The sequence below is a fragment of the Odontesthes bonariensis genome, chromosome 20 (genome assembly GCF_027942865.1).
Source record: "Odontesthes bonariensis isolate fOdoBon6 chromosome 20, fOdoBon6.hap1, whole genome shotgun sequence".
In the NCBI taxonomy this organism is placed as follows: domain Eukaryota; kingdom Metazoa; phylum Chordata; class Actinopteri; order Atheriniformes; family Atherinopsidae; genus Odontesthes; species Odontesthes bonariensis.
In genome coordinates, this window is record NC_134525.1 from 5,131,511 (window position 1) to 5,273,959 (window position 142,449).

At 41.3% G+C, this 142,449-nt stretch overlaps 7 protein-coding genes across 9 annotated transcripts; 4 read left to right on the forward strand and 3 right to left on the reverse strand.

Annotated features, from left to right (window-relative positions):
* The first annotated feature begins 5,219 nt into the window (after positions 1-5,219).
* On the forward strand, positions 5,220-8,477 carry emc9 (ER membrane protein complex subunit 9). Of its 2 annotated transcripts, XM_075452274.1 has the most exons (6): positions 5,220-5,403; positions 5,651-5,853; positions 6,149-6,225; positions 6,375-6,444; positions 6,628-6,722; positions 7,690-8,477. In XM_075452274.1, the coding sequence occupies exons 2-6, from the start codon at positions 5,659-5,661 to the stop codon at positions 7,868-7,870; spliced, it is 618 nt and encodes a 205-aa protein (XP_075308389.1). In that variant the 5' UTR covers positions 5,220-5,403; positions 5,651-5,658; the 3' UTR covers positions 7,871-8,477. The 2 variants fall into 2 exon arrangements, with proteins under 2 accessions (XP_075308389.1, XP_075308388.1); XM_075452273.1 differs by lacking the exon at positions 5,220-5,403 and having other exon boundaries at positions 5,460-5,853.
* LOC142370480 (E3 ubiquitin-protein ligase RNF31-like) lies at positions 7,987-53,256 on the reverse strand. The gene is made up of 34 exons (XM_075453056.1): positions 53,085-53,256; positions 52,186-52,391; positions 48,864-49,010; positions 48,515-48,670; positions 48,365-48,421; positions 47,719-47,851; positions 44,998-45,159; positions 44,769-44,919; positions 44,536-44,687; positions 44,267-44,403; positions 41,695-41,937; positions 40,249-40,581; positions 38,652-38,837; positions 37,691-37,897; positions 36,547-36,720; positions 36,237-36,335; positions 35,152-35,241; positions 34,872-34,986; positions 33,321-33,433; positions 32,336-32,449; positions 31,188-31,236; positions 30,983-31,079; positions 29,536-29,701; positions 28,289-28,328; positions 26,288-26,414; positions 25,814-25,892; positions 22,109-22,231; positions 21,824-22,004; positions 15,758-15,888; positions 15,405-15,489; positions 14,121-14,180; positions 13,634-14,026; positions 10,546-10,661; positions 7,987-10,085 (listed from the first exon to the last, which is right to left on the reverse strand). The coding sequence occupies exons 2-34, from the start codon at positions 52,387-52,389 to the stop codon at positions 9,909-9,911; spliced, it is 4,797 nt and encodes a 1,598-aa protein (XP_075309171.1). The 5' UTR covers positions 52,390-52,391; positions 53,085-53,256; the 3' UTR covers positions 7,987-9,908.
* Positions 53,257-56,923: 3,667 nt separating this feature from the next.
* Positions 56,924-62,503, forward strand: psme2 (proteasome activator subunit 2). 2 transcript variants are annotated; one of them, XM_075451983.1, is made up of 11 exons: positions 56,924-57,165; positions 57,422-57,454; positions 57,555-57,617; positions 57,721-57,807; positions 59,736-59,787; positions 59,862-59,959; positions 60,056-60,124; positions 60,221-60,288; positions 60,388-60,442; positions 61,671-61,757; positions 62,152-62,503. In XM_075451983.1, exons 1-11 carry the CDS (start codon positions 57,118-57,120, stop codon positions 62,230-62,232), a joined length of 741 nt encoding a protein of 246 aa, XP_075308098.1. In that variant the 5' UTR covers positions 56,924-57,117; the 3' UTR covers positions 62,233-62,503. The 2 variants fall into 2 exon arrangements, with proteins under 2 accessions (XP_075308098.1, XP_075308099.1); XM_075451984.1 differs by having other exon boundaries at positions 56,926-57,165; positions 59,736-59,782; positions 59,860-59,959.
* Positions 62,504-62,510: 7 nt separating this feature from the next.
* On the reverse strand, positions 62,511-66,246 carry lsm5 (LSM5 homolog, U6 small nuclear RNA and mRNA degradation associated). Its single transcript, XM_075451985.1, has 5 exons — positions 66,144-66,246; positions 64,532-64,627; positions 64,422-64,449; positions 62,829-62,901; positions 62,511-62,738 (listed from the first exon to the last, which is right to left on the reverse strand). Exons 1-5 carry the CDS (start codon positions 66,187-66,189, stop codon positions 62,706-62,708), a joined length of 276 nt encoding a protein of 91 aa, XP_075308100.1. The 5' UTR covers positions 66,190-66,246; the 3' UTR covers positions 62,511-62,705.
* A 1,388-nt stretch (positions 66,247-67,634) lies between these two features.
* On the forward strand, positions 67,635-97,026 carry avl9 (AVL9 homolog (S. cerevisiase)). The gene is made up of 16 exons (XM_075452138.1): positions 67,635-67,878; positions 72,732-72,852; positions 76,322-76,407; positions 78,675-78,746; positions 79,075-79,164; positions 79,241-79,307; positions 79,549-79,589; positions 79,684-79,722; positions 79,808-79,877; positions 80,034-80,515; positions 82,151-82,285; positions 82,364-82,583; positions 83,814-83,931; positions 85,208-85,261; positions 92,499-92,587; positions 93,831-97,026. The coding sequence occupies exons 1-16, from the start codon at positions 67,795-67,797 to the stop codon at positions 93,956-93,958; spliced, it is 1,896 nt and encodes a 631-aa protein (XP_075308253.1). The 5' UTR covers positions 67,635-67,794; the 3' UTR covers positions 93,959-97,026.
* Positions 97,027-100,093: 3,067 nt separating this feature from the next.
* Positions 100,094-110,141, reverse strand: kbtbd2 (kelch repeat and BTB (POZ) domain containing 2). Its single transcript, XM_075452618.1, has 4 exons — positions 109,940-110,141; positions 106,625-107,170; positions 103,593-103,758; positions 100,094-103,505 (listed from the first exon to the last, which is right to left on the reverse strand). The coding sequence occupies exons 2-4, from the start codon at positions 106,795-106,797 to the stop codon at positions 101,946-101,948; spliced, it is 1,899 nt and encodes a 632-aa protein (XP_075308733.1). The 5' UTR covers positions 106,798-107,170; positions 109,940-110,141; the 3' UTR covers positions 100,094-101,945.
* A 1,315-nt stretch (positions 110,142-111,456) lies between these two features.
* Positions 111,457-115,925, forward strand: buc (bucky ball). Its single transcript, XM_075453057.1, has 6 exons — positions 111,457-111,463; positions 111,576-111,728; positions 111,822-113,240; positions 113,329-113,430; positions 115,622-115,708; positions 115,780-115,925. Exons 1-6 carry the CDS (start codon positions 111,457-111,459, stop codon positions 115,809-115,811), a joined length of 1,800 nt encoding a protein of 599 aa, XP_075309172.1. The 3' UTR covers positions 115,812-115,925.
* Positions 115,926-142,449: the final 26,524 nt, after the last annotated feature.

A 142,449-nucleotide genomic window follows, 5' to 3' on the forward strand; every position in this document is an offset into this window, starting at 1 on the left:
TCTACCAGCCCAAGGTGCCCCAGCAGGTCTACCATCCGCAGGAGCCCAAGGTGCCCCAGCACGTCTACGAGCCCAAGGTGCCCCAGCACGTCTACGAGCCCAAGGTGCCCCAGCACGTCTACGAGCCCAAGGTGCCCCAGCACGTCTACGAGCCCCAGGAGCCCAAGGTACCCCAGCAGCAAGTGCACCAGCACGTCTACCATCCCAAGGTGCCCCAGCAGCATGGCTATGCACCAATGAACCGCCTGCTATTGCGCTACCAAGCCAAGCGTCCAGGTGACCAGTTCAAGGTGCCCCGTAAACCACGTCTGCCTATGAAGCGACATCACTGGTTCAGCTAAGCTCAGCAGGTTTGTCACAACACAGCAGTTATTCTCATTGATTGATCCAGTTTTCAGTATGAAACATTGATTGCAATCCTTCTGTTCACTTTCAGGAATGTCATCAGGGAGGCTGTTTGTTCCAAATGTCACTGTATTGGCTTTTCAAATTAAAATGACTTTGTCATCTCTTGGCATCTGGCTTTTCTTCAAGCATTTTTCCGACTAATACTCAGCTCTGCAGATTTGGATTCCATTACATCTAAATATATGAGTTCCCAAAATCTTTTTCCATTCACCTCATCAGTGTTCCTTTCTGGACCCATTCCTGTTCCCAAAAGAAACCTGTACTCAAAGGTAACTCAACCAAAACCTGTCTTTGTACAACCTAAATTTGCTGGACAAAGCACTATGACCCAACCACACCATCTTTGCCTGCTTTTTTTTCACTGTACTGGGATGATATTGAAGGAATGCGTTAACAGGAATGAGACTGTACCAGTCTACACTGTTCAACATGAAACTTTTCATGTACTCTTCTATTAAAAAATAAATCTCAAAGGTAGAATATATATAAGAATAGTTTAAACATCAGCTCTTAAGAGCAATTGGCCTGTCCACATCAAATAACCAATTTAAAAGCATAGAACGGGAATCAAGACAATACCATAATCTATAGCACACATTAAGAACTTTTTATAGATCAAATATCTAAACCGATCCACTTTCAGTCTCCAATGAAATCCCTCCCAAATGTGTGAAGTCTAACATCCCTGCCAGCACCCTACCCCCCCCACACAGGATAATCTGTACACAAATATTCTGTAGGCCAGCTACTCTGTGCCCTTCTGTGTATATATATATTGATATGCAGAATTTTAGTTTTGTAGTGTCAAGGAAGAAAAAGCTTGATTCTGTGTTGGTGGATATGATTAATGGATGCGCAGCCATTTTCCATTGTGGAAGATAAAGGTTTCAAGGTACGGTGGCTAGTAGTTCCACAGCATTTATCGTATCAATGCATGTTTACCTAATGAGCTGTATTTCATTTAATGTCATAACCCCTCTTACTTAATACTTATTATTCATAATGTAACACAAGCACTTCTCATATAAATCACAATTTTTTTTCTTTGACGGTTTTTATTTTGTACATATTAAAGTATAACAAGGACAATTAGGCTGGTTGAAGCAGATGATACTTGCAGTGCACCACCAGATGTCGCTGTTCTGTGTGGTTTCAAAGCCCCAAAACTTTGGTTCATTTTCTGGCACAATCAGATGAACCCTTTGGAAGCTTCATGAGGCTTCACCGGCCATCCCTGAGATAAAAATCACTTAGAAATTCAGATGGTTTAACCAACATCTAAGCCAGTCGGCTGTTAGATCAGGTAACTATGACTCCTGAAACAGTAGCTCCCTGTTATACAATGCAGTGAGGCTTTCATGTAGGATGATAAAGCACACCTACTTCCAATTCATCACACCTGTGTCCTCTTAATTAACGAGGAAAGAGATGAGAGCCTATGAAAAGTCTAAAAGCTCATGAGCAATTTTCTGACAAGTGCATTTGTCTTGTTTGATAGCACCTGAGAAGTAAAGTTTGCTGTTCATTTAGCTTGAAGTTATGGGAACACTCTTGAGGTAAATTTCTAACTTTTGATTGGCTAAATAGTTGTTGGTGGCATTATTAAAGCACACATGGAATTAATGTCTTGTCTAGATTGTTGCTGTTGTCCTTGTTAGCAGTTAGAAGACATCAAATATATGGTAAGCTTGATAAAGATTAGCTTAGTTTGTTTTTCATATGCATGCACTAACAAATCTCTCTCACAGCCTACAGTATTGTATCTGATGAGAAACCTGAAGTCCAAGAACGGTTTCTTCCAAGCTATCAACCAGATTCAACTAGCTACAGTTTTGAAGACAAGTCTTCATGGAAAAATGTGCCATTTGATTCAACCTCAAATGCAAATGAGGTCAGTACTTCAAATACAGTGACCCACTCTGAACAGAAACATTAGAGGAAGGTGAAAGGTCTGTGGCACATATCTGATTGATGTATCCTCAACAGCCACAGGTAGCAGATTCTGGTCGGCAGTCTGTGAAACCTCCATGGATGCACCAACATCCTCAGCCCCAGCACCCCAATGTGCAAAACTACCAGCCACAACAGCCCCATCATTCCAAAGTACCTAACTACCTACCACAACAGCTGATGCAGCACCACCACCTGGAGGTGCGTGATTACCCGTCACAACGGCACCAGCGTCCCATGGTGCCTGGTTACCCGCCACAAGAGCACCTGGAGGTGCGTGATTACCCGTCACAACGGCACCAGCGTCCAATGGTGCCTGGTTACCCGTCACAAGAGCACCTGGAGGTGCGTGATTACCCGTCACAACGGCACCAGCGTCCAATGGTGCCTGGTTACCCGCCACAAGAGCACCTGGAGGTGCGTGGTTACCCGCCACAACGGCACCAGCGTCCCATGGTGCCTGGTTACCCGCCACAAGAGCACCTGGAGGTGCCTGGTTACCCGCCACAACGGCACCAGCGTCCCATGGTGCCTGGTTACCCGCCACAAGAGCACCTGGAGGTGCCTGGTTACCCGCCACAAGAGCACCTGGAGGTGACTGGTTACCCGCCACAAGAGCACCTGGAGGTGACTGGTTACCCGCCACAAGAGCACCTGGAGGTGCGTGGTTACCCGCCACAACGGCACCAGCGTCCCATGGTGCCTGGTTACCCGCCACAAGAGCACCTGGAGGTGCCTGGTTACCCGCCACAACGGCACCAGCGTCCCACGGTGCCTGGTTACCCGCCCCAAGAGCACCAGCATCCCACGGTGCCTGGTTACCCGCCCCAAGAGCACCAGCGTCCCACGGTGCCTGGTTACCCACCCCAAGAGCACCAGCATCCCACGGTGCCTGGTTACCCACCCCAAGAGCACCAGCATCCCACGGTGCCTGGTTACCCACCCCAAGAGCACCAGCATCCCACGGTGCCTGGTTACCCACCCCAAGAGCACCAGCATCCCACGGTGCCTGGTTACCCACCCCAAGAGCACCAGCGTCCCACGGTGCCTGGTTACCCACCCCAAGAGCACCAGCGTCCCACGGTGCCTGGTTACCCACCCCAACAGCCCAGGGACACAAAGGTTCCAAGCCACCTTCCACAACACCATCACCATTCCAAGTTTTCTGTTTACACGCCACAACAGCCCCAACTACACCAGTATCTGACGGTGACTGGTCACCCGCCACAACAGCACCAACAGCCCAAGGATGCCATGGTTCCTAAACACGTTCCACAGCAATATCACGCCAAGGCGCCTAGTTATCAGCGTCAGAAACCCCAGGAAGCTAAGGTTCAAAGTTACCTTGCACAACACCATGGCAAGGTGCCTGGTTCCCAGCCACATCAGCTCCACCAGGACCACCAACTGAAGGTGCCTACTTATCCACCTCAACAGCACCAGCCACCCCAGGATGCCAAAGTTCCAAGCTACCGTCCACGACATCACACAAAGGTGCCTGATCACCAGGCACAACCTCAAGAGCACCAGCATCACACGGTGTCTAGTTACCTGTCACAACAGCCCCAACATCGCCTACATTCCCAGGTGCCTGGCAACCTGCCACTCCAGCCTCAAGAGCACCAGCAGCCCAAGGTGCTTGGCTGCCCACCTGCGCAGCAACAATCCATGCAGATGCCTAGCCCCCAAGCACCTCGTTACTCTGCCAAGCGACTGCAGCAGCCTAATTTTGCACCCTGGCGCCCCAAGCTGCCTCGCTACCTGGGAAAGCGTGCACAGTACAGACCCAAGTTGCTGCACGGGTGATCACGGATGCTTAGGTCAGAATAGATCAACCATAGTAATTTCAGTTCACTTAACAACTGCACTAAAATGATGATACAATTTTACTCAAACTTTAGATGCGTAAGCAGGCATTCATATATATATATATATATATTTTTTTTTTTGGTGGTAATTTGCAATGAAGATTATTGGTTGCTATCAACTGAACAAATGCATGGACCTAATAACTTAATAAAAATTTCAAATGTTTCCATTAAGGTTGTTTTTTTGTTTGTTTTTGTTTTTTTTTTTCTTTAAATGTCAAGCTTGTTTACAAGATTGAGTGTGTGTGGGGCTCTATTCAAGAAAATTTCCAAAGTGGCAACACAATTGACCAACTCTCCTGGGTTTGGTTGGTTTCTGTGCTCCATGCATATTTGTTATCACTTATTGTGATCTCATGGGAAACTGACAATAGTTTTACCAGAAAGTAAGACTGGTCAGTTCAATGAAACTTATATTTTATTTTTGGGTACTCTAATGCTATAATGGCTTTTTGCTTTGAAATTTCAAAGCACCTTTGACAAAGATTGGTAGCATCAGGCTAGTACCTAACACAAACTCATTCCATTTCATGGCAAATAATTTGAAAGTTTTGTTTATGGTGAGCAATTCCTGAAGTCTGGGAAATGGTGGCATGCACATCTCTGCTTCAGAAGTTAATTGCAGCCTGGAAAATTTCAGGCATCACAACAAAAAAAAAACACATTTAAAGTCTTAGATTTTACCACCAGGGATCTATATTCCCCTTGAGAGTTCCAATTGACCATAAAGTGCTGTCAATTATTTTTATTTTTAATTTTAATTTTTAATTTTTTTTTTTTTTTTTGCATGTAGCCAAAGGGAAACAATCTAAATTGGCCTTCTGGAATTGCTAATACTGAATTAATTGCGAGTTACCTCCTCTCCATTAGGGGGCATACTACTGGGATGTATGACCACGCCACCGAAGCATAAAGTGATTGACAAGGCTTTCCTCCAATCTAATTGCAAAACGTGAAGAATTAAGCCAATCAGAAAATAGTATGTTTCTTCTGGGCGGGACTATAAGCTGCCGTTTGGACGCTTGTCATTTTCTAAAGCCGTGACTTAAAAACATTGCTGCCTACTTCCTCGAAGTCTACATGAACTGTTAGATTTGAAAATCGCATGAATAATACAGTATTTGCTCTTTGAAGCTACATACTGTGACTATAGTTTGATTTTTTTTTTTTTCAGCAGGTAAGGCTACAATCGGCTTTATTTGGTTAGCTCTTATGCTAATGCTACTACACATAGCTGCGACATGAGCTGGCTGTCAACACACTTGGGGGACGTTTTCATCTATGTTCGGGCTAAATATCGTGCAAATCACAGCGAAAGTCTTTACTGAGGTTTATGTACCTCATATATTTACGTTTATTTGCTTCAGTGGCCAACTGTTGTTTTAAAGCTCGTGCTGAGTGTCTGTCGTCCTGCTCCTCCGCAGTACTCATCATGGGTGAAGTGGAGCTCTCGTGTCGGGCTTATGTGAAGATGTACCTGCACGCCTGCCTGTATCCGAGGTGCAGCATCAACGGACTATTACTGTCGTCAAGTTTAGCTGGTGGTGCTGTTTGTGTGACAGACTGTGTGCCCCTGCTTCACTCCCACCTGCCCTTGGCTCCCATCACGCAACTGGCTCTCACACAGGTGTAGTGTAACGTATGGTACCCTCCCATTAGCAGTAGCACATTACCTGCTGTAAGTTGTGCTTTTGTGTTAACTCGCTGTACTGTGCAAAAGTCCTGATCCAGCCCTCATTTCTTTATATTTCTTTCCAAGCAGCCAGACTTTCTTGTAACTATAGTTCTCCAGGCTTTCTGAAGGTCTTTCAAAGTTTTTTTTTTAGACATTGGCTGGTTTTTCACTCATTTTCATTAGATTCTTTATGGAGGAAATTGTCTTTTTTTTTTATTTTTTATTTCTGCTTCACGTCCTCTTTCAGGTGGACGTGTGGTGTTCACAGACCCAGCAGAGGATAGTTGGATACTACCAAGCCAACGCAAGCGCATCAGATAGCAGGCGAGTTTCCAGATATAGTAGCCTCTCCGTGTAATGCAGTTACTGAAACGTAGTGTGTTGGATAATTCCCCAAAGTTCTTATATTTAGAGAACTGTGACCTTTTCCAACATTTTCTTTTTTCTTTTTTTTTTTATGTGTTTCTTGACAGCCCGACGCCAAGCGCGCTGAAGATAGCTGACAAGATTGCAGAGCAGTGTGACAATGCTGCTTTGTTGATGGTAAGAAAAACATGCTCCTCTAACCTGTTAGCAGGCGCCGAAACGCACCTGTCAGCCGAATTAGTCAGTTTGAGTGTTTATTGAGGGGTAAAGACTTTGCTTTCAGTGTAATACAAGAGTAATACATGTGTAATACATGAATGTAATACATGAGTAATACATGTGTTGTGTTTTGCTTCACAGCTTGACAGCAGTAAGATGTCTCCAGACAATCGGGTTCCTCCCATTGTGATGTACGAGCGCAAAGATTCAAGATGGACGCTCAAAGACAAACACACGTAAGAGCCAACTGGAAGATGAGGGCGAGACTTTGAGGCTTTAGACAAACTTTAATGGTCACCTGAGACCAAATGAACCCTCCCAAGTGTTACCGTGTCTCTTAACATTGGATTCAGAGTCGAAGCGAGATTTTAATTGATCGTTTTTGGTCTGCTGAGACGATCGTCCTCGTCGAGCCTCGTTAAATTGCAGCAGGTTGGGTGTATTTTTGTTGCTTACAAAGACGTGGCTCACCAACCCAAGTCGTCCCAAAGCATCTTTTCTGTTGTGTGCTCTTAGTGGATTCAAAATGAAAGCGGGCAGTACATCTATTGAGACTTATCTGTCACTTCTATAGAGAGAAAAAAAACAAAAAAACAACCCAGGACTTTAGACTTGTGCATTTTAACTGATAAGTTCCTTGTTTATGTTGCATTTCCTTTGGCTCTGTCTGTAAACTTCTGCTGTTTGTAGGTGTTTAATCAGAAGCTGGAGAAGCAAATAAGTTAACTCTATTTATTTTCAAAGTCTTGGTAGTTTGCAGCCTTTCGAAATGACTTCTGTTGTTCAAGGATTGCAGAGCCTCCTTCTCCTCACACCTGTGGAAGGATGTCTGAGCCACATTCTAATCAGGAAAGTCCTATTCTTGTTAGGTCCATCATATTTCTTGAACATTTTTTTGAAATTGGAAAAGAAGAGTGGGCCTAAACTCCTCCACAACCATGTGAGAGACTGTCATACAGAAAACCATTATTCAACTTATTGCTGCTAAAGGTGCTTCTACAAGCTGTTTTGTCTCAGTTTTTGTCAAATGAACAATGACATAGTGTAATATGTCACGTGTTGTTCATCTGAGGATGTTTTTAACTCATGAAGGAGCAAACTATTTGTTTTTATTGTGTTCTGATACTTAAAACCATCACTTTAAGTGAGTGATCCCCTCTTTCAGCACAAGACTGACCCGTTCCTCTTTGTCACCCTGTTCAGGATAATGCTGAGACAGTGGGAGGAGACTCGGGCGATAGCCAGCCAGATGCTGGAGTCAGGGGACCACATGCTGCTAGTGGACTTCGACGGCCACTTGGACGACATTACAAAGGACTGGACCAATCAGAAACTTAACACCAAGATAGCAGAGCTCTCCTCGCCGGCCAATGGGAACATCTAGCCTGAAGGAGCACCAGTTAGTCCATGAGCCCTCACTTATTTATGTTCTCACCACATCCTGTAGAAATGTGATTTTTTTTAAATTTTTTTTTAATAAGCTGACACCCACACATTCGACAGAGTCCAGGAAGATGTTTATTTTCCTCTGAACAAAGACAAACATGCATAAATAACAACATATTTACACCTTAGATCTCTAGTCTTCCACTCCTTCCTGCACCTGAGCGTGCCTTGAGGTCCTGCCCAACACGCCGCTGATTTAAAGGACTAATCCACCTTAAAATCCCTTCTAACACTACTGCAGTTCTCCTCTGCTTCTTTTCTGGTCCAGTTTTTGTCTCCATCTTGTCTCATTTGTGCATACATTACAAACTGGAGGCGGACAAGATAAACAAGAGACCGATGTCCCAGAATTCCTGCTGTGCATTAAGTTGTAGAGGCTCAAAACGTTTGATTTCAGTAGACGGTCAGGATGAGGATGAGGGCCTATTAACATGTCACAAATTTGTTTTTTTTAACTTTTTGTAGTTTGTTAAATTAATCACTCAAAAAAAAAGTCTAATTTCCTTGTCAAGCATGTTTCTGATAATAAAATACATGGAAACGGGGTGATAAGTTACTCTAAAGTCTGAGCAGAATACACACTTGTTTCTGGCACACCATAGAGGTTAAGCAGATATTTATTCATGTATTGGTCAACTTGAAACTCCTCCTGTGGGCACCTGTACTCTTCAGTAGGTAAACTAAATCTCAATTAACCGTAAATTTGCTGCTTAAACTTGGTAAATGGGGGTTAATCTGAGGTGTTTACAGGTTTCTGGATGTTTCTGCTATCAAAATGACACATATAGACTCGGGTGTATACTCATTATCACAGTGAACTAAACATGACTTCAGTACACCATCTCAGAATCTTTAGCGTCTTTTTATGTGCAAAAGGTGCAGGCACCTACTCTGCGTCACTTTTTACTTCTCTATACTGCCTTAAAACCTGCTGAAGTGTGTGTGTTAACTTATTGGTATTTAAGTAAATCGGCTTTTCTTAAACCAGGGCTATCTCCTCAAAATGTGTCGTAAATCATTTTCAAGTTCTGCAAAAATGACTAAATGCAGCAAACGGGATGTTTTACACTCCAACGGACTCTTCACTTAAAAGATGTTTCAATCTTTAGTACGTTTGTTTTCTGCTCACAAAATGAGATTCGTGAACAAGATTTGAACATTTCTATAACTGTCACAAGTCGGTAAGACCCTTAAAAATGCTCATTTTGAATCCTTTGCTGGAACATTTAAGACTCTTATGATCAAAATGCATGATTTTCATCACGCAAGGATGGATTTTTCCTTTATATTTCTCACAGATCGACAAAAAAAAAAAAAAAAAACAGCCTTAACCCACACTTGTTAAATGTTTGTGCAAAAATAGGTTACACTTGAGTAAAGTTTAGGACTGAATGACACATTAATAGAGACACATATATGAGAGAACTCCTCACTACTGCTACGCATCTACTGAAATATTGGTGGTTATTAAGATGTTCCCTTGTTTTATTATAAATCTGGTATTTGACAGGAGTACAAAGTGGATATAGTACTGTAGTATAAACATCATTTCTAACCACTCTTGGTTGAAAAAAAAAGCCCCGTTGGAACAAAACCAATTTAAAGAGTCTGGAAAACAGCGGCAGAAACACATTTTTCCGCCTCTTCGTCATCACGTTCCTGAGAACCGTTCCAACATTTCAAGATACTCGATGATGAAGAAAAAGTTGAGTGTTGGTTTGCTTGTAGTGTTTCCAGTACGCTGATTCTCACAAGAACATCCCAGAGGATGTCTGTTTTCAGATATTGAAGTTCTTTGACTTCACGCAGTTTCTGGTTTGGGCTGAGAGGGGAAACGGCCACACAAACCAGACGCTCTCATTTTTAAACGAGCTACCTTAAAGTCTCATTTTAGGTGGGTTTTCCTGGGATAACGGACATGTTTCAGAATCACTCGGGGCCTTTTTGCTGTTACTTTAAGTATGGATAGAAACCCCTCAAAGTGCTCCTACAGTTACACAGGCGGCCTGCTCGGAGGCAGCGGGAGGCACAGACACCAGGTTCAGGGTTATTTCTCCCAGCGGAGACTGGCTGGCCAGCGTCTGGAGGACCGAGATGGACTCATAGATGGACATGGCGTTCTGGACCTGCTGTTCCGCCCACGGTAATGAAATCTGCAGAGGAGTGTAGAGACCAGATTGTTCAGCACTACGCTGATTCTGGTCCAAAATCTACTGCTGTTATTTGGTACAAAAATGAGCTTTTAATCAACTATAATCACTTCAGAGGGAAAACCTTCCAGAAAAAAAACTTGACTAAATAACAAGGGTTTAAAATCTGAAAAATGGACTAATATGTTTGGGAAATTACATGATACCTGATCCTTTATACCTTCCTTAACTTAAGTGGCTCTATTCATAAGAGAGATGTGACTAAAGGTTAACTAGGACCAGGACAGAGGGGGTTTTTTTTCTTTAAAAAGGAGAAAATGCTCCCGAGAGATGCATAACAATAAGAATGACAATATCAGATTATTTTCTTAAGTGTCCCACTGACATTTAGGCCACAATGTGTGTATTTGAGAAAGAAGAGGCTTTGAAAATGAGTTGTAATGAGTGTTAAATGTGCTTTCACCTGAGCGATGATGAGTTTTCTGAATGGGTCCTCTTTGTTGTTCAGCTCCTCTCCGAAACACAGAGTGAAGCTGCACTGAGGAGGCTCGCCGCCGTTTGAACGGAAGTGGTCCAGTTCTGAATAAACGAGAGACAAAGTGACTTAAATACAACATTTAACGTGAAAACGGCATCAAAAACAGTTTTCTTTGTTGAAAGGTTGGGCTCTGAATGTGGACAAGTGCTTTTTGAAAGTTAGAATCGCTTTATTTCTCTAGTGTTTAGTCTTCGCTGTGCCAGAAAGTGGACAAAATTGAAGTAAAAATGGTTGAGAGCTCTGCAGTCTCTCTGAGTCGCCACCAGGGGGCAACTCTCAGTTGCAAGAGGAAGTCCGAGTAAACGACAAATTCTCTCTCAACAATAAGTTTCACATCTTTTTTTTTTAATGCAGCATGATGTTCGTGTATTATATTAAAGTAAAGCAGGCTATGCTTCAGAGTGCAAATGATAAGACGCCTCTGTGGTTCTCCGTTTGCAAACTTCCGGTTTCAGAAGACAAAGACGGCTGAGCGGGTAAACACACCCACTTTATACAGAACATGAGGAAACCCCAAAATGCTTTCACAATCATGTCAGGCTATGAAAAGCTGGAATTAGAATATTTAGCATTTTAGCTTGATAATAATTTTATGGTGTGAGCCATGTGCTTTATAGAAGCGGAGTCATCATGCCGTGTTTGCGTACATGCTGACAGACTGAACTCTCATTTCAGACTGAGACGCTTGGATTGTCTGATGATTCATGGCACATGATCGATTCCTGGATGGCTGAACCCTCTTTTTAACACATTGTAAACTCTTCTCCCCTCCACATATCCTGTTTGTTTCCCCTCCGCCTCCAGAAATGAAGGCACATGAAAGAAGAGTATGCTCACGGTGCTCTGCAGCTGCTGCGAAAAACAATGTTCTTAGTTACAACCAGTCAAATGTGTCATAAAAGATCTTTGACCTGTTTGAATCATTTTACAGGGTGCTTGCTCTTTTTCCAAGTTAAAATTCCAGACTTTTTTTCCCCCAAGACCTTAACTTTATGTACTTGTAACTTGTGTGCCTACTGCCTACTTCATTGGTTGAGATTGTTTATTAGAAATGTTCATTTCTATAGGCTAGTATTCAATGAACAAATGTATTATTCACAGTAAATTAGGCTTTTACTGATGAAAACGTTTCAAAACATGAAAATCACAAGTACATGAATTTCATCAAACAAGTGTCACAAAAACTATCTATAAAAAAAATGAATGGATGGATGAATGTATGTAGAATTCAGTCTCTTCACTCACATCTCATCCCATTAGGCTAATACAGTACATGACCAGTTAGTAAAATTATAGTTTTATAGCCTACCTTCCTATTTCTCATTTCACAATGCCTTCTACCATACATTTATTTTCTATACTTTATTAAGACTTTCACACAAAATTCAAGATTTTTCAAGGTCTGGAAAACAGTGCTTCAAAATTAGGGCTGAACGATTATGGAAAATAATCTAATTGCGATTTTTCGCGCCAATATTGCGATTGCGATGCGATTATTTTTTAAGGTCTTTGTCTTCTGTATTATTAAACAAAGACAAGCAATACATCATACAGTATGGCTAAAACTATATTACATTAATTTTAAACTGTTCTTTCCTGGAAGACAGACCTCTGTTATGATGACATGAGGTGATGCATGAATTGATGACTGACATTTTTATTTAACAAAACAGTATATTTGAACATACAACAATAGTATCTTTTGAGCTTACAAACATTTGAGCATAAAGTGTTGACAAGGAACAAGGAAACACATGCCATGGACCAAACTTCTACAGTAGTACAAATATGGTCTGTACTCACAAAACGATGCATTTGGAAGTTTGTACATAGTCCAGGAGTTTATTATTATCAACAGAAGCCTGATAGCTTCTCTGCTGCTAAAGCTGCGTCGACGTCACTTCCTTGATCTGGGAGCTTCAAAGTAAGATGAGGGTTGATCTACTACTGTAGACAACAAAGTATATGCTATATTCTACATGAATTTTTATGTTGTAGAGTTGTGAATTTATTTTATCAATGGAGAAATTGAGCAGCCTTGCTTTGTTGTCTACAGTAGTAGATCAACCCTCATCTTACTTTGAAGCTCCCAGATCAAGAAGTGACGTCGACGCAGCTTTAGCAGCAGAAAAGCTATCAGGCTTGTGTTGATAATAATAAACTCCTGGACTATGTACAAACTTCCAAATGCATCGTTTTGTGAGTACAGACCATATTTGTACAACTGTAGAAGTTTGGTGTCATGGCATGTGGTTTTAGTGTGGTAATTTTGGAGATACTGCCAGGGTCCGTTAGCGCTTGTAGCCTACTAAGCTATTCGGGATAAGCTAACTCGGCTAAGCTTACTCGGCTGATGTTCGGCCAAGATCGGAAAAACTTCGGGTGGGCTACTTGGCTGGATGTCACGGTTCAAATGACCCGGTGAATCTACTCCGAACCATCACTTTAAAACCAAAATAGTCCCACACGACTGATGTGCAGTTCCTCTTTGAAACTAGCATCCCCGCAGGGTCTGGTTCTGTTGAGCCTGAGGCCATTGTGTAGGTTACAGCTTTGCTTGAGAGTCCTCTCCGGTAGACTGTTTCATAACTTTGCTCCCCGTGTCACGTGACCTGAGTGCAGCCTCTGTGGTTAGACAATCTCGTTTGATCATATCACATGTTCTACTCGCGCATGTCACGTGAACAGAGTATAATGCAGCCTTTTTTTTTTTTTTTTTTTTAAATAATCGCAGCCTTTAGGATAAGAAACTTGCACTTGGTCATATCGCGATATTATCGCAAATGCAATATATCGTTCAGCCCTATTCAAAATTCCATACTTATTAAGACTTTCAAGACTTGCGCAAGCACCCTGTATAAAGAAATGTCTAATAATCCGTCATCACGGCTGAGTCTACATGTGGATATCTTCATCTCGCAGCTCATTTGTTTACACGGGGAAGCAGCTCGTTGACAGACACCATTTTCTGGATTTTGGAATATTCCTGTAAAAGCCACTTTCACCGACTCACGTTGCTTGAAGACATCTTTACTGAAGAGCAGCGCCGGAGGTGTGTTCCTCTCCATCCTGTGCAGGCCCGGTGAGGTGGTGTGCGGCCCCGTCCAGAAGATCCGCCCCTGGCAGAACCTCTTGCCGTAAACCCCCTGCGGCGTGGAGGTCAGCACCACTCCTTTCTCCATGAAGGGCAGCAGGGTGAAGATGGCCTGCTGCTCCGGGCCGGCCAGCAGCGAGGAGGGCGGCTCTGGTAGCGGGATGCGTGGAAACCTTCTGTTCAGGGCGGCCGACGTCGGGGGGATAGAGGAAGAGGAAGGCAAGTATGTTATCCGGACGTCAGTGCCGTGGATTTGACGTTTGAGGACCTCCTGTCCTAAATAATGAACCACCACATTGAAGGAGTCCTGGGCTGTAGAGACAGAGATGCAAACAGCGAAGATTAAAGCTTGAAGCTCAGCTTTTCTTTCTCCCTTACAACCTGCTCAGCTGTAAATGTTTGTTACCTCTTGCAGTGTCAGTGACGCTCTCCTCGATCCGCACGTCCAACCTGATCTCATTCAGCGCTGCAGAGAACAAGGTGAGATGGGGAAAAAAAGCAGCCACAGATTAGCTGGCTGTCTTGGAATGATGTCAGAGGTTGATTCAGTTGTCTGGGAGATTTATTTTGGCTGATATGATGAAACGGGGACAAAAGGTTGCTGTGAAATCAGGCTATCGTGGAAACTATAGTAACACGGTTGCTTTGAGTGCATGCAAACACTTCTGCTCAGAGTCCAGTTTGCCAGTGATAAAACCCTGTCAAAAGTTATTTAAAGAACAGATTGTATAATAATTTGAATTGCAGTGCCTCCCCTGACTGAAGTCTTTATTTTGCACCTTCGGATGTCAACTAAATGTATGTGTGACACATTATTTCAGGTTTCTAATGAGGAACTTTATTAGAAAGTCCCACAAATTGATGCATTTCAACATTTAAATTCACTTTGATATGACTTGATTTGCACAAAAACGGTTTCTTGAACTTATCAAAAAAAGAAAAACTCACAGAAATTTCATGGTTTAATTTATGGGACCGAATATGATCGTCCCACAATTTGCGTTTCGTCCCTTTATCTTAAACACTTTCTGAACAGAAAACGGGGAACTAAGAACAACATATTTACTGGTGTTCTTATGGGCTTGATGACGTGGATTCATTTGCATTTTTTTAAATCCTAGAATTCTACATGAGGCAAAAACGTACTGTAACGTCACAAAGGGAAAACTTTAATCTAAAATTGTATAATTAACATACTCAGATAAGTTTTGGGGGGCTTTAATCAATGCCTGGTAGAAAGGTGACATAAGCTGGGCTTCCATTACCATTTTGGATGTGCATTTAGAAGATGAGAAGAAGAAGATAATGAGCCAAAACATGCTCAAAGCTGTTTTTTTTGCCGGAAACATGAGTAACATGATGCACTTTAAGGGGAATAAAAACAACTTTGTGAATCCAAGCTGACAGCGACGTGACTCACCAGCTGTTTCCAGCACAAAATAAACTCATGTGACAAACTGGCGTCTTCCAAGATATTCCCAGAGGTTAAAGTAATTCCTGAAACACTCGCTCCATTTTCCTGTTATGGATGTTCACCACAGTTTTTATCCTCTTTCTGCAGCCGCATGTCCCGACGGTTACACAACACAGTGTTCACAGCAAACCAGAGGCTAAGACACAGTTTTGTGTCCATTTTTGACTCCGTTTCGACTCCCTACTGAACGGACACACGGCTGTACACTAAACTCACCGTCTCCCTGTATGATGGTGGTGCACCGAGACGGTTCTTCTGACTGCACGGGGATGTTACTTTGCAGCACAGCTTCTTCCACATGCTGCAAATCATTGAAAAACAGACATTTATTTGTTACTGTTTATTCCCAAAGAGGACATAGTGAGCTCAGCCTCCTGGATTATAGTAAATATTTAATCAAAGTCGAGTGTTTTAGCCTCTCTTTGCTAAATTCTGTTGCAGATATTAGTGTTTCTGAGCAAAAAGATCATATTAACTTGTATAATTGTATTATGCTGATGGTGTAAAAAGCTCAAACATAAGCAGATTAATACCAAACAGAGTTAGGATGTTTTCCTGGTGGCACTCACCAGCTGAGAGGTGACCTCTTCTGTCTTTATCTGTTTGACCCCACAGACATCGTCGCTTTCGGACCCGCTGCTCCTCCTTTTCAGCTTCCTGCTTCCTTTATCTCTGCTCTTTTTCTCAGGCATCACCAAACCTGAACACACACACATAAGGGAGTTCATGACATCTCAACATGGCTGCAGCTCTGCTCCACTTGTATGAGTCATCAAATGGACTCTGGCTGAACTTTTTGGCCCCAGCTGCGCAGATGGAAGTCCCTTGATCTGTTATTGCCTTTTTTTCGCTGTTGTTTTTACGATTCATTTCAATCCTTTCTGTTCCAGAGCGTCTTTACGTTGGATAAACAGTTTACAGTGTAACTCCATTCAGCAATGTTATCAAAACAAAGTCACTTGAACTGAAAAACCGCTGTTGGAGGTTATTTTTATTAAAAACATCAGTCACATTTGTATTCCGGCCTCCTGAATGTAGGCAGAGAAAAAAAATCGCAGCTTTAAAACACAAACTTAAAGCAAAATGTGCCAATGAAGGGTTTCTGATACATTTTATTAAAGTTTTATGATGATCATTCCCCCCCAAATCATGAAAGACATCAATGAAAACTAGAAAGGATGACACAATTTATTCACATTTAAATCATATAGTAATGTTTTCTGACATTTTTTTACGACGATACACCTATTTTAAATCATTTAGACAACTTTGATTATCAAAGTTGTTGTAGTTTCAGCTCCTCAAGTCTGAGAACGTGTTGATTTTTGTGTCGCCACACCTGAGCAAACAACAGCTGCGTTGTTCATAACATTTTGTGACTAATTACACGACGTACAGCAGAACAGGAAGAATATTTAAAGCCTCTGTAAATTAAATGTAAAGCTTATTACAATAAAGTTAGTTAAAGCGACACCAGAGAAGTTTGTGAACCTTAAAACTGTGTGCTTCGGAGTCGTTTTAAAGCAAACTGACTTTTGTTTTTCAGTTATCTGGAGCACCCAGGTGCTGAGATACCACAGCTCACAACTTTGGTTTCCAGCCCCGCACCAAACTGTTTTTATCCACAGTCACTTCAAACTTTTGTGGGCTTTTGAGTGCGTTTTTGAGGACGATTCAACGTTTTAACAGATTCAATCACACCGCTGTACATGCGCTACATCCTACGACTGTAGGGGGAGCCGGAGAGCAAAGACCATGAGAGAAACTCTGGTGTGACTTAAAGGGATACAAGGTAGTTTAGCGGCAGTATAGCGATCTCTATTGGTCAAACTGAAATTCTACACTGTCGTAAAAATGCCCACCTGTACACACCCACTAACTAACCATCGTGGCGAATGCTGCCGTTGTGTTATTTAGTCAGTACAGTTAGGTCATCTGATTCACAAGTGTAGACTGCCCACGTAAGATACTATAATCAGAGATTTTCTGTAGAGAGAACTCAAGATAATATGCTATAATACTGTTGCTGGAGGAAGTGGCCGGGGACAGGGACGTCTGGGTTTCTCTGCTCAGGCTGCTGTCCCCGCGACCCGACCCCGGACAAGCGGAAGATGATGGATGTATGGATGGACTGTTGCTGATCTTGAATGGGATTCTTCCCTCATCATGGTGTATTCGTGGAGTGATTCCTTTGTATTAGCAGACACTTACAAAAGTTACATCTTAGACAGATGCGCGCAGGCACTACCAACACACGCCGCAATAAACGCAGAGTACACAACAATTCTTGTTCGGATCAAAACGCTATTCTTATTCTAATCAGGTCAGTCCGTGTATTTCTGAAGCTAGGCTACGTCTCGAAATCAGGGGGGAATTAGAGCAACGTCATCACCTGACTCTTCACGATCTAAAACGCAGGTCACTATGGTAGATGAACAAGATCACGCTTGGAGAAATTTCACAAAGATGAGAAGTGCCAACATCGAATGTTTCATATTCAGTCTGTGAAAGGCAGAATATGAAACGCTTGGTGTTGGCTCTTCAACGCAAGCGAACACATAGCCTACAGCTACAGCTAGCATACAGTACCTAGCTAAGTGCCGTAAACACAAACGACTCTTCTCGCGCATCACGACACTTCAGAAGCGGGTCGCTCCTGCCGAAGTTACATATGGGATTTTCAGCATACAGACCCCTGTTGGGAGCGAGACAGGCTTCATTCGCTTACTATTGACTTGTTTAACCTTTGGTAAACTCCTGAAGGCTATAATTTTAGGTGAAAATGCTACCTAGTGCTCCTTTAAAGGTGGGGTATGAGATCTTGGAAAAGCGGTTCCTGCAAGCTATATTTTTGAAAATACACAACCTTGCTTCTAAAATGAGCTAAATTATTATTTTTTTTCCCCAAACATTCTATTTTAGTGGGTGCAATGGGGTCGTGAGGAGGTTTTCAGACAATATGATAAAAAAAATGCTCCAGAAAACATCTCATACCCCACCTTTAAATAAATTCAGTTCACACTTAAAACTTAGGTAAGAAAGAATCCTCAAAAGGCAACAAACAGTTGTGAAACTCAACCACCGTTGCAACATTATTTCACGTTAACACCCTTCATGACTGCACTAACCACAGACCTCAGTATTCCTGCAACGACACGCTGAATTTGCTTGAGATTTCTTCCATCTGATTTGAAAGAGTTTCAAATTTGGGTGTGGTCTTCGGTCATTAAACAAACAAACAGCTTGTTTGCGTTTAGCTCGATAACGAACACAAACAAAGTAAAAGGAAGTTGACTGTGTGGACTCGTGTGGAGGAAGTCTGCAACCACAAGCCCTTCCACACCTCATTATGTTGATATGATGTTAGAGCTTTGCACACAACACATTACAACAACATAGCATTTCTTATGTATCGCCTACTCAGCTGTTTGACATGTCAAACAATATCAGGGCTTTTATTTTAATCCTCTTGGTTGACGTCTAACATTTTAGATATTACTAACAAGTCACTTAGTTTCTGTCAATTTTCAAAATATTTACAAACAAAAATCCATCAGAGTCAGGTTTGCAAGCAAATCGTGAGTCCATAAACAAAAAAAAAACTTAAATCTAATAATTCAGTCGATAACAGTGTTAACAGTCACAGTGGGCATTTCTTTAATACTTTGAATATCTTAAAATACCACTAGAGCAGAGACACTCACTATTTTTTTCACAAGAGCCACATTGGCAGAGCAACATCAAGGGAAGAGCCACTTTTACCACAACATACTAAAGTCCCCTTTTGCAAATATGCATTTCTACATATAAAACATCCCACAAAAAAAGAAACAACACAGCCAATACATTTTCAATTCAGACCACATTTACCTTAAAGCTGCAGTCTGCAGGATTTGTTGTTGTCATACGTAAAGTCCTACTTTTTGGCATTTTAAGAGTTTACATGATCTATCAGAACGCTTGAAGTTGAAAACGGTGACCTCCGTAGTCGCAAAATGCGAGAAATGCTTATTTTTTAACCGAAAAATAAAAAGTTATTCAACTTCCTGTCCCGCCCCATTAAAAACACATGAGAACTCGTGCACGTCTACGTGCACGCCAGATGCGCCTACACGACTCCTCATTCATCAACTCACCTGTCATTTGCGATCATGGAAGACACAGTAAGTAGACTAGCCCGTAATGAAGTTCAATAGTCCAGATAAATAAGCGTGGGGACGAGCCTACCTTGTATCGCGCGTGCACAATCGGTGATTGACAGGCAGCAGAGCCCAGCTCGTAACCTGATTGGTTACCTTTTACCGGTCTGGTCTGCAATTTTGTAAACAAACCTGCTGGCTTTGGAGGGACCTAGCGGGACATATAGGGGACCTAGAGAACTCTTTTTTTTTGTATTGGGGTATTTAATGTACTACTTTCAGAATCCCCGGACAGTTCCAGGCATTATGCTTGAAAAAGAGTTGCAGACTGCCGCTTTAATACTGGGATGAGCGGAACCTGGCGTGCATGTCCTTGACTTTCTTCATGTTGTATTTGTAGTTTGTTGTTGTAATCATAGTGAGACATTCAGGATGAGCATGGTTTTTGTGCTGGTTTTTGCCCTTTTTTAATTAAAAACCGATCCATTGTGCCTGCATCTGGCGCTGGCTAAAGGAGCTAGCGTGCACTGCGGTCAAGTGTGACGGTGGTTTAAGCGGGCTGCGTTGCCAGGTTTAACACTGTGCCCCCTTTAGGAAACACCATTAAGCCTAAATTAATACTTAATAAAAATACTTAATACAGTGGAAACCGCTTATAGTGGTCACAGATATAGTAATCAACCGCTTATATGGATCAAAAGGCTTGGGACAGAATCATTTCTATACAAATGCTGTTTAAATAATTCGTTTGTAGTAATCAAGAAATCCGCTTATAATGTTCATTTTTGGCCATTTTATGAATGTAAACATGTGCAAAAAATAATTTTAAAACTATGTGTAGCTATTTTATTTTTTACTCCCTTGATTTCTTTCTGGACGTCTGCTTCTGCCTCGCTAGCTAACGTAAGTTGCTAACGAGTTGACACCGGGCAGCAAGCGCGCGAACCATGGCTGGAAAAAGGAAGTAATTTTCTCTGAATGAAAAACGTAGTCCCCTCGAGGCGTATGACAAATGACCAAAAACAAGCCAACGAGATGCTGCGGCGAAGCATTCCTCAGGCCTTGTGTAGTCTAATTAAGCAACGAGAGACAGTCATGAATGCTAACGACGGAGAAAGAAAACGACGGCGCCCAGTACTGTGCCGTGATTAGGCATTTGTTTCAAACTTTATTTTCAGACTTGTAAAAAAAAAAATGCACCGGCGGCCCAGCAGAGAATAAGTAACGTACTGTATTTGAGTTAGCCTACAGTATGCCTGCGCACTGCGCAGTACTGTAATTAAACTTGCATGATAATAAAATTCAGTAAATGCTGAAGCTATCCGTTTCATTTAATTTTTCTCATTGAAAAACGATACAAATGGCATTTAGATGATATTCTGCATAAAAAAATAAGTGAAATACCTGTAATACAAATTCGGTTTTAGTAATCAACCGCTTATAGTGTTCAAATTGGCTCTGGACCAACGTGATCACTATAAGCGGTTTCCACTGTACTACAAAAATGCAAACTTAAAAGAAATACTTAATACTGTGCAGCATTCGCTGTATGTTATTTGAAAAAATGTATTGTTATTGATACCATATTGTTATAAGCTACTATGTGAGTGCGAGCCGCCAATTAAAGCTTGAGGAGCCGCATGTGGCTAACGAGCCGCGCAACGAGTATCTCTGCACTAGAGAATTAGGCAAATCCTTTTGCTCTTTGGCTCCCCCTACCGTTGTGGGATGTAACGTCATCCTCAAAAACAAATCTCTGTAAGAGCCCTGCATGTGCAGAGCCACACACATCAATTAGTTGTCATGTTAAAGACAGTTTAACCTCAGTTTACCACCATTTCACTCTGACTGCCGTCTACAGCCATATGAACCAACTCGGGCTCTGAGCACCTCAGGGAGGGGTCTCCTGCTGGGGGCCAGAGTCAGGACTAAACAAGGTGAGGCTGCGTTTCAGTTTTATGCTCCTAAAATCTGGAACAGTCTTCCAGAAGATGTGAGACAGGCCTCAACTCTGACAATGTTTAAATCCAGGCTGAAAACAGTTCTATTTAGCTGTGCTTATGACACCTGAAAGTATCTTATCTGCCCTCTTCACTTTTAATTTAATTAATTAATGATTATTTTTAATGTTTTTTTAAATTTTTTTAAATTTTTATTATTATTATTATTTTTATTTTTATTTTTTTAAGTTTTTTTTATTCCTTTTTAATGATTTTATTGCCTTCTTGTGATTTTATGTAGCTGTGAAGCACTTTGAATTGCCTTGTGTATGAATTGTGCTCTATAAATAAAATTGCCTTGCCTTACAGTCCGTAACACACGACCCTGCAGTACGTCTGCCTGAAAATGTAGCTTTAACAGCAAAATACTTACTCCAAATGATTTATTTTAGTCTAGTTTTTTTAAATGGTAATGTTATGATTTTACAATTGATTGTCACATCATATTTTATTCACAACCAGGACATCAGCTGTAAGGACTAAGAGTCACACGTACCCTGCTCGCTGATGGGGACGAGGCGGTAGACCTTGTACGGCTCGGATATGTCCAGCTGGGCTCGGTCCATCACCTCATCGAACTCTGGACTCTTGTTGAGAGCGCAGCGCAGGCGGGTCTTCCAGGTGGCTGGATTGTCTTGTTCCCCGTCTGTCAGCTTGCCCTTGAACTCCGCCCACGCCTGCCGGAGACAGAAGAGTTTTTTTTAAATTATTATTACACCTCTGAGATCCGAAGCAGCTGTGATGTGCAGCGTATCGAGAGTTGATTTGAGAAGCAATTAACCTTGAAGATGGCGGCGTCCTCGTCTTTTCGGAAGTCCTGTTTCCCAGCGTGCTTCCAGGGGATGCGGAACATGGTTTTGGACTCGTCATCCCACACCACACCCGGATATTTTCCACTGCTGACCTGTGAAAACCACAAACACACCACAGCTTGAATCCCTAAGTGATGAAAGGCTTTTTATGCCTTGTGTTTCAACTCTCAGGCTGTGCACAGCGACCACACCACTTTCTGATAAGTGCTGGGGCTTGGTTGGTGCCAAAAAGCAACATCATTACATCATTTTAAACAATTCTTCTGGTACATGTTGTATTTAGGCCAGTGATGCGAAATGTGTTTTGTTATACTGCCAAGAATTTTGTGTAATTCTAGGGGGGTGAGTGTAACAATTTTAATTTGGCTTGTGTATAATTCCACAAAATTATTGTTTTAATTGTTTTTATGACATTTATAAGACTAGTCAGGTGGAACTTTTGTTTTCTTTTTCTGTTTCTGTACATTCTTTTATGGGGGAGCAACATTTGTGACCAAAGACACGGTCCCGCCAAAACTCTTCCTCTCTTTTGTGATGTTCGGTGAGGAAAGGTGAGCTCCCATTTTGTCACATATTTGTCATTTTATTTTGTCCATGTTGCTCCATGTTTTACTTATTTGTGCTAATGTTTGCGTCATTGTAATCGCGCTCTCTTTTGTGATGTTCGGTGAGGAAAGGTTGGAAGATAAAAAGACCTTCGAAAGAGCAGCAGTGTGGTCTCCATTAACCTTAACACACCGCAGAGCTTTCATACCGGTTACACGTTTGAATTTTGTTGATTTTGAACATTCTAGAGCAGTCTGGATTTAAGATGTGGATCACCACAGTATGGGGAGATCTTCATGTTTTACCATCAAACTGGTGTCATAATCTTACCAGTTTTGTTCATAATTGTTGGTTTATAAAAGTCCGTGTTTGTGTACGCTCTGTGCAACGCTGGTTAGTGTTTCCAAGTGATGAACGTACGGTGGCACCAGCGGCGTCAATTCAGCCAAAGCTAAGGTGTGGCAGGGTCACTATGACTACAGTATCAATAAATCAATAAATATACAATAATCACCACAAAAGTCTGCTATGTAGCTTATCTGTGTGCAAATGCAGTCTCACTCACACCCCGCTAACATAACAATGGACTCGTCTCCGTCTCCCTGTTAGCATTAGCATTAACATTAGCATTAGCGTTAGCATTAGCGGCGGAGGTGCTGAAGTGGACAGCCTTGTTAACAGCCTGAATCCCGCCTTCACTACCTGCTCCTCCTTCACCTGCCCTTTTTTTGGTGATAAATAAATCTAAAGTTTTCTGCTTCCTTTTCATTTTCTACATTAATTAGCAAACAACAAATCCCGCTAATAACGTCAGCTTTGACCTCCAGGCTCCGTCATCTCGTGGGGGGGGGCTGGGAGATACCACATTTCAAAAGGGAAGATGATACTTAGATCAATTGATTGTGTTGTTCAGAATTTCATTTGTAGTTCATTTATATGTATTGAATAATAGAATAATCAATACAAATTGACACGGAGTAATTCCATAAATTCATTTAAAAAAGAAAACAAGAAAAAAGTAAAAACAAACATGTACATTTTCCCCTGGAGCCAAGGTGTGGTAGCCTAGAAATCTAGACGCCCCTAGCGGCCGCAAATGGAATTTGCTCCGGGGCCAGTCTAGTCACTTGTGGTCCTTTTGCAACGTTCCAAATCAAAACTTGATCGAGCCAATCAAATCGTGAGGAGCGGGGTCGGAGGCCGGGCTACCTAGTGACGACAGAGGTGCGACGTTTCAGTGTGTAGTTCCAGAGAGAGGTAAACAAAAAAAAAAAGTTCCATTAGCTAGCTCTCTTTAGCTTTATAGGGAAACGAAGTAAACTTACATCTGAGAGCAATCCCCAGTCAATTGCGAGCATGATGTACCGAAGACAGCGGGCCGATCTTCGTCTCAGAGCTGACAAAACTCTCCGGTAAGGCATTTGAACGGTCAAATTCCGTTAACGGGACGAGAGCAGTCAAAACGGCTAAACCGGAAGTGCGTTGCTCACTGCGGCTAGCTTTAGCAGCGCCGAATTCGTGGGAACAAAATTGTAAATAGCCGGTATTTTGTCAGATTTTCAACACCTTGGGGATCTAAACGACTACTTTCTCGCCTGAAAATGTTTCAAATGTTGCTAAAGTTTACAGAGTTTAGAGCTTAAGAGAAATCAGCTTTTCAGGTCATAGACTACAAACCACAATGTACATTCCTTCGCGTTGACTACGTAAAACTTCTTCATCGCTCTGATTGGTTGTTGCGCCATCCTATTGCGTGGCGTTGAACTTGACAGACAGCCGTTTATCCCGCCCACACTGCTATCCAGCGTCACTAGACCCCTGTACAGCTTTTTGCTGTACGGGTCTGGCTTGCTAGGCTAAAGGTGTGGCAGCCGCCATACCCAATTGACGCCCATGGGTGGCACGTACAAACGCTTTGCAAACGGCAAAACAAATCCAACAGTAAAACGCTGCAAGAGAATGTTAATGACACTTAGCTTGTGTTCACTGCTTTAACTTAACATCCACGTTGAAGCTCAGTTTTTTTTACTCTTGATGAAGAAAACTAGACGCTACTCTGGCTCTGGATTTTTAAATATGGCAGTCACAACATTTATTTGGTCTGGTTGGTCTCCGTATCCTCGCCCCCAGCTTATCATGTAAGCAGTTTTTTGCTCTGGACCAGCTATTTTTGGGGGCCTGGAGCCAGTGCTCAGACAGTCAAAACCTGCAGACACTACTCAGGGCTTAAAAACACAAAAACTTTTTATGCATATTTTGCACAATGATACATTTTTTTTTTTTAAACGTTGATTTGTATCAGACATTAAAAACCAAATTATAACTCAATGATGAGGCAGATAAGATGCTAAATCAACATAATCAAACTTAAATATTTAGTTTGGCAAAGAAAGCATCACCTGATGAACTGTTTTGAAAAAAAATCTAATCAAATTTCTAGGTTTTTTTTCAAGCATTTGGTGCTTCTTGTTGTGAGAATTTGCTGTTCTTCTCTTCTTCTCTGTTTTGTAACTGAGCTGCGGTTTTATCATAGCCTTAATACCGTGCTAATACAAGTTTAGGGCCTATAAATCCACTTTAAACTTGAGACATTTCCGCATGCTGTGAGCCCAATTGAACCATTTCATGTGGTAAATTAGGTGTTGTGTATAGATAGATAGATAGATAGATACTTTATTCATCCCAATTTGGGAAATTGTTTTGTTGCAGCAGCATACACTAAAATATATGAAAACAATTAAAGTAAAAACAAGCAAATAGAATAGAATAAAATAAATATAAAATAAATAAAATAAATAAAATAAATAAAATAAATAAAATAAATAAATAAAATAAAATAAAAATAGTGAATAAACATTCGCTATATACAAATCTACAGTGTTTTTTTTTTTTTTTCAAAATCAATTCATCTGTAAAGCAGGTCAGTAAAACTAATGTTCAGCTTATTTCTATTTTTAATTATTACTTTTGCAGCCAAATTCAAGTTCCTGTTGTTGTCATTTTTCTTTTCTTTTTTTTGTCCCACCAGGATAAAGGTCCTCTTTCCCTTTCTTTCTCCCCCCTCCCTTTGGTCTCCCCTCAGCCCACACCCTCCCTCACCCACGCACAGTGTAATAACACACACTCACCTGCTCGACTATCCAGGAGCGAAGTCTGCGAGTGGAGCGCATTCTTCCTGCTGCCATGATTGCTTTTTTAAACAGAGCTCTGTTAAAATGTTGACAAGAAAACAACCACCATTATATTCCATGGCGCCAGCACATCCTGCCCCCTGACACATTATAATAACACATTTTTCCTAACCGACACTAAATCATCTACTGGAATAAAAACAAAAACAATAAAATCTGAGAAAAACTATCAATAAAAGTCGACTCGATTAAATGTAAAAAACTATTTAACCCTCCAGTGTGCGGTTTCGGGTCAAGCCGAAGTCTCATCAGCAAAAACTATAACAATTATATAATTTTCATACATGAACTAACTAACAAACCCAATCAGCACCAACATCACCCCGTCACCTGTCATATTTATTAATGAGTTTTTCAAAAATAGGCACCCAAGGTGTAAAATTAGGGAAGCAGACTTTAAGTTTCGTTTACCTCAGTTGTGTTTCCTCCGCTGTGCCTGCGGTGTGTGTGACTCTGCGCGCTCCCTGCTTCTCGCTCCTCTCAGAGCAGGGGAGCCGTTTCCCAGAAATCACGTGACTTTGAGGAAACGTTTGCTGCTCTGACCGCCAGGGGGCGACAACACACGCAAATGAACGTGCCTTAGATTAGTTTGATTTTGTGAAATAAGAGCATTATTCCCTTAAAATAGCCCATATAATTAGTAAACTGAACAACTAATCAATGAGTAACTCTGAATTCAGTTTAAAATGTGCTACTTTAACTTATTTTAGTGCTTTACTTACACCTTATTTATCTATCACCACTAACACCATATTTTATTTTATTCTATTTATTTTTATTTACCGTAACAAAAACTGTTGCATCTTACACCCTTCCCTTATTGTACATACTTATATATATTTTTTAACATTTTTATTTTCTCTTTGCACTGTTTTGGTGGCTTTAAATTTCGCTGTACCATGTACCATGACAATAAAGGCATTCTGATTCTGATTTATTTGCTCACTTTTAAGGTGAACAGTGTCGTGGTAAAATGTCATTTTTAGCAGTTTATCCACATACTCTTTAATATCAATTAGATTTTTTTGGATTATTTATCGCCTATTTTGAAGAGAATATCCCGTTTATTCATCCTGACTGTTAAATTTGAACAATTGAATTTAGTTAAAGGTCATTTCGTCATCCTTGGTTACTTGGTTCCCTTTTCTAAATTTGTATGATTACGCCTAAAGCATTTCTTCGAAAAAAAAACTACACCCGATGTCTGCTGCAAACTTTAGCTCAGAATAAAAAAGTCAGATATAAAAGTACAATTGGTAAGGGCTAGAAAAAATGTCCAATTTCAAAATGCTGTTCAGCCCGAAACATATATTTTGTGTTTTTTATGTTTCATATCAACTTAAATAGGAAAAAAAGCTTAAGACAATTTATTTGAAGTATATACATACATATATTTTGAAGTATATTGATGTTTTTGACAGATCTTGTTATATAAAACGCCAACATCAAGTAATTCCTTATTCATTTTCAGATTTATGAAATGTGAATGTAAAACAATGACTTTGTAGTTAAAAGTTAATCAAAGATTCTCTGATCTTCTGACACATATATTCGGGCTATAAAAAGTAAAAATAATCCTAATTTAACCCACATTACTATAATGAAATATAACAAATGTTAATAGCTACAGTTTGATTACAACTGCTGGTTCAAAGGATATTGTTGAAGAAATCAATGTTATTCATGTAAAAGTTTAATATTTATTAAGCCAATTGAAGAGAAAATACAGTTTATTCACCTTCTTATGAATATATGTTTCTTTGGCATCACTTCCCTTTTACTGTTTTTTAGGTTTTACTGTTAGTGAACTTGAGATAGATAAAAAAATATCTGATCTGTACACGTGATTACTGATTTATTTTGGCTTTTTCATTGTCTCATTTCCCCAGATTTGGTCTCAAAGACAATCACAAGTTTAAAAATAATCCTTTTAATGAGCCGATTCCAAGCTGATTTATGCACCGCATATAAACAAAAAGAGGAAGAGTCCAACATTTTGATGACACGTTCACTTCGCTTTTCATAAGGTAATAAATCTGACTACATTAGCCTTTGAACATGCATTTTCTTTAAGTGCAAGATATGAATCAGAGTATCACATTCCTTTGACGCTAGTCAGCCTCACACCTCAAATTATTTCCCTACAGGTAAATGTGTCATTTAAAGGCACAGATCACCATAAAAAATACACGTGTCTTTGTGATAAAAGAATCATACACTGAGAAGAAGAGAAAACAAAACTCAGACCAACAAGTAAATGTTCCTAAACACAAATCTGTTTCTCTTCTCTGGTTCGGCACCAGTTTCTCCACAGCAGCATCCAGAGTTCCCCGGCAGAAGAGTCAGAAGTTCATTTGACTGAAAAGTCCGATTTCAGCTGAATGTCTGTGACGATCAGGAGTCTTTATTTGTTTCGAGGAACTTTTTCTCCAAGAGGAACCTCCATCAGTTTCTGTCAGGGGGAAACAAAGTAACATGAATGCTGGGAATCACATGATGAACTGTTCGTCTGTATGCGCTTTACTGTACCTGTGCTTTAATACTTCCACATAAACCGAAAATATGTGCAGTGATTATTTGAATAAAAGTGCAAAAATAAGTGTAAATACAGTTAAGACAATTCTAATGAGCTCTAAAGTGAATATCTGCTCTGAGCTCCTTTCTCCTCCAGCACAGCCTGAACCCTCTCAGACGAGCTTTCTGTCCTTTCTTTAAGGAGTCTTCAGGAATAGTTCTCCAGGCTTCTTGAAGGACATCCCAAAGCTCTCCTTTGGATGTGGGCTGCCTTTTGTTCCGTTCTCTGCCAACATGATCCCACACTGCTTCAGTAATGTTGAGCTCCGGGCTCTGGGGAGGATTCATCCCTCCATCAGACCTGCTGCCACTGATTTTCAGCCCACTTCTTGTGTCCTTTGGCACAGCTCAGCCTTTTCTCCCTGTTTCCCTTCCTTAAGAACGGCTTCCTGACAGCCACCCTTCCATGGAGCCCATTTCTGATGAGGCTTGGGCCAACAGCAGATGGATCAGCTGAAGGTCCAGATGCATCTCTCAGCTCCTGTGTCAGGTCTTTGCTGGATGTTTTCCTCTTTCTTAAGGACATCACTTTCAGATCCTGTTCATCTGCTGTAGATAGTTCTTTATGCCTGACACTTCTTCTTTTGTCCTCCACTTGTCCAGTTTCCTCAAATGTTTTAAGGACACACTGCACACCATGCTGAGATATGCCAAGTTTTCAGCTAACAGCTCTTTGGGAATCACCTTGTTGATGCAGAAATACTATTTTCTGTCTGTCAGACTGTGTTATCTTTGCTGTTTTTCACACATGCAGCTAAAGAAATGGAACAAATGATGTGTCTCTGTGACAGGCTGCTGGGAACAAAGTGCCTGAAGATACAATTTAAAACTGCTTCTTTGCTAAGTTGTCTGTTATGTGTCGACACAACACTGGTTCATCCCTTTAGTTAGAAGCCTTTTTTCTGCCTGAATGATTCATAGGTCAGAGTTAAGTGGCTTAACAACCAAACACATTCCTCTTAAAATGGTCAGGTACAAGAACTGAAAATGAGTGAAAAAGCAGCCAATGTCCAAAGAAAAATGTTGAAAGAGCTTCAGAAAGCCTGGAGAACTGTTGCTTTTGTATAAACACATCAGTAACTCACCTTGAGCAGTCGAGCCTGATAAGCGTTATCATCCTCTGCGTCTCCTCGCTGCTTGTCCACCTGGTATCTCTCACAGGCCCGAGTCAATTCGTTGATATCGTAGAGCGGAGCGGGGTCCAGAGTGTGAGCATTGATCAGACTCACCAGGTACTCCCTGTAGTGTTTCCTGCAGGAACACATTCAGACGGGCGACTTTAAACCTGCTGAATCTGATGCGTTTTGGAGCTGCTGTTTTGGAGCTCTTCTACAGAGACTCTTAAAAGTATTTAACCAAACAAAGCTACACACGTGACCCAAATAGGTAGAATTACAGCCAAAGAGCTAAAAGAGGAGCTGAAACTCAAAATAAAGTTTTGAAAAAGCAGAGCCGGAAGCTCATCTCAGATCGAGCTGTTTTTAAATGCTTTTCAGAGTTCAGGAGCTTTTATTTGGTCTTCAAGCTTTAATAGTGTGTTCTATTTTGATAAATTGAGTGACTTTACTTTTTGAAATCAGAAGAGTATCTCATGTTCAGAGAACTCAGGAAAGAGTTACGAAAGACTTAATTAAAAACAGACTTTTCAGTCGGTCTCGTGAACAAACCGCTCGATTCTCAGCAAATCGCAGCTTTGAACTTGATCCTAAATTCGCTCTCTTGATAAATAAAAACAAGCGAAATACACAATGGGCAGTATGTGACTGAAATCTCTAAAATTCAGGCTCTCATTTTTGACGTTTTGGGCAAAGTTTATGAACTGCTGGTGTCTCAAAGACATCTTCAGTCCCAGCATGTTGTCCGGCACAAACACATCAGATGAGCTCCAATCCAACAGAAGTCTTGAACAAACATTTTTCTAACCCTACAGTTACCAAACCTGACCTGCTTTCTACAGAAACAAACTGCGTTGACCCCTGATATCCGTTCTGTAGCGGGTCACAACACAGTCATCACTTGTAGTGAAGAACCTCCAGCTTGTTTAAACTCTGTTGCCTCATCTTTCATTTTTTCAGACTGCGGTCAGAGGAAGAACTCTAAGAAGCAGAGAGCCAAACACAAACCAGCTGGTGAACAAAGTGAGGAAGAAACAAAAAACTGTTAGAGTGAATCATGAATCATCAGTTCTCTGTAACTGCTGGACGCCGTGGTCAAAATAGTTTGACTAATTATTCATTCCAGCTCTCCCAAAACAGTAAAAAGAGGTCAAATGTTTAGAATGGTTTACTTTAAACATTCAAACACCTCCTCATATAAATCTTTAACTCTCTATGTCGATGCACAATCAATCACCTCCACAGGTACTGACAGAGAAGCTTCCTTAACCTGCAAAATGGCAAAATGGCAGCTTATCGAAGGCGGCTCTGCTCCTCCAGGACATGCCCATGTGTTCTCTGATAAAAACTCCTCTATGGCTACTTGGTATCTGGCTAAAATAAAATAAATAAATAAATAAAAGATATAAAGACTCACTCGCAGAGTCCTGCCTGTCCCGGCTGTGTCGGGCCGCCACACGGAGAATCGACCTGCTGACCCACTTCATCTTTCTGCTCCATCACGCCACAAGCATCTGCGTCAAAAACAAAGTCAGCAATAGAGGAGAAACGGGCATCAAAAAGTCAGTTTTTACACTCCATACTTTCTGTTTCCAGAACTTAGTGAACAAAAACTTCTTTACCGGCCTGAGCGCCGCTGGACGCGTCGGTGTTGAAGCCCACGCCGCTCCTCTGAAAACAAAAAAAACCAAGTCAGAACATAACGCTGACACCTTTATGCTGCTGTTAGAATCAAACTGGTGACGATAGTCACGTTTCAGAAAGAAAATCATCCACACAGATGGGTCTATTGTCTATTTTAGGTTTTGTGTCAGCATAGAAAAGCCTAACCAGGGACGGGAGTTGTAAATTAGCACTTGTTGCTATACTCTATATGCATCACATCAGCTACAAGCTTTGATTTGTAACTATGTCTGATTATATTGTCCCTGTCAAATAAACTAATAAATAAAATAAGAAAATAAGGTCCAATATATTCAGCGTCACATTTAAAGACAGTCGATTTCGATTCGGGATGCAGCTTTAATTCTTTCACAGTCGCGCATCCTCACCAGCAAAGCCAGATTTTCCCCTCACTTTCAGCTGTTCGAATCAACCCTTTTCTATCTTTATCATTTCTCAACACTTGGAGCGAAGTTTTTATTACACTTTCAGTGACATGGTTGTAAACTAGGAGAAAATAGGGATCAACGGGACTATAAACGGCTCTCAGACTAAAAAAACATTTATTTTAAACTTAATTTAGGCTATGAACAGCTGGAAAGCAAAGACATGTCACATCTATTGATGTAAAATATTTGAAGCTGTAACAGCATTAAAAAGTAGATCAAATGCATCATGTATCATCTAAAATATTCATCTGAAGGTAAAATAATCGAGTCATAAATAAATCAGAATCCAATAACATGTTAAATAAAATGAACGTGGCGTGTTTTAAAAGGTAAAGAAGAGGACTTTTCCAACAGAAGTAGAGATGATGATGTTAATTGTACTAAGAAGAGAGACATGATGTTCTCTGAATAAAGTCTGGCTGGTGTTGTGAAATAGTTTCCCTTTTTTCTTCCAGAGATAAGTGTTGGACTGCTTCCAATCCTTTTTTATCTGTGCCAGTAGTCAGGATTCCACTGGTGGTTTTTTATTTCCATTCAGAAGATGAAAATTAGACTCTAGTTTGAGAAAACACGTCTGAATCACATTTCTTTTTATGCAGCTTCAGATTTTCAGATTTCCTTTGCTCGCAGGATGAAAACCCAGCTAATAACGATCATACCTGCAGCAGCATTTGTAGCCGAGGCGGCTCCCAGTCTCTGAGGTAGAAGAGACAGTCTCGGGGGTGATGAGCATGCAGGCCGGTGTAGTTGCACTGAGCTGCTTTACATACAGTCTGCGGGAGAAAAAAAAAACTATGTGAATACAGAAGGTTTGTGGATATTTGTGATTCAAGTTTAGTCAAAAATGTCATCTGAGACTCACATATTCTGACTAGATTCACTGTAAATGACTTGTGACATCACATATTTTCCTACTTTAATATTGTGGAACTTTCCATAAGTCAAGAATCGGCATGCGCCACGAGAAGCAACAAGGCATAACATAGGGACAGACAATGAAAATGACTGGAAGGTGTGGTGCTGGAGTGTGTGTAACATTAAAGATAAAAGGTCTGCGTCAGTGTTTGCTCTGACTCCATCTGACGGCTGGAGAACATGTTTGCTGAGCACATCCAGTGAAAACGTCTGGTCGCTGTGAAGCTCTGCCTAGATCAGGGATGGGCAACTAGCGGCCCTCACTCAGTACGGCCCGCAAATAGATAAATAATAATTTAATGATTAAAAGTAATAATTGCGGGCCGCTTTCCTCAACAGCGAATAGGAAAGTCAAGAACCATGGCCACTAGGATCGCATTTTTCAGCCAAAATGGGAAAAAGAGTACCTCTTCAGTTTAGTTCTTTGTTATGAAGGAGTTCAAATTCCTTTTTGCACTTTTTTTTAAGAAAATGTTTTGTCTTTGTTGCTTATTAAGGACGTGTTAAAATGCATTTATATGAAGAAAATAGTTGTATGTTGGTGCAATAAACATACAGATATAAATGAATATAAAATGTGTTCTTATTGAGAATCATTTGTAGCGTCTTTCCTGTCCAATTATTCAAAGTGCGCGGTCATGTGGCCCTCCAATGGTAGTGCTGAAAAAATGTTGGCCCTCTTTATCATGGAAGTTGCCCATCCCCGGCCTGGATGGAGGCTGAACTCACCTTGTGGTAGGGGTTGTTACAGCCGCTGCAGAACTGGTACCTGCACTGGGAGCAGGTGAAGTGCATGCAGCCGCCTTTCGTCAGAGCGTACTGGAACCCACACTGAGGACAGGCTGCAAGAGGACGCCACATTAGAGGTAAACAAAACCATTCCAGATGTGGTAAACATGAACAAATGTGGTAGCTCTGATGTTTAAATTGTGAGCAGATCCCAGAATTTGTGATTCCAGTTTAACATTAAGGTCTAGGGTATAACTGACCATTTTTCACCTTAAAAACTGTTTAAAAACCAAAGACTTTGCTTTGTTTTGTGTAATACTTTTCGGCACAACCTCACACGTGTGACTTTCCAGCCGTTTGTTCATTTTGACACACCGCATTAACACTTTGGACCTGATGAAGTTAAAAGGTGATCGTTCTTGCTTATGTTTATTGTTGAAGTCAAAGTGAGTGGACAAAATATGAGTTACGACCCAACTGAAAATGTAGTGTTAAAAAAGGAGAATTTGGTGCTCAGTAAGAGTCTTTAACCTCCCCCCATTTCTTTATTTTCCTTCCAAGCAGCCAGACTTTCTTGTAATCTTTTAAAGTGGCCTTGAGCAATAGTTCTTTCAACGTTGTTCTTTGGACATTGGCTGCTTTGTTACGAGCAGCCTGTTACAAAAACACACCATTTGTTCCCATTTCTTTAGTTTCACGTTGACAGAGAACGGAATATCATCATAGTACATTATAATGTAAATTATCCCTATACCCTATATTTCTTATTGGTTCAGTCTGCTCAGTTAAATTTATTTTTACCTTTATTGTTAAATGTACAAATCTGTTTTTATTCTATTTAGTTTACTGATGTTCATTATTATTATTATTATTATTTACCCTACTCTTCATACTGTAGATTTGTATATAGCTAATGTTTATTCTCTATTTTTATTCTATTTCTATTCTAATTCTATTTATTCTATTTGCTTGTTAAATGTACGCTGCTGCTGCAACACAATAATTTCCCAAATTGGGATGAATAAAGTACTTATCTATCCATCTATCGATCTATCTATCATCCAAAGAAGAGCTTTGGGATGTCCTTCAAGAAGCCTGGAGAACTATTCCTGAAGACTCCTTAAAGAAAGGACAGAAAGCTCGTCTGAGAGGGTTCAGGCTGTGCTGGAGAATAAAAGTGCTCAGACCAAATATTCACTTTAAAGCTCGTTAGAATTCTTATCATAAGGTCAAAACTGTGTTTGCCTCATAGGATGCATTTCAGTTATGTTTGCACATGTTTCTATAAAATTATATCATCTATAAACTTTTTTTTTTTTTTTCCATGACAACATATAAAGAAATGAGGAGTGGCCCAACACTTCATCACATTCCTGTAAAAAAAAGGCAGTTTCTGGTTGTTATATAAGTGGTTTGACTTATACAACATGCTTTACGATCCAAGCATATATGAGGTGGGTGAGGCCGACCAATGATTACACAAATGAGGGACAAAGAACTGAAATGAAACTTGTGGTTGTGGTTTCAGGTGACGTTTGTGGTGAGCCTCACTGATGCCGTTGTCTCTCAGATACCCGGCTAGGCCCTGCTTCTGGTATTCCGGATCGTTGTCCCTCTTCCACTGCTGGAAATCCTCGCAGGATACATCCTGGTGCTGAGGCTCCCACTGGGACCAGAGATAAGGTTAATGAGCTGAGTGCTTCCTGCTCTGAGGAGCTGCCAAAACCTCAAGTTTGAACTTCAGAGGCTTTTTCTTTCGTTTCTTATCTACAGTTACACAAGCTGGATGACTCCCGTACATGTTGGAGATGTTAATAAAGGTTATACTCACAGGTTTTTTGCATTGAGCACAGAAAGTCTTGCGGCATGACGGGCAGGTGACCTTGAGCTGGTCTCCATCGTTGATAAACCCGGAGGTGCACTGAGGGAGGAAGAAACACATTTCACACACCACACTGCCATCTGTTATGTACAAAATTTACAAATTCCACAACAGATTTTTCAGCCATTAAAGCCATTTATTCAATAAGTTTAAACCTTCTGCAGTTTGAAGAACAACGAAAAGTTCAAAACTAAAACAAGGCGAGCGGCTTCGTTTAGACCAACAGGAGGACTGCAGTGAACGTTTAGCGTCTCTGCAGGAAATCTAAACACAAAACACTTTTTAATTATTTCACGATTAAACTATTAAAAGTATGTGTTAGTAAATACAAAGATGAAAACTGGTGGATTTGTCTAAGAATTTACTGCCATTTATGTTATTTCTATTAGATCAATTCTTTCAAGAAGTTTCTTGCTTTTAGACCAGAGATGATTGACCTGAGATGATGAATTATAAGGAATTTCTCTCATTGTTGGGGTTTAAATGTCATGATTTCAGCTATTTCATTGTGGGAATGTGTCTTGTTATACTTACAGCAAATTAAATATTTATATATAAGCATTTTTTTAGCAGAAACTGTTGGTTTTCTTTCTTTTTTTGTCACATAATTACAGTTAGATGAGTATGTAATCGGCAAAACAAGATAGAAGAACTAATTTATCAAATGAACAGCCAGTTAATTACAAAGCTCACTCCTTATCTATATTAATCATCCATTAAACATGATGTGTATAAGCAACAGAACATGGATCACAGTTTAAAAATGACTAATAAATCAAAGTCTTTATATGAGAGCACCAACAGAAACCTTTTAATTCATGTTACAATCCAAAGCAGCCCATCTTTGATGTCCGATTGTGTTTCTGAACTTTGTTTTTTATGGCGTTGATGAATTAAATGTCACAGAGCTTTAAAAGTATGAGAAGCATGGAATGCAAATTCTGGGTGGAGGAGGAAATCGGAGGAGGAAATCAGATGAGGGCAGATTGAGAAGCAAACGAGTGGACCGGTTTTTGGTGTTGGGAAGAACTCACATGACAGCACCACAGGAACTTCGGGTCTTTCATCAGCGCGTGCTCAGTCAACTTTTTGTGAAACAAGTCGTACACTTCAGTCTCCAGGCAGTCCCGCAGCTGCAAAACAACAAGGCTTTTTTTCATCAACCTTAAGCAGTTCATTTCCTGTGTTTTTAAATGTGCCGTCACGATAAACTCAGCTTTCCACACAGAGTTTTAAAAAGGTCACAGGTGTTAAATTTGTGTTTTTGTAACGATGACAAAGCCCCTCATCGGGAATCTAAACCCGGTTTCTAAGTATCTATGCAAGCTGCTGCTGCTAGCTCACCTGAATGTCCAGCGTAGAGAAGTAGCTGTCCAGTTGTTTGGGGTCGTTGATGTCGGGCTCGCCGCAGACGGGACACACCATGTCTCTGATGTGTTTGTCTCTTACTGCGATGGTGAAGTGCTGCCTGAAACACTCGTGGCACACCGAGCACTGGCAGGACGTCAGAGACTGCATCTGAACCACGAGAGGTGGGAAAGAAATCTCTGCTTTAGTGGTCGTGTCCCTCACAGGTGTCCAGGTCTGATGAGTCACTTGCCGATGTGACCCCCAACAAGGCCCAAAATATCTTAAATGCAGCTCTTTTTTGAGATGTGAGCCGATTTCCTGGAAACTCTTGACACCAATTCGAGCGTCAGGTTCTCTTTCCGTCTCTACAGAGTCAGAATTAAAACATTTGAACCAATTCAATTCAACCAACCGCACCAATACGTGATGCTTTATCTGTTTCTCTGAAGTTTATTTGTGACGCAAGAGTACGGTATGTCCTTAGGCTCTTATAATGGCCCGAGGTTGAAGCTGAAATGAACAAATAAAGGATGGTTTCGGTTACAGGCAAAGAGGAAAGAAAATAAAAATCATAGCAAATCACTAATGATTACATTCCAGAACACTGGATTAAGTATTTGTCAGAGTTATAATTTGATTCCTTAATTGTTTTTTAAGGATAAGATGCTGCATACAGTATGAAAGCCCAGCTAAGAGCCATTCCATTAAAAAGGGATTTTAACTTGATACTTTCCTTCTGCTAACTTTGATGACGGTCAAGTTAAACCTCTTTAAATGCACCTGATGCCAATTCTGGAGGAGGGAAAAAAAACAACTGAGGCGTTTTGCAGACTGAGCTCCCCATAGGAATGAATAATTACGTTAACTCAGACGTCAACATTACATTACAGATTTTGCTCTGAGGCATTAAATGAGGCACCGTAGGAAACAAGTCAGAGCAACAAATTCTTTTTTTTACCATCTTTTCTCGATTCACTGCCTTCCTGCGTCATTTTTATTTTCATAAATCTTGGATTCTTAGTCAAAGATGGTAAAAAAAAACAGGTTCATTTTGACGCCAGCTCCGTGTTGAGCTTTTCAGATGTAAAACCATGATGGCGGACGGTCTGATTCGCCGCCGCTCTCCTCGCTGACCCACCTTGATGCGGAGGAAGATGCTCAGACAGATGGGGCACTCGTTGTTGAGGAGACGCCTGATGAAGTCTTTGTCATGTGACTCTTTCACAGCTTGCACCACATCCTCCAGCGAGTAGGTGACACCTGGCTCTTGGAGCAGCGACAGGACGAGCTCACAGCGCCCCCAGCTGGGCAGGTCGTACAAGGCCAGCAGACGCCTGCACATCCTCTAAAGCAGCAAACAGAGACATTAAAGGGATAGTTCGCCTCTTTTGACATGAAGCTGTATGACATCCCATATTAGCAATATCATTTATGAACATCTTCTTACCCCCTGCTGCGTCCTGTGAGCAGAGTTCCAGCCTCGTTTTGGCGTTGATGAAGGTAGTCCGGCTTGCTTCTCAAAACAATATGCGTTCAAAATAGTAATACATTTGCATCACAAAATCGTTCTCCAGGAAAAAGTCAGACCTCACAATCGCTTGGCGCTATTTCTCTCTACCTTCATATCACTGCGTTCAGCCACCTGGCGACAGCTGCACCTGTGACGGTGTTTACTGCTCGGAAGCAGGGGACTGCTGGGTCTGCACTTCGGTCTACACAGCAGGCAGTGATACGAAGGGAGAGAAAATAGGGCCAAGCGATTGTGAGGTCTGACTTTTTCTGGATGGACGATTTTTTGATGCAAATGTATTACTCTTTTGAACACATATTGTTTTGAAAAGTAAAACGCTTTATTTTCGGGACCATAGCAAACCAGCCGGACTACTTTCATCAACACCAAAACGAGGCTGGAACTCGGCTCACAGGACGCAGCAGGGGGTAAGAAGATGTTCATAAATGATATTGCTAGTATGGGATGTCATACAGCTTCATGTCAAAAGATTCGAACTATCCCTTTGAGTTCGAGGTGCAGAATTAAACAAATACAAACATGTCCTGCTCACGTCAGCACTTCTAAAAATATGGCTGCGCAGTCTAACCTGTTTGTCCGGGTGTTTGGGATCGATGGGTGGCTCGGGCTGGTCGATCCAGATACGCTGGTGGAAGGGCTCCAGGAGAGGGCGCTGAAGCAGAGACAAAGCTCCTTTCACCTCGCCTCCGCTCTGCCGCAGGGCCTCCTCACACCGAGCCACATCCTGGAAGCCCAGAGAGTGAAGCTCCCTCATCTGAACACAACAGGGGAAGAAGCTAACTTTAACTCATCTCTAAGATATGATCAGAAGAGAAGAAACTCAACCAAGCCCTGCAGACGTTTGCAGGAACATGAAGGTTAAACGACAGCTTGAAAGCGTTTTGCATTTAGAAGATTTAACTCTTAATTGACAAGTTGAAGCTTTATTCCGTCTGCTTTTAGTTCAGAAAACAATTACGGGTTTGAAACTCATCATTAGTCTGCGGTTAAGCTGCTAAAGTAACGAGTGAAAGAGATCCCAATATAATTTCCCTTACAGACAGATAACAAAACAGAACAAAAAAAATAATGAAAATCAGTTGCCAAACTTGTAGAAAGCAGAGAGAAGTGTGGGTGAAATCTTCAGAGATCACCTTGAACGGCCTTGGGGTGTTGTTTATGTAGCTTGGCAACAACTTAGCGGATGATGTCACACACAGCGTCGGCAGGTAACACAGGTGAACTCTCTCAGTACGTAAGACAGAAACTTTAGTCCTGAGATCTAACATTTCTCATCATACGATCAAGGTTTAGAGACTTGGTTTAAACTCCCATCGCTCTGCTTTGTTCCAGCTCTGCATCCTAGATTTCGGGACTTGTTCCACATGTTGTTTTGGACTTTGGGAAACTCAAGCAGCTGCTCCTACATGCACACAACTGTCCTTTGTTTTTTTACTTATATTTTACATTTACATTTATGTTTCCATGTTGTTAAAAAAAAAAAAACAACATTTCCTGTTTTCTTGGCAACTTATGAAGGAGGCTAATAACAAGCTAATAATCTATCGAGGTAAATTTTTGGATGATTGCAACATGGAGACAGATGATCGACGGGTTAAGGTGGTTTTAAAATAAATACTTTGATTATTAATTAACAGTTTCAGTCATTTGTTAAGACTTTAAGATTGCTATTTTTTTGTTTTTATCTTTAAAAAAAAAAAAAAAAAAAAAGAGTTAAACTCTGCAAAACTCTATGCATGTAACTCTCAATCAAAACTTCCTCACACTCGTTGTTTTTCAGCATACGCGCTAAGACAATCCTCTTACTACCTTTTAATAAGTCTACCTAGATACATTATGTGTCAAGTATTGCTGTATATGAATGAAAAATCTAATAAAAAGATTTGTAAAAAAAAAAACTTCCTCACACTCCACAATAGTTTCCATTTTGTGTCAGACTTACATTTCCTGCCTTCAGTTGTACTCAAGATAACAATGGAATCTAAACTCCTTTCTCAGGGTCAAAGGTATGCGATACTCCCTAACATAGCACAGATAGCTTTAGTTCAAAGCTATCCTGTACTGTCAGAAATCTAAGCTGCAAGAAGGTGCTTCTAAATGCTTGCTGAGACTCCGTACCCCACACAGTTCAGTTTACCATCAAAAGACTTTTAGGGTTTTCCGACCTTGACTTGTCGGTCTCTCAGCAGCTGTCTCACGGCTCTCTCCGTGTCTCCTCCGGCTGCCAGCCAGGCCAGTTTGGCCTCGGCTCTGGACAGCTTCACGCCTGCGCCTGCGGCGTCCTGCTCTGGCTCCCCTCCGTCTCTCTCCACGCCGGGCTGCGTCCCGGGGTTTCTCGTTTTGTAGCTTTGCTGAACGGACGCGGCCATGGCGCAGATTTCATCCAGCAGGTGTGGCAGCTCTGATGTCAGCCAGTCACAGGGGTTAGCGTTGCTGCCGCCGCACATGCACAGCGCTGCGTACACTTCCTCCGGGCTGACGCCTCGCTTCTCTGCCTCCTGGGAAAAACAGACAGGATGCATGTTCTCACAGGCTCTTATTGAAGGGATTTAATCTAGTGACACAAAATGTATGCGAAAGCTACTATTCTTATTGATCGATTATTTATCTAAGTGGCCCTTAGGAGTCTGCGCCCGCGCCGGTGTAGGCATCACACGTTTTATTGATTTTTCAGCAATTGAATCAAGCACAGAAATATTTTTTTATATCAATTTACATTGTTTTTTTTGTGTAAAAGACATCTGTCGTGTATGTTTTGAGATTTACTGAGCTTATGTTGTTGAGTGGTTGCACATTCTCCTACATGGGAAAACCAGAGCACCCCGTTTCTCACAGTTCCCTTTAATTACTTTGTATCACACTAAGCAAAGTTCCCACACTACATGTCTGTCTATAAAATGTTGTTTACTCAAAATGAAAATCTATATCCATTTTTCCAACAGCTTATCATCGGTCCGCAAAGTTAGCACGAATCGACTTCTAAGACGGATCATTGGTTAGCGCTTCCAGTGTGATAGCTGAAATTATTCTGCACATTTTGATACGAAACGCACGGGCCATCAGGTTATATGAATGGCCTTAAAAGGTGATTATAAGCAGATAAAGCAACGAGGGGCATTTATATCACAGACTCCTAAGGGGCTAAACAGTTTAAAATAAGCAATTTCAAGCTAATCATGACACTCAGGCAGTTTTTAAGTAGATTTATCAGTTAATCAAGAAAATTGTTTATTACAGCCTCTTTGAGAAATTTAAGGGTTACAATGGTGTTTAAGTTACAATCGTTTTTATTTTTTAATTTAAAGAAATTTAATATCGAGTTAATTATCGGCTCTAAAACCAGCAGATTTATCTGGATGAGTAACAGTCGGTAGTACTCCTTTATGTAATTACCCGACTTGTGGGCGGCAACATAAAGGCCACAAAAATACATTTAAATGTGCCTCAGGAACACCTGAGCTATTTTCAAAAGTCTCCAAGTATGCCTTCAACATCTTTTCAATGAATCAGGTCAGATCTTTTCCCCTGTTCCCCAAGAAAACCTCGTTGGCTTTTGGATCTGGAGATAATTGTTTTTCATTGATTTTGTGACTGCAGGTGTGTTTCCCCACTCTTATCTGGCTGATGAGCGTCAGTCCGTCGTCTTTCATCGTCTTCTGCCTCTTCAGCTCCAGGTTGACTCTGGGCGTCGGCTGTGGCTTCACACCCGGCTGAGGCTGATCCTTAGCGACAGACGGCATCTGCTGGAGGGACTGCGGGAGAGAAACTCCAGCCGAGTCTTTACACGACAGGCTGCACATCTCACACATCGCAGAGGGCTTGGTGTTGACATAAGTGCAGAACTGGCAAGTCCACTGTGAGAAGAAGGAGGAAAGAACAAAAAACCATGCATGATATGAATTTTAAAATAAACAAAAGGAAAAAATGGCTTAAAAATGGGAAAACTTCAGCGGGAAATTATACAGATAAAAGTAAGTAAACAATTAAAGTAGGTGAAACTCCACCCATGTTTGTGTTACTCATCAGTAAACTCCTGCTTCGTGTTCTCTATCATTCACTATAAAGACTAAAGAGATTAGATTATCGTTGGAATCGGGGCTATTTTCTAACTAATTCAGCTTATCTGCAATATCTTTTCAAGGAACAGTTATTAGCCTGACAAAACACTTCATTATTTTGTCAGAAGATGTCAGAAATTACCAAAAAAACAACATGAAAAGCACATCTGAAAATCCCAGAGTCCACAGTCAGAAAGTTAAAGCAGCAGAAGCAACTTGTTGCCCCTCTTTTCCAATGTTTCCTGCTACAAGTTGTCCTGGTAAATCATGAGATCCTCAGTGAAAATTTGTATCTGAGGCCCACCTAAAACAAACTATGGGGGAAAAAAAGTTGCTCTTAGCGCCCCCAGGCTCTGGGATGTCTCACAAATGCTCCATAAATGAGAGACACATTGGATTGAACGCTGGGTGATGTCAGCCTTGGTAACAGTGGATTTAATTTAAAGGCAGAAACTGATTAACACACTGATTTATTTGGATTTCAAACAAGTTTTCAGCTATGGGAATGGTTCCATCATCACTTCCTCCTCACTAAGTCTTCAGACTGGTTGATTTAGACGATAAAAGTTGACAATGGCCAATAAAAACAACTTATCTTCAAAGAATATGTCTGACTTAAAGGCTTTTAACAGATTTACTCTCCTTGTTGTGCCTCAGAGTGACTGACGAACCTTTAACTTTTGAGAATTCTTGATTTACAGAAGTTTAATGAAGTGGACACTGTGACTCTTTTACTGAATATGGGAGCGGCTGTGCTTTAAAAAGGCACTTTTAATGTCATCATGAAATAGTGTTGTGGAGAAATTAGAGTCGAATCCCGCGTTGGTCAGCCGTCCATTGGGGAGTTTATTGAACTGTCACAGCCAATATGCATACAGAATGTACAAAATGTCCGACGAGCTCATCTTGTGACACCCTTTTATACCGTTTTATCATAACAAGTGTACGTGGCCCTCTCTGGAGGCGCCTAGCTTTCGCAGTTTATCATAAACACGCTCATACTAACTATCAACAATATTCATATGAACCAGTCAACAGGCACAGGATGTAACTAGGCCAGAAGTCATGACATCCTTCTCCCACAATAGCAATGCTAATTTTGTCATGAAAATGGGTTAATTATGTAATTATTTCAAGATAAGAAGAATATTTCGTTAGTTCAGCCAAATAAAAGTTTTCCTGAAGCAGGCGAGGCTCCTCGATGACCACTGCTGTGATTATATTAATACCAGATGCGTCTGAATGGATGAATAATAGCGAGGAGCAAGAGGAGAGTAGCATACAAGGCAGTGAAAGATGCTTGATGAGTGTTTTTTTTAATAAAAATTGATAGAAATCTAAATTTAAAAAACGGTCCATCTTCTTTACGGCTCATCTCGAACCCTCAAACACACAAAATGGAGAACAGACTGGGTAATAAATCTGTGCTCTTTGAATACAAACAACCAATAACTTGAGCTAAAAGCAGCATGGGATGGCAGAGAGGCCTCGACTGCCTCCACTGTGCTGGCTGAGGTGGATACAGCTGTGCCGATTCAGGCAAAACAACTGGGCTCTTTTCTCTTTCTTCATTTTAACAGCCAACTATTACATCAGAAAATAACTTATTACTAAGGTACGGGCACAGTTTTAAGCATTGTATCCATAAATCACCATTTGAATTTGAGCATTTCCAATTATTTTCAGCATCCATAAGAACCCGTAAGAGCCACGTTATGAGAGCAGAAAAGCTTTAAAAACGACTTGTATGACCTAATGGGCTGCTTGTAACTCCCAGTTTGAGCTGGGGAACGAGAGCAGCTTCGTCTGAATGTGGCAAAAAAAAAAAGAAAAAGAAATCTACTGATTTGTTACTTATTTGTCTGACAATTCACTGAGTGTTTTCCTTTTTAACTGTCTCTAAATACTCTAACTGCAGTAACACTATAAAAATAAACTCACTCATAAAGCTACTTGCTGATTTAGACTCTGAACTTTATGAATTTTCCTATAAACTTGATGTTATGTCAGTTGGTGTTTTTCAGGTCAGCTGATCATTCAGCAGGAAGTTTTCACGAGGTCGTCTAAGAGAGCAAATTGAAGGCAGAGAAGATAAGGGTGATTTGTAATCAGCAGCGTGACCAACCTTTGATCCAGAGTCAGGCAGAGATTTGGGGCTCGACAGCACGACAGGTGGGCGAGTGGCCAGACGAGGGCGCTCACACACCTGACAGAGGATGCTGCTGCCTTGGTTCACAACGGTGCAGCTCTTACACTGCCACTCTGAGAGGTCAAACGCAAACAAAACTCAGTCCAACCCTTCATGAAATAACTGTTTTACTACAAAAAAACCCCCCACAATTTCTCAATTACTTTCTATTTTCCCGTCTTCACCCCTAAAGTTTAGAGTCGCACCTGCGTTCGGCGATGCTGGGACCGACGGGGAGCTTTCAGGAGCGGCGGATGCAGCCGTGGAGAGTCGAGGACGTTCGCAAGTCGTGCAGAGAACAGCTCGTATCTCATTCACTGTCGTGCAGTGAGCGCACTGCCAAGGAGACAGAGATGGACTGGAAAAAAAAACAGACAAAACATTTTTCTCCTGATCTTAGGTCGACCTGACTTTGACAGCTTCAAGCTTGAATCCCCACCTGGATGTTTTGGCCGGTGTGATATTAGTCCTGCTGTGTCCTATGCGGTCAGGGTGAGAGTGGAAGAGCCTGTCACAGTTCATACACAACCTCTGGATGCAGGTGGAGCAGTGAGTGTGCACAGCAGCGATACCGCAGATGCTGCAGCTCTCTGTTAAGACAGCAGACAAAATCAAGAACAGACTTTTGCATTTGATCTGCGATGCGTTCACTTTGTGATCGAGCGTACCCTGTTCGGGTTTCTGTATTTTGTGTCTCTTGTGAGCGGCTCTGGAGGGGTGGCGGTGATAGAGGTCGTCGCATGCGTCGCAGAAAGGTTGATTGTCACATGACGGGCAAAGAAGAGACGTAGCGCCGCCGCACAAATTACACTCGCTCACTGCAGGGGAGGCTGGACACAAAGAAGAGAAACATACTGAGCGTTTGGACCACGAGCTGCGGCCGTCGTTGTTACGGTTATTAAATACAGATTAGTAAACAGACTCAAACTTCCTACCATGATGTCGAAAAACAAGCCGATGTTCAACATTTCAACTTTTAGAGACGTCAGCTCTGATGTAGGATTTCTGTTAGCTTTACGAGGTTCAAGACCACAATTTTATAAAACAGAATTACATATTTTAAAAGAAGAGAAGCATGAGACTCCATGGCTCCACCCAGGCCGATCGAAAACATTCCTGGATCGAGATCAACATCGAAACTTAATTGTTTGCCCCACTATGAAAATAACCAACCACACCACAAACCCTACCTGGCAGAGGAACGCTGTTTACAGAGCAGCATTAACTCTTCTTCTATGAAAAACACTTAAAAGATAGAAGACAAAATATCTAATAAACTTCCACTTTCAAGTCTGAATCTAGTCTGAAATTGAATCCGACTCTTTACACCAGGGCCACCCAAATCCGGTCCTCGAGGGCCGACGTCCTGCAGGTTTCAGATGTTTCCCTGCTTCAACACAGCTGATTCAGATGAAATGGAGCTCTTCAAAAGGTTGTTAAACCAGCTGATGAAGCATCGATCTGAATCAGGTGTGATGGAGCAGGAAAACATCCAAAACCTGCAGGACGTCGGCCCTCGAGGACCGGATTTGGGTAGCCCTGCTTTACACTGTATGTAGATTCCTTGTGTCAATCAAAAAGATTCTCCGTGGGGTTAAAGTCTGAACTCTGTGGTGCTCCATCCATGTGTGAAAATGATGTTTAATGCTCCCTGAAATGCTCTTTCACAGTTTGAGCCTGATGAATCCTGACACTATCATTTTGGAGAATGCCCGTGTCATCAGAAAAGACTAAAAACCTGATCATTGAGAATATTCAGACCGTCAGCTTGGGCACATAATGACAAACTCCTGCTCATTCACTTGGTTGAATAAAAGTTGTGACCTTTCTTTGGTAGATGTAGAACATAGCTATAACATAAAAATCTTAAATGTGCCCGCACCAAACTTTTTTAGAAATTTGTCCTGTGGAAAACAACAGGAAAAACTACATTTATTGTAAAGTTAAGTATGTAAAACATGCACTTTTTAAACAACAGGAAAGAGCCGGTTTCAAATTTTGGGTGTTTATGCCACGAAGGTGGTTCAACGGCACATTGTTTGGTGGCCGTAGCTCAGGTGGAAGAGCGGTTGTCTGACAATCAGAAGGTCGGCGGTTCAATTTCTGGATTCACTGGAACACACGTCGAAGTGTTTCTGGGCAAGACGCTGAACTCCACATTGCCTCCCGATCCATATGAACGGATGATCTGATCCAAGTGACGGTCATGACTTCAGGAAAAAAAAACTAAAAGTAACACTAAGTCACGGAGAGGCTGAAGCTCGGCCTTTAATTCGTCTGACGCGCTGATAGAAAAATTGCAGAGATACAAAAATACGTTTTATCGCTTGATTAACAAAAAAGATCAACTTAAAGGGGAAGTTCGGTTCTTTTTTTTCTTTTTAAACCTGGACCTTATTTCTGGCATAAAATACATTCATCTGCACACTGATAACAGTTTGGTGAAAGTCGGCATCCTTCGGAAGATATTTAGATCACTCTAGATCGGCGTATATTCATATAACGGGAGAGAACAGGGCAGAGACAATACAGCCTCTAAATAAGGCATTATCTGTCTTTATTTCACCAATACTTTAAGACCAATGAATGAATGAACGCGTACTATTGCACTGTTAGCTCAGAGTTGCCGTGTTGTTGTTATCCGGGGCTAAAGGAGCTTCCTACACACGCGTCTAATGGGATGACTTCATTGACGCGCGCCGCTGCAGCACAGCTAATTCACTCCGGTAAGGACGTCCATCGTACTTAAAGTCATCGTCCACGTCGTCAAAATCTGATAAATATCCTGCTGTCACAGAGCACGGAGTAACAAGCAAAAAAAGTCTGTATCCAGCCTAAATTTCCCAGCTCTTACAGGGACGCTGCCAATCTGAATTTGTAGTAAGTAAAACCAAATGTTTGAGATTTCAAAAAGAAGAAACTCACGTCGAGAAGGGTCAGCCGAGGTTTGTTCGACAAGATTGGGGGGGGGGAAAGGCTTACAGCTTTGTTCAAGCTGTTTGTTTAAACTAAAAAGATGCTAAAATCATAAAGTCTGAAAATGGACTACGAGTGGGTGGCAGTGAATCATGTGACAACTTCCACTCAGGTGGGTTTAAAGTCCGGCTGCCTACGAGCTTCAACACTCAAGGCCAGGATCCTTTTTATCCAAAAAAAAGTCCGGCTGCTGAGTTGGAGTGGAGTAACAGTTATCACTTTGTTTCCTTTTTCTTTTTGTAAATAGGTTACTCCTTTAGTCCGATTGTAAACAGGAAGTGTTGAATATTGATGCTTATTTACAACGCCATCTTTTGGACGAAAACGCAGTCTGGAATGATTAAATCATCGCCGAGCAGAGAGAATATTCAATTCCCCGCTTTCCTCTGTAATCTGTCATGGCAGCCACTCACCGGTTGCTGGTTTCGGCCGTTGCGGGAGCTGGGGCTTCGGATCAGGCGTAGTTGAAGGAGATGGTGCCTTGGGTTCGTCTCCCTGCGGCTCGTCTGCAGGCACGGTGGTCACCGACTCATCCGACGGCTTATTCTAAAGGAACAAACACAATCACGACTCCTCACGTGACAAAATAACATGAGCGAATGTAAACAGATGGAGAACAGGGATGCTAATTAAAAACATGTTGTGTGTCGTTATTATTATCATCATTATTACTCCCATTTGTTTCTGCTTGAATCAAACAGATGTGGGGGCACCCTCTTAATCTCTCTCAGCGAGTTTTGAGTCAGAAATCAGTTTTTACTGGTCATGCACTATATTTTTATCTAACTGACATAACCACTGCACAAGCGAGCATGTTACCAAATTGACAACAGATTTCTCCTCTAAATACTCATCATTGTGGTTCTTCAGGATTCAGCAAAAGTAGCAACACTGAAGTGTTTGTATCATATCCTGACAGCCTGGGCTCAAATAGTGAAGCTGTTACAAGATTTTGCTGGCAGATGGAGTGATTAAAGTTGTTGTATTGTTGTGTTGTGTTGTGTAACATCAGATTTGCTATCAGAAACAGCTACATTCCAACTGGAAACGTGTACAGACCTGCTGGATGAGAAATGGGATGATGTCTTTGAAGTTTTCTGGGTGAGGATGGGTGCCCTAAATAAACAGAGATATCAGGAATGGAATATGGTGGCTTGTTTACAGAGAAACAGGTGAACAAATTTGACTTTCTCACGAGCAAGCACAAACCTTTATTAGCATGTCCACCTCTGTGCGTAGGGTCATCACCTCCAGCGTCACCAAGGCAACATTTCCAGTATCTGGATCAGTGACTTCATCGGGAAAACTGAGGCCATCTATCTGCTGGCTGGTGTAACCATAGAGGTACAGGACTCTCCGGCCTCCCTGTGGAGGTAAAGAAGACATGAAATACTTGATTTTAAATTATAAAAAAGCAAGAAACCTTCAGACCTTTTCATAATTGTGTGAAAAATGTTTTTGTCCTTAATCCCAAATGGTAAATTCCTTACTAAGTCCTGCTTTATTTGCACCAAATTCGAGCAAAAAAAATACTGTAAAAGAAGTGGCTTTTCCCCACCTTGATGGCGTCCACAGTAGTTCTGAAGACAGGGTTGTTGTGCTTGACGGTCCTCCAGTATCTGGGCCTGGCGGGACCAGTCAGGTTACAGCCGTACTTCTCCAGGATACTCAAGGCTTTGACCAGTCTGCTCAAAGACTCCAGAACCTGATGCAGAGAGAATTCATTTGCACCATTAGTGATAGTAGGTTTTAGGGAGAAACCAGACTTGATTGATGCTGTATGACCTTGGAAGGGTCAGTCTTGAACAGTGTTGGTCAAGTTACTTTTAAAAAGTAATTAGTTATAGTTACTAGTTACTGCTCCCAAAAAGCAATTGAGTTAGTAACTCAGTTACCACATTGTAAAAGTAATTAGTTACTCAGCAAAGTAACTTTGGCGTTTTTTTTTGTGTTCTATAACGCTGTTATGTTCCATAACATCTTTAACATCAAATATGTTTATATTAACTGATTGAATTCATTCAAGGTAAAGACAAGAAACTTGTGCTAAAGGAAAAAAATAAATAAATGGACCAGACTCAGTGAATATTTCCCTATACTCCCTTTATAGAAGATATAAAAAAAACTAAATACAGTAATTTAGAACATTCGGTATTTATTTGAACTCAATAGATTGCAGCCTGCCATGATGCATAGAAATAAATTAATAAATAAATTCTGATCCGAAAAATGGAGTGTTGTTTGTTTTCGAGTGGCTCCGCCTCCTTCGCTGGGGCTCACGCTAGCTGCATTTGGGCTTGGGGTTGGGCTAGCAGCTGCAGAAGCAACAAGTGTCATATTCGCATGGGTTGATGTGAGGTGCTTCATTAGATTTGAGTTACTTGAGGCAGACGTGGATAAAGTTTTTTTTAGAAGTAGTATCGGTAATTCCAGTTAGAGAACGCTACCTGTGAACTTCCCTGGCTTGTCGCCGCTGTCTTGTGTGTGTTTAAGAATAGTCGTCAGCGTGAGCAAGGCGATCCGCCCACACAGCCAATCATCATCGCATTTGCATGATGATCATCCCCAGCCCTGCTCTCTCCAGGCAGCTGATGTGTAGCCGAAAGCCTACAACCAAATTGTAGTAACGTGCCACTTTATATTCTCGGTAACGATAACAGCGTTGTAACGGCGTTGTAATTGGCTTTTCTGAGAAAGAAAAGCCAATTGCTTGATCATTTTACAGCCACATCATTTCCATTAAGCGTTATTTGAACTGATTGTTTGATAACGCAAAATTATTTTTTTATCGGATTACACGATTAAAGGTGGGGTAGGGGATCTTTTTCTGGAACATTTTTTTTACATATTGCTTGAAATACTCTTCACACCCCCATTGCAACCAATTAATTAAAAGTTTTGACACAAATATGAAAAGTTTTAGTGGCCTCTAGAACGTACAATCTAGGAAAAACAGTATCCAATCATACTGAACGGACCGTTAACGATGATTGGATTCTGATGCCGTCTATCAAACTGCAACCTGCTCCTCCCTCCCCCTCCTTCCCCCTGTGCGCGTACCCTGCTCCGTGAACGAATTACACGTCCAGAAGCTTGGCAGGAAGCTAAACTAGAGCCAGCTTGGCTAGCATCTAGCATTATTAAACGTTTAGTTAGCACCTTCGTGCTCGTGCGCGGTCATGTACTCTAGAGGCGTGCCTTCGGGGGGAAAGTGAAGAAAAGGGTTGGGACTTTTTACCTGTGTATTTTCAAAATGCAGCTTCGCTGGACTCAAAATCCAGGATCTCCTACCCTACCTTTAATCGATGGAATAATCGGTAGATTACTCGATTACAAAAAGATTCGATAGCTACAGCCCTACTTCCTTTGTTTTTCTGGACCATCAGGTCAACAAATAACCCCCGCCAAGCCAGGAAAATCAGTTACTTCGTGCCAAAAATAAGTCCAACCATCCATTCATTGAGAGGAATCGTTTGCCTCTGGGAGTTTTGGTGCAGAATGTCAAGAGTCACTTTTAATTACTTGCTCTAAAAAGGCATAAAAGACACAAATCTAACTGAAGCCAACGGACCAATGTGTCTCATTTATTGGGGAAAAGCAGCATGTAGCCAAAATACTGATTTATGTGTAAACAAAAATGTTGTCTTTAGACCTGAGCGCTTCAGGAAGAAACTGTCTACTTATATAGTTACTCTAGATGGCATTTCCTTGGCTTCTAATACTACAGTGAGGAACCTTAGGAGTTATTTTTGACTAGAATCTATCCTTTGATGCACATATAAAACAGGTTTCTACGACTGCCTTCTTCCACCTTTGTAATTTTACCAAAATCGGGAACATCCTGTCTCAGAGTGATGCAGAAAAACTGCTCCATGCATTTGTTACTTGAAGGTTGGACGCCTGTAATTCTTTATTATTGGACTGTCCCACAGATTCTCTGAAAAGCCTCCAGTTGATCCAAAATGCTGCAGCCAGAGTTCTGATGAGAACTAACTAGTTATGCTGCTATAGGCCTAGACTGTCGGGGGACCACATTAGTGAAGCATTAACAGAGATTATGGTTTATAAAATACATAAACCATGACTTAGGATTTCACAAGCAATAACAACAGGTTTATTTTTACTGCAGACAAAGTGAAAATTATAAGAGTATGTTAACAAGTAAACTCTGGACAGGAATCACTAAATGAAAGTAAATTCTAACAGGAAACAGAGGTTGGTAATGCATGTGGCTGAACTGTCTGTTATACATATGTTTTTTGGAAAATGCCTGCCCCCTCGTGGTCAAATATTATTAGAAACAGACTTCAGTAAAGAAATGAACGGTTGACCATGATCCTCATCCTCCCTTTGAATAATTAATGCAACTTTAATGAAGCCGTTTTGTTACATTTTGCAAGCCTTTCGTATTTCTTTGAGGGGAAATCTCTCTTTTTAGTTATTTTGGAGTGAACCCACTTATATCAGGACACCGTGTTGCCTCAGTTATGTGTGAGCATTTATTCAGGTTACAGAGCAAACTAGTGCTAGTTTCTCTAAAAGTTAATTTAAGTAAAAATGCTTTAAATGAACATTATTGTTCTGCAATCATTAGCCTTCTCTAACACACTGAATGAAAAGACATGCTGTCTGCTGAATGTTCTTTTTAACCAGTTTAACCTGTTGTTTTTAAATGTGCAGTTCGGATTTCTATGCAAATAGCGAGTGGACTGCTTTCTTTACTTTGAATCAAAAACAGAAGCAAATCTATTCTTAATCCCTTCGTGGACTTCATCAAGAGACGAAGTAACTAGATAGAACTTAAAAGACCCTCCGTAATGTTCTGTACTCTTTCAATAAGCACAGCCAGCTTCACAGGATCCTTTCTGAGAGAACTTTACCTCATGTTTGCTGCAATCTGCCGTGTTCTCCCTCAGCATGACTTCTGCTGGCAAGTGACGGTACTTCTCGGACAACGGCAGAGGGATGGCGGCCATCGTCTGGACCTCTGCTTTTGCATCCTGTGCTGAACCCGAGGAGGAAAGGAGCGACTGGGCTCTGCTCCTGACCTCGTCCATCTGGACGGGCGCAGGGCTGCTACTCATTGCTGTCAGAAAAAGGAAGATGACAATTTCAAGACATGGAAATCTAGTGTTTTGTCACTCAAAACCATAGTTAGGGCTATTTAGAAGCTTTTCTTTGTTTTACATCAGGTTTTGGGTGTGCATTCAGACCAAAAAACTGATTATTTGAAATATCCTATTATTAAAGTGTATAAAAAGAAGAAACAAAGCAAGTAAAACGATGTACAACTAAAGAAAAGAAACGTATCTATTGCATTACACAACAAAGTGCCTTCATAAAAGGACTCTAAACTATGTCAGACCCTGTCAGTGTTTTAAACAATGTTCATCAAGTAATGCTCATTTATGATCAGTTAGGGCTAAAAGCAAGCTAAATGCCAAAGGTTAAATACGTGTCATGTCCATTTACAGCGCAGAAGCGGGGTTTCTGTCAGCCTGAACAATTTCACTTTTAATTCACATAATTACGACATGGAGGGAAAGTCCAGGCTAATCATAGTATCAGAGGTAAACAGCGGAGTATCAAATCTCAGTCTCCCCCAAACGTCTGTACAGTAACACCCAGTCTAAGAGAAGTAATCCATGTAAAATGTCAGTTTTAGGGTGTTGAAACAAAAAACAAACAAACATTAACTACCAGACAATAACAACTGACAGCAGCTGAAAACGAAACTTTAAAACAGCTTGAGCTACGTTTGCTAAGTTACGTTACTGACCGCATGTACAACTTGTGCTTCTTTTAACGGTGTTGTCGTCCTCCCGCCGCCAGGAAGAAAGCTGTTGGGTTGCTATTAATAAATATAAAGTGTTTCAAATAGACACCTGTGGTCCAATCCTCAGCTGAGCTGCGCTGGTACCGTCTGAAGCTAGCTTTAAATGCGGAACTCCAGTTTGACGTCTACTTCCGGTCTAATGCCATATTTCAAAATAAAAGCGTATTTTCTTGTCTGTCTCAAAACAACAAAGGTCACACTATAAAGGGATAGTTCGCCTTTTTTTTACATGAAGCTGTATGACATCCCATATTAGCAATATATTGTGAGGTCTGACTCTTTTGAACGCATATTGTTTTGAGAAGCAAAACGCTTTATTCTTTAAGCCCCAGCCAACTAGCCGGACTACTTTCATCAACGCCAAAACGAGGCTGGAACTCGGCTCACAGGACGCAGCAGGGGGTGAGAAAATGTTCATAAATGATATTGCTAATATGGGATGTCATACAGCTTCATGTCAAAAGAGGCGAACTATCTCTTTAAAGCAACACTAGATACGTTTATCAACCTTAAAACTATGTGCTGCTGAGTCGTTTTGAAGTATTTTGACTTTTTTTATGCACATTCCCGGGTCTAAAACTGCCCTAGAACGCCTGCCCTTGACATTTTTGTGGTCTTTTGATGGCTCTTTGTGACTTCTTCAACATGACAACAAATTCATGTGTATGGCTGTACATTTTCAGGGCTGTGACAATTTGTTTTTACGACAATGATGTTACATCCCAGAGATCACGAAATCAGGGTAGTGACTGAAAGTATGAGGTCACAGATACAAGCCACTGAAATGAGTTTCCTTTGGAGGGTAGCTGGGCCCAGTTTTAGCTATAGGGTGAGGACTTCACTTAGGATGCCTCCTGGTTGCCTCCATTTGGAGGTTCTTTGGCCCCGGGGGGAAACCCAGAACACCCTGGAAAGGATATCCCATCTAGCCTGGAAAAGCCTTGGGGTTTTTTCAAGTGTTCCTTTAAACACCCCGTGTAGAAGTTTTCTCGCTCCCTCCTGCTCATAGTCACCTTTAACAGACCGATTTACTGACTGGTGGTACCTTCAGGAGAGATCATATTTCCTCGTTTTGGCCGGTTTACAATGGAAATTTAGGATAAAATTTCAGAATGAGAATCATCTTTACTGTATTAAACCAAGTACAATGAAATTTCTTGTGGATTTCCCTTTTCTTAAAAAAGTATGCACCATTTAAAATCCTCCATTCCACATGTAAAGCTCTTAATGGCTTTGCTCCATCTACTATTAAAGATCTTGTAGTTCCCTTTTACACCACAAGACCTCCACTCTCTGCAACTGCTGTCTCCGGTATTTGCCTAATTTTGATTCATCTCAACCTGCTTCAGAACGGCAAGTCATGTGCATGTCCAAAAAGGTCCGTAAAAGCACCATAAACGTCCGTTTTCCAAATCATCAACTCACCGGAGTGGTTACTGGTGTGCACTGGTAATCCATATCAAATTTCGTTGCAAAAAGTTGCTTCTGTCGTGTTTTATTTGGCAGCTCGTTCATGCTCGCACTATTTTCTTCACGGTGGCGGAGTAATATCAATGAACATCCAGTACAAAATGTCAAATAAAACACGACAGAAGCAACTTTTCGCCACGAAATTTGATATGGATTACCAGTGCACACCTCCTGTAACCACTCCGGTGAGTGGAAGTTGAATTTTTTTCCACTGAATTTTTAGATATTGATTTTTTTTTTACACTGTTGGTTTTTCAAATTCAAAGTCTGTGTAGTGGCCATTCATTTGTCCATAAAAAACAAATTAAACTTAATCCAAACAAAATCAAAAGACCACTGATGCACCATGGGGGATGTGATGTAACGCAGGCAAAGGAGGATGAATGTCCAAAAATGAATTCTGGCGTTTTTCTGATTATTTATTTCCAAAACAATAAAACAAACAGAAGAACAAAGAAAACCTGCTGCTCTCTCCCTTTCCCTGGTAAAAACCATTGGCCCACCCCAGTGCATGCTGGTACTCCAGGTGCCCAGTGTGACCTAATTAGCAAAATATTCAAAACAAATAACTAACAAAGAATATTAGCAAGAAAAATCTAATCTAAATAAAGCACTGAAATTATTCAAATAAAGTTACTCATAATTAGCTAATTAAATTTACAACTAGAACCAAAAAAAAAAAAAAAAAAACTAACTCTACAAATAGCCACAGTCTGCTTTTGATGCTGTAAAAATTCAATATTAGAAATTCGTATTCAAACTCTGATGGCACAGAAAAACTTCCATAAAATTACCATTCAACCAAAAAATTCAGGGTATCTAATCGGAATTTTTTGAAAAGTCAAAAACAATTAATTACCTTGCAGGCATCTTTAATTAAAGTGAGGTATTTTTCAGGTAACTGTAAAGCCTGGTTTAAGCCTGGTTTATAGTAGGTAACGCAAGACGCAAAGAAAGACGCAAGAAGAAACGCAAGCCCTTGCGCGGTTGCGTGTGTCACCTCAATTTTCTAAACTTCAAGCAAGAAAAGACGCAAGCCTACTACTTGAAAACGACATACTCATCGATCAGACAGCATGCAGAGCGTTTACACACAGTGCACTTCACTCCTGCCCGAGCCGAAATCAACCGGCCTGAAAAGCTGATTCCCCTTTAGCTATAGGCTAAACTCTGTAAATATATAACTTTAGCAACATTTGAAACATTTTCAGGCGAGAAAGTAGTCATTTAGACCCCCAAGGTGTTGAAAATCTGACAAAATACCGGCTATTTACAAGAAGAAGAAGCATGAATCACTCGAAAAGGTCCAGGCGGTGAATTTCCTTTCATCATAGTAGGCTTGTCATTGAAAAACCCCGCTACTCCACCTACTCTCCTGGCAGTGAATCGCCATGCAGCACACGCAAAAGGGCCGGCAAAGCTAAATGAAGTAAGCCGATTTCAGACCAGAGCGTGGCGTGGCGGCAGCGAAACGACGGCAGTCTTTACGCCGGTTATCAGGCGGTGTGTTCAACTTGGCTTTTCACACCGGACAGTCCGCGGCCGCGGTAGTTCTGCTCCAGCCCTGTCTGCATTCCCCATTCATTTCAACGGGACACCGCCGGCCGCCGCCGGCCGCTGCCGTTCAAATTCCGCTCGAGTTCTATTTTCCAAAAGCAGCGCGGGACGGAGGCGTCTCCGCGCCGCTACCGCCCGACTACCGCCGCCTCGGTGTGCAAGGACAGATCTGTTTCCATGTATTTTCACCTCCGCCGGTGAAAATCGCTTCCGTTCCGCCACGCTTTGCCGCCCTGGTCTGAAATAGGCCTAAACGTCTCGAGCCATTAACATACGCGAAAGACGCAAGCGCAAGGGCAGTTAAAAGAAGTATGCAGTTCAATATCAGCACAAATACCAGAGAAACAATGCATTTACAGTGCTGAGTGGTAAAATAATTGTTAGTTAACATTTAACCTATTTAACATTTTTTAACAGTAAACTTCATTGTTCATCATTGTTACAGATATCTGTAATATACATCCAGTCGTGTTTCACAAGGGCTTTGCAGTTGTTTGCAACCTTAAAACTATATTTTGCACCACCAGAAGAAGAAATCTCATGATTATTATCATCATTATGAGTAATATTACTTGTATTATGTTATGTACAAATCTAATATATGCTGTTTTATTTCAATTAATGGACATGTAAAGTCCAACTGGCCATCTCTGATCAGCTCGTGCTCGTGCCTTACTTGGTGTCCTGGTAAATTGGGTAGTGCGCCTGCGCAGTAGCAATCTCGCCTCAAGCAGTTTGCCGAGCTAGTTTTGGCAAAGGAGGGAGACAGTGGGAGGTGCAAACTACACCATCCGACGTTTAATCGAAAGCAAACTGAATGAGGAAATAGGGGAAAAAACACCAGACAGACCTGCTGTCCTCTGCTGCAGCCGCACTCCTCTGAAAACCTTTTAAACCCCACCGGATTTATTTATTTTATTCTTAATAAACCAGTGAAGTTTGCGCCGTCATGTCGAAGGCTTTAACCCTGAAAATAAGCAGCGCGAACGCAGTAAAGGTGAGTCCGTTGGGAGTAAAAGTGCCCAAAACAGAACAGGGACAAACATATGCTCTCAAAGTCTGTTTGAGACTTTTTTTTTTTTTGCAGGTTGTGTAAATATCGGGCGACTAATGTGTTTAAAAAGAGTCGCTTTTTGGTGTCAGAGCGGCGGAAAGTCCCTCTCTGAGAGGAAAACGAAAGTAAATCCAACCGTGAGTCAGCAGCCTCATGCAGCCCAAAGTGTTCACTTTGTCCCGTTTCTCTTCCTCTGCAGGTGGAGAACTTCCGCCGGTCGCTCCATCAGGAGGTCGGTGTGTCCTTTCTGATGCTCATACACATTCATACAGAGTATTAACCTTTTCCTGCGTCACGTGTGACTTCCTCTGTGTGTTTTTTTGTGATCCCAGGCAGAGAATCTGTTCTCCAACTACATCCCTCTGAAGATTCTTCTGCTGGACGCTCTGCTCAGGGTTCAGTATTATAATATATTATAACTTCCAGCCCCAGAAGCTTTTCCCCCTCCGAGGTTTCTGATCTCCATCGCTCTTATTCTGTCTTTTCTTTTCTTTACAGGATGACAATCTCAGCATCACAGACATGTCTTCACTCCAGGCTCCTCTGGACATCCCCATACCAGACCCTCCTTCACCAGAGGACGAGGTGAGAATTTCATTTTAACTGTTTTATTTGAGATTCCATTTGGTCATTAGGCGGGTGGGACAAGAGAAAAATGGCATTTTAGGGGGTACTCCAGACTTATTTGGTATTTTTAAAACTATTTTCAAGCATTCTTTTCTCTTACTTTGTTTAGATTTGGTCTCAGGACAAGTAAATTTACTCAGAAACAGCATGTTTTAGTATTTTGTATGTGGATTATTTAAAATTTGATGGGTGGGACGTAAAATGTCAATTCTGGAATGACCCAGATGAGCTGCTGCCTGCATCATGTCTGTTTTTTTTATTTATAATGTGAAGTAAGAACATTCTCTGGTTAGTCAGCTTCCAGTGTGGGTGTGTCATGTTGTAACTGCTCTGCTCCTGTGCTTCTGACTGTCCAGAAAATGTTACAGCACCACAACTTTACCTTCAATGTTTCCTCATGAGCACCACGTGTTTATTACTAAGTTATAGAACCGACGAAAGGGTGCAAAAGTCTCGAACCTCCCCTTATTTTTTTTATGCACTGCCAGGAAAACAGAAAATAGATGCTGTAAACATGTACAAACATGAATACAAATACAGTTTTTTCAACTATAATGAGCTTAAAATTCAATAATATGGATATTTGAAGGCAAGGCAATTTTATTTATAGAGCACAATTCATACACAAGGCAATTCAAAGTGCTTCACAGCTACCACAAGAAGGCATTAAAAAATAATACAAATAATAAAATAAAAAATAATACATAAAAAATTAATAATAATAATAAATAAAAAACCCATTCAAAATAATAATTCATTTAAAAGTGAAGAGTGCAGATAAAATACAGAAGGTATTTCAGAACAATGAAGCTTCTGCTGATAAACTTGATCTCAGTGACGTGTTAACCACGTGGTTCACTACGTCTAATTACAGGGAAATGATGTAAGGATGATTCAAATTATACTGAGAATTATACGCCTAATTTACACATTACCATGTTTAATAGTATATATTTACAGCAAGCCTCGACCCACCCTCCGTTTCCTTATCTGTTGACCGGAAAAACAGGAAATATTTGCAGGGATTTATTAAAACGTGCAAACATTTATGTAAATACAATACTTAAGGCAAAAAGAAGGTTTGAGCAATTCTAATGAGCTTTAAAGTGAATATTTGGTCTATTTTCTCTGTCAAACTGTGTTATCTTTGGTGTTTTTCATAGATGAAACTAAAGAAATGGAAACAAATGAAGTGTCTTTGTGACAGGCTGCTAGTAACAAAGTGCCTGAAGTTACAAATTAAAACGGCTTCTTTGCTAAGTTGTCTGTTATGTGTCGACACAACACTGGTTCATCCCTTGAGCCTGTTTTTTGCTTGAATGATTCATAGGTCGGAGTTAAGTGGCTTAATAAACAAAAAAGGTACAAGGACTGGACTGAAAATGAGTGAAAAAGCAGCCAATGTCCAAAGAAAAACTCTGAAAGCCTGGAGAACTACCACCGTCTAAACGTACAACAACAGGGCATCAAAATGTACTCTCTGGTCATAATTTAGCATCGACAATCCGAATCTGCAGCCTACCTTCTCTCCACAAAGGAAAGGTTGGAGGCTGCTGGCTTAATCTTTTGAAAACTTCAGTAATTTCCGTGATAGAAGAGAAAGATCCGGCATCAGATGCAGGTACTTTCTACAGCTGTCGAAGAGCTTCACCTGTATGAAATGTGCTTTTACAACCAGAAAAACATCCAAATCAGAGACTTTATGATCAGTTCAGGATAAGTAAAAGTATCATCCAAGCCCTCTGATTTAACAGCACCTTTTAGCAACAATTCAGTTACGTTTATGAGATGTTCTTAACTATTCAATAAAGGGATTTTAATACTGCGATCCTCCGAGTTGAATCCAAAGCCAAACTGTTTCTCACCACAAAAAAATGATCTCCCAGGAAATGGAGACGGACAATAACGAAGAAGACGAGAAGAAGAAGAAGAAGAAAGGTAAAGTGTTTTTGTTCAAAACCAACAGTTAATGTGTGCGGATAAAAGCCACAGCTGCCATCTTTGTTCCTCAGCTCCAAAATGTGGCTACATCAAGGGGAATGAGAAGATCATGATGCTTCTAGACAAAGTGAAGCCAGAGATCGTGGCTCTCAGAGAGACCATCATTGTTGTAAGTGAACCCGCTGTAAAACACGGAGCTAATAACCCCTGATGATGTAAAAAGAAACAGTGCGTGATTATTCTTTCTGGATTTAAACTCCTGCAGGTGTCCTCCTGGATTCAGCACCTCATTCCAAAAATAGAGGATGGAAACGACTTCGGAGTTGCCATCCAGGTGCATTTCTTTTTCTGTCCTTTTGACCCTCGCTTGTGTTTTAATTGTTGTTCCTTCGTAGTGCTTAACAAATAAACTTCCTTTTTTTAACCACAGGAGAAAATCCTGGAGAGAATTGCTGCCGTGAAGACCAGCGCTGAAGGTTTTCAGACCAACATCAACAAGTAAGATGGATGCATTTTTAGACTTTTTAAAAATGATCATTTCCATTGTTTCTTCACCTGTTAGTGCTCAGTTTTGACTTTGTCCTTTTAAATACTCAGGTACTTCTTAGAGAGGGGGGATGCTGTCGGCAAAGCCTCCAAAGAGACTCATGTGGTGAGTGATCAGCGCTTGGTGACAGTTTGGATGTTTGTCACCACCTATAAGTCATCACATATACGGTTTTCCTCGATATGTTTCTTTTATGATTTGAATTGGAATCTAGTCCTCTGACTGGATAATTGTAAAGTTATATCCTCATTTTTAAGTCGCTTTGGATAAAAGTGTCTGCCAAATGCATAAACTTAATGAATGTGGGCGTATAAGAACGTGTTTAAAGCCCCTTTAGTTGTTGACGGCCAGACAGACCAATAAAGACTCAGCAGTGAGCGGGAGCTCTTCTTTTTGTTTTTCCTCCCTTAGACACACCTTTTTCACTCAACTTAAAGGGATAATCCGGAGTAAAATGCACTTTAGATCAATTTGCGGGATGTTGGGAGTACATACGTTGAGTTGACATCAAAATCATGTCATTCGGATGTGTTTTGAGAATTTCGATTTGACCGTTTTTAGCCAAAAGTCGTTAGCCTGGAAGTGAGAGGGGCATATCATGTCACCGCTACAAAACGCTATATTTATACCTATTCTACAGCTCCAAACAACATAACACTTACATGGTAGTGAGTAGAGGGTCCCTAAAGCCAAACCGAAGTGTCCCGAGGTCTTCATGTGGTCGGATAGAGAGTCCAGAATGAATTTAATCAAGCCAGTACCTTTCCGGAAATGTTGCTGCTGCAGCTGCCACTTAAGACCGTGGTGAAGTTGGTTTGATATTGCTTTGGAAAAAAAAGACACCTTATTTCCTTATTGTGAATATCTGTCGAATATCCAATATCAAGACAACTTCACCACGGTCTTAAGTGGCAGCTGCAGCAGACACATTTCCGGAAAGGTACTGGGTTGATTAAATTAATTCTGGACTCTATATCCGACCACATGAAGACCTCGGGACACTTCTGTTTGGCTTTAGGGACCCTCTACTCACTACCACGTAAGTGTTATGTTGTTTGGAGCTGTAGAAGAGGTATAAAAATAGCGTTTTGTAGCGGTGACATGATTTGCCCCATTCACTTCCAGGCTAACGACTTTTGGCTAAAAACGGTCAAATCGAAATTCTCAAAACACATCCGAATGACATGATTTTGATGTCAACTCAACGTATGTACTCCCAATCATCCCGTAAATTGATCTAAAGTGCATTTTACTCCGGATTATCCCTTTAAACAACAGTGAAAAGTGAAGGTTTTTATAAGCTTTAAAATATCTTTAACTTGTCCACAAACAGATGGACTACCGCCTGCTTGTCCACGAAAAGGACCAGGCCATCTTCTCCGAGATCAAGGTGATCGTCCTCGACATCCGTGGATTCTACGTAAGTCTGAGTCTTTACAAAAGTACGAATACCAACACAGAAATGGAAAAAAAAAAATACACGGTTGGAAGGTAAAATCCTTAAAAACCTGATTTACAGTCTTGTAAATAGTCCAAATTTACCAAAATTGGAGACGTATTTTACATGTTGGAGGATTTTGTTGTCAGTGTTGATGTGTCGGCGGGTAATAACCGAATTACCTAAAGTAAAGGAGTACGAAATGTGTTGAATTTGTGCTTTCTTGTGAAGCTGGTGAATGCTAGTTTAAATGCTAGGAATGGTTTTAGAGTCCTATCAAATGCTAATGAAACTGTAAATAAGTTGTCGCCTCAGCTGTGTTTGCATTGGGAGCCACTTTACTCTCATAAATAAACGTTTTCCACTTTTTTCTCAGGCTGAGCTTTACGACATCATCAACAAGAACCTGGAGAAGGTGACCAACCCAAAAGGAGAGGAGAAGATGTCGATGTACTGAAGCTGCAGAGGAGATGCTCTGAAGGATCCACTGGGACAGATTCTACAATCCTCAGCTGTATTCAACTTTTTTCTGTGCTGTCATGCTGCAACATACGAGTCAAATCATTAATTTGTCCATTTTTGCATTTACAGTCCCCAAAAAACCTGAATGAAATGAACTGGATGTTGGTTTTCTCACTGCTGTGTAATGGTAACACTTCAATTTAGTCCTAAGATTTGCACTAAATTTAACTTGGATGGTGAATAAAGAAAGAAAAGCTCCTTTTTCACACCGTGTGAGACTCTCAGATTTATTCGTAACTAAAACTGGATGCATCTTTGATTATCCAACACTCAATTACGTTATTACAAAAATATGTTCCTCCCTCAAAAAAGCACAAGAGGGGACACTGATAAAACAATAATTACAGAATGAACTCAGGAACTTTTAACACGGGAGAGGCGTTTATCCACAACACAAAAACGGAGCATTTACACATCTGGTCCTTCTCCGCCGGGGATGAGCTGCAGAGGAGAAAATGATCCGACATGAATTACTCACAGCTGCGGCAGGGATCAATCAGAACCAAGAAAACCCTCATGATCGTTTCCTACCATGGTGATGTTGTTCCCGTTGAGGAGGATCTGGTCCAGTTTGGTTATCCTTCTTCCCTCTGGTGTGATTTCACTGCAACAAAGGTTAGAAATAAAGACGAGGCAAATCACAGAAGCGGCCAGAGGTTCATTTATCCTTCGTCTTGTTAGTTCCCTGTTACCATCTCTTATGTTAAAGGGGAACTGCGGTATTTTCAACATTAAGCCTCTTTTATGAGTCGTCGGCAATGTTTTAGAACCCCCCTCACCGCTTTTTTGATGTTTACTGCTGTCTCCGGTATTTGCCTAATTTTGATTCTTCTCAACCTGCTTCAGAACGGCAAGTCATGTGCATGTCCAAAAAGGTCCGTAAAAGCACAATAAACGTCCGTTTTCAAAATCATCAGTTCACCGGAGTGGTTACTGGTGTGCACTGGTAATCCATATCAAATTTCGTTGCGAAAAGTTGCTTCTGTCGTGTTTTATTTGACATTTTGTACTGGATGTTCGTTGATATTACTCCGCCACCGCTAAGAAAATAGTGCGAGCATGAACGAGCTGCCAAATAAAACACGACAGAAGCAACTTTTCGCAACGAAATTTGATATGGATTACCAGTGCACACCAGTAACCACTCCGGTGAGTTGATGATTTTGAAAACGGACGTTTATGGTGCTTTTACGGACCTTTTAGGACATGCATATGACTTGCCGTTCTGAAGCAGGTTGAGAAGAATCAAAATTAGGCAAATACCGGAGACAGCAGTAAACATCAAAAAAGCGGTGAGGGGGGTTCTAAAACATTGCAGACGACTCAGAAAAGAGGCTTAATGTTGAAAATACCGCCGTTCCCCTTTAACGGGTTGGTTTTGACCCGTGTTTTAATTTAGTTGTAAAATACACTAAAAACAATCATCTATCATCCAATTTGTTTTCTCATCTCTTGGTTACCTTGTTAGGCTTCTTTATCCATAAAAATATTGGTTTTAATATTTTTGGTGTGGGCCCCTGGGCCTTGTTTTTGTCAGTAAACCCCTCAATTTCAATAAAAAAAAAAAAGTAAAATGAACCTCAAGAGAATCAATAAATAAAAGGTTGTTATGTCACCTGACTATTACTGAGGGGATTTAGAACACATCTCTTAAATAAATTAGTTTTATTTATTTTTTCTTTTTAATATTATTAACTATAGTAACATCTATGCTGTTACGGGTCGACCCATGTATTTACTTCAAGAAAAAGGCAAAAAAGTCTCTTTTTTTCAGCAATAGAACTTTAGTACAAACACAAAATGAAAAGCAGTGTGTTGGCTGACAGTGAACTTGTGATTTCAGTTTTGGCTCTAATTATTGCTTTATAATCTTATTTTTTTTATATCTGGGTCGAAACCGACCCTAACAACACAAAGGTCTTAATTTCAACTAGAGCATTTTATAATTTAGTGAAAACAATTTTTTTGTTTTATTTTGTTGAAATAGAGGTTCCTGACAAAGTCATAAAGCCTTGATGCAATACACAAATTTATATGGGTATGTTATGCATTTAAAACCTAAAAACGGGTCGGTGCCGACCCTAATACAAGACGAAGGTTAAGAAACGCATCACGAGTACTTACAATTCCGTCACATCCTCCAGCACCATGTCTGAAACTCGGAGTTAAAGGCCAGATTTGGGACAAACAGTGAAATGATGCAGAACTAGCAGGCGTTTTCAATCAAAGGATACTGACAAAGTCGTCAAAGCCCAGCAAGGTGCCGACAATTTCTTTGTCGGTTTTCATGACGATGTGAATTCGAGAGCCAATACATTTATCCACGAGCTCTGTGAGATGAAAGTGGGATTAAACGTGTTGTAACATCAGTTTCTACAGTTTTCACTTCCTTACTTTGAAGTGTTTTTCCTTTTATTTGATTGTCTAGTACCTGTGGTCACTGTTTAGGGTCCCTTTTGGAGAGATATGTGCACATATTGGTTAACATACAGCTCAGATATAATCAAACAGTTAGCTTTAGCACGAACCACAAGTACAAGATGTCTGGTGCCACGAGGGCTTAAGTTTTATCCAAAAAAGAAGATGAGGGGACTTTTTTTGACATCGAGCTGAAAATATCATTAAAATGCTCTCCCTAAAATATATAGATTTTGACTAATGTTTCACTACATCTAACTATAATGAACTGATGGAGGATGATTAATATTATGCTGAGACACATCTGGCCCAAATTTAAGTATTTTAATAGTATAATTTTACAGTACTATGGAAGTCTTGAACCACCCACTTCTTTATATACAAAGAAAACAGGAAATATGTAAACATTAAAACGTCAAAAGACCTTCAAAAAGCCTGGAGAACTATTGTTCAAGACCCCTTTAAAAGATTACAAGAAAGTCTGGCTGCTTGGAAGGAAAAATAAAGAAATGAGGGAATCATTCAATGAGGATCAGGACTTTTGCACAGCACTTCATATTAGCGCTGCAATGAACAGTTATTTCCACATCCTTTCAGTTATTTGTTTAAATAAAGTGAGAAGCTGTTTGACATAAAACAAGCAAAGAAAAATGTCTCATCACTAGGTGTTTGTTTGTCAAACAATCGATTTGACTCAGTTTTAGACAGAGAAATAATACAAATTCACACATTTGACAACTTCAATTCAAACAAACTGTTACCATTGTTGTTTTAAAACAACCTTACCAAAGCTGACTGTTAATCTGCGCTTCTCTGTCCATTTTAACCATACCTACATCTCTCCAATTATGGTAAAACCCCATAAAAGAAGGTGTGATTTGTTTTGAGTGAAGCTGAGCTTGAATAAAAAAAAAACAGGTGAAAAAAAAATTCTACATATAATCTTAATGTTACAAATATATAATTTGTTTAAAATGCAAATAAATAATCTATGAATTAGTCCAAACAACTTCAACATATTCTTATATACTCAATTAAAAGCTGAAATCAGAATATTCATTTTTTTCTTATGAAAATCGATTGATTTATATCAAAATTCATTTAAATTATATTTCAGTCTATCGGCTTTACCCTTCTTTGCATATTTAGAGTGAGTCCAGTTGAAAACTGGACTTTTATGTCACAGATACAACACAAAAAACATCGTCTTGTTCATACTTTGGACTTCATAACGAGCATCAAGCAACTTTAGCTGCTATCTGCCGGCGTGATGCTAACGCTACCTACCCAAAAAACATCGAAAATAAGTCTTTTTGTCACCCGTTTTCCTAAACAAACCCGACCTTTACATCTTGGCTTTACTCATCCATATATTACCTTTAAATACCTGCAATAGAAAAAACCAACATAATTAAGATTTTTACGAACCAAGTGGGAGTAGCTGCGACGGGTTTGTAGTTTGAGGGGCCGCCATGTTTGTTCAAATAACGCACCATGCAGACACAACCAATCCATAGAAGAGTACGAGGAACGAGACAAAACCAATCAAACGTCAATCAATCTTCAGAAAAAACATCTTTAGTGTTTCATGGTATAATCTGTTGGGTGAATATGTCGACTATTATGGGTTAAAACCGGGGAATTATGTGATTTATATATCAAATAAGCGAGAGCAATAATATGTGTTATTCACAACGTCGCTTTGTTGTAACTGTCAATATATGACGTCACACGTTGTTGACAGAATTAAATAAAACATCAAGATGGTTCCCTACCCGAAGTATTCCGTTTTATCGCTTTAGTTTTCAAACTATTTTCGAAAAGAAAATATTGTAATTATTGACCACAGTTAGTTAATTTAACACAAAGGACATTTTCACAACATTACCCCTAGTTAAAAGTTAAACCTGTATAAAATACTTAATCAACTTAATTAACCTGAAAACCTTTCTTTTTACCCAATGTTTTTAATGATCTCCCTTTGAATGCTCTGTCCTGTATTTATTTCGTTTTAGCATTTAAAGGACTCACTACTTTTATTTGTGTATTTTATTTGCATTTTACTGTCCCTGCTTTTGAACCTAATATTTGTCTTTTATCCCACTGTAGCACTTTGAGATTTTATTGTAAATGTAAAGTGCCTTATAAATAAAATGTATTATTATTATTATTATTATTATTATTATTATTATTATTATTATTATTATTATTATCAGCTCCAAAATGGGCTTGTAACAGGTAGCAGCATATGAAGTCATTAAAAACCCCGCTTAGTAAAATGAGAGGACTCTGACTGAAACCACAAAGGAGATGAAATACATATTTGGTCAAGATTTAGTCAAGATTTTAATATAATTCTTTAACATACTCATAAATTACATGATTGTAAAGAAATCTGCCTTTATGTCAATTTTTTTTTTACTTAATATAATGTGAATATGGCAGTAGCCTAATCAAATCATGCACAAACAATTGACTTGGTATAAACTTTACACTAGTCCTGCTAAAAGCAAACATAGTTAAGCTAGTTTTAGGTTATATATAAGCTACATATAAGTGATATCGTTAATTGTATTTAATAGCCTTGTAGTGCATACAATTGGGGCTAATTTAGCTAAATATCTAAATAGAATCCCAATTGAATTGGTATCTTAAATTTTTGAAATATCAAGTCATAATTCTGAGATATAATCTAATAAATTTGACTTTTATGATCGTTTATTGTATTTTCCCTAAGACATTGCTAGAAATGGACTTCAAAACATCCAAGTTGTTTAGAATCTTCTCCTGTCTTCTCTAAGCTAATGTAATGCTAACACTTTAGCTAAGTTGTTAACGGTTAATTTAAGCAAAGACGGAAGTGGGGTTCGGGGAACCCTCTCGCTTTGGCTGTTAGGCTTCTTGCGCAGCGGAAAGAAACGGAAGAGAAAATCATCTTGGTTGTAGTCGTGCCAGGTTTGGCTGTGCTACTGCTGCTTGTGTTTGACAGATTCAAGGCAAAAATTTGGGTCTGTTCGCCGTGTTTACATCTGACCCCCGAGTTGAAAACAACACCCGACTGCCAGGGCACCAGGAGGGGATGGAGTCTCACGGCAGGGACGAGGTGAAGGGACCGGTGCTGCACATCGTGGTGGTTGGATTTCACCACAAAAAGGGCTGTCAGGTAGGAGAACCTGCTCCATGCTAACAGAGGCTAACTGCTAACTAGCTCTGCTTATTGGGTAGACATAAAGGCGTATTCCCACTATATTTACGTAAGATTTGAGTAAAGGATTGTGCTACAACGCAGTGAAAGTATCTGTATTTTAAATGTACATGGAATTCATGATCGTTCAGGGTTTATTATCATATAAGTTAATGATAGTAGACGATAGTAGATAGCTGTGCGGGTCCTGCAGCAGTGCAGAGCTGAACATCAGCTGTTTGTTTTGGACTCGCATGGTTATGTAACATATGTTCTGCTGCCAGCTCGCACATCTTTCCAGTTCAGTTTTTCCCACAGAAGCTCACACTTTCCTTTTCTTTCTGTGTGACAAGGCTGGGGTCGATTTATAGACAGAAAACGAATGAGCTGCCTGGTCTGGTTGTTTTTTCCCCCCTTCCAATTATAAATGGTTAAACATGATTATTTTTAGAGGTTTAAGACCAAATTTGACCTTTGAGGTTGTCATATTTAGTTAATTGTGGGTATCTTTTACTGAAAACAGTTTTGAGACACAGCGATATGACTACAATAATCAGTGGCACTCACTGATTTAATCCCAAATATGAACTACTTTGAACTTATTTTCTGTGTTTATTCATAATTGATGTAAAGCATGATGTAAATCTGGACACGTTTGTTTGAGTTCATGTTGCTAATAAGATGGGGGGGCTGTCACTACATGTGATCTCACAGAAAGAGCTGCTAAAACCAAAGTTAATGTACAATTTTGACTATTAAGTCATAATCTAAATCAAGTGTAAAGTTAAAAACTCAAATCCCGACGATTTGCAGCCTCACAGATTGAGATTCTGGAGGTTTTCTTTATCTAATAGTGTGGTAAACAAAATTTTTGCAATTTTTTTTTAAACAAGAATCCTTAAAATGTATTTGTTTTAGCTGCATTTGTCCACTTCATGTTGCTCCTATCTGAACATTTTCAGTTGTTGACTGATTCATTTTGTAAAATTTGCATATTTAAAGAGATTTACTTGTCTCTGGGAAGTTGTACTGCTCTCTTTTGTCTGTCAGATGTTGTAGCCTTTAAACGATTGATTGACTCATTAGTTGCGTGTTTGTGCGCAGACGTGTTCTCCGGAGCCTCCTGCCGCAGCATTATTGATCTCAGCTAGACTTTCTTTGTTTTATGACCTAATTGTTAACCAGATGTTACAATTTCAGCTAAGAACTGATCATTTCCCTCTCAGAGATGTTAGTTAAAGTGTTGAAACATGAATCATCCTGCAGCTTCGTCTGTTTCCCTTACTGTCATTTTGGTTTTGAGCCTTAAATCAGATAGGCTATCAGTTCACTAACTTATCAGGTGTAATACCGTGGTGAGTTCAGCTCAAATCTTCTAATCTTTGGCCGAATGCTTCAAATTTAAAGCTACTTACTTTGAAAATGTCTGTGTTTGAGTTAATTTGAGGAGGAAAACTACATTGTTTGTAGGCTTAATAAAAAGATCTGCATTAATGAAACAAAATCCTTCAAAAGTGCACGTATTAGAGACGTTCAGTTCAGATATTTCGTTGATGCAAGGAACAGCAGACCGTCTGTTTTCATTCAAACACGACTGCTTCTGGTTGCTTTTTAACCAGTTTCTGTGTTACAGTCTATCAACTCGCTGGCATTTGGCCTTCTGCCTCCTCCAGGACAAAAGTAGCAGTAAACACCTGCTAATTAGTGAAATTGTTCATGAGGTCAGGTGCTCTAATGCACTCTGTAAGTGCTCCTGCTTCTTGTTAAATGCTTTAAATGTACAGACTCACAACCGAACAGATAGATTCCTTGTTGTCGCTGCTGTCCGTATGTCGGTCTGTCAGGCAGCTGCTGTGCGACATAAAAGATAAAAAAACAGAGCATCTTTTTCATGGAAAGATGAGATGGAGGCCTGGACAAACACAGTCTTTGTTGCCTGTGTTGGTGGGAGGTTATCTGATAGGGGTCGGCGATGTCCTGCTGTGCCTTTTTCTTCCTCATGTTCCCCGGCTGCCTGTCCTGATGGTGACAGAAACGTTTAAAGAAGCTTGGAAAAACTGCAAAGAAAGCCAAACTTTAACATGGATTAACCATGGACACTGAAGTCTTTTTAGCCTCTATTTACCCAGGTTAGTCCCACTGAGATCAAAGATCTCTCTTACAGAGGGCAGCAGCACAGTTTGAATTCAAACTGGCTCACAATGATTTCAAAAGAGCTTTAAACCCATTCAATGTAGCAAGGGCCTGGATTTCAAGCTCACATTGTAATTTATTCTGAGCATTAGGTTAGGGATGCACATTATTGGATTTTCGGCCTATATTTTACAGTGAGGGATGCCCTTTGCCCTCGAATGGCCACGGCTGTATTTCCTGGCTTTATCCAACGCTATGAGAAGAGACTGCTGGTGAAGTTTTGTTTCGCCATAATGACCTTGAGATGGTTCTTGAATAATTTGGGCTCACCTGATCGTAAATTCGCATGGGGGGGGAGATTGCCAAAAGAGTCTTTTTGTCACAAAATCCCAGGCGAGCTCATGGTTCAGTGTTAAAAAAACGCAGAAAGAACATCATGTAGACACATCAGCGCAGAAAGCCTCCAACAAAAGACGACAGGGTTGCAGTTTCTACTGGAAGAACAAACATTTTGACCGAGCTTTTGTTCCAAGCACCGTCCCTCCAGAGCGAGCGGTGGCACCTCGCCCTGTTGTGGCGTTCAGGACGAGCAGGTTAATCCCGTCGCAGGCTCCTAACTGTCACAGCAGGCAGGACGCTCGGCTCTGTGGCAGAAGCTTTTTCTGGAGCTCGCTGGAAACGAAACGAGGTCAGCGAAGGTGTAAAAAGGCCACGTTGTCCTGCAAAAGTTACAGTTTTTGAGAAGTGCGCGGCAAAAACATGCTCTGATGTGTGAATAGGAGGCTAAAAAATGGTGGGTTCACCCCTGTGCAGTATGATTGAACTCATTTAACTAGTTGATTACTGCTGAAATAATCAGTCGATTTAAAGACGGAAGCCTCACCGGAGGAATTTAAAGCAACAGTAGTAAGTTAATCTTAGTATTTTGTTTAAATTTTAAAGGTTTTTAAAAGAGATACTGCTCACGTTCTTGTTGTAAGATCAGTTTTAATTGATATTCACTTGCTGGGAAGCTTCAGTCTGAGTGGTTTATATGGATTCATCGTCATCAGAACCGGAAATCTTTGGTCAGGTAGACCTATGCTCGAAGACTTATGCATAAAAACAAAAGAATAGATCAATAAAATGAAAAAACAAGTGAGATAAAATACAGCGCAACAAGGGATTAGTGTATTTTCCCAAGAGCTAAAAACTGGAAAGTGCTCTTTCCTGAATAGAAGTACATTGAGGTGAGTGTTTCTTGTAAAGCAAAAACGGTAAATAACAGATATTACACATGAAGCAAATAGATAAATGCACAGTGATAGATTCAAGTAAAAAAAACAAAAAAAAATGTATTATTGCCCTTAAAAAACACAGTGTCATTGCACATGATTCTTGTTTTAAGTAATGGATATCGCACGAGTAGATACACGATAACTAACAAATTCTCAGGGTTGGTTGCTACTTGTGTGTGTGACAGAAGTGGAGGCGTTATATAGGGATGGGAATTGATAAGATTTTTTACGATTCCAATTCCATTTTCGATTCTGCTTAACGATTCGGTTCTTAATCGGTTCCCTTATCGATTCTCATTTGGAGAAAAAGGACAACAAACCGGTCGATTAGCATCAACTTTCTCAATGTAATGCATGAGAAGGCATTCATTTAACCTTAACCGTTACTAACAGCAGGTTTTACAATGAGGCAAATGGCGCTAACATGATAGGCAGTGTTTGTTAGTTAGTTAGTTACCTGCAGTGTTAGCCGAGGACATGCTAACGTTGCTAACGTTGCTAACGTTGCTATGTTCAGATTCACCAACGTTAGTCCGGAGCGGATCGAAAACGCGACATTCATTCATAGTTATTGCATGTTGGTAGTATTTCCTCCCTTTGGTGAAATATTCACTTTGCAAGTTGCCCTGTTGTCGTCTTTTTTTAGGGATGTGTAACCAAACTTTCGAGCGTTTGTACCGCTCGGGCGCCATGTTTACTGTTGACTGCTGGCTGCACCAGACTCCGTCATTCGCGCCCACTGGAATCGATAAGGGAATCGTTTGCAAAATTGCCAAACGATTCCAAGGAATTGAAACACTGGGAACCGGTTCTCAACAAGAACCGGTTTTCGATTCCCATCCCTAGCGTTATGCAGTCTGATGGCTGAGGATGGAGATTGTAGAGCACCTTGTGCTGGTTAGCCACACCAACACACCACAGCAAAGAAGATGGCAGCATGGTGCTGCACAAATATAACCTACTCTGACCCTTCTTGTATGTGGCCATTGAGTGTCAGTCCATTGTCTTAAAGATACTTATAGTCCTGCACGATCTCCAGGTCCACCACCAGTTCTTTGGTTTTACTGATGTTCAGTCCAGATTAATACAGTAAATGTTGTTAGCAGCATCTTCTGCTGCTTGTTAGCAGTGTTTGTCACTAGAGATGTCAGGTCACTGGTCTGGTCTTAGAGTTTTATATCCTCTGTAGAAACACGCCAGCAGCGGTGTAAATATGGCCTTAAGTGGCCGTTCGGGTCATCCCCCGCCTTGTGATTTACACCACAATAGGTTGTGGTAAGAGGGAAAGGGAATTTGTGACAATAAATCTGTTTTTGTATTTCTGGAAAGCAAAAGATTCCAAAAGAAGTTGTGACGGACATTTTATAATAAAAATAAATAAATAGGTAAATGGTTACCTTAAATTCTCTGTCCTGTCCCCAGGTTGAATTCTCCTACCCGCCGCTGATGCCAGATGAGGGCCATGACAGCAACCTGCTGCCAGAGGAGTGGAAGTACCTCCCTTTCCTGGCTCTTCCTGATGGAGCACACAACTACCAGGACGGTATGTTGGAGCTACACTTGATCAGGGAATCTGAACGTCTTGGAAAGTCTTGAAAATCTTTGATTTCAGTTTCTTTCAAGGTCCGGCTTATCTAAATTATTAAAATTATGTTTTATCAGCTTAAATGTCAACAAAAGCTTTAAAAAATAAATAAAAAACAGGAGGTAAATGCAGGTTTTTAAAAAATGTTTAGGCAGCGTGCACCACGGGAGCTGGAGCGTGCACGCAAGGAACGACGGATCCACTGGTTCCTTTCAGAGCAGGTACTTTGTTTTTGCTTCAGAAATGTCTATAATCTTTTAAAGTGGTCTTGAGCAATAGTTCTCCAGGCTTTCTGAAGGCCTTTCAATGTTTTTCTTTGGACATTGGCTGCTTTTCCCCTCGTTTTATGTTTATTAAGCCACTTAACACCAATCTATGAATCATTCAAGCAGAAAAAAGGCTCCTAACTCGAGGGATGAACCAGTGTTGTGTCCACACATAACAGACAACTTAGCAAAGAAACTGTTTTAAATTGTATCTTTAGGCACTTTGTTCCCAGCAGCCTGTCACAGAGACACATCATTTGTTCCCATTTCTTTAGTTGCATCTATGAAAAACAGCAAAGATAACACAGTGTGACAGACAGAAAACAGGATTTCTGCAGCAACAAGGTGATTCCCAAAGAGCTGTTAGCTGAAAACTCGGCATATCTCAGCATGGTGTGCAGTGTGTCCTTAAAACATTTGAGGAAACTGGACAAGTGGAGGACAGAAGAAGAAGAGTCAGGCCTAAAGAACTATCTACAGCAGATGAACAGGATCTGAAAGTGATGTCCTTAAGAAAGAGGAAAACATCCAGCAAAGACCTGACACAGGAGCTGAGAGATGCATCTGGACCTTCAGCTGATCCATCTGCTGTTGGCCCAAGCCTCATCAGAAATGGGCTCCATGGAAGGGTGGCTGTCAGGAAGCCGTTCTTAAGGAAGGGAAACAGGGAGAAAAGGATTGACTAAAAATGCCCTAATTTCAGTGTTCAACATTGCATCTTAGCCCCATCAAAAAGCTTAATTTATGCCTTCATTTAGGCATTAAAAAAGTGTGGTGCGTGCACGTTTCCAGTGCGTTTCTAAAGTGACCACCGACTTTGGGATCTCAGCTACTCTATTAAATGTCATCATGTTTTGTAGGTTACAAACAGTTAATCTGACTGATTTCATCCTCGATGTTGTTATTATTGGTCATCATGGTTATATTAAGGTCAAAGAGGATCAAATCTAGTCTGAGAGACAATTCTGTGTGAAAGTCTTGTTCCTCATTTCTTCATATTTTCCCTTCAAGCAGCCAGACTTTCCTGTAATCTTTTTAAGTGATCTTGAGCGATAGTTCTCCAGGCTTTCTGAAGAGCTTTCTTTGGACATTGGCTGCTTTTTCATTCATTTTAGGTCCAGTCCTTGTTGTTTGTTAAGCCACTTAACTATAACTAACTTAACCTATGAATCATTCAAGCATAAAAAAGGCTCCTAACTCGAGGGATGAACCAGTGTTGTGTCCACACATAACAGACAACTTAGCAAAGAAACTGTTTTAAATTGTATCTTTAGGCACTTTGTTCCCAGCAGCCTGTCACAGAGACACATCATTTGTTCCCATTTCTTTAGCTGCATCTATGAAAAACAGCAAAGATAACACAGTCTGACAGACAGAAAACAGGATTTCTGCAGCAACAAGGTGATTCCCAAAGAGCTGTTAGCTGAAAACTTGGCATATCTCAGCATGGTGTGCAGTGTGTCCTTAAAACATTTGAGGAAACTGGACAAGTGGAGGACAAAAGAAGTGTTTATCTCCAGTTTTCATGAGCAGTCAGGTTTGTGTTCCTGGCCGACAGTCATTTTTTATTCATTCAGATGTTTATTGTGAACATTAACTCGAGCTCCACGTCTGTCAGCAGGTTTTTATGCATTTCATTGCTGCAGCATGATTGGCTAGTTGGATAATTACAGGAATAAGCTGATGTTCATGTGTTCCTGATGTAAATGTAATGAGGGATTTGGAGCTTTCAGATTGATTAACTCGACTGAACTGATGTTAAATTAAAAACTAAGAAGAGAAGCAAAGTCAGAGGAAAGTCTGCTCCTCTCTCCTGTAACTTCTTCCATTTCTGTCGTGACGTCTTGGAAAGCACTGACCTATAAACCAAACCAAACCTCTGTCCGCTGCTCTGGTCATATTTCTGTATTTCAGACGCTCGGGCGCCTCAATGTGCAGAATCTGCTGTTTTCTTAAGAGCCGTTTTCTCGGATGATTGTGTGGTTGGTTCAGCTGCTGCCTCCTCTGATGTCTGCAGTGTAACCTTTGAGACCCAGCTGTCGTTTTGTGCAGAAATAAATCTTTCCTGCGTTATTAAATGCTCTTCACCTCCTTAGATGAAATTGAGCTGCTTTTCTTATTAGATTTATAGAGGCTTCAGACAGACTGTGACATTATTTCAGGCCTAATTAGCTTGATAATGATTTTAGTACATTTTAACGTACCGTTTTGTTTTGTTGAAGCAGAACAGAAGATATTATTAATGCCAAAATCCACCAATTTTCAGCTTTTCTGGCTATGACCTGGTGGCCAGCAGATCAGGCTCAGAGAAATCAGACGCACTCGAATACAAGCGCGTTTTTCACTGAGTCAGAGAAACTCAAAGCTCCCAAAATTCAAAATTTCTAAGGCAATTAAATGTTGGAGGAACAACCATCAAGTTTGACCACGAATGAATTAAAGTGGGGATGGAAGATCAATTAAATTATATTCTTTAGTCACTCGTTCCTTTTTAAAAAAAATAAGATTTTAACATAAAGAAAATATAGAGCTCATGAATCTGCATCTGTTTCCGCGGAACCTGCAAACATTCATGTTTTCATGACAACACAGAGACCTTTAAGGACCGCCCCCTCATTAGCATAATGTGGCAGGAACGCATACGGAAGTGTGAAATCAAATAGGCAAAGAAAATGAATAAGTAAGATTAATTCCAATGAAATAACAAATTAAATTTATAACTGAGTAAATTAGTAAATAAATAGCTAAAAGTAACATAAGCTTAAATGAATGCTGTTTAAAATTAAAGCAGAAAAATGTATCTATTTTACAGACTATTCAATTATTTTAGCACAAGTTATTTTAGTAGCATTTATTATCATCTAAACGTATTTATTTAGCCATTCATATTTATGTATTTTTAGATTTTGACAGATTTTGACAGTCCTCCATATATTTTGTCCAACACGGCTACATAAAACTTAACAAGCATCCAAGATAAATAATATTGACCAATTTAATGCCATGGGAACCATAGTTATTGGTCTGATTGTGGTTTGAAAACTTAAGCCTCAGGTGCTGCTGTAGATCTCCTCTCAGCATCATGTACCTGGCCATCAGTAGGGTGGATCAAAGAACAAAAATGAGTGTATACTAATATGACTGATTCTTATGTTTTTCAGACACGGTGTATTTTCACCTGCCGCCTCTCAGTGGAGACATGAAGTGCGTGTATGGAGTCTCCTGTTATCGCCAAATAGAGGCAAAGGTCAGTCAGTATTTTTTATTTACTTTCAAGGAAAATGAGCCTTATTTTGATAAACCAAACTAATGAGAAAACACCCTTTCTTTGCACTTAAAGCAACGCTAGAGACGTTTGTAAACCTTAAAACTATGTGTGACCTGAAACTGCCCTGGAGCTCCTGTGGGTGCGGAGACATCGCAGTTCACGACTTTGGTTTCCAGCCCTGTACCTCCTTGTTTTGCATTACGGTCGCTTTACATCCTTGTGATCGCTTCAAAATGACAACAAAATGCATCTGTGTGGTTGTACATGTGCAGGGCTCACATGGAGATTTGATTTTTATGGCAGTGGTGTCATATCCCACAACTGTAGGGAGAGAGGAAGAGCAAAAAATTGGTCCAATTATCCAGGGTTACTTTAAAGATTGGGGCATTTATATGAACTTCAGGAAGGTTGGAGTCAGCCTTGGCGAGCATTGGTTGACAGATGAGGCACACGCATAAAGAAAACAGTCATCCTTACATTTATTAACAAGTAATGTTGGAGTGTCGGATGGCAACTATTTGCCCACAACGATTTACACTATTTATCTAATGAGTAATACTCACAAGTAAAATGTTTGCTTTGTGTAAGCACAAGTTACACAGATTATTTTACTAATATCTTGACCGTGCTTCAAATTTAGATTACACAGGTTGTTGAGTGCAGTTCATCTTGTTAAACCGGAAAAGTGGCTCGTAAGAAAGCCAAAACCTTGACACTTTTACCAAAAAAAAAGTCTTTTCATGAAGGCAAAAGTGCTGTTTTGTGTGTTTGCTCATTCTCGAGGCTGCAAAAAAAAAAAAAAAAAAAAAGTTTCAGTGCAATCTGTTGGTTTCCTTAGCTAGGAAATTGTTTTTGAATTGGCTCTATATGAACGAATTGGATTATTTTCTGAATAATTATGATTACAATTAATTGAATTCCAATTGGCTTGAATTGGACTTTATTATAAGTGCCTTGAGATGACATTTGTTGTATTTGGCGCTATATAAATAAAAATGAATTGAATTGAATTGAATGATGTGTACAAGTTGAACTGTGGAGTTTCGTTGGAGAAGATACTAAAAACAGCAGCAGCCCCCTGATATACCACATGAGTGGCTTTAGACTTCTGAAGTACGTGCACTCCTGGTTGTTATATTTGGATATGAAAGAACTGGACTGGTCTGAAGAGAGCAGTGACCTCTGCCTGACCCAACATCAGTGTTGGACGTCACCAGTGCTCATGTAGCAGAAAGGCAACAAATCCTTGCTTATAGGTTTTAAAAACCAATGGAAAGCCCGAAACTAGACGAGTGGAGGCCGTTACTTGATACTTAAAGGGACATTATGTAATTTCTTCCCCCATCTAGTGGTGCAATTTTATTTTGCAAAGTCGAATGAATTTGCTCTCTAGCGCCTCGCGTTTTCAAATGTGCGTTGCAACTTCTTGAACTACGGCAGGCGGTATGTGTCAAGATTCAAGAAGCTAATAGCTTCAGACTCAAGGTCCATACAAACAAAAAGACATCAAGACACACAGTACAAAGGATTATATAACACACATACAACAACACTATAACTACAGATGACAGATAACATGTCAGATAACATAAGTTGACATAGCCTTTGGTGTGTAAATCATATTCCGGGAGTTACCGGAAGTGACGTCGACGCAGCGTTAGCGTTAGCAGCAGTGTGTAGTTGCTATCTGGAAAGTGTTCTTTTAAATAAACTCCCGGTAAACTTACAAACTTTCTAATGCCTCGTTTTGTGAGTTAAGAGCCTATGTGCACTACGGCAGAAGTTTGGTAACAATCAATGCATTATTAGTGGGATAATTTACCAGATAAAATCTATTTACCATTAGCGCCGGTAATAAGCCATTCGGCGGACGTGACGTCAAAATTACGTCATTTCCGCTTGCAGGCCTGGCGTTGGGGAAAACGCGATTCGAAGTGCTTTATGTCCCTCTCGGCACTTTGTCGTTTTTCAGAGACCGGAAGGACATGGCAGCCTCCATAGAGCTTACCTGCTCTATGTAGATACAGACAAGTTATTCTTCACTCAGGAGGATAAGTGAGATTTTTGACAGAGATAATTTTACACCAATGAGGACTAATTTATGAATGACTATGTTGATTTGAGCTAATAAATTACTTAATATATTACATAGTGTCCCTTTAAGAAAGAAGTAGCTCCCCTAAATATCTAACTGTTTTTTTTCACAGTTCTTTATCTTTTAAATGTTTTTTTTAATCCTTCTTCAGGCCTTAAAAGTCCGACAGGCTGACGTCACCAGGGAAACTGTTCAGAAGAGCGTCTGCGTCCTCAGTCGAGTGGTGAGTGAGTCACATGAGTCACATGAGGAGAAAGTCATCGTAAAACATAGAAGACTCCACTTTGATTTCAGGCTTACCCTTAAATCAGGAGTAAACTCAAGGCTTTGAAACGTTGCTAATAATGAGAGAAAAAGGAGGGAAAGGTGTGGATGTTTAGTTTTCTTCTGCTATCTTCTGTGTTTTTCAAGAACGAAGCTAATGAGGCTCTGAAGTACATTTGGTCTTTTGTGGTGTGTTTATTTAAATGGACGATCCCTGACATGGTTTTTATGCTGTAAATCACTCCCTTACAGTCCACTGCTGACACGGCATGTCGTTTTATTTGCAGCCTCTTTATGGTCTGCTTCAAGCCAAACTGCAGCTCATCACACACGCCTACTTTGAGGAAAAGGACTTCTCACAAATCTCCATCCTAAAGGTCAGAAAGAGATCCTGCCCGGCAGTGTTTTACCTTCCTGTTATCAGCTCCGCTCACCTCCTGTTTTCATTCGCAGGAACTGTACGATCACATGAACGGCTCTCTCCGAGGTTCAGCTCTGGACGGATCACAGGTTTATCTCGGTAGATGAAACACTGCATATGTAAATAGACAGTGCTGTGAGGCAAAAGTCTTGAAATACCCCTTATTTCTTTCTTTATTTGTTAAACACAAAGTTCAGTTGGGTTGGATTAATTCTTTAGACCATATTTGTTTTTATTTTTTGGCTCCGGAGCGTGTGACAGCTGCATGAATAATGTTCGTCCAGTTCTCTCTGTGGGGAAATTCAATTTGTTGACACACAATTCGGTTTTCTTCTCGTAGGGTTATCACCAAGAGATCTAATCCTGCACTTCCGGCACAAGGTGGAAAATAACAGATTTCAAGATATATATATATAGTTAGATGTAAATATCCACTTGAAATACATGTCCTGATCGAATATTTTGATCTTTTTAGGTTCTCATCCTTTTCAAGCTCATTCTGCTGGAGAAGAAGGTGAGACTCCAAACTGAGATACAACTTTTCTTCTTTGTGGTTTTAGTTTTTTAGGTATGATTCTACATATCTGTTTGTTTTTCAGGTCCTGTTCTATGTGTCTCCTGTCAACAGACTTGTTGGGACTCTGATGACGGTTTTATCACTGTTTCCAGGTCAGAACTCCCAAAGAAGACTTTGGGATTTTGCACATACAAATAGAGAAACAAAGAATAACCACTTTTATTTGAATCACTGTAGCAGTTTTAGGAGGTAAACAAACAGATGGATGTTGAAATGAGTTCAACATGATGGTGCTGATGTTTGTCCAGGTATGATCGAGCACGGCCTGGTAGACTCCTCCCACTACAGACCTAAGAGCAGCTTATCAGACGACCCGAGTCTGGTGGAGAGCGTTTCCACAGCAGAGGAGTTTGTTTCGGTGTCCGTCAGCGACATTGCGAGCACCAACCTGGAGCTGGAGGGGGGGGACTCGGTCCAGCCTGCAGCAGAGTCTGTGTCCTCTGGAAACGGCACCAACGGCGACAACAACCACCTCAAACCCCCCTCGCATACTTCTCCAGAGTCCTCCGAGAGCGACTGGGAGACTCTGGACCCCAGCGTGTTGGAGGAAGGAGGTCCCAAAGAGGCAGCTGAGACGGGGCCGGAGCTCCTGGACACCTTCGACTCCAACCCGGAGACGCCCATCACTGTGCAGCCGCAGGCGGCCGGCGGTCAGGGAGCGGTCATCCAGGGCCTGGTGTCAGGTCTGGAGGAGGATCAGTACGGCCTGCCACTCGCTGTTTTCACAAAGGTAACCGCAGCTATGTGTGATTTTACTGATCAAACACGATGTCTTATTGATGGTATTTTTATTAGGGCTGGGCAACGATTAAGATTTCTAATGATTTCCCTGATTAATCATGATTAATTGCAATTGTACGCAAAATCCAAAAATTATTTCAAAAGTAGTGTATAGCTTTTAGCATTTAGTTTTATTTTAAATGTGCTGCCATATGAATGAAAGTGCCATAACATTTGTTGTGCAAACACACTTTTAACATCAGCATCTTTCTGTAGTTTTTATGTAGAAGCCTCGCTCCACTGTCTGTTTCCTTGAATGACTTGCTGCTATCAGTTGTGTGTTTTGCCTTTAAGTGATATTTTAGACTGGAACTACTACGCTGAGAAGACAATTCAACTTGGCAGTGTTTACAGATGACTTTGGTTCTGTCGACTCCGCCGTCTGGAAGAACTTTAAAATGAAAATGGCCGAGTAAAAGTTCCGTACCCTTCTCCGTGTTTGGTGGATCCGCCGATTACTTTCTTTTCCGATTCCACAGCAGACAGCAACAGACTTTTACAAAATAAAAGCCTGTGAGCAACAGACTTTTACAATAATAAAATAAATAATAAAACAGGGGTGCTGCGTGTCGTTCCCCCTCTCTCTGCCCCCTGCTTCCTGTCTCTCTGAACTTTCCTATCCATTAAAGGCACAAAAGCACCCCAAACAAATTTTTTTAGAAACATTTAAAAAAAAAATTTGGTAAAAAATAAATCCTGCGTTAATGCGCGATAAAATGTTTATCGGCGTTAAATAATTAACGAATTAACCCTAATTTTTATAGAGTTAAACCAGAGAGTGTTTCGCCTAACGCCTCATGATCACAGTAGTTTACTCAGCTGTAAATGTGACACTCGGGATTGAGTTTTTACGGTAAACTTTTTAAGTTAAAGCATCATTTCCCCGTTATTAAGTAAAATAACTTTAGAACTGAAACCTTTTTTGTTTTTCAGATGAACTGAAAGTAAAGTTGTTCGTTTGTGGAACAACTTGGAAAAAAAACAAAAGTTGATTATTAACAAAATTATGGCCAAACTTAAGACTACTTTACTACTGCACCCAGAATCTGCTGTAAACTTGTAGTTGGAGGCTGGATCTCTTCCAAAGCCAATGACTGGTCCAAGCATTATCTTAGAGAGACTCCCAACACGATAACTGTTAGACTTTTGATAAAGTCTTAAGACCGGGGGAAAAATTCCAAGTATTTGCATTTCATGCTGGTGGATCATAACAGGCTGTAAGCAGAGCTTCAAATTGTGAAAAGAAGAATGCGTTTCTGTAAACTTCTTTTGCTGTCCATCCTCAAACATTCTCAGTGGGATTTAGATCAGAGGAGCACGTGGGCTGGTCCAAAAGAGAGACATTAATCTCCTGGAAGAAGTCCTTCGTCACATTTACTCTGTAAAGAATAATAATTTGATTTCTCGTAAACGATCAACACTCGTTGATGAATACTGATCGGTCACCGGTGTGTGTTACGGCTTCCAGCAGGATGTCGGATCAGCTTCCGTCTTTGCTGTGTGCGTCTCATTCTGATGTTGGGTGGAGATAAGCAGCCATCCAGCCTCTGTAAACACAGTGACCTTTGCTTTTTGCTGTTGCCAGGGTTACCTGTGCTTGCCCTACATGGCCCTGCAGCAGCATCACCTCCTATCAGATGTGACGGTACGGGGCTTCGTCGCGGGGGCGACCAACATCCTCTTCCGCCAGCAAAGGCACCTCAGTGACGCTGTCATAGAAGTAAGTCCTGCGTGTTTACGATCTCTGCGTCTTTAACATCTGGAGTGGAGAAAGTGACGAGATTATTTGCTGCTGCAGGTGGAAGAAGCTCAGATCCAGATCCAGGACCCCGAGCTCCGAAAGATCCTGAAGCTGACGGTGGCGGACCTGCGGTTCGCAGATTACCTGGTCAAACACGTGACGGAGAACCGGGACGATGTGTTCCTGGACGGGACGGGCTGGGAGGGCGGAGACGAGTGGATCAGAGCCCAGTTCACCCTCTACCTCCACTCTTTACTGTCCTCTGTGTTAGAGCAAGGTAGGAGGATCTGTGGAGCAGAGCCACACAGACTAAAGTTTGTTAAAGGAGAATTCCGGCCATTTTACAAACATATCTCATCTGTTGGAGACCCAGGGACCCAAGAAATTTTCATGCCCGCTGCGTAAAGTTGTCCAATTGCGCTGATTTCCATGAAAGCGGGCTCTATCGGGCAAGCTTTTAACCTTTCCTGAGGCTCTTAACGTGCATCAAAATACTTTTGACCGAATTGGCCGTGGTGTCAGTAGCAATACAATTCAACCCAGGGGCTAACCATACCGTTAGCTAGCACAGACATTCTGGATCATCGGTTTGAGCCATCCTCGCTGCATCTCGTGCCAACAACTCTTCATCAGTGTATTCTGGTTAAAAAAGATAACCCCGACCATCAAATTCGTCAAACTCTTCCATTCCAACATCAGAATCTGACGAACTATCCATCTCTAAATTGCTAACAATAAAATCCCGAGGGTTCTCATCTCCCGCAGCTGAATAATGGGCGAAGGTGCTCTCCTTCCAGCAGTCATGTGACACGTCATGACATCACGGCGAATATGGGTATTGAAACGAGTCAGCTGTTCGATAGGAAACAATAACAAACATGGCAATGTGTAGTTCGGTTCCCGAGGGTCGTTTTTGGTGGACAAAAAGACAATTTTGGAATACTATAGTGTATGACTTCAGCGATCAATTTGTGCGCACGCCTGTGGAACACGGAAGCTGAGAAAAGTAAGTGCGCTGTTTTTGAAATCTCAAAATGTATCATGTCTGTGCTAGCTAATGGTATGTATGGTTAGCCCCTGGGTTGAATTGTATTGCTACTGACACCACGGCCAATTCGGTAAAAAGTATTTTGATACACGTTAGGAGCCTCAGGAAAGGTTAAAAGATTCCCCGATAGAGCCCGCTTTCATGGAAATCAGCTTTGCGCAGCGGGCATGAACATTACTCGCGGTTTTCCCTTTGGCCAACTTCCCTGGGTCTCCACAACAGATGGGATATGTTTGTAAAATGGCCGGAATTCTCCTTTAACGGCTCATTTAGGAAGCCAAAAGTGTGTATTTTCACAATGTGGGAGCAGATGCACATCTGTACGATGCTTTATGTTCTCAGCTGAGCTGACAGATAATAACGTGCAGAAATACAACCGAAAGCTTTCTGTCCTGAGTTTGTAACTGAAGCTGATCGCTTACTTGTTGCCTCTTTTTTTTTCGTGTCTCCTCCCTTCAGATAACGAGAGGCTGCTGGCCGATTACGGGGCGCCTTTCTTTGGAGCCTGGAGAATCACTCACAACTTCCGTGTGTGGTACAGCAACAAGCATCCCGGCATGACAGCCATCACCCCGGGGTAGGTGAACAGCAAGGAGGCTGACCTCCCCGACTGTTATCAAATGTCTGGATGAAGCTTGGAGTTACAATAACTCGATATTCTCCCCATGACAAGCTCAGATACACAACTACACACGACGTACTACACTGTGTCGTTATTTATTGAAGAGAATCGAGGATAAAACGCAGAAATGAGCAGCAGTTTAGACAACTTTTCTGATTCAAAAGCAGAAGGATGGATGCAAATTAGAGAATTAAAAAGAGTCTTCAAGCTTATTCATTAGTTCATTGTTTTTCTGTAAATCTAAAAGTTTTGTACCTGTGTGAGCGCAAACAGGGCAAAATACTCTGGTAACTGGAGTATTGTTCAGGAAAGTATGTGATATGCATCACATACGGTATGCATGAAGTCTGAAAACAGGTGTGCTTTTGTAACAAAAAATAACTTTACTATTTAAATATAACAGATTTGTTTTGAAACAAGTAAACTGAAATATTGGTCATAATTAAGCAACAGTAGTATCAAAAGAAAGTTCATTTATACAAGGTTAAGGAATAAGAAGTATAACTGGCTCAACACAACCCAAATAAGATGCAGACCAACATAAGTATCTTTGTTAAAATCATATCTTTGAGCCTTAAAGGCTCTTACACCAAACCGATGGCAATAAGGAGTGTTTTGCTGGTGTGCGCTCCTGCTCTGGAGCATCTTTTGTACAAGTCAGGTCGTTATCATCTCAGTTATCAGCAGTTTTTAAAGTGTTTAGACTTAAAAACCCTGAGATTCAATTTAAAATAATTTGGGTTGTTTTTTTCTATGCTTTTATTTGATTTTTAAGCTTTATGCACCAAAAAATAATATAATAATCGACGTATAATAGAGCCAGACAGACAGCCAGAGTGGTATCTTTCACTGACCCACCTGATGACTGTTTAACACGTCTAAGCAGCCGAAGGATCCGATAGCTGACAAAGAGAGACGGACGTCCCCTGTTTAAACTGGATGCGTCTCCTCTTCGAACCTGAAGCGATGGAATTGTGTTTTTATAAAATAATGTCATAGTTTTTGAGACACATGACCAATAATCTTCATTTTAAAAAGCTGACAAAGGCTCAATTCACAATCACTCAAAGATTTAAGCTTTTAAATGGTTTTTATTTGCTGTTTTTGGTTCTTGAATGTTATATTTTGTTTGTTTTTTAAAGTTCGCCTCATGTCTAAATGGATTGAGAGGCAAATCTGTGGGAAACTTAATCTCTACATCGTATTTACTGCCTCTTTTTTTCTGTCCTAGGCACCCGTTCCAGGGCCAATACAGCGTAACAGACGTGAAACTACAACTCTCACAGTGAGTAGCCTTCGTTCTTCTACTTTCACCTCCTGATTTGAACTTCGCTGTGCACTTACTGTAAAGGAAAAGTCAAAAACAGCAGCGTGTAAACGATGAATGACAGATGAGAGTTCATTCATCCACTGCTCAGCTGAATTTATTCGACACAGGTAAGTTGCTGCCACCTGGTGGCCAAGAGTGAACCGGCTCTTACTTCTCGCGTCCTGTGTCTTTGAGGAGAAAACTCAGAGCTTTAGAATAAGCGCCTCCCGGGTGCTTTTATTTTACTTTTTCTTTTGTAAATTAAAGAAACGGAGGGATACTTAAAGAAGTGGGCTGCACACAAACATATACTAACTACCTGCCATTGTAAAAAAATAGTGCCATAAATTTATGGCAAATTTATTTATTTATTTTGTAAAAATGTGAAGAAATACCCGCTAAGAAATAAACTGAATAACTCAAACCCTTATTGAACTGTATAAAACAACGTAAAAAACTAATTAAGGGTTAACTTTATATTTAAATACAAGCGAAGCTGCTTATCCAAACATGTGTGAAACTGCTAAGTTGAGCTATTTCAGAGCAGCCGTTCTGTTTGATCCTCTTCTCGACATCAAGAAGACTTAAATTAAAGGTTTGGAAAAATTCTGAACCGGGAAAATACAAAAAGTGTATAAACCAAAATTTGTAAAGTGATGGCGTGCTTGGTGTACTTTTGATAAGCTGATGGTTCAACAGCGTCTGTTTTTAGATCGCTGGTGATTAAATTTCCAAAGGTTGCCAGGCTCAGCGGACCCGAACACCCAGCTGTGAATACTTCATGAATGCTGTGTGCCGCAGGGAGCAGCAGCAGCGCGGCGCTTCCTGCTGCGTTTGTGGATGAATATAGCTGCTCCCTGGTCGGAGGGTGGGTGGGAGTGGAGGTCCCATATCGGTCGAGGTCATTAATGAGCGAGTTTCATTCTCAAAAACGGAGCTGCCCAACCGCACAGACATGCACACGGTGGTCGGTGCCTCCGTCCCTAACTTAGCTTTATGTTGAGAACACGGGCAGATCTGCTCGTCTGTGATACTCGAAGCTCTCACCTTACCTTCAGGTGTCCGGTGACACGTCCGCTGTGAAATTTCTGGTTATGTTTCAGTAAACAAACGCAAACAGTTAGTTAAGTGCAGCTGCAGGGCATCCAGTCAGAAGACTGATAATGTTTATCTTTCCTTTTATTGCAATCTATTCAGAGCCACCACTCATTTTTCGATTATATTTCCAGGAAAAGCAGAAGTAGGTGCAACAATTTATTGAAACGTGTGTCAACATAAATGCAGTATTTAAAGTCTGTACAATTCAAAAGGTTTAAAGTGAATATTTGGTCTGAGCTCCTTTATTCTCCAGCACAGCCTGAACCCTCTCAGACGAGCTTTCTGTCCTTTCTTTAAGGAGTCTTCAGGAATAGTTCTCCAGGCTTCTTGAAGGACATCCCAAAGCTCTTCTTTGGATGTGGGCTGCCTTTTGTTCCGTTCTCTGCCAACATGATCCCACACTGCTTCAGTAATGTTGAGCTCCGGGCTCTGGGGAGGATTCATCCCTCCATCAGACCTGCTGCCACTGATTTTCAGCCCACTTCTTGTGTCCTTTGGCACAGCTCAGCCTTTTCTCCCTGTTTCCCTTCCTTAAGAACGGCTTCCTGACAGCCACCCTTCCATGGAGCCCATTTCTGATGAGGCTTGGGAATAGAGACAACAGACTGCGTGGCCCCATCAGCGTCCGCTTCCTCATGCTGCAATTAACTGTGGGTGTTGTGTGTCCGTCTTACAGATATCCCAGCGTTGTAGATCACTTAAACATCCAGCAGCACCTCTTACAATCCGGCTCATCCCAAAGATTTACGGTCTATGAAAACCAGCAAAGTAAATATCTTTCGGTTTATTGTCAAAAATATCTATTTGAAGATGTCATGTTTGGCTTTATTAAAAGAATCTCAGGTTACAGCTCTAGTTCTGTTTTATTGTCCTTAAGAACTCTTTCAAAACCACATATTTGGGTGAAAAAGCAGTGAACGCACACTCTGAACCTGCAGCCTTTAAGGATGTGGGCCACTTCCTCACTTGTCATCTTGATCCCGACCGTGCGCTTCGGTCAGAGCCGCCTCCTGGACCAGGACGGGGTAATGGCTCCGCTTGCAGTGCTATAAAACTCTGGTTATAGCCTGTACGGTGGCGCTGAGGGGGTGTCAGAGGCAGGAAGTTTGGCTCTGAGCCACCAGAGCTCCTCAGGAATAAACTCATCTCATTTCCTGCCTCGGCTTTTTATCAGAGCGGGCCTCTAAAACGGGAGGGGATTCAGCCGGGCTGAAGAGGAGTGCGTTTGTGAGGTTTTCTTACACGAGCTGACACGGTGGCAGATAAACGGCTCAGTCTTCACTCGACCCGGAACATCAGATAACTTATCAGAAGCCCCGCAGACTTTATCCACCCTATGAGGGGTTAGGGCAAAAACTTTAAGGCACTGTGAAACGGGACAGTTCCACATTCAGTCGGTAAAGAAGGAAAATTGTTGGGAAACCTCAGAGTTAAACAGAAACACTCAGCATTTTGTCATACAGGTATAATAATCAGAGTTCTGTGTTTTTATATGCTTTCAAACACTTCATTAAACGGACTTATATCAGCTATAAAAACATGTTCAATGAGTTTTTTAACTTGCAGTGACTCCCAGTAAAGATATAAACCATCAGACAAACATTTATTTTTTATTTTTTTATTACTTTTGGGTGACAACAACTTTGAACTCAAGTTAAAGGGATAGTTCGCCTCTTTTGACATGAAGCTGTATGACATCCCATTCTAGCAATATCATTTATGAACATTTTCTTACTCCCTGCTGCGTCCTGTGAGCCGAGTTCCAGCCTCGTTTTGGCGTTGACGAAGAAAAAAGGGCCAAGCGATTGTCCTGGAGAACGATTTTGTGATGCAAATGTATTACTCTTTTGAACACATATTGTTTTGAGAAGCAAGACGCTTTATTTTTTAAACCCCAGCCAACTAGCCGGACTACCTTCATCAACGCCAAAACGAGGCTGGAACTCTGCTCACAGGACGCAGCAGGGGGTAAGAAGATGTTCAGAAATGATGTTGCTGATATGGGATGTTATACAGCTTCATGTCAAAAGAGGCGAACTGTCCCTTTAAGGTGTGGACCTTTAAACACGAGTCAACGGTCTAAGTCAAATGAATATAAAAGAAGTTAAATGAATCCAAATGAAGACCTTTAATGTAATGTCCCACTTTGCTTAACAGATACTTAATCTCGTCACATTACACTACACGTGTCAGATTATTTGTAGAAGCACATTTGAAATTCCTCTGGATGTCAGTCTTCGGACATTTTCCTGACAGCAGAACACTCTCCCTGTTTTCCTGCATTGGTTAACGCAGAGCTATTTTCCTGTAACCTGAGACGCGGCGACTGGGGAATCAGGGGTTAGTGGGGCATACGCTGAGTGGTCTGATGGGTCCCACTTGTCAGGATGTTTGTTGGGAAAGTAAAAGTGTCCGCTGAGTTCCTCCACTCCGCTGGATAAAAAAAGGAAAAACAAGTGGCTGCGGCCGACTTCCCTGCTATTGTGAAACACTGGGGGGCTAAAACAAGGCGACCTTTTTCAAGTTTCCTCGTCATCAGCTTTGGACAAAGAGCAGCTGGTGGCGGAGATGTTCTCAGGAAACTGAGTCATGTGACGAGCCGCATGGCTGCAGGCGAACACACACTGTTAGAGGATCTTTCTTTATTGTCAGCGTCCCACATCAAGCTACATAAGAAACTGTTTATTTGGGTCAGCCAGCTACATGCAGAGCGTGCACACAAGCTCAGGGAGAGTGCTGCCTTTTTGTTACTTTGGAGACCGGAGTGAAGGCGGCTGATTAAATTTAGATCTGAGCCATAAATTTACCACCGTTTCACCAAATCTCACCTCCACATTCACAAAATTATTGATTTTCTCACACTCCTAAACTGTAACTACATTTGTCTTCGAATTTTTTTCCTCTCTAATTCATTCTCATATTTACGAGCTTTGAGATCTTCTGTGCTTTTATTTGACCAGATGTGCAATCATTACAAAGATGAACATGTTACAGAATGAGATGCTTACAATCTTAAAAGAATCCAGGGTGTTTACACATATCAATATTTGTTGATGATAGATTATATAAATCATATATATTATATGATAGAGTATAAAAAAGAAAATGTATGCAAGTATTTGTACATACAAAAGAAAAAAAAATTAAATCACATAAAGTGCTCATACAAAACAAAACACCACACATTGTTCGAAAAAAAGGAATGGGAAGAAGTACAATACTTTTTTTTTTTTTTTTAGTTTTCCACCCTTTTTCAACTATTCTTCAGTTTACAAATATCCTAACTACAATATTCCTATATAAATATATGCCATATATACACTTCCTAAATATCTAGATAAATATATAATCACAGAAATAAATATATACTACACACATATCCTCGTAAAAATATATATATATATATTTATATTCATAACTATCCTCATAAATAAATATATACCATATACTAATCAAATTACAATATAACAATTAACCCTATTCTATTCATATATTTATCCCTCATCGTCCTCCGTTAATATATTTCCTCTTCCATGCACTTGTATAAATTTGTTGATTTAAAAACAAAAAAAGGTTCCATTAAAAACATGGTTTCTTGTCTTCAAAAAATAAAAATTGGCGTGATTGAAAAGGAAGGAAAAACACATTCAGCAACGTTGTCAGACAACATAACTGTTGTCCACAAGAATTAAAATACTTGAAGTTATTTTGTTTTTACCCACTTCGAACTGCGATTATTGGCAGTTTAACAAGATCTTAATTAATTTTTTTTTCATACCAAAGACATTGAGTAATATTCTGAGATGTCTTTTCAGACAAAAAAAAAAAAAAAGAGATGATCTGTAAACTATATTTTTATTATAATAACTCAGACATGGAGCTAGATTTTTTTTTTTTTGTCCTAGCAACAGACGCCTAGCAACCACATTTTGTTAGGTGAATCTCCTCGCCATCCCGTAAGTGACGCCGGCGGTGTTACGTTGACGCCACCGTGGAGGACTGACAGCAGCACACGTTTCACTTTTCCTCCGGTGTTGCGTTTCACATGCAGACTTTCCATCCTGCAGGTCTTTTTGCTCTGAATCTTTGCAGATGCATTTACTTACCGACGGCTGTTTTTTCACTCTGTCACAAGTAGACTTTACTACTACATTTACTCACAGATAATGTCAGATTTTTTTGCCCAGAGAAGCAGAATTCCACGACTTTCTACTTTATTAGTGTAAACATTACATTATTCTGTAAAAAACGAGTTAATTTCCTTAAAAGAAAATTATTCTTATTATTTTTCATGATAATTAAATACTTTACTACAGTAATTTATTTTATTTACCTATTTACAATTTACTTAAAAGATCTTTTGTTATTATTAAACCATTATTTGCTTATATTTAATTATGAGATTTTTACCGTCAAGATAATCTTAAATTGGAATTACATAATCTTATATGTTCTGAGGTATTTTATTGTGTCTATGAAATCTTTATTTCATCTTTTATTATTACATCTTTTATAAAATTATTAGATATTTATGGTCTTTAATTAATATTAATTAAATATCATCTTATTCCAAACCGAATTAAAAAATCTTTGATCATAATTAAAAATTTTAAGTATCATCTTTCAGCTAAATAACAATATCTTTTATAATTTTTTAAAAGATTTGATAATTAGAAATTCTTACATAAAAGTTAAAAGATGTCATAATCGTGAGATATTTAAGGAGATCTTTTTATAAGTGTTTTTTTTTTTTTTTTGGATTTTAATCATAGTTTATCATAAAAAATATTGAATCATAATAGAGATTTTTAAACATAATTTTGCAGAGGAATTACATATTTTATCAAAAATTACAATATCTATTAAGAGCTTTTATGGTAATCTTCGAATGACTTTATTTGAAAAGTAACGGATATTTTATCATTATTAAAAAATTCTTTACTGCATGAGATAAAATAATCATGAGATAATTTCTCATAATTAGATTTATTTTTAGAATTATAAAATCTTTTATGTTTTACCACAATTTAGGGGTCTTGTGTAGGATTTTTGTGTCATATTAAGATATGGTACTTATAGAAGATGTACCATAATTACAATGTCTTTAATAAGATAATATGCAATCAGAGTTTTTTTACTGTAATCTTTAATCACGAATAAAAGCGCTTTTATGATGTGATTTTTTTTTTTTTAAATTCATAATTTTGAGATCTTTTGTTCTCTTGAGACATTTTATCATAACTTTGAGATCTTTGGGGAGAAAATTTAACATTTCTATGAGAATCTTTCATCGTATTTACATTTTTTTTTTAATGTGAAACCTTATGATTGTGAGATCTATTATAAGATTTTATTATTGTGCAAGTAACGTTATTATCATTTTTTTCTTCTTGAAATTAATATCACCAGTCCCAGCTTCTTCATTACTTCACATTAATTCTTGTAATGCTTTTCTTTTCTGCAGTTATTATATCGTGCATTATATCTGGACCTTACTTTTTATGAGAACCAGGACCGTAACCTAACCCTTAAACTAGTTAAAGCATTTTTGGCTTTGTATGAGTACGTAAAGATGGCTGAAAATATATTGTTTGGAAACCAGAGATGCAGGTCTCTGTTATGTAGTAAAACAGACAATGAGTGAGTTTATTTTTAGATGAAATAACTCCCTCATTCGAGGATTGTGAGTGACAAGATGTCTGCTCTCTGCAGCTGCCCACGTATATTCCAATCGTCTTCTTAACCACGCTGCTGTTGCCCAGGTGATGCAGGAGCGAGATTCCTGCCGAATGTCAAGTCATCGGGGATCCACGTGAAAGGTTGCATGCTGGACTTGAACCAGTCTGCTGTTCATATGAAGGCAGGCAGGGCCGACTTTAGCCGTCCATTTGTTGTGAAACATTGCCAGCTCGTTTCCGTTCTCAGGTCAGATTCACCACCTGTGGCTGCTGCTCAGTCTCTGCTGTTACGTAATCCTCTCCGACAGCATTTACCAGCAGCAGTTTTGTGTGGATTGTTTCTAGGAGAGATGAAACGATTCCAAAGTCGCATCGTAAACGAGAAGAGGAAAGAGGAAAATACATTTCTGGATTGTGATCCTATTTTCTCTCTGCAGCTCGGTACAGAACAGTGAGCGAGGGAAGAAGATTGGGAACGCCATGATGACTACTAGTCGCAGCGTTGTCCAGACCGGGAAGGCAGTGGGTAAGAAAGCTCTCATGCTCAACCCAAATGAGATATCTGACAACATGCAAGTTACTTTTTCTGTTTGTGTTTGTTTTGGCGCTGGAAATTTTAATTTCTTCTCCTCATCTCAGATGTGCTCTAAACCAGGGGTGGCCAACCCGCGGCTCTTACGTTCATATAAAATTTTGTATTTTTTTTTTTCCCGCTTCGTTTGAGTTCAATACGGCAGCGGCCTCCAACCTTTTGTGCTCCATGGACCGGTTTAATGTCAGACAATGTTTTCACGGCCCGGCCTTTCAGGTGTGGCAGATAAATACTACAAAATAAAATAATACAACCAACACAGACTCTGTGGTATTTAGTAAATATATTAATAAACTTGAATCCACTGTGTACTTGTATGTAACTTTATTAGCAGCGTCCTCCTGACGTAACATCCTCTCTGCCTCCTAACGCTCTCTGGTCGCTATGGTAACGCTTAAACATGCCTTCAAAATGCAGCTTTCTTTTTCTTAGTGGTCACAGCCTCTTCTTCCGTCTCCTCACTGGGAAGAAGCTTTCCAAACACGCCTGTTTTTGACTCATTTTTGCTCGGTTCGTGGGTTTAATATCAGCGTTGATGCGTCACGTGACCGAGACGAGAGTTAAGAGTCAAGAACAGACGGATGGAAACGGAGAGAATTCGGTCATTTTTCAAAATAATGTGGCTCTTTGTGGTAACACAGTAAAAAATGCGGCTCTTAGTCTCTGACCGGTTGGCCACCCCTGGTCTAAACAAAACGACACAAAAATTTAGTCCACCGTAGGCAGTATTAAAGTTTAAGCCAGAAATGCATTTAAAGCAACACTTGAGATGTTTGTAAATTGACTTTTGTTGTGCACATTCCTGGGCCTGAAACTGCCCTAGAGTAACTAGCGCTGAGATACCGCAGTTCACGACTTTGGTTTCCAATCCTGCAATTTGTTTCCTGAATTTTCCATGTTTTTTTGTGGGCCTTTGATGGCTTCCTTTTTAACCTCTTCACCATGGCAAAATATTCATGTGTTTGGCCGACATTTGCAGGGCTCACATGAAGATTTGATATTTATGACAGTGTTGTTGCATCCTATAACTGCAGGGGGAGCCAAAGAGTAAAAGATTTGTCAAATTCTTTATTGTTGCCATCTTGATAACCAGCTTTTATGTGTAGATGAAGACATATACCCAGAAATGTTTTTAAAAAATCTTTGAAAATGAAATGTCTCTGTTTTCAACTCTCAGGTCAGTCAGTGGGTGGAGCGTTGACCAGTGCCAAGTCGGCCATGTCTTCTTGGTTCTCCACGCTGGCCCCTCCTGCGCCGGTAACTGCCCCGGCTTGTCCTGAGCTTGCCACCGAGGTTACACCATAACAGTCTGTCGCAAAAATCCTCCCTGACTTTTTCTGCCTCCTCGTCCTCTGATTGTGAAGCCTTTCAGCAGTGTGAAAGTTGGTTTTATTAAGGGCGTGAGCAGAAAAACAAACACCTTTTTTCAGGTTCAGATGGGACTCTGAACCCTGAAACCCAGCTGTCACTGAGCCCTGACTGGAGATTCTGGGCTTTTTCCATCATCATATTATCTGAATGCCTATAGAGACAGGAAGGTAGCAATGCCGTTAAACTGCGCGGTCCATAACCACTGTGAGGCAGAAACTGCCACTGCTTTTGATCCAAACCAGAAAATTCAGGGGGCTGCATTAAGTCTGACAACCTGTTTTTCACTGCTGCAGTTGATATTGCTGAACGTTTTCCTGTGAGACACTAAAGATGCTGTCCTTGGTTGTGTGGTATCCACTCTTTGCTGCGTATTTATACAAGTTTGTCAATATTTAGCTACCTTTTTTTTGCTGCAAAGAAATATGTAAATTGCCCCTGTGTCACATGATTTGACCACATAACATGAGTTGTGACACCGTAAACATTTTTAATTGATTAAATTTTAAATGAATTCTGGCTCATTTTCATCAGTGCCTCTGTAGTAACATTGTTGTTGTAGTGGTGAAGCATAATAATTAATAAAATTCATATTGAGTGACTTAAGTATAGCCACAACTAACTGATATTTTTATTAATAATAATTTTGTTGATTATTTTAAAGGTAGTTTGACTATAATTTCAAAAACTTGTAGAAAAAAAAGGCAAAAGTATTATTAAGTAATTAAATATGGTGCTAGCTAAATGGTTCAAATACAATATAAACAAAGTATATATGTTGGTTAAAAAGTTTCAGCTAAAACATTTTTAGCTAGCTAGGACTTGTTAGTTCATCTGGTTTAAAATCATGTGCAAAAACAAACATTAAATCACACATATTTTAAATAAGACTTAGTAAAATGTATTTCTAACATGGTTAAAATGTATTAATTTGATAAAGACAGGTGTTACAATGACAAGAGTCTGCAACATGCTGCTAACATTGTTAGCATTAACTTGCGTGCTAAAATGCTAAGCGTATTTGGTTCTGTTATTAAATTTTAGCCTTCAAATGGTGCTCATTGGCTTTGATTACTACATGGTAAGCTGTGTACACAACTCAGGAACTTGAATTTTTTTCCCCCAGCGAGCTAAATAGCAAAAAAATTAAAAAACAACATTAAAAGATGGATGTGTGTGGGAACCAATGACACAATAATTTGGAAAATCAAGGAGTTGTAAAAAAAATAAGATGAGATGTTAAACATTATGGGGGAGTTTGGCGGCAAACATATGTTTCCCTTTATTAAAAGATAATTTTTAAGTAGTTTTTTTGCTTCTTATTAACCAACTGTATGGCCCCTACCATACTCAGGATGTTGTTATATGCAGTTCGAGGTTTTTCACAGAAGCCTAACCATCATCAAAAAGTATGTTAACGTTGTTCTTACACAAACTGGCTAGTATAAGTTTATCCACATAGTATCATGCACACCCAATGTGCAAAGAATATCCACCTCATTAGGCTTTATCTTAGTTTTCACGTTCAACTGGGTAGCTGTAATTTCTTTATTCATGTTTGTGGTAGCATTACAAAGAATTGTCAACCTTATGTAACTAGTTTTGTGAAATTCTGAGAAACATTTTGACCTAAAATGGATTTTCTTACATTTTTTTTTTTAAAGCAGGAAATAAGAATATTTAGCTATTTCTGATTAACGGTTAAGAAGCAGGTTAATGGTTTTCCTTTAAACTTTTCTAATATTCAATCAGTAGTTGTGGCTGTAGATCTTTCACTCAGATTTTCTTTTGAAATTATTAAAAAAATTAATTGGAAACGATGTCGTAAACCTGGTGGTTGACTTGAACACCTTTTTATTTCGTACAGTTCTGTGACACCTGATCTATTCGCCTCTTAAGATTGAACAAAGGTCACACATGTTGCATCGGGACTGAAAGGGAGAAGCGGACAGGTGGTATCACGTGTTAAAATGAGCTCTGCTACCACAGCAATGTTATTACAGAAATCTTGTCTTTGAGTGAAAACGCCTCCACCCATCATTAAGGACCCTCCAACGAGCTGTGTTTGCAGGGTGTTTGTAGCTGTCACCCGGGCCTTTTCTTTTTACTTGCTGTCAGTATACATAAATGAATATATATTTGAAGAACTATATTTAGTAAACAAGACAGATAACTTATTTATATGTTGTGTAACTTGTTAAAGCAAAATATCCATGTTTTGTCATGACAACACTGGAACAAGTGGACCACTGTTTATTTGCACAAAGTAGCCATTATCTTCTCTTTCTGTGGATCTTTACCTTGTGTAACTGTAATTTTCCCTCCATGTAATCGACGGTCGGTTGATTTAAAGTGGTCCAGTGGGCATGCTCTGTTTGCTTCTAAACGTTCTTGACGTTTTCATGCCTCAACAAGTTCTTCGGCTGTCGAGTCTTCTCTGGATTATTATTTCTGAAGTAAGTACGGTAAAAAAAATATCAGCTGTTTAAAGGCGCTTTTTGTTTCTTTTCTTCTTTTTTTATCCTCTGATGATATCTCTTCATTTTGTATTTGAATATATTGTGAACTCAGATTCACAGAATATTTTCATGACAGATGCTTTTAATGTATTGGAGAAGGAAATTATTCTATACTATATTGCTGTATTAAAAAGAATAAAAAATTGCACTTTTATCTTTTTTTTTGAGGCAGTTTTTTAAAATCTTTTATACCCCTGGGATTAAATGTAAGTCAGCCTGAAAAAGTGTTGGCGAATGCATGTTTGTTGAGAGAGCTGCTGTTGTGGTGATGGCACATGCCTCAACAAAAGTACACCATGTTTTGTCTGGAAAATATTCGGCAGCATAACAGTCCAGTGAACCCGGTGACTTCAGAGGCTGCTATAGAGAAGCAGATTCACAGCCAGCGTGGCCACTACATGAGGGCTGTTCTACCAAATAAACAACCTGAAACTACAGCATAAGTAGTTATTTATTCTTTGTACACCTTTAGAAAACTGGAACCACAGCACTGATGTCCGTATGTTTTCAGTTTAAAAAAAAAAACCTCTTCTCTCATTTTTTCTTTTCTAGGATGTCTTGATTTGCAAGTTGTGGTTAGACAGTTATGCTTTGTGATCTGTGACATTATTTTTTCCATTTCGGTGAGTCAGCCAGAAAAACTTCAATATTTGTCACCCATTTTAGACCTCAGCTACATGACTCTGAATATATGTCTATATAAATATAAATATACATTTTTTTGAGCTACTTGACTAATTAGAATTACCCCCATTGGGGGATGAATAAAGTATTTTTGTATTCTATTTCTATATATTTTTAATAGAAGTTTTTCCCTCCGTTTAAAAAAAATTAGTTTGTCTGGACGGGAACGCAGAGGTGTAGAGTAACGACATGTACAAGATACGAGCACTCTGAGCATGCCCAGTGAGCCCATTATACTTTTGGTGAACGTTTTAGAACCAGAACTTTAGTTGGAGCAATGCTGACACTGGAAGATGAATGTAACTCTTAATAATGGTGAAAGCCCAGGGGTTAGGGGCTGCTTTCCCTTCAGAACTACCTTTATTATTCGTGGTGTCGACTGAACATTCCTCTGAGATTTTGGTCCATACTGACGGATGCTGCACATCTCCCGTTCCACCACATCCCAAAGGTGCTCTACTGGATTGAGATCTGGTGTCGGCAGGGCTGTACTCAAGACCACCTTTGTCGAGTCCAAGACAAGTCCAAGACCAGGACCGGTGGAGACCAAGTCAAGACCGAGTCCAAATAGGTTCAAGTCCAAGACAAGACAGAGTCCAAAAGACTCGAGTCCGAGTCAAGACCGAGTATGACAGTATAAAGTCAATCATTTTGGGTTATTAATTGTTGATCTAAAAGCAAAAATAGTGTCACAACACCCAGGATTTGTAAGTATAACCATTCCCCTGACTTGATGCAACGTTTACTTTACCCTAAAGTGAACGTTAACGTAAACGCTCGAGCGTTTGTGTAGCTGCTACCCTTTGTAACACAAGTACAGTATCACACAACCACAAATGTAATTCACGACAACCAATCGCTTATTCCATTTTCACAATCGTTTGATTTTTCTATATCTCATGAAACCAGTAATACCAGATGTACAGTAAGTGATGATAACTATGTCCAAAAACACATTACCTTGGCTTATCTTAGCTAATGCATAACACATAGCCTAGCCTATGAGGCTAAGCACCGCCTAGCTCTGCAGTTAACTTACCGAGATGAATGATGCCTCTGCAGGTGTCTCACTAAGTTTCAAGTCGTCCCAGATGTCTCCGAGATAGTCGATTTGCAGAATCTGCAATCTGCCCTGTGTTTTTTTTTTTCAGTGATGTGCTGAGAAATTCTTTGTGATTAGTAAAACCAAATTTCACTAAAGCGGAATTGGCTGACATCTTCTCACTGTGTGTGTGAATCAATAAATGAACGATAAGGATAAGAACGTTGGCAAGGCTCAGATAAAGGGCGCGCGAAAATAAACTGGTGTCTGATTGGTTATCAAATGGTTACTTTTCCCTTGAATGTTGTAACAAAATAAAGACGCCTGGACTCGGTCGAGACCAAGAACCATATTTGGCAAGACCAGTGGCCGAGACCGAGACAAGTCCAAGTCAAATACCAGCGAGTCCGAGACAAGTCCGAGACCAGACTGGAGTACTACAGCCCTGGGTGTCGGTGAACTATGTCATGTTCCAGAAATCAGTTTGAGATGATTTGAGCTTTGTGACATGGTGCATTATCCTGCTGGAAGCAGCCACCAGAAGAAGGGTTCACTGTGGTCGTGGTCAGCAATATTACTCATGTAGGCTGTGGTGTTTAAACAATGCTCAGCATTCAGTACTAAGGGGCCCAAAGTGGGCCGAGAAAACATCCCCCACCAACCTGAACCTTTGATACAAGGCAAGATGAATCCACGCCTTCATGTTCTGACCCAACCATCAGCTCATCAGACCAGGCAACGTTTTCCAAACTTCTATTTTCCAGTTTTGGTGCGCCTGTGCGAACTATAGCCTCAGTTTCCTGTTCTTAGCCCACAGGAGTGGCACACAAGGTGGCCTCCTGCCACCCATGTGCATCACGGTTCCAGCTGTTGTACGTTCAGAGATGGTATCGTTTCCTTTAACCATTCTCTGTAAACCCCAAAGATGACACAAAGCAGTAGTGCGCATGTGAGAAATAAGTAAAGCGGAGACGCCCAAAACCTTAGCTTGTCACGTACAAGCAATATTTCAAATAAAAAGGCAGTTTTCGCACGTAGAAGAGGGGTCCGAACACAGAAACTTGAGTGTTTCTCGTGTCTGAGTGAACAAATGCACAATTTAGATTGTTTAGCTGGCAAAGTTAAAGGGAAACACAAAAAATCATGGTGAAATTTCTTAAATATTTGATTAATTTTAGTAGGGTGCATCTGGAGTAACCCAACTTTGTACCGTAAAGTCGCGTTTGATGAGTGAATGTTGCAAACCAAACCTAAACATAGTATAAAGAAGCATAAGTACGAATTATGATGGAAGCAGTGGAGTCTGAGAATGTTAAACATGTCCAGTGGTGATTTTAGAAACATTTTATAGGATAAGAAGAGGTAGGTCTTTTATTACTGTTCATGTTATGTAATTTCAAGAACATAAAATAGCTACAGAACCGCACTGCTCGGCTCAGTCTTTTGGTATTTGTTTAAATTTTAAACCATCTAAAATGAAAACAATACTCCTAACCACCATTTTATCCTTCTGTTACGTTTTAAATCAAGGCTGTTAATGACATAACCATTTCCTGAAGCCCTAAAAACACACTTTTACAAACCCTAAATTGAGGATCAGGAGCCAAAAAAAACAAAAAACAAACACTGGAGACCGTTTCCAGAACGTTTTTGGTATGTTTTTTAATAAATTAACGTTCATTCAAAATACAGTGCCAAAGGAAAATGATGCAGCCAAACATGCTAGTAAGGTTTGTCATGAAGCACCTGTGCTCATGTTTTTAAAGGTAAGAGGAAGACCCCTTCCCTTCCCTTCCCTCCCCAACCCAAACCCAACCCAACCCACCCTCTCCACTGATGCTAGTGGTTGCCGGGATGATTTCCGTAGCAACAGCCCTGGGCCAGCCCGGTCTTCTCACGACCAATCAGCAGCAAGATTTCTCAATATTCACTCAAAGACTCAATCTGAAAGGAAAATGGAGATCTACCCACAATCACGCTACAGTAATGTCAGATATTAAAAAAAAAAAAGACACTAATACAAAATAGACCTGGTTATTTTCCCCCACATTAGAACAGCTGTCTTTTAAACATATGAAAAATATATTTCAATATTTATATACTTATATTTATATATTTCAGCAGCTTACGGATAAAATGAGCCCAGAACCTATGTTTGTACTGCGAGGGGAGTCGTGTGTCTGCAGAGATCCGGTGGGAGAGAAAGAAAGCGTCGTGGTCATGTGACGGCGAACAGAGTGAGGCGTGAACTGCTGGTTGTGTGGAAGACCTGTGTGTAGCAGATGTGACGGACAGGCTGCCGAGGCGCCGTGGTTCAGCCGGGGTGGAGGTGGAAGGAGGTGAGGTGACGAGTGGCTGGACCTGCAGTCACCCTCTTTCTACACCTCCTCCACCTCTCGTTTAACCCCTCCCGAAAACCACGGCCGCTGTTCCCTTCATCTGCAGGGCCTTTAGAGGAATAATGAGTTCCTGTTTTTAAACACCTTGTACCCAAAGTTGTTTTTTTTGTGAAGGCCAGCAACATAAAATAAATTCTAATACGACTTTATCCAAAGAAAATTCCTCATTTATTTATTCCCAAAGGAAAAAACTTGCTCTTCTTTCTGAGTTTCCAACTGTTGAACAAGAAAAGGAAACTCTGGGAACTTATTTATCCCTTTTTGAAAATGGATTGAGTTAGAAAAAAAAAAAAAAAGGCCAAAGAATCCTAAATGTTTACCTCAAGAACTCAATTTGAGGCGTTCAAATTGTTGTTGTTCACAACATAAAACGCAGAATAGCAGCAAAGAGCAGCGAACATTTAAAGGTCTCAAATGGAAACAAAAGAAAAGGCCTAAAAGGTCCCTGATTTAGTTTGAAATACAAAGGTTTGCTGCTTATCTTAAGTTTCATGTCATCGTGACTCGTGTTTTAGCCAATTTAAAAAAAAAAAAAAAAACTTTAATGACATCTTGTGTTTTTTGTTGGATGTTAAATGTGAACAGAAAGAATCATTTGACACAAAATGGCTCCGAGCTCAAAGTCTACCGAGTTTTTTGGGGAATTTGCATAACGTTTGTCAAACTTTCGACAACGCAGCGATCATCTTCCGTATGGTTTTATGAGCCCGTTCAGAAAGATACCGAATCCAGTGTCAGGATGACGTTTAACAATAAGACAGTAAAACGTGCAGATCAAACATGTTTCGAGCCTTCAGAGTGGGATTATTGGAGTAATTCTTCATGAGTAATAAAAGAAGAAGAAGAAGGAGGAGGATGGCGGGAGAGGGAAGCAGAGCATCTAAAACGGGGGTCTGAGGGGATTTTGGTACAGTTGCCGTTATGGTTTACCAGTTAAGTGCATCATCCTCCTCATCACAAAATTAGTCGTTTACATTATCACATTGTAGAAACAGTATGACGGACATAATATCTAACAGATGTCACAAAATAAGACAAAAAAAAAACTAAAAAATAAAGAACCAAAACCAGAAATTGTCAGATTACTTAGTAAATCTGAGGGGGAACCGTTTTCGCTCCAACTGCACTGTTCAGCCACGAGTCCAGCGATTCCTCCACGAAACAGACGTCAAACCCTTTTAGTTTCGCAGAGATCCGAAGCCCACCCCCCCTTCGTGATCGTCCGTCAGTGTTACAGACTCCCGGTTCGCGACACCAGGCAGGGGAGGAGGGGCCGAGAGCTATACGTGCGGGAGCGTCACGAGCTCCCCGTCCACCTCGAACTCATCGGCTCCGTCGGGGGAGAAGAGATAAGTCGGCGGTTTCCATGGGGACTCCTCCAAACAGGAGGGGTACAGCTTCCCCACTGCGCAGCGGAAGTCTTTGCCCAGATCCCAGAGCACTCGCTCGGACACGGGCTGCCGCAGGTACCAGCGGTCCAGCTCCACGTCGTACTGATAGATGGCGTACTTGGCGCGCTCGTTCATGTGAGTTTCGCGCATGAAAATGCACAGCGAGTTGAGCAGCACCACGGCCCGCACGCAGGGGTCCGAGTAGCGCTTGGCGGGGATGTTGGCGGCGAGGCGCCACTCGTTCTTGTTGACGTCGTAGATCTCCACGGTGACGGAGGAGCCGTCGATGGTGCTGGTCGGCATGCGGATGCCGGAGTTGCTGACCACGTGGAGGCCGCCGATGTAAAAAATAAGGTCGCCAAAGGCCGCCGCGGAGGCGAAGCAGCGGCTCGTCTTGCGCATGGCCATCTCCACCCAGGTGTCCGCTTGGGGGAAGTAGCAGTACATCAGATCGTGGGTCATCACGTAGATGCAGTTGTGCGCCACCACCGACGTGCTCCAGTTCCAGGCGAAGGGCAGCGGGCTCATCATGCTCCACTCGTCTTTCTCGCAGTCGTAGCGCTCCACGGTGCGCTTGTTCAGCTCTCCTCCTACGTTATCGCCACCAATTGCATAGATGTAGCCCTCGCAGCAGACCAGCGAGGGCTTGATTCGCGCACACAGCATCGGGGTTTTGGGCACCCACGCGTTCTGTTGGGCGTCGAACCAGAAAAAGCTATCGACTGAGCGGAAAACAGCCTGGAACTTGCTGCTCTTTCCATGGTTGGTGATTGAGTTTTTGAGCGGGATCTGTCCGCCGGCTATAAATACGTCATTGTCTGGAGTAACAAGGGTTCCCACCTTCTGCAGGTCTCCTGGGGGGTTGCAGAGCTTGTAGACTTTCTCTGCCTGCGGGCTGTAACACACTATTGTAGTAGGCACGGATGTGGAGATCACATAGCTCTGGCCTTGTGTCTCAGACATGGCCTCTATGAAGATGAGCATCTCCTCCTTGGTCATGCCTAACCGAGGCTTGAAGAACTTGGGCATGGACTTGTAGAGGCCCTGCACCACCACAGACTTGTCGTTAGGCGGCAGACCCTGGAACCAGGCGCGCTGCGTCACCTCTGACAGCGCGTCGATGCGGATCTGACTCAGCACAGAGGACAGGTGCTGCGAGCGTGCTTCCATGTTATATTCCAACCACAGCATGGCTGCCTCGCGCACCGTCTCCTCCTTCTCCACGTTGAGGTTGTCGCTGCTCAGGATGTCTATCAAGAGCTCGTGGGAGAGTTGAAGGAAGGCGTCCTGCCGGTACACCATGGGGAACTTGTGCTCCACCATGCGCTTGGCGCTCTGCTTTAACTCGCTGCAGCTGAAAAGGTCGCCGATGCTCAGCATGCGGACACAGTTCTCAGCGTTGATCTTCTTCACGAGATAGTCTCTGCACTGCAGCAAGACGTCCTCCACCTGTAAGAGACCAAGGGGATTATTTGCTGATAAGAAGCATACAGCCGTTTTAGGTATGACAAAGAGCGCCACCGTGGGCTAGCCGACCTGTAGGAAGCAGGCGGTCTCGTAGAGCGGCTCCACCGTGCTGTCGCTGATGGCCAGGTTGCCCGTGTAGGCGTACGTGATGATGATCTGCAGGGTGGCCGGGTCCACGTTCCTCAGATGGACGTGGGTCTGCTTGCTCTCGCTGAGGCCACTCATGAACATCGCCCTGCAGGAGAAAGACAACAGTAATGACGGGTCGTCGGCCGACAGCTACCGACACTCACAAAAGAGTCAATCGGCTTTTCCAAAACGTTTGTTAAGGGGCACTTTACACGGAAACGAAAACGGGTTAAAAACGCAAAACCTTTTTGCGGATGCACTATATCGTTTAGATGGTAACGGCGTTTTGGGGGCATGAAAACGCAAAAAAGTGAAACCGCCCTCCAGAGTGGAATTCTTGAAAACGCTCCACTGTCGCACCACCGTGTAAAGGATGAAAAACGCAAAACTGCGTTTCTCGTCATATAGAAATAGAAAGACTTGGTCTTGGCAGTGTTGCCACCTAGCCATCTGGCGTGTTTACTGCATCAATAAATATGAAACGTCACACACTTTTGCGTTTCCGTATGCACGCAGATTTTCACCCTAAAACGCTCGTCTAAACGCAGATTTAAAAGTGAATACGTAACGCCACTTTAGCGTTTTGGTTTCAGATCGTTTCCGTGTAAAGGTAGCCTAAAAGTACTTCTTTCAAAGTACTTTAAAGATCTGAGAGAAGAAAAACCCATAAGACAGAATCTAGAGTAGGTGAAGCTACTCCAAATTCCTTCAGTTTTTCTTTTAAACCAACAGAGCCTCCTAATGACCACTGGCCTCTCACCAAAGTGGCTGGAAAAACATTCAAAGTAACAAACTGGATACCTGTAATTGGCTGTGAATGGAGTCAACAACCCACTGTGGCGGTCATGTTGTTTCACACATAAATCCAGTGGAATTTGAATACCCATCTCACGAAGGAATATCATCTTTTACGTGTTTTTGCTTCAATAAAGTATTCAAAGGAATACTATTATTATTTTTGGTAAATAAAAGAAACCATTCAGCAGTGTAAAGTGGTCACCGTTATCATTTGTTTTTGTCCAGGGTCGACCTAACACGGCCTGGAAAACTTGAGGCATTTGTGGTCTCAAAGAGCAGGAACTAGTTTACTTTAAGCACGTGTTACTACTTGTCGAACACTGATTAGCTTGTTTTCCAACATCTGGAGCACAATAAGTGACATTCGGCACGTGGATTGTGGACTGAGTGCATATGACTCGGCTCCCACTATCACCCTAAGGAGGCCACCCACACTTCCAAGGTGTGGCTCAAACTAGGAGTCGCAGCCTCTTGAACACCCCTCACCACATCAACTGCTCGCTTTTAATGCTGGCAGTGTGGTAAACTCCATCTGAAAATGCACGTTTAGGCTTGTTGAACAGTCACTGTTACACTTGTTAAAGTTTAGGTTTTAAATAGGAATAATATCAAGCTAAAATGCACGCATGAGAGCAGCGGAAAACATACATGCTTAGTCAGAAGCTTGAGTTACATCTTGAACACTTTTTGCTCGCTCATTTGACTCAGGCCAAATTTACACATAGCCGGGTATTTAGAGAAATATTTCCCCCCAGTTTCTCCCAGTTGACACGGCAACACATAACCGGCGTTATCAGAAATCTCCACTTTGGCCGGAGGTTTTAGAAATAATCGTGATAAAAACGGGGTTTTGGTGTAAATGAGAGGCCAAACCGCAGGAAAATATCTGCGTCTTCCTATCGTGTAAACGGGGCCTCAGACGCTGACAAAAACATGACTGTTGCAGCTAATTACAACTCCTCTGAACAGCCGGTCGTGTCAAATTAGCACGCCAGCTCACACTCATGCGTATACGTTAGTGGGTCCGACCCGGCAGACTCCACCGTAAAGGAAGAAAGCACCAGATTGGGCACTCACACATGACACAGACACGCTTGGTGCATGCATGACCCTTCAGATGGTGCAGAAACATTACATGTATCACTTTACAGACAATTTGCAATAATGTTGGTCATAAATTAACGAATAACTGATTTCAGTCAAGAAAAGTGTTGAATACTGGTCAGATAAGATTATTTACCGAATAACTATTTATTTACGATCAGTTTCACATGAGTGGATTTGTGAAAGCAATCCAGCACACCTGTGCCAGTGTGTGAACCAGCTCTTATTTATCAGTCGCACCTCCAACATCTTTGAGATCTCATGTTTAACACTAAAACATTGCAGAAGATTTGTTGGTAAACCCGTTAAAGCGTGAGCAGATCACCCAAAAATAGGAAAAACAGTACTTCCATCAGTTTATTCATCTGCCCAGATGAGGTTTTATGGAGGTGGAAATTTTAGAACCAACTTAAAGAAGTAACGGTCAGAGGCTAAACCTGCCAGACTGAATTACGTAACCCTTACCCCTCCTCCTGCGCGCGCCCACCCCCCACATTTTTCTCTCCCACCAACACCTACGTGACCAGACTTTCTCCTACAAAGACAAGCTCTCTCCGGAGTCCACCCCCTTTTTTTTTTTTTTTTGCTTTAGGCGACGCATGCTTGAACAGGGGAGGTGGACAGGGAGGAAACAGAAAGAGGAAGGAGTAGCAATGTAGAGGGAGCCCTGTGACATCTCTAAACCCTGACGGTAGAAATGCTTTGCGTGTTCACACTAGATAAACAGTGTGAGGAAAGCAGCGGGGAGAGGTGGGAGTGGGGAGACCGAGGCGCAGGCTGTGTGTTTGAATGCCGCATGAGCTGCCGTCATGTACAGATGGACTCTTCCCACAGAGGAGGCTGCAGCTCTGTCAGTCACTGCCGTGCATACACTTCATTATACCACATTGTGTGAACCGTCTGTTAGCGATTGATTCGTTTCTTTTAGGTAAAACTGTATCGGAGACAGAAAAACTGCTGCAGAATGTGGTTGCAGCCCCCTTTTACACAACACACACGGTCACACCCGGTTTGAGAAAAGCAATTTTGTCCAACGCGTTATTCCACACCCAACAGTGACAAACACTCACCTGAAATAGGAGCTACACGTGGCTAAGACAATCTTGTGACAGGGGAACTCTGTGTCCTCCACCAGCAGCACCACATCAGTCAGTAATTTCTGTTCGTAAAAGAACTTGAGCTGCTCCAGCAGAGAGACGGCGTAGTCCGTGTTGACCGGCCTGCGCTCACTAAGATCCGACATGGTCGCATCCCATGAATCGCGCCCCAGTTTTGAAAACTCGAACGGCCGGCAGGACCGGACTCAAACCAACCGGGAGAAACAAATTTGAATATTCTTAACAGCAAATGCTTCCCAAACACCTCCACTGGCCCAAGTGGAGGTGTTTAAAATCCTGTGCGGCAGGCTGTCCTCCTGCTGAAAGCTGAGCTGGGATGATAAGGTTGAAGTGAACCCGTGTCACCGTCAGGAATCCAAAGGAAGGGGGGGGTCCGGGGTGAGGAAGGGGTATACCCTCGTGGGACTATCTGTCATCTGAAGTCATTCAGTAAGGCACCGACAAGCGGAGGTAGAGAGAGCGCGACCGCTGCCGCAGCACTGCCACATCAGTGCTCGTCTGAAAAACACAGGAGACAAATAAAAAAGGTGAGTTTAAAATCCACAGACACAAGATGTTCATATCTGAGCCCCATCAAAAAGCTTAGATCTTTATGCCTTCATTTAGGCATTAAAGGTAGGGTAGGAGATCCTGGATTTTGAGTCCAGCGAAGCTGCATTTTGAAAATACACAGGTAAAAAGTCCCAACCCTTTTCTTCACTTTCCCCCCGAAGGCACGCCTCTAGAGTACATGAACGCGCACGAAGGTGCACGAGCGCTGTTCTGACAGCAAGCATCGATCGTTGCCGTATTTAGTATATGCTAACTATACGTTTAACAATGCTAGGTGCTAGCCAAGCTGGCTCTAGTTTAGCTTCCTGCCAAGCTTCTGGACGCGTAATTCCTTCACGGAGCAGGGTACGCGCACAGGGGGAAGGGGAGGGGGGGGGGGGGGGGGGGGGGCAGATTGCAGTTTGATAGACGCATCAGTATCCAATCATTGTTAACGGTCCGTTCAGTATGATTGGATACTGTTTTTCCTAGATTGTACGTTCTAGAGGCCACTAAAACTTTTCATATTTGTGTCAAAACATTTAATTAATTGGTTGCAATGGGGGTGTGAAGAGTATTTCAAGCAATATGTAAAAAAAATGTTCCAGAAAAAGATCCCCTACCCCACCTTTAAGAGTTTGGTGAGTGCACGTCTTTAAGGATCTCAGCTACTCTATTAAATGTCATCATGTTTTGTAGGTTACAAACAGTTAATCTGACTGATTTCATCCTCGATGTTGTTATTATTGGTCATCATGGTTATATTAAGGTCAAAGAGGATCAAATCTAGTCTGAGACACAATTCTGTGTAAAAGTTCCTACTTTCTTCATATTTTCTTCCGTGAAGCCAGACTTAAAATCTTTTAAAGTGGTCTTGAGCAATAGTTCTCCAGGCTTTCTGAAGGTCTTTCAGTTTTTCACGCATTTTCAGTCCAGTCCTTGTTGTTTGTTAAGCCACTTAACTCTAACCTATGAATCATTCAAGCAAAAAAAAAAGGCTCCTAACTCAAAAGATGAACCAGTGTTGTGTCTACATATAACAGACAACTTAGCAAAGAAGCAGTTTTAAGTCACAAAGACACATCATTTGTTCCATTTCTTTAGTTTCATCTATGAAAAACAGCAAAGATAACACAGTTTGACAGACAGAAAATAGTATTTTTGCAGCAACACGGTGATTCCCAAAGAGCCATTAGCTTGATGACAGTTGATCCTTCTATTGTTGGCCCAAATCTCATCAGAAATGGGCTCCATGGAAGGGTGGCTGTCAAGAAGCCGTTCTTAAGGAAGGGGAACGGGGAGAAAAGTGTGGGATCATCTTGACAGAGAACGAAACAAAAGGCAGCCAACATCAAAAGAAGAGCTTTGGGATGTCCTTCAAGAAGCCTGGAGAACTATTCCTGAAGACTACTTAAAGAAATGACAGAAAGTTTTCTTAAGAGGGTTCACACTGTGTTGTAGAATAAAAGGTGCTCTGAACAAATATTCACTTTTGAGCTCATCAGAATCGCACAAACTCTGTTTTGGTCTCGTTTACTGCATTTACTTTTGCACATTTCAGTGAACCACGAGACCCATTTCCTGTTTTTCTGACAATATCTGAAGTAACAAGGGGCGTCTCAAGGCTACTGCACAGCATTGTATAATAAGCGATTTTGTCACGACTCAATACTACAATCACTGCCAACTATGAGAGTCAATTTAAAAAATGAGAACCAAGAACATCAGGAAGAATGCCCAGAAATTTTTTTTATAAAACGAACAGTAATTTAGGTAGACTTTGTAGATTAACTGTCCAATAATATGTTCAGGCAATAATAATAATAATAATAATAACACACGTCATTAAAATGTACTAAAAAAAATGATCTTCTAATAAAGTATTTTGTAAAAGGAAATGCTGTCATGTTTTGTAAGGAATGCAGTTTGTTTAATTGTGTCTGTGTATATATAGATATATATCTATATATATATTTTTTCTTTTAAAATATTTGCCTTTACTGAAATATTGTGCCTTTAAGTACTGCTTTTTCCTGTCTCATCGTTAAGTTTGAACGCCGGGGAAATCGGTAGATGTCTGCAAGCGTGCACCGACGGTCATTAAATAACATCCTTCACCTAACGTTAGGCCATCCACACACACCAGCTTCAACAACACTTAGTCGGTATTTTCTCAGCCATTCATTGTCCTCTGCTGTGGGAACCCTCAGCATGCAAACTAACTGCCTTTCTTGAAAGTATAAGTTGCTATATAATGAGCGAGTATCGTTATCATTTGTTCATTAGCCCAGTGCTGGCTAGCTAAGTTAGCACGTTATCGCTAACTACCTAACCCACGTCCAAAATAAACATGTGCGCTACCTAAATCGGATGAAGTAACGTTACAAAAGACGAGCCACGAAAACTTTGATGCTTCATATCAACTTACACCTGTATCCACGTCTTTGTTCGATTAGCCAATACAGTTCATTAGCTAGCTTCATGTAACGTTACATTGCGAGTTAGCCGCCGCAAGTTAGCAATTTTAGCTTCACATCGATCTCAACATAGTTCCAGGGTCGTTTAACAAGGAAGTCGGGCTGTTGAGGTACACTAACGGCTTGTTACACAGTCAAGCGTCCGCTATCACCAAATCAGCAGTTTAACTGTTAAAGAAAAAAGGCATGATGGCAACAACCTAACGAGAGCGCTCATGCTGCTAGCAGCGAAAAGGGCTAAATAAGCGAAGATAGCTACCTGACTGAGCCCGTTACCCGCTCCGACAGTCGAAATCCAGGGGTCCGTGCCTAAACCGTTGAAAAGCTCCCCACACAGAACCGTCACAAAGGCTTTCCTCGTCAGCAGAAAGTGTCAAGTGGGCTCCTCGAACCGAATTGAGACGCTAAAGAGTGAAAGAGCCTCGTAGCGGACAACCTCCCAGCGCATCATAAGCGCTTCAGAGGCCAAATGAGGATACTGCGCATGCGCTCACACCAAGCGACCTGTCCTGTTGGAGAGGTAAACAGCGACATCTGCAGGGTGGATGGAGACACTGCAGCTGGAGAAGGGTGAATATTCACGTGACCTATAATGTCTTCCTTACAAAAACAGTGTCGTAATGCATTTTCATTAACATTTAAAATGAAGATGGTCTACCTTATCTTAAATCTACTTGTTTTACAGTATTCCGCCAAATATATAAAAATACCCTTTGATGGGTTAACTGTATTTAAAAACTTTAAAAAAATTCAAACCCTTGTGAACAGTATTTTGGTAGACAAAACTGTATAAAAAATACAGTTCAGCTGTTCACAGAATGCATTAGTAACAATAATGTTGATGATAATATTAATAATAATATCCGAAAAGTAAGACTAATGTAGATTGAGTGAAATATTATGTGGCAAATGTAAAATATTATCCACTGTGCCAAAATATTTCAAATCTATTTTGAATTCATCGTAGTTTTATTCCTAACAGAGCATATTATGTCATAAAAAACTGTATTTTTCCATTTCTTTTATTCTAAGGGCAATACATTATAAAGAAAGATTTTTTTTAAATAAATTTTTTTTATTCAAAATCTTTTATAAATGCAACAAAATTATTAAAAGTTTATCAATTATAGGTCGTGCTTGGAGATCAATCGTGCAGAACGCAACTTTGATTAACGGCAAAAGTAGAATTTTAAATGGAAAAACAAAAATAAATAATAATAAATTATTTATTATAAATTGTAAATTTATATAATTTATAATAAATTATATAAATATAATATAATGAATTATAAATTAAATAATGACTGAAGTCATTTCCTGCTAATTTATTTTCATGACTCACCACTATTTTTTAAACCAGTTAATCTATTCACTTACTTTTTGCCATTTAAATTTCTAAAAGTATTTATTTTTACATGCTTATTTCTTATGTATTGCATATATATCTACTTTTATAATTATTAAGCGTAGTTCAGTCGGTGAACTTTGACCCCTGGAGCCAGTTTGTCGGTCTGCACCTGAAGGCAGCAGTCCTGACAGCAGCTGTTTCCTATATGACTGATGAGCAGAGGAGTTTAGGTTTTTCTTAGCCGAATATTGTTTGGACCTGCGAGAGAAGCGGTTCTACTTTTGTATGATTAAAGAGAAATTAACTGTTAAAAGAAAAAATAATTATGAAACTTGGCTTTAATTTCCATTAGCTGAGGAATGTTTTTTTAGTTGTTTTCATCACTGTGTGTTTTATTTCCGACGGGCTGAGCGAGAACGTGAATGAAAATGGACGGTAAAGACTTTTCCTTTTTTCTAAAACTTTTATGACTGCATATTTAGCTTGAACATAAACTTTTATGACTGCATATTTAGCTTGAACATACTATTTTGAACTTTTCCTATAGATGCAAGCAACCAGCCACATTCATTAGGGAGTGGAGCACAGAGAAGTCCCCATCCCAGACCTTTTTTCTACGTCCAGCCACCATCTCAGCCTTACTACCTCTACCAGCACATGCAGCTCAACAACCCATACAGTCACTATGGGATGCCTGGAGGTATCAAGTTATTTAAACCTACATCTGCTGCAATCAGCTGATAAATATTGCAGGAAATCTCAGTGTATGTTTTCAACTGTTTATACATCCTAGGTTTTAACTTTGGCCGCCCCTGCATGCCTTTCCCATATATGCCATATCCTGGCTTTGTTTTACCACACGCCCCGATATATCCAATGGATTACAGACGGATGTTTGAACCTCGCTTCCACGCTCCCGCCTGGGGTGACATGCCTCGCCAGCAGCACCATCCGCAGCCTTATGGGCGTCGAGAAACGGCCTGTTCGGAGGCTCAAACCGACCCCAGTGACGCTATTACCAAGCTCATTGAATGCTTGGATAAGATTCGAGCCACCGAGCTGCAGGTCGTCGATCGAGAGCTGGACTCTGGTGTTGCTTCCCAGTCCTCCAGCGTGTTTTCTCCAGGAGAAGTGAAGAAAAAAGAAGAGCAGGCTCACAACCTGACTTCAGCACCTCAGAGCAGCTGTTTGGAGTCCCCGGCTGTGACCTACAGTGAGTCCACTGCTGTGATGTACAACAGCGAGTCCAGCCAGGTGAACATGGACCCCCTGATCCCTCAGGGGTGCTGGTCAGGGGGACTGGAGGAGGATCTGCCCCTCGATAGCTCCTCTGTCCATGAAGAGTGTCCTGAACTTGAGCGATCGGCATCAGACGAACACTTTGTCCCTCTTAAGACGGAGGAGGTCACAGATATCCAGTCAAATATCTCAGTGGCGGACTCAAGTGTTCCCAGATGTGATGCCGAGGACTCCTCACAGTCACTCTCCTTTCCTTCAAGTCAGCCGGCACTTAAGGGTGTTAAAGGCATCGATAAAGTCTCAAAAGGAGAACATCTGTCTTGTGATGAAGCCGATCAAAGCTGCCACATCCTCAAGCTTCCCTTTGATGTTATGACACCTGAAGCTGCTGGAGCTGGCCGCCTCTCCTCCCCAGCTGCCCCCTACTACTACAACTACCTCTCCATGCAGACACAGGAGCGCATGAGCGTGCTCAGTCCTTCTTTGGATGAGCTCTCCTCCAGGGACGAAATGTTCTCCACAGATCTGGACGACGTGGACCTCTTTCCCAAACGCGTGTACACCGGCAGGAGGCTCGCAGAGGTCATCGGTGGATCCCCTCCAGCCGACATGGACCCAAAAAGGTTCATGTGCGCCTGTTGTGGGAAAAATCTGGCAAAAGGGACGAGCAGGAGCAAAGTCCACAGCTCCAAGAGGTACACGGACGAAGCTGGAGACTCAGAGGAGGACGGCAGATATGGAAGGGGGTGCGAGCAGCCGGTCCGAGTGGTTGTGAGGAAGCATTCTGCACCGAGGAAGGCTCACCCTCTCCCACAGAGACACGCAGCGAAGACTCGGTGTAAAAGAGGTCTGCGCAAAGAGCCGTCAGATCCTGTGGAGCCGGAACAAGACCATGACGTTTGTAAGCAGGAGGCAACTGAAGGTGAGACCGGAGAGTTGGACAGCAGTGAGCCGCAGTGTAGGACATGTCAGGGTAAGTGTCTGCCGAGAATGAATTTTCTTATTATTAACTACTGTTGATTTGTCTTAGAAACAGGCAGTGATTGAATTGATTTGTTCAGACCCACTCTGTAGAGGAGATTTGACCTCAGAGGACCAGGGCAGGTGGGGGGATGGAGACATGATGCCCAGAAGGAGACAAGCAGCCGCTCTGCAGCGACAAGGTGAAGTTATTGTTAATTCTTTGTTGAGACGCAGCTTTAAAAAGGCTCCACAAACTGTAGGTTTCACTTTGTATGACATGATTACAGTTTCAATTCAGCGTTCCCAACTCCTCCCAAACCATCTCGGCTTGGCTGGTCCGGTTGAATGGTCCTTTCTTCTTCAGCAGGTTCCTAACTGAGTGAAATTGAACTCAAAGTATATTAGTGGCAGCTATCAGAAGAGCTTCTTCTTACTTTCAACTTGTCACAGGGGCTCAGGAGTCCTCATAACTGAGAGAAATGACCTGGAAATATCAGCCTATTTTCTTTAGTAATTCCCCAAACACTAAGGAAAGGAGCGCCAATGCCTCCTTTAGTACAGCACCATATTTTTAAGGGAATGGAGATAATTCTGTCCCACGATTCCTTGTGACGCTCCTACTGTCATGTAGATAAATATGAGAATAGGAGGATGAGTATTATTACCCTGTGGCAACACTATATAGAAACTTGTCCTTTTTCAGTCACAAATGTTGACAATAAAGTAATATTCTACACCCAGCACTATCCTGGGGTCCTTGGGAATCTTATAGCACTGGTATGACCCTGAGAATTAAAGAGGTATTTACCTTTTTGATAATGCTTTTGCTTTGAGAGCACCTCCGTCACTTAACGTCCATTTTGGGAGGCCGCAGCAACGTCTGTGTTCTCAGCTTTAGTTGTGTACCAAATATCTCTAAGGTTATATCCTTCTCTTCAAACTTTTAGTGCTTTTTCTTTTAAATCTCTGGATACAGCTCATTTCCAAGCTTGTACACATCTGAAGGTGTAACTGTCAGTGAAATACACAGTGCACAGACATTATTAAAGGTCAGTATTGAGTTGGTTCTTTTCACAGCACTCTGATAAATGCTCGTGAGGGCTGTTTAAAGTATGATGAATAAATGGTAATGCATATTCTTGCTTTGTAACTGCAAAATAAACTTGAGGAAGAGACAACAGGAAGACATTTTTGACTTTTTGATCGTACCTCGGGTCATCCGATGGAGCCCTGTCACTTTGCATCTTGGACAGCCTAAGATGGAGACAAAATAACGATGGTCGCAGTCGGCTTAAACCTGATAGAATGATGTTGGCTTGCAGATGTGCAGCATCTCCTTTCATACGGCAGAGAGCGCTAATCCGGACACAATCTCCTGTTGCGATCCGAAAGCACTCACTGATGCTACACCGCTTCTTTCTGCTCATTTAGAATGAGCAGCAGCATAATGCAGATGGCGTTATGGAGCAATCTCCTTATAAAAAGGGCTTACGTCTTAGTAACTCGGTCCAAGCGGTTTTCTTCCTTTTCTTGGCCTCCTACAGGGGTGTTTTCTCTCCGGCATTTCCACCATAAAGGCCTAATTCAGCTTCACAGCAGATGAGCAGATTTTAGGCCTTTCCTCTGCAGCTGAGGGAGCTCTTTGTCCTTCTTTCCTCTGTTTTCATGAGCCACTTTAATTAGTATTTCATAGTTTCTGCACTTGAAGAGACTTTGTGAAATTTTCAGGACTGGCTGACTTATGTCTTAAAGTACTGAGAAAATGCTTTTTACTTTGGCTGAGCAGTTGTTGTTGCTGTAATATGGATTAATACATGAGTAAATTGGGGTTCTTTGCCCTTTAAAAACACAAACTCACCACAAAACTGATGGGCTTAATTATGAAGGCAAGAAATTCCAGCAGGTAACCTTTATCATAATGAAATGTAAGTGCAGACCTAAAAAATGAATATTGATCTTGTTCACAGAATAAAACAAAGATGATGCTCTGATTAAGATGAGCAGAACGAATAAAACAAAAGTAACATTTATTGGACTTTTCAACACAAGATCTAAGCATTTCATAATCTATCCAGTTAAAGTTTTAAATGGCTTCAGGTGTTCTATTTTTTCACTGAAAAGAGACCGTTGAACTAGAGGAAAAAAAAAAAAAAAAAAAAAATCGCTGGATTATCAAGTCAGTGTGGAGACGAAAGCCATTGAACACTGGAACCCTGGAAAACGCCTCAGTCTTGACGACTATTTAGTATTTTATGGAGGGAGAGGAGAGGGGATGCTTCAGTGTAAAACTTTAGGAACTGCTGTGGTAGTCCAGAGTCGCATTATGTTGTAGTTTTGTTGAACAGCAATAGTTTACTTGGATTTTGTTGTTATTACATATAAACTGACCAGAGATGAGCACCCAGTGGAAGTTGATGTACCACAAACCAAGAGAGAACCATGATGACGATGAGCCGCCAGCCTTGCACTGGGAAAGAGGTAGTTTCCTCCTGGATTAGCTTTTATCTTCTCTCATATCTGGTAACGTGATGATTTAAATCCTGTGTCAGGCTCTATGGTGAGAACGGAACCGAGATGTTGATGTCCCCCGACTGACTTTTGAACAAAGCCCGTTGAACTGTAGGTGAAAGTCACGATGAGTCATGAGGAAACAACTTAAACGGACGATTGCACAAAGTTTTAACATGTTTTCTTTTCCCTCAGGTCCCCCCTAAAGGTGTGAAGGTTTAAGGATGATTGAAGATATTTAGAGCACCAGGTGAAATGCACCGCACAAGAAGCATCTTTTTGTTTAAAAAAAAAAAAAAAAAAAAAAGTTTTCTGCAGTGACACTGCCTCGCACTATTAAAGATTAATGGATTTCACAATAAGGCAAATGGGCTGAAAGGTTGTTGCAGGTGATGGTGTACCACTGTTTGGGGTCAGTCCAATAAAATATTATTCTTTAAGCTATGCTGGGTTGCTCATTATTCTAACATTTGAGGAGGAGAAATGCATGAAAGCTCTGAAAATGTGCTTAATCAGAATATCTCTACACATTGATTTGATGACTTGTTTTCTGTTTAAATTCGACATCCTGGACTAGGAGCAGTAATGTTCTTGAAATAAACTTGTCTCTTGTGTATTCAGATCTCTTTTAAAGAGATATTTGCTGGTTTTTGAGCTTTCCAGCTGCACAGTGGAATTAAGAATATTCTGAACCAAAAAGATAACATACTAAATACATTTCCATGCTGAACCTGAAGAATCACTTCCAGCTGTTGTTCCAGTAAAACAAAACCTTTTCTAGGCTAAGCTTCCCAGAAATGGACCAAGGTTAGTCTTAGGATAAAATAATTTTTTAAGACTTAAACTTTATCCATTTCCCCCTCATTTTTCAGTTTTATATCATTGATGACCTTCCTGAGTCTTAACTCCTCTAATTTTTTCCCAGATTGTGCTTCTTCATCAATTTACCTAGTTTGACGGGGAAGGCTACAGGAGATGTCATGTTTTAGACCCAGTTTTAAAATAAGATATTTATTTACAAAAAAAAACTTCTTTAAAGCTTATAATGCATGATAGAATACAGCAATGTACTGCAACAAAACAATGGTTAATGGATGCAATTGTATAACACTGGCATGTATTTGAGCCAAAACAATAGAGGATGTATAAATTGAGAAACGAAATTGGATATTTCCTTCATCCTTCAAGATGTTTAGACTTATTTCTGAATTACAGTTGGAAAGATGGAAGTGGAAAAAAGACAAAAGGACTTCATGTCTGGAAAAACTTTAATAAATCAGAATCTCTTTATTCGCCAAATGTACAACGTACAAAGGAATTTGACCTGGTGTAACAGCGCAACAGAACATTAAATAACAGTTAACATAGCAGGACAAGTAAAAAAGTTGTGCTTTGAATAAAAATGTATACAGTTGAGGTGGGATATGTACAGAATGATATGACTGGAAATGTATATAAGATCTTTGGCAGAAATAATGTAGAAGAGATAGGGGAGAGTGCTACTGTTATTTCAACTGTAATCTTGATTGCTTAATCTAGATTACTTGGATGCGTAACATGCCAAGTAAAACGGAAGCCTGCTGGGGAAGGTACAAGGGCATGACAGTTTAATGCAGAAAGTCTACTTGGGCTGAGGATATTGAGAAATGGTAAATTTATGTGCTCTTTCCAGGCTTCTGTCAGTCTGATTGCCCCTTTTCCTTGAAGCATCCAATCCTACCTGTCCATCTCTTTTTCTAATACACCAAATGTGTGAACATCCACAGCAGGCAGGGCTGCTTCTTCTACAATTATTCTGGGTACATTAAAGCTGGAGCCAGGAGAATGAATAGGATGTTTTCCACTGAACCATCCAAAATATGCGCTCAGTGGTAGCGTGATAATAAACCCTGCAATGCTCTGTGGCAAGTGCATCTAAGAGCTGACCATAGCAGTCTCCCTGAAGAGAAACCAGGGATATTCATTGGCAGTCATCCAAGAAAGAGTCGAGTATGAACAGTTGGACTGCCAGGCCCTGACGAGATACACACCTACTGGTTAAAGAAACTAACTGCACTCTGTGAATGCTTAGCAGCACAAATGAACCAGCTGCTACTGCATGGGACCCACCCAGACTGATTTACCCAATGTTGAACAATCCTGATCATGAAAGATCCCCAGGAGGGGCCAGTTGTATCCAGCTACATGCAAATAGTCTACAACATGGAAGGTCCTGTCAGGCACCATTACAGATAAAGTGAGTAGGCACATGATTTAATTCATGAGCAGGGCCCAGGCGGAAATTGGAAGCAACACCAGAGAAACTAAACACCAGCTACTGATTAAAACTGTAAGATCAGACGTATAAATCTGTGCACCGTCTGGATTGACTCAAGGAAGCCTACGACTCAATGCTGCACACATGGATACTGGAATATCAATGGGGAACTCTACAACATCAACTAGACACTAGGAACCCTCAATGGGAATGTGGAGGACAACCCTGGAGGCCAACTCCAAGCCAATGGCACAAGGGTCCAACATGCAAAAGGCAACCATGAAGAAGCTTTAACCATTACTGACGATTAGCACACCTTGTTTTTAGCTTTGTGGTAGCTCTACATTTTTAACATTAACTGATATATTCCAAAACATAAAAATCACGAAAGTACTGCTGACTGACCATGTCAGTTGTATAGTATTATATGATCTAAAGCAACATTGATTCACAAGTTTTCCTGTTGAGAACATTCATAAAAAAACAATAAATAATAAGTAAAAGTTATAATTATTCTTCCTCATGGGGTATTGACTTTAGGAAACTCATCAAAGACTGAATGCTGTAACTGATAGACATAAAAAAAATAGAATGCGTTTGTTAACATATCTAATTCAGGAAAAGCAACGCTTTTATCGTTTCCCACCAAAGTAACATCTGGTTAGTCATCCTAATTATCTGTTAATTACCTGCCCTGTGACATGGTAAGTAATCTGAGATTTCTGTTTATGATTAAACTTTATGTTTCATGTACTCTTCTATAAAGAATTTAAAGAAAAAAGACAATGTAAGAGAATTGCTGTGTACAAATCAGCCGTATCTCTCTCTTGTTAAACCGAATATCCGGTCAAACTAAACATATAAAGCACAGTGTTGCACGTGCAAAAGTAAAACTGTTCAATGTCCTGTCTTAGTTTGACATGCAGTAAAGTTCTCCTGCAGTATGACTAGCCTCTCCTACCTCAAACGACTATCACCTGTGTCCACTTAGTAATGATACAAAGGGAAGTATAAAGTGTTTCAGACTGACTGCAGTGACTCACTGTTTTGTCATTAGTCAAACTTTGTGTCCAGGAAGCAGTTGTCAGACGCGGCTGAGTTTGATGCCAACCATGACTGATTTGATGAAGCTCCTTTTTAGGTAAGTTTCAACTTGTTTTTTTTTTTAATAAGTTGATCAATTTTGGTTAGTATTATTAGAATATGCATTAAATGTATTTTCTTCTCTAGATTGTTGCTGTTGTCCCTGATACCTTTTGAAAGACCTGAAGTAAATGGTAAGCTTGATGAAAATTATGACTTTGCTGATTTTTTTTTTTTTTTTTATATACATGGACTAAAATATTTTCCCAACAGCCCACTCAACTGGAACTGCAAAGAAACATGGCTATGACGAGTCACTTGTCCATTATGAGCCTGTGTTTCCTGTCGAGCCAGTCTACCCACTAGGGGGTCCAGTGCCCCATGACCGGCACATCTACCATCCCCAGGAGCCCAAGGTGCCCCAGCAGGTGTACCATCCCCAGGAGCCCAAGGTGCCCCAGCAGGTGTACCATCCCCAGGAGCCCAAGGTGCCCCAGCAGGTGTACCATCCCCAGGAGCCCAAGGTGCCCCAGCAGGTGTACCATCCCCAGGAGCCCAAGGTGCCCCAGCAGGTGTACCATCCCCAAGAGCCCAAGGTGCCCCAGCAGGTGTACCATCCCCAGGAGCCCAAGGTGCCCCAGCAATTCTACCATCCCCAGGAGCCCAAGGTGCCCCAGCAGTTCTACCATCCCAAGGTGCCCCAGCAGGTGTACCATCCCCAGGAGCCCAAGGTGCCCCAGCAGGTGTACCATCCCAAGGTGCCCCAGCAGGTGTACCATCCCAAGGTGCCCCAGCAGGTGTACCATCCCAAGGTGCCCCAGCAGGTGTACCATCCCAAGGTGCCCCAGCAGGTGTACCATCCCCAGGAGCCCAAGGTGCCCCAGCAGGTGTACCATCCCCAGGAGCCCAAGGTGCCCCAGCAGGTGTACCATCCCCAGGAGCCCAAGGTGCCCCAGCAGGTGTACCATCCCCAAGAGCCCAAGGTGCCCCAGCAGGTGTACCATCCCCAAGAGCCCAAGGTGCCCCAGCAGGTGTACCATCCCCAAGAGCCCAAGGTGCCCCAGCAGGTGTACCATCCCCAAGAGCCCAAGGTGCCCCAGCAGGTGTACCATCCCCAGGAGCCCAAGGTGCCCCAGCAGGTGTACCATCCCCAGGAGCCCAAGGTGCCCCAGCAGGTGTACCATCCCCAGGAGCCCAAGGTGCCCCAGCAGGTGTACCATCCCCAGGAGCCCAAGGTGCCCCAGCAGGTGTACCATCCCCAGGAGCCCAAGGTGCCCCAGCAGGTGTACCATCCCCAGGAGCCCAAGGTGCCCCAGCAGGTGTACCATCCCCAGGAGCCCAAGGTGCCCCAGCAGGTGTACCATCCCCAGGAGCCCAAGGTGCCCCAGCAGGTGTACCATCCCCAGGAGCCCAAGGTGCCCCAGCAGGTGTACCATCCCCAGGAGCCCAAGGTGCCCCAGCAGGTGTACCATCCCCAGGAGCCCAAGGTGCCCCAGCAGGTGTACCATCCCCAGGAGCCCAAGGTGCCCCAGCAGGTGTACCATCCCCAGGAGCCCAAGGTGCCCCAGCAGGTGTACCATCCCCAGGAGCCCAAGGTGCCCCAGCAGGTGTACCATCCCCAGGAGCCCAAGGTGCCCCAGCAGGTGTACCATCCCCAGGAGCCCAAGGTGCCCCAGCAGGTGTACCATCCCCAGGAGCCCAAGGTGCCCCAGCAGGGCTATTCATCAATGAACCGCCCGCAATCGCGCTACAAAGCCAAACGGCCAGGTGACCAGTTCAAGGTGCCCCGTAAACCACGTATGCCTATAAAGCGACGCCATTGGTCCAGCTAAGCTCGGCAGGTTTGTCACCAACACAGCAGTTATTCTCTTTGATCCAGTTTTCAGTATGAAACTTTGCTTTCTAATCCTTCTGTTCACTTTCAGGAATATCAATGGGGAGGCTGTTTGTTCCAAATGACAAATGTATTGGCTTGTCAAATTAAAATGACTTTATGTAATCTCTTGGCATCTGGCTTTTCTTCAAGCATGTTTCATACAAATACTCAGCTCTGCAGATCTTCTTGAAGATTTGACTACCTTTTCTCAAACGAAAGCACAGGTAATACTACTGATATCTCCAGGAGTGGATTACTGAGATGCTGTTGCATCTAAATATAGGACTTCCTAAAATCTTTTCCAGCCACCTTAGCAGTGTTTTCTGAACTCTTTTTCTTATACCCAAAAGAAACCTGTATTCAAAGGGAACTGATCAACCAAAACCTACATTTGCTGGACCAAGCACTAGGAACTAACCACACGTACTCTGCCTGCTTTATTCATTGTACTGGAATGATATTGAAGTATGGGACTGTACCAGTCCTTTGTCCAGCATACTGGGGTGGCACATAACCTCTGCACCTTGCAAGAAACTTTAAAGGATCTAAGTCTGCATTAATGCAGCATCACTGAATTTCCATGGGTCCAGTCAATGACTTTTCCCTCCCGAGTGAAATGACATGGCACTATTGGTATAGCGGCCAAGGTAAGTACTGTTTAAATTCTCAAAACACAAATGACTGGCGCTGCAGTGCTCATCTTGTAAAGCACAGGAAACGCTGGACCATCGGTTGAGAGGAGACATCTGTTCCACAATTCCATGCGGCTGCAGCTTTTATAAGGATGTGTGATTCTCATCAGATCATCTTATTTAAAATATTTGTCCTTCAGTTAAAGGGGAACTCCGGGGCATTTGAAGCGCATTTCCATTGCTAGAGGTTGTCAAATACTGACAGCAGGACACAGACAGGTGCAAATCGGCGCTCCCCGGTGTGGAGATAGCGCTGTTTGCGCAGCCTGTCATGCTAACCAAATACGTGGTGGCTAAGGGGCAAGAGCTAAACCTTCCACGTAAAACAACTTGCACACTGCAGAAACGTCACACCACTTTATAAACCATCCGACAACAGTCACAAGCCTCACCATCAAAACCATATGCATGGTTCTCACATTACTGGCATGGGGACGTTACAAAACAACTTTATAAACAGCATGTCACTTACCTCTTGTCGGTAGGCCCGCGCATGTGTAAGCCCAAAAGAGTCAATGGACGATAATCCCATATACAAAGCAATTATCTTCTCTAGAACAGCCATGATAACTATTTAAAACTTTACAACAATATTACTGGGCATGTATTGTTGTAATGTTTTAAATACTTGAACAAAGTTTTTCTGGAGAAGATAATTGTTTTGTACATGGGATTATCGTCCATTGACTCTTTTGGGCTTTCACATGCGCGCGCCTACCGACAAGAGGTAAGTGACATGCTGTTTATAAAGTTGTTTTGTAATGTCCCCATGCCAGTAATGTAAGAACCATGCATATGGTTTTGATGGTAAGGGTTGTGACTTTATTGTCGGATGGTTTATAAAGTGGTGTGTCGTTTCTGCAAGTTGTTGTTTTACGTGGAAGGTTTAGCTCTTGCCCCTTAGCCACAACGTATTTGGTTAGCATGACAGGCTGCGCAAACAGCGCTATCTCCATACAGGGAGCGCCGATTTGCACCTGTCTGTGTCCTACCGTCAGTATTTGACAACCTCTAGCAATGGAAATGCGCTTCAAATGCCCCGGAGTTCCCCTTTAAGAGCTTTAAAGTAATCTAGATTACCTCTAATACGATATTGCGACACAAATGTAAAGCATTTCTTGTAGAATAAAAGGAATGGGTGGAAGAGGAAGGTCTTTTGCTCCTGGTGTGGGGGAAGACGTTGGCAAGGCTGTACTCGGGTATATGCTTATGCCCAGTATGACAAAAGCCTGCTGGGGAAGGCATAATGGTATGGCAACTTAATGCAGAGTGTCCAGTTGAGTTGAGGATATTGAGAAAACATGGTAAATTTATGTGCTCTTTCCAGGCTTTGATTGGCCCTAATCCTTGAAGCATCCAATCCATTATGTACACATCTAATATATCTGTCCATCTCTTTTTCTAATTCACAAGAATAGGTACGCACAATAAACATCCACAGCAGGCAGGGCTGCTTCTTCTACAATTATTCTGGGCACATTAAAGCTGGAGCCAGGAGAATGAATAGGATGTTTTCCACTGAACCATCTCAAATATGCGCTCAGTGGTAGTGTGATCATAGACCCACCAAAAGCTGACACTGAACAATACCAGAAAAGAAAGAGGCATCACATAACTCCAATGCTCTGTGGTAAGTGGATCTAAAAGCTGACCATAGCCGTCTCCCTGAAAAGAAACCAGGGATATTCATTGGCAGTCATCCAAGAAAGAGTCAAGTATCAAGAATCTTTATTGTCACTATGCAGGTATAATGAAATTTAGTTCAGGAGCTCTTGGCTTTTGATACACAAAAGATATAAGGCACACAGTATAAAGATATCTAAATAATATACAAGAGAATAAAAATAGTAAAAGTAAAAGGTTCCAGTGCAATCCGATTGTTGTATGACTGTATTGCACATATTGCAGCATAAGTAAGTCAAATAAAAGTGCAGTGCAGTGCGAGTCTCTGTCTGCAGGGGTTTATAATAATCAGTCTATGGGTGGGGGTGGAGGGGTGGATGTGTGGGGGGATGGGGGGATGGATTTTACAGCTCTGGGGAAGAAGCTGTGTCTCAGTCTGTTGGTGTGGGTTTTAATACACCTGTACCAGTTGGACTGTGCCAGGCCCTGACAAGATACACACCCACTGGCTAAAGAAACTAACTGCACTCTGTGAATGCTTAGCAGCACAAATGAACCAGCTGCTACTGCATGGTACCCACCCAGACTGGTTTACCCAATGTTGAACGATCCTGATCATGAAAGATCCCCAGAAGGGGCCAGTTGTATCCAGCTATATGAAAATAGTCTACAACATGGAAGGTCCTGTCAGGCACCATTGCAGATAAGACAAGTAAGCACATGATTTAATACATGAGCAGGGCCCAGATGGAAATTGGAAGCAACACCAGAGAAACTAAACACCAGCTACTGATTAAAACTGTAAGATCAGACGTATAAATCTGTGCACCGTCTGGATTGACTCAAGGAAGCCTACGACTCGATGCTGCACACATGGATACTGGAATATCAATGGGGAACTCTACAACATCAACTAGACACTAGGAACCCTCAATGGGAATGTGGAGGACAACCCTGGAGGCCAACTCCAAGCCAATGGCACAAGGGTCCAACATGCAAAAGGCAACCATGAAGAAGCTGCAAGAAAGTTGGCATCAACCAAGTACCGACAAAGAGTAAGGCAGGTTCTGAAGAGTCAGCTGAATGGGAAGAACAAAGTCCAAGCCATCAACACCCTCTCTTAACAATGCATGGAGGGTCTCGCCCTCTCGCCCACCCTTGTGTCCTTTAACCATTACTGACGATTAGCACACCTTGTTTTTAGATTTGTGGTAGCTCTACATTTTTAACAAAAACTGATATATTCCAAAACATAGAAATCACGAAAGTACTGCTGACTGACCATGTCAGTTGTATAGTATTATATGATCTAAAGCAACATTGATTCACAAGTTTTCCTGTTGAGAACATTCATAAAAAAACAATAAATAATAAGTAAAAGTTATAATTATTCTTCCTCATGGGGTATTGACTTTAGGGAACTCATCAAAGACTGAATGCTGTAACTGATAGACATAAAAAAAATAGAATGCGTTTGTTAACATATCTAATTCAGGAAAAGCAACACTTTTATCGTTTCCCACCAAAGTAACATCTGGTTAGTCATCCTAATTATCTGTTAATTACCTGCCCTGTGACATGGTAAGTAATCTGTGATTTCTGTTTATGATTAAACTTTATGTTTCATGTACTCTTCTATAAAGAATATAAAGAAAAAAGACAATGTTTGAGAATTGCTGTGTACAAATCAGCCCATTAGACCAATTGGCCTGTCCACATCAAACTATATAACTGATTTAAAAGAAAAGGAATGCGAGAAAATACCACCAACTCTGACACACATTAAGAATTTTATATTGATGAGCAAACATCTAAACCAATCAGCTTTCAGTTTGGTAAGTGGCTCCAAAGATTACAGCCTCATCATTCTGATCAAGTTATCATCCAAATATATATGAAATCAGAAAAAAACTCAAACTAAACATATAAAGCACAGTGTTGCACGTGCAAAAGTAAAAATATTCAATGTCCTGTCTTAGTTTGACATGCAGTAAAGTTCTCCTGCAGTATGACTAGCCTCTCCTACCTTAAACGACTAACACCTGTGTCCACTTAGTAATGATACAAAGGGAAGTATAAAGTGTTTCAGACTGACTGCAGTGACTTACTGTTTTGTCATTAGTCAAATTTTGTGTCCAGGAAGCAGTTGTCAGATGTGGCTGAGTTTGATGCCAACCATGACTGATTTGATGAAGCTCCTTTTTAGGTAAGTTTCAGCTTGTTTTTTTTTAAATAAGTTGATCAATTTTGGTTAGTATTATTAGAATATGCATTAAATGTATTTTCTTCTCTAGATTGTTGCTGTTGTCCCTGATACCTTTTGAAAGACCTGAAGTAAATGGTAAGCTTGATGGAAAATTATGACTTTGCTGATTTTTATATACATGAACTAAAATAGTTTCCCTACAGCCTACAATACTGGAATTGCAAAAAAACATGGAAAGGAAGTGTCACTTGTCGCCTATGAGCCCGTGTTCCCTGTTGAGCCCGTCTACCCACTAGGGCGTCCAGTGCCCCATGACCGGCACGTGTCCCTTCCCAAGGTGCCCCGGCAGCAGGTGCCCCAGCACGTCTACCATCCCAAGGCGCCCATGGTTTCCCGGCAGGAGGTGCCCCAGCAAGTCTACCATCCCAAGGCTCCCCGGCAGCAGGTGCCCCAGCAAGTCTACCATCCCAAGGCTCCCCGGCAGCAGGTGCCCCAGCAAGTCTACCATCCCAAGGCTCCCCGGCAGCAGGTGCCCCAGCAAGTCTACCATCCCAAGGCTCCCCGGGAGCAGGTGCCCCAGCAAGTCTACCATCCCAAGGCTCCCCGGGAGCAGGTGCCCCAGCAAGTCTACCATCCCAAGGCTCCCCGGGAGCAGGTGCCCCAGCAAGTCTACCATCCCAAGGCTCCCCGGGAGCAGGTGCCCCAGCAAGTCTACCATCCCAAGGCTCCCCGGGAGCAGGTGCCCCAGCAAGTCTACCATCCCAAGGCTCCCCGGCAGCAGGTGCCCCAGCAAGTCTACCATCCCAAGGCTCCCCGGCAGCAGGTGCCCCAGCAAGTCTACCATCCCAAGGCTCCCCGGCAGCAGGTGCCCCAGCAAGTCTACCATCCCAAGGCTCCCCGGCAGCAGGTGCCCCAGCAAGTCTACCATCCCAAGGCTCCCCGGCAGCAGGTGCCCCAGCAAGTCTACCATCCCAAGGCTCCCCGGCAGCAGGTGCCCCAGCAAGTCTACCATCCCAAGGCTCCCCGGCAGCAGGTGCCCCAGCAAGTCTACCATCCCAAGGCTCCCCGGCAGCAGGTGCCCCAGCAAGTCTACCATCCCAAGGCTCCCCGGCAGCAGGTGCCCCAGCAAGTCTACCATCCCAAGGCTCCCCGGCAGCAGGTGCCCCAGCAAGTCTACCATCCCAAGGCTCCCCGGCAGCAGGTGCCCCAGCAAGTCTACCATCCCAAGGCTCCCCGGCAGCAGGTGCCCCAGCAAGTCTACCATCCCAAGGCTCCCCGGCAGCAGGTGCCCCAGCAAGTCTACCATCCCAAGGCTCCCCGGGAGCAGGTGCCCCAGCAAGTCTACCATCCCAAGGCTCCCCGGGAGCAGGTGCCCCAGCAAGTCTACCATCCCAAGGAGCCTGAGGTGCCCCGGCAGCAGGTGCCCCAGCAGGTCTACCATCCCAAGGAGCCTGAGGTCCCCCGGCAGCAGCATGGTTATGCACCAATAAACCACCTGCAATCGCGCTACCAAGCCAAGTGGCCAGGTGACCAGTTCAAGGTGCCCCGTAAACCACGTTTGCCTTGAAGCAATGCCATTGGTCCAGCAAAGCTCAGTAGGTTTGTCACCAACACTAGTTATTCTCAGTGACGATTGATCCAGTTTTCAGTATGAAACTTTGATTCCAATCCTTCTGTTCACTTTCAGGAATATCAACAGGGAGTTTCTTTCTTCCAAGTGACGAATGCATTGGCGTCTCAAATTAAAATGACTTTATGTAATCTCTTGGCATCTGGCTTTTCTTCAAGCACGTTTCCAACTAATACTCAGCCCTGCAGATCTTCTTGAAGATTTGACTACCTTTTCTCAAACAAGCACAGGTAATACTACTGCTATCTCCAGGAGTGGATTACTGAGATGCTATTGCATCTATATGGGCAGAGGTGGGTAGAGTAGCCAAAAATTGTACTGAAGTAAAAGTACTGTTACTTCAGAATAATATGACTCAAGTAAAAAGTAGTCATCCAAATAATTGTAAGAGTAAAAAAAAAAGTGCTCAAGTACTGAATGTCTGATTTATTTGTTAACACAAGCATTCAGACAGACAAAATCATCTTTAGGCAAATTAGAGAGTTATCCAATAAAATAAACAAATGGCTTAAATTAAAACCCAGGTAAATTCAAGAACTTAAATATATATATAAAAAAAAAAACTTAAATGTTTAACATGAAACTTAAAAAATAAACATTCACCAATGCATGGGGAGAAGGGAAAAAAGCAAATTTAGGAAACTTACCGCGACATGTTTCCTCAAGTTAAATATTGAGTTTTTGAATGCTGAAATGTCAGTTTGTTTTGGTAGACGCATAATGTAGCTGCTGTTTTGTACCTTTTTGTAAGGTAAACACACTTTCAATGAGGCCAAGGGTGTTCCTCCTCGTCTGTCTGCATTTCCGACCGTTGATTCTGACATTTTTCATGTTTCTCTTTTTTGTTTGCTACGACTGTAAATTTTTTAAAGCTAACCCGTCCCGCGGCTGAGATTGAGTATGGTGAACCAGTCAGGTGGTAGAGCCTTTGGCGGCAGTCTCTGTCAAAATAAAACATTAAAATGAGGCTTATGCGGGGGGACAAAAATAATGACGTGTAAAATACCAAAGAGGTGAAAAGTAACAAGCTCATTGTAGCCTAATGTTGCGGAGTAAGAGGACAGTTTCTTCACAAATCTAAAGTATAGTGATTTAAAACTACTCTAATTTTTTCAAAAACTTACTCAAGTAAATGTAACTCGTTACTACCCACCTCTATATGGGACATCAATCTTTTTCTAGCCACCTCAGCAGTGTTGCTTTCTAAACTCTCATTCTTATCCCCAAAAGAAACATGTATTCAAAGGTAACCGATCAACCAAAACATGCCTTTATACAACCTACATTTGGTGGACCAAGCACTATGACCTAACCACACATTGTGTCTGCCTGCTTTAATCATTGTACTGGAATGATATTGAAGGAATATTTTCACGGGAATGGGACTGTACTAATCCTTTTTCCAGCTCTAATGGAGGGAGGGAGGGGGCATTGAAACCTTAGCACCTGGCAAGAAACCTTAAAGGAACCACACTTTCTCAATGCAGCCTCACTGAATTTCCAGGGGTACAGTCAAAATTGCTTTCACTCCTGGGTGAAATGACATGGCAGTATAGTGGCCAAGGTAAGTGCGGTTTGACTTCTCAAAACACAAATGACTGGCGCTGCAGTGCTTATCTTGTATAGCACAGTCAACGCTGGCCCATCCTTTGAGAGGACATCCCTGTCCCACAATTCCATGCGACTGCAGCTTTTCCAGGGGTGCGTGATTCTCATCGGATCATATTTGGCTTCTTTAAAATGTTTGTCTTTCAGTTGCAAGCTTTAAAAAAGTAATCTAGATAACCTTTTGTAACACAAAAAGAATGCAAAGCACATCTTGTAGAATTAAAGGAAAATGGGTGGAAGAGGTAGGTCTTTTGCTCCTGGTGTGGGGGAAGATGTTGGCGAGGCTGTACTCGGTTGTATGCTTATGCCCAGTAAGAAGAAGCCTGCTGGGGAAGGCATAAGGGCATGGCAGCTTAATGCAGAGTGTCCACTCATTGCTTTTACGTCTCACACAGTAAAGTAGTTCACTTATGCTTGTGCATTGTTCCCTGTTTTTTTTATTCATCACTGTCCTTGGTTTTATTGGGGGGGGGGCAGATTTTTCTTAAAGAAAATCAACTGATCCACATGTGGTGGGCTGTGATAGTCACATAAGACTCCGGTGCACATGACGTCCAAGCATCAGTTGTTATTGTCACTCGCTCTGCATTTGCCAATTCTTTTTCTACTTGGCTCTTAACTTGGGCATACAACGCTGGCGTGCACGTGTTGGTGAAATCTTTCCCGGTGCATTATCACCGGTCAGGCTAGCGTTAACCTCCTCCATTTTCCTTGTTATCAATAGGCAGCGACGGAGTTCGCGCAAGAATCATTTTGCGGCTAGCTTCAGCTCTCGCGTTGTTTTAGGCTACGTGCCCACGACAACGCTCTGAAGCATAAACGCAGATGTCCGTTTTTTTACTCCACAATTTATCTGCGTTCTCACGAGCGCTTGGGAAAACGTATAAAACTCGCAGTTTGCCGATGTAGTATGCACGCCCCGGACGTAGGTGGCAGTAGCAACAATACCTTTGGTATTGTTATATGAGTTATATTGTTATATATTAATAAATATGAGAAATGCCTGTTTTGTGGCTACTTCCTCCGCATCAGTTGGAAGAAAAAAGCGAAGCGCGGCGGCAACAACAGTACGCCTTCAAACTTTGTTTGGACAGATGATGAGGTCCAGTTGCTCCTGAACACGACACTGAACTACAAAGCCAGGAAGGCAGTGGATAATGTGGATTGGTAGAGTGTCCAAAATAAATATAGTGAGATATGGGAGTCGTTCATGGAGAACTACCCACTTAACGTGTGCAAAAAACGCACTTCTGCGTTTTGAACTTTTCCTACGGCGACGACAGGTTGGATTGTTTTCAAGATCTCCACTCTGGAGGGCGTTTGCGTTTTCTCCGTTTTGAACTCCTAAAAACGCCGTCGCCGTGTGCAAGATAGGCACATCTGTCGAAATGTTCTGCGTTTATCTGTCGTTACCGTTGTCGTGGGCACGTAGCCTTAGAGACACTGACGCAAACTGTAAGCGTGTGAAGCCGCCAACCGATTCCAAGTCTCGCAATAACCGATCTTCAACGGATTAATCTAGGAATTCATGGCAAATTCTTATCGATTGAGGAGGCTGCTACCGACGCAGCCGTATCTCTCACTTGTTAAACCGAAAATACGGTCGCATCGGTTTATCGTTCACAACCCTAGTACAAATCAGCTCATAAGACCAATTGGCCTGTCCACATCAAACTATATAACTGATTTAAAAGCAAAGAAAAGGAATGCGAGAAAATACCACCAGCTCTGACACACAGTAAGAATTTTATATTGATGGGCAAACATCTAAACCAATCAGCTTTCAGTTTGGTCAGTTGCTCCAAAGATTACAGCCTCATCATTCTGATCAAGTTATCATCCAAATATATATGAAATCATATGTCATATATATGATATTTGAAGCATCTGTTTTTAGCTTTTATGAAACGGCATCTTATCCAGATTGTCAAAAATCTTTCAAACCTACTTTTGAGAGGTATTAATCCAAAAATCTATGCTTTTTTTTAGTCCCTCCCTAAATGTTCTTTAAATAAGAACCTGAACATAAAGATGGCTCTTCTTCCACCTGCAGAGGAGACAACTGTTTTCCTGAAGTGAAACTTCATATTTTAATACATATCCATCAACTATTTCTGCTCCAAATCTTTGACAATGAAGGCTAGAGTGTCCAGTTTGTGAATACAGCATCCATGAATCATCTGAAATGAATACCACCGCTCAACAATTCTCAAAAATATGTTTCATGTTTCTGTAAAATATTGGCTCAACTGGCTATCCGTAAGACATATTTTTCATTCAATAAGCTTGATGTGATTCAGCTTGATTCACTATGTTAACCTCAGTTTAGTGATCCAGTGTAAACCAGAGTTTAAGAGACATTCTAATAAATATTAACATATGTCTGGGCATCTGAGAAAAATCATCATTTCGCAGCACTGATTTAAAATCCCTCTAAAGTCAACAAACTAGTCTGTTGCATTATTCTGTAGCTCTTAACTCCCCTAAAACTTAATAATTGGCTCATCGGGGGTCCAACTGAATCTTAAAACTTGCATTTTTGTTCTGCTCAGCTGTGAATAAGAAGGCAATGCACAAAGGGAGCATATAAAAGTTTCAAAAAGAGAACCAAATGTTCCACTTTGAGCCTCTCTTGCCAACAAGCTGCAGGTGTGTCATCCGAGCCAATCAGCTTCTCACCTCACCTGTCAGTCGTTTCAGTTTGAGTCTCTTGAAGTTGTCGGTCTTAGTTTTTCCACATCTCTGTAGTTTTGTCTGCCTCTGCTAGGGGAGCTAATGCGCCATAGTGGGAAGTCACCTGCTGGAAACCAACATTTTTCACTGGCTTTGAATGCAACTCATTAGGCTCTAATTGGACAATCATCACCTGGAACTAAAACACACTCAATCAGTCTGGCATTTGACAAGCAACTCTGGAGTTTGTGAGTCCATACGTTTGATTTCGAATCTGAAGCATATCGAAAATCTGTTGGTTTGGTTTTGGATTTCTTTTTGCATGTGAGTTTTTCAAACATTTTCATTCCCCATTTTAACCATCTGATATGACTTTTTTTTTTTTTTTAACATGCTTCTCTTTGTTCAGACATGGAGGCAGCCACGTCTACATTGCTGCATTCTTACGGTCTGGTCCAAAACCCATCGCTTGGATCTGAGCCACCTCAAAGACCACCTCAGGTGGCCCAAATGCCTTCAGGTCCACCATGTCCTGAGGTCCATCACCGCAAGCCTTTCTTCTATATACAGTCATCACAGCCTTACCTGCCTGTGCAGAGTCTGCAGTGGCCTGTGCCCATGCCTGTGTCCTACAACCCATACTACGGTTACTCTGGTTTAGGTAAGATCCCCTAATACTTACATGCTTTTCAGTAGATATTTTTCCACCAAATGCTGTTGTAGTTTCTCAAGTTTTTTTCTTTTTGTTTGGGGGGGTTGTCAATGAAATTTAAACAAATTGGATATCGAGTGTTTTTGTGCTTCTAGAAATCATTATCTATTATTCAGTATAAACCGTTTCATACTGTGAGTTGATATCAAGTTACAGTACTGAGCAAAAGTCTTGATCCACACCGTATTCCTTTTTATATATTTCAATGAAAACAGGAAATGGGTGCAACGATTCACTGAAACATATGTCAATATAAACAGTTTACAAGGCAAAATTGGTGTTTGTACACTTTTTAAAGAGCTTCAAAGTGAATATTTGGTCAGAGCTACTTTATTCTCCAACACAGCCTGAACCCTCTTAGAAAAAGCCTCCTGTCATTTCTTCAGGAATAGTTCTCCAGGCTTCTTGAAGGACATCCCAAAGTTCTTCTTTGGATGTTGGCTGCCTTTTGTTCTGTTCTGTCAAAATTACGGAACAAAAGATTATCCCACACTGCTTCAATAGGTCTGGGGAGGATTCATCCCTCCATCAGACCTGCTGCCACTGATTTTCAGCCCACTTCTTGTGTCCTTTGGCACAGCTCAGCCTTTTCTCCCTGTTTCCCTTCCTTAAGAACGGCTTCTTGACAGCCACCCTTCACCCTTGTCATACATTTTGTGACTACGGTCCTCGCATGTAGAGGGAAAAGTCATGATCAGTCACTTTGACTGTCATTTTAAGCTAATCTTTCATAGCATAACTATGGCGTTGCTCTCCTTGCAACGCAGAGCTGGAAAAATTCTGATGGGATGATCAACTGGCGTCATTTAGTTAACTCTTCACATTCTAGCACAAACTGAACGGACCAATTCAACGGGGTTTATTTCTTCCAAAAACATTTAGTTTAGTATAAATTAGTAATTTAATTGATAATTTGGAACATGATATCACACCAAGCACTTAGGTCTATACTAATTTGTGTTGTCATGTGACCTAAATTTTACAAATTGACACTTAATGACAGAAGTAAAAATTTCATACTTTTTTTGTTTTTGTCTTGTTGAAGGTTATGGGCTGCCAGTGATGCCCCACTATCAGCCAAACCCATACATGGAGCCACCTGGCTTTATTGTTCCCCATACCCACCTCCACTTGATGGACTACAGACGCATGCTTAATCCTCAGCATTACCAGACCATGGCCTACCACACCCGTAGGTTCCGTTACCAGCAAAACTCTGTGAGCAGAGAAATGACCAGTTCTGAGGTTCAAACTGAGCCACTTGCAGCAGCCCAAAGGGCCAGCCCCGCAAGTTCCAACAAGTCTTCGAATGACGATGCCTCCAGTATCCCAACTACTCAGATGCTCTCAACAGGCTTGGTTGTGCATAAGGAGGATCTATCCTCGGAGCTTAAAAACGCAGTGCTCTCTTCCACTAAAAGTATGCCATCAAACGGCTTCGTGATTCAAACAGAGGAAGTGAGGATTCAATGCTGCACCACACCGGTTGGGCTACCATTGCTGCATGAGACTGCAAAAGTGTCCCACAGCTTTGCCCAGGACATGGCCCAGTGTAGCTCCATCCTCCAGAGCAGCGTCCTGCAGGACCAGCTGCTGCATCCTCCTGAAGAGCAGTCCGAGCGGGTTCTCAAAGTTTGTCCTGACATCCTGTTAGTTGGGACGCCCTGCGCTGATAAGATCCCTCCGCTGGAGGAGTCTCTGAACCAAACGGATGAAGCTGAGGAGACGAATGATGATTTGAGTTTGACCTCAAAGAATATTCACCTGAAGGTTGTGCACTTGCCTTTTGACCCAAAGTTTCTGGATGAACTGAGGAAGATGGAGTCCACAGTTTGGTCAGTTGGGGAAGCTTTGACGCCTTCCCCTAAATTGCTGATCCAAAATGGCTCCATTCACACTGAAAAGGAAGAGCTGACAGCTGAAGTGACAGCGCCAGAGATGGTGATGTTGAAAGAGGAGTCCCACACAAAAGAAGTCATCCCTGTGACTGAGATGCTTCCTCTGGCAGAGGATGAAGTGGTGGAGATGGTCCCTACTGTGGAGAGTCTGAAGGATGAGATGGCATCAAATGTTGTCTGCTCTGTGATAGACCCTGCCTCAGGAGACTCACACATGTCTGACCACGCCGCAGAGGTGGCACTTGAACCAAATAAAAGCCAAAATGGAGGAGAAACAAATGTCCAGGATCAACGGGATACCTCCTTTGAATCATTGCCTGCCTACCTCCCCTCGACCAGCTGGCTTTCTGACTTTGATCATTTCAACTACTGCAGCAAGATGCCATCAGTACCCAAGAAGCGGAATCTATCTCTGAGCTTTTGTGGCTTAGATGTGCCCAACAGAAGAAAAGTAGACCTGGAATACAAGGAACAACCTAATGCTCACAAGACAAAGGGGAAGGTAGATCGGCAAAGCCTCTCTGACCACGAGTGCTGCCTCAACAGAAACTTCAATGAGAACTCATTCAGCCCTTACATCTCCAAGACAGACCGACTCTGTTCAAGATGTCAGGCAAAACGCAGGATCTGCACCTCTCCCAATCCGGGACATGATCGACGAAGCTTGAAAAGGAAAGCTGTTCCCTTCCAGCAGTGGAATAACACCCTCTTACCAACATGTGAAGCGTGTAAATCTCACACCAAGAGGCGACCGATTGGAAAAGGCTCTAATCCTGATCTTTGTGCTCTTCATCATGGACATGACACGGAGGGAGAATCCTCAGGGAACAATTCATGTCACACAGGCCCAAAGTGGAACGCAGCTGACTCCTGGAAGCTCACAGACCTGAAGAGGCCTCCTTTATCCAGGCAAAATGTGAACAAATGCCCTGCAGTAATGTACCCAAAGCTGAGGGAAAAGAACGGTTTGCACGATGAGATGCGGCACCAGCCTGTTGCATGGGAGAGGCTGTGCCACTGTCCCCATGGCAACACCATCCGGGAAACGGATGAGAACTGCACCATCCCAGTTTCCCTCCAGGACAAATGGAGGAACATGGACCACATGTGCCTGACGCACAGGTTGCAAACTGGTAAGCTAATTGTTTTAAACCAGCACAAACCAGACAGGCTGGACTGTGATGTGTCTACATTTCTAAATTCAAACTTTTCTTCCTCCAGCAGGGAAGTCATGGAGGGATGTGATGCTCAACACGGACAATGATGTCTCCAAGAATGAATCCAGATCACAACACTTTTATAAGCACAAGAACTCACAACCACAAGTTCAAGGTTTGGTTTTGATCCTTCACTACTGCTCTCAAAGATGTAGCACAGAACCCATGAGGCTTGCAGTAAAAGCTGTAGAATTGTGAGACGCTTAATTTGATTCGAAGCGTGCAGCAAATTTGAATCCACTTCACTAAAACCTTACCAGAACAGGTTTGTTGAAATGTCTCCATAGAAACTGGTCAGAATGGAGTTGGATGCTAGAAAAGGGCCTCACAGTTGAAATTCTGACTGATATGAGGCACTTATAATGTGAAATTGGTGTTTAAATCTAATCAAACGGCAAGAAAGAATTAAAGGTGTCCATTTTATTTTGTGGATCAAGGAACAGTGGTGATTGAGCCCTTCAGTTGGGCCACTGGTGGCCACTTCAATGACCATTACTCCTTGACGTCCAAGAACAAGGGGGGTGCCTTACTTATCCAAAGGTAGAAGGGTCAACAGGAAGGATTAGGACTTGTTAAGACATTAAAATGCAGCGGTGAGCTACCAGACAGGACATGAACCCAGTTTCCTGAGTAAAGGTTGAAGCGGTTGAACTACTCCAGAAATCCACTGGTCAGAGTTGTCCCCTACAGGTGAATCAACATAACTGCAGCAGTGCTGAACCCCTGTGAGATTATGAATACCTCAAAGAAAGCTGGTTCCAAACCTCCACTGTGCCAAGTTATTGTTGCTCTGTACAAATAAGTTGGGTCTTTGTTCACTAGTGAAGGAAATCTGAAGCAATCTTTTGAAAAACGCAAAAAAGAATACTTGGACGTCCAATATTTCTATTGCCTGGTTTGAAGTGGATCAACTGGTCTGTGGTAGCCAGAGTAGCGATGTAGGCAACCTTACTAATGGTGGTAATTCAATAGAAGTAATTGTTCCCTCCAAAAACAGCTAAGTTGCGTAATTTTTATTCATTCTAATTTAATTTGCCTTTTTTCTTATTTGCATTGTATAAATGTCAAAGACAAAAACTGATTAATGTCCCCTTTATGCTTCATTTTGCACTTTTCAAGGATGTTCATGGACTAACTTGACTATGGCAATTAGATTCTTAGTTCTACTAAACTCCTCTCGATGTGCTCTTATAGATTCTTGAAGGGAATTTAGTCACTTTTTTTTTTTTTAAATTGAATCCAATTGCTGAAGTAAAAAAAAAAATGCAACAAAACAATCTGTATAGATACACACAAAGGCTAGATATAAGTTTAATTTATTAAACTAGTCAAGTCAATATTTTTTTGTTTTTCTTTGCTACATCAGTAAGCTTAAATCAAGACTTAAAATTTAACGTGAGCTTTCCAAATCAAAATGTAAGCCTGCGACGTAAAAATGAGTCTTGTAAATGCACAAATTGAATCTTAACATTTCTTTTTTTTTTTTTTTTCACCTCTGCAGGAACTCTCACTAAAGACACACGATGCTGATTGCACAACAAAGTGAAAATGACTTTTTGTTTTAAAGATGTCACATTGAAGATGTGTAACACTTAATTTAAATATTTGCCACTTTATTTTTAATGTGTGATTAAACCACAGTATTCACTATTTATTGATGTTAAAATAAACACAACTTTCATAGTAGTTTTGTCTTAGTTTTTTCTCTTTTATCCATTGTTGCAGAAATAAAACCAAGTGTCCACTAGATGGAACTATTTCCATGTTAACAACACTATTTTGATGACATCAAGGGACTCTGAATACTGTGTTTTTTTTTTTTTATCACATTAACAGGTGGGTTTTGACAAGCTTTCTTTAGTCCAACCACTGTATTTGCATAAGACCTTTTTAACTGGAAGTTTTATCTTCCAGCTGTCTGCTGTGCTCACGTGGTCGTCTCGGTGATTATTATTACTGTGACCTTTTGATAACGGCTGGTGGTTAAAACGATTTTCCCTTCGAGGTGTCTTTAATAACACTGACATGAGGAATACATTTGAAAGAATATTCTAATCTAGGTGTTATATTCAGTTCTTTCTCCAGTAGGCTAAGGTGTAGATTTGAAAGGTTTGACAACTATAGAGGAGTCTGATTAATTTTATGCAGGTTATGTTAACCTCAGGATGAGCTGTAAATCTCTGACCCTTCCATCCTGTGCTTTCATTCCTAATGGTATGAGATATATATATATATTTACTCCCGCTGTCAAATGTTGGCATGCTAAAACAATGAGAACCTTTATAAGATTATAGTTTGTTTGATTCTTTTGATGATGCTAACACTGAATGTGTTGTTGGGCCATTTTGCTCCAGCATAATGTCCGTTTTGCCAATGACTAAATGTTTTTTTGTGTATATCAGACTTGAATATCTTTTAAAATGGTTAATATAATCCACTTGTCTTTGGAAACCTGTAGAGAGCTTTTGTGATTCTTTCATTTGACAAAGTTGGCATGAGCCATACAGGCCACCGTAAATCACAATGACCTCATCTTCTATCAGAGGAAGATTAAGCGTTTAATGTAAAGATGCATGTTTTTCAATATGGTTGAAAACCAGTCTGATCATCTTGCAGGGTGGGACTAAATTGCCAGAGCTTACCAGGTTTATTTAACATTAGCAAAATATTATTGGCCATTTCCTAATGTCAAGAGTCTGTACAGATACAGCCCGAGATATGCCGGACTCTGCTACAATAGGTTGCAGGTATGTGAAGGCGAACCCTTTAGCTTGTTGGTATTGAGCTTTTTCTGGTTGAGCTATTTAGTCAGTTTGGATGTTCCATCTTCTTACCATAATATAAATATATTCAGCATCTGTGAATAGGGACACAGCTGATAAATCAGTCCTGGATGTCTGTGACCTTCAGGCCCTCAGGCAGCTCTGCATTAAAAACAGACCGGATTCTATCCCGGAAACCACTGCATGGGCTCAGGAATACTTCTGGAAATCATTGTCTGTGACCACAGTTCACCGTAACATCCACAAATGCAGGTTGAAGCTCTATCATGCAGAGAAGCAGCCATACGTGGACATGATCCAGAAACACGGCCGTCTTCTCTGGACCAAAGCTCATTTAAAATGGACTGTTCTGTGGTCAGATGGATCGAAATCATGGACGCTGCATCCTCCACACTAAAGAGGCGAGGGACCATCCAGCTTGTTCTCAGTTCAAAGCCTGCATATCTGATGGTATGGTTGGGGGCATTGGTGCCTAGAACTGGAAACTTTCACATCTGGAATGTCTCCATCATGCTAAAAGGTGTATATACAAGTTTTAGAGCAACATCCAGATGATGTCTTAAGGGAAGGCCTTGCATATTTCAGCATGTTAAACCACATCCTGCATCTATTCCAACAGCATGGCTTCATAGTAGAAGAGTTCAGGTGCTGGACTGACCTGCCTGCAGTCCAGATGTTTCTCCATCTGAAAACTTAAAATACAACAAAGACCCTGGACTGCTGAGCAGCTAGAATCCTCTATCAGACAAGAATGGGACAAGTCCTTTCCCAAAGGTCCAGCAGCTGGTCTCCACAGTTCCCCAGAAGAAAAGGGGATGCTACACAGTGGGGAAACATGGACCGTTTCCAATGTTTTCTTTGTTCTATTATGAGTAAATTGTGGGCTTAAGAGATTTGCAAGTCATTTTAGTTTTTATTTGCATTTTAACAGTATTCTGCCTTTTTTTTTTGGGTGGTTGGGGTTGTATAATTAAATCGGCAAAAATCCCGAGCACACAATTTTGTAATCGATTTGTTCGTTGAAGTGTTTCAGTACTGTACTGAATTAGCAGTCATACAGGATATCATTGGACCCGTTGTATTTCTTATCAAACTGAGGTGACCGTGGCCCTGTTATTGACTGTTAATACACAGTGCTGCTCCCCAGGGGACAAAATACATAAATGTATTTCATAAATAATGCTTAGTGCTTGTGCAGACCATTAAAGCTTCTGTAACGTTCGGCAGGACTACGAAACCAGTTTTACTGACACTGTTCTCAATGAAACATGTAATGTGCAGCAGTAATAGCTTTTCTGGCTGCAGGGGAGGTAAATACTCGGATGTAAAGGGTATATTTTTGTCAGTTCCTCCAATTTAGAGTTGTGGGAACTGCTAACTTTGCCTCAGACTGCTTTGCTTTCATCTCCTCGTCCACCATGGTGAGATCTGCACAGAAAGCCAGCACATACTGCCGTCTTCAAAGGCAAACAAAGGCCTGCTTTGTACATGGTTTGAAACGGAGACTGTGCAAAGCTTTTGCAATTTTGCAAAAACTCTCATAAGTGATTTCTAACAAATGGGGGAGCTGAGCTTCTTTGAAGTTAACAGTGCGTGGTGAAGAAGGCCAGATGGGACGAGGAATGTCGCAGCAGCGAAGCGCAACGCATGATTTCCCCTCAGATTCGTCATTTTCAGGGCTCGGATGGACAGTCCGCCATGGACGGTCTCAAAGCTCATATCTCACACTTCTTTTTCATGCTGCCGCTCCATCTTTATGACGTCTGAGTTGTAACGCGATTTGGATTTACGGTTTGAGGTGGTGGTGGCAGGATCTGAGATTTAAAGCTCGAGGAGGCACATTTTTCATTCAGAGTGATGCAAACATTTTGGAGTCTCTGTGGGTCAAATCATGCTGTGATGATTCCTCTTTACAGAGCAGTAATAGTCGATGAATTGGACTGCACAGACAACAAATGTCCTTTCAAGAAAAGAAAGATGAGGAACGCCTTTTCACGGACATCTGTACACAAAAGCGTTCAAATTTGACATCTTTGCAGATTAATTGGTACTTATGGGCTTCTTATGGACATTCAGTGCATCCAAATGTGGATGTTTAAAAGAAAAAAATAGTTGGTAAATTGGAGCTATCTGACTATTTCATCAGCATAATGTAGTTCTAATCAAAATTGGGTACTTTTTCACTGTGAGGGCCGTAATAAAAATTCCATTTTTAACCATTTTATGAAGCTGGGAGCAGAAACAAGTAGCACATTATATTGAGGTGAAACAACATTTTGCTTCATCTTTTCCTAACTTCTGATTTTAATTCTGCTTCACAACTAGGATGAAACGGCATTATTCCTCCCCAATCTGAGGTTCAGCCACCTCTGAACTCTTCTCTCCAGCACCCTGGTGTAGACGTTGATAGGGAGGCTTAGAAATGAGATCTGGTCGTGAAAAATCAGTGTTTTATCCTCCATAGGATACAGGAGGAAGGTCCCGGACTCTGCCCAAACAGTCTACATGTGTTTTGTGGACTAGTGGAGAGTATGGATATCGTGCGTACTGACTAGTTGGAGGAATGATATCTCTCAGCAGGCTTGGGAGGAGGTCTGAGGATCTCTGCTCAGTTCTGAATGAGCGGCAGAAAATGGACGGATGGATTAAAAACTGTGTTGTTATTTCAGATTATTTCATCTTTTCTCTCAGTCTTTTGTATCACATAATTTTTGCATATTCTGTTCTTGTTAGAGAAGTGCACAAATAAAGTCTTTGAAGTATTAATTTGCTTAATTTATTGCTTTAGTAAAGTTGTGGTTAAGTTACTTGCAGCATTTGGTGAAGGGTTTCTCCCTAAGGGGGGTGACGATATCGGTTTAAGCAAAACATTTCACAGCTAAAATCTCAAAGATTTTCTTTTAAAAGTCGTGTTTGAGTAACAAGCTTCCAGCCTTTCAGCTCGGCTCATGATGCAGTGTTGGTGGGAGATAAGGCGAAGTTCAGTTTGGGTGAACTGAACCTTTTAGAATAAACTATATTTCTGCATAAATATGACCTAAAACACCACCAGATTATAACAGAACTAGATAAAAAGTACTCAACTAAAAGACGATTCAAGAAAAATGTGACACTTAGTCATTTATTTGCTGTACAAAATTATCCAATATGACACATCTATGAGAACTTTTAGCACTGGCCAGTTAGTGGTTCACTGAAATTAGACTGAAATGTTCTTAGACTGGACGCCTTGTTTTGTTTAAAGAATGGAGACAAGTCAGAAGGCTGTTAGAAAGAATTTCAACCCATGAGCCATAAAAAACTATTTTAACTCTTACATCTTTCCAGTGAACCCAGAGTAAAGGAAACCTAGGGCTGTATAAGTGTAGAACATTTAGCATTAGCTAAAAATGTCAAACTATTCCTTTACATGTCTCAATGAGAGCTACAGCTCTGATTACAGGCAAAGGATGACTTGGATATTTAGGTTTTCATCTTTAGACTCTGGCTGATTCTAAGAACAGTTTTTGTAGAGATTGTCAAACAATACTGAATGGATTCTGCCAAAAAAAGCAAAACAGCTCCACTTTTGTTCCAAATACAGATCTCCATGTCCAGTTTTCATCTGAGAGGCTGAAATCAAGAGAATATCTTAAAAGGTTTGACATTTGTTTATCTCTTGGGTGTGACATCATGTAAAGGCCAATAGTCGTTGGAAGACAGATGGATAGATGGAATAACTTTCTGGGAGGATGTTCATTCAGGTGTGAGATTTTGCAAATTAAATGCGATTAATCGCAAGTTTGTGGCAAGTAGAGGAGACAAAATAATTATGACCCAGAAAAGAAACTTTGATTAGAATTCTTAGAGGCCTTCACTGATGAAACATTTCATCAATCAGGTTCCATCTTTCTTGTACAACAGCTGACAGATTAACTTTGCAGGATGGTGCCTCATCATGCAGCATTTTTGCTTGAGTTCCCACCATAAGTTTGAACCCAATTTGAGAACTGGACTGTTTCCCAGTCATGCCTTTGTTTTTCCTGAAAAAGTTTGAATGCTATTTGTTACAAGATTTATCTTCATCCTGAAAAAGGACCTCAGTATCATCAAGCTTCCTTCTGATTTATGACATGTGTCCAAAGTTTCAGAGTCCACCTGTTCATTTCCTGCAAAGTAATGGCTGCCATCTCCCCATGTCCTTTAGCTGACATCAACCCCATATCATCAGTGATGGTGGACATGTGCTTGTTTTCTTCCGGCAGTCATCTTTCTATGTTTCATTGGATCAAACTACAGTTCCAGCATCATCTCCTTGTCCAAAGCAGTTTGGTGATTCATCTCTGAATATCACTTTCATCCAACCATCTACAGTCCATGACTGCTCCTCTTCAGCCCACAGTAACCTCCTTTTCTTCTGTTTAGGTGCTTTTCTGGCTGGTTTCTATCAGTTCAGTCACAAACACTGACTCCT

Excerpts from the sequence above, each read along its gene's own strand:
- emc9 (XM_075452273.1), top strand. The coding sequence starts at position 5,560 with ATGTACCTCATATATTTACGTTTATTTGCTTCAGTGGCCAACTGTTGT. Across the intron at positions 5,854-6,148 it reads CGCAACTGGCTCTCACACAG|GTGGACGTGTGGTGTTCACA; the intron begins GTGTAGTGTAAC and ends GTCCTCTTTCAG. Across the intron at positions 6,723-7,689 it reads ACGCTCAAAGACAAACACAC|GATAATGCTGAGACAGTGGG; the intron begins GTAAGAGCCAAC and ends CACCCTGTTCAG.
- LOC142370480 (XM_075453056.1), bottom strand. The coding sequence starts at position 52,389 with ATGAGTAGCAGCCCTGCGCCCGTCCAGATGGACGAGGTCAGGAGCAGA. Across the intron at positions 36,336-36,546 it reads TCTCTACGCTGGACATTCAG|CTGCGGGACTGCCTGGAGAC; the intron begins GTGAGCTAGCAG and ends GTTGTTTTGCAG. Across the intron at positions 32,450-33,320 it reads GTAACAACCCCTACCACAAG|ACTGTATGTAAAGCAGCTCA; the intron begins GTGAGTTCAGCC and ends TTTCTCCCGCAG.
- psme2 (XM_075451983.1), top strand. The coding sequence starts at position 57,118 with ATGTCGAAGGCTTTAACCCTGAAAATAAGCAGCGCGAACGCAGTAAAG. Across the intron at positions 57,166-57,421 it reads GCAGCGCGAACGCAGTAAAG|GTGGAGAACTTCCGCCGGTC; the intron begins GTGAGTCCGTTG and ends CTTCCTCTGCAG. Across the intron at positions 59,960-60,055 it reads TCAGAGAGACCATCATTGTT|GTGTCCTCCTGGATTCAGCA; the intron begins GTAAGTGAACCC and ends AAACTCCTGCAG.
- lsm5 (XM_075451985.1), bottom strand. The coding sequence starts at position 66,189 with ATGGCGGCCCCTCAAACTACAAACCCGTCGCAGCTACTCCCACTTG. Across the intron at positions 64,628-66,143 it reads GTCGCAGCTACTCCCACTTG|AGCTCGTGGATAAATGTATT; the intron begins GTTCGTAAAAAT and ends TTCATCTCACAG. Across the intron at positions 64,450-64,531 it reads GGGCTTTGACGACTTTGTCA|ACATGGTGCTGGAGGATGTG; the intron begins GTATCCTTTGAT and ends TCCGAGTTTCAG.
- avl9 (XM_075452138.1), top strand. The coding sequence starts at position 67,795 with ATGGAGTCTCACGGCAGGGACGAGGTGAAGGGACCGGTGCTGCACATC. Across the intron at positions 79,590-79,683 it reads TCCTGCACTTCCGGCACAAG|GTTCTCATCCTTTTCAAGCT; the intron begins GTGGAAAATAAC and ends TGATCTTTTTAG. Across the intron at positions 82,286-82,363 it reads TCAGTGACGCTGTCATAGAA|GTGGAAGAAGCTCAGATCCA; the intron begins GTAAGTCCTGCG and ends TTGCTGCTGCAG.
- kbtbd2 (XM_075452618.1), bottom strand. The coding sequence starts at position 106,797 with ATGTCGGATCTTAGTGAGCGCAGGCCGGTCAACACGGACTACGCCGTC. Across the intron at positions 103,759-106,624 it reads ACGTGTAGCTCCTATTTCAG|GGCGATGTTCATGAGTGGCC; the intron begins GTGAGTGTTTGT and ends TTTCTCCTGCAG. Across the intron at positions 103,506-103,592 it reads AGACCGCCTGCTTCCTACAG|GTGGAGGACGTCTTGCTGCA; the intron begins GTCGGCTAGCCC and ends GGTCTCTTACAG.
- buc (XM_075453057.1), top strand. Across the intron at positions 111,729-111,821 it reads TCACTATGGGATGCCTGGAG|GTTTTAACTTTGGCCGCCCC; the intron begins GTATCAAGTTAT and ends TATACATCCTAG. Across the intron at positions 115,709-115,779 it reads AGCCTTGCACTGGGAAAGAG|GCTCTATGGTGAGAACGGAA; the intron begins GTAGTTTCCTCC and ends ATCCTGTGTCAG.